Source organism: Malaclemys terrapin, chromosome 1 (assembly GCF_027887155.1).
Source record: "Malaclemys terrapin pileata isolate rMalTer1 chromosome 1, rMalTer1.hap1, whole genome shotgun sequence".
NCBI classification, from domain to species: domain Eukaryota; kingdom Metazoa; phylum Chordata; order Testudines; family Emydidae; genus Malaclemys; species Malaclemys terrapin.
In genome coordinates this window covers 190,466,590-190,582,160 of record NC_071505.1, presented here as the reverse complement: position 1 = coordinate 190,582,160, position 115,571 = coordinate 190,466,590, and the positions used below count along the sequence as shown (strand labels likewise).

General features: G+C 41.6%; 1 protein-coding gene across 3 annotated transcripts; it reads left to right on the top strand.

Moving 5' to 3' along the window:
• Nucleotides 1-35,342: 35,342 nt before the first annotated feature.
• On the top strand, nucleotides 35,343-112,359 carry RCAN1 (regulator of calcineurin 1). 3 transcript variants are annotated; one of them, XM_054048707.1, is made up of 5 exons: nucleotides 35,343-35,612; nucleotides 46,417-46,530; nucleotides 94,885-95,058; nucleotides 97,076-97,235; nucleotides 100,427-112,359. In XM_054048707.1, exons 1-5 carry the CDS (start codon nucleotides 35,403-35,405, stop codon nucleotides 100,597-100,599), a joined length of 831 nt encoding a protein of 276 aa, XP_053904682.1. In that variant the 5' UTR covers nucleotides 35,343-35,402; the 3' UTR covers nucleotides 100,600-112,359. The 3 variants fall into 3 exon arrangements, with proteins under 3 accessions (XP_053904682.1, XP_053904692.1, XP_053904701.1); XM_054048717.1 differs by lacking the exon at nucleotides 46,417-46,530 and having other exon boundaries at nucleotides 35,345-35,612; XM_054048726.1 differs by lacking the exons at nucleotides 35,343-35,612; nucleotides 46,417-46,530 and adding an exon at nucleotides 91,944-92,216.
• Nucleotides 112,360-115,571: the final 3,212 nt, after the last annotated feature.

Genomic DNA, 115,571 nt, shown 5'->3' with positions numbered 1-115,571 from the left:
TGTATGGGAACTAAACTCAAGGCTCTGGATAGTATGGCCAAGGATAAGCAGGTGGATAGAAAGTAGAGAACTGAACGTCGTGGGCTAAAGATTGTGGTACAGAAGTGGACCCACTATAAGAGAGTGGTTTGATAGCTAGAGGGAACCAGAGTTGTCTGCATAGCTATGTACATGGTCCAGCGGTGTTCCACAGTGCCACAGGCTGCAGTGAGACCAAGGAGAATGATTTCATTTGCATAAATCCAAGTTTACCAAACGTACCAGTATCCATTAACATTGTTATCTATTTGGCAACATGCAACAAATTCTCAAAATCCTTGTACCAAGAATAACCACTTGATCACCGAGTAGCGGAACAGCGCACAACACCGCAGGTCCTAAGCAAACAATTATTTAAAAAAAAAAAAAAAAAAAGAGCGAAAGAACACTTACATAATTTCAATAGTTACTTCGAAGCTGAAATATATTCCCAAACAGTTTGTGGGCTGTTTTTTTTTTTTTTCGGAAGCAAACCTACTTTTATATTAATATTAACCTTGCATAAAGCCATTCAAGTATTAATACCAATTTGCATGCAGTCATAAGAATGAGCATTGGATCATGCTGTGAAAAACACTAGCTCTGCAATCCTTATTGTAAGTAGCATTCATATATTATCTAGCTATATATTATAGTAATACTATATAAGAGTTCTGAGTTTACCACTGAGTTGAAATGGATATAAAAATATAATAAGGAGGGATTACCAGTAACTTTGAATTATGGTAGGGATACCGAAAATTCAAGGTGCATAAATTCGGTTATATAGCACTGATTTAGGGTATCCCAGCAGTTTTGTTTTTTTGTTGTTGTTGTTGTTGTTTTGTTTTTTGTTAGGAGGTTGTTTGTTTTTTGTACTTCTCTTGCTCATGGCATAATTTAAACTTTTTACAAAGATTTTAGCTGTTTTTTGTTATAAAGATAACCTTCCAATGAATGTGAATTGATGTGAACATTTGTTTGCAGACGGTCTGAAATTACGGGTCTCAGAGAGGTGTGACCATAAGTCTAGTGATGACAATTTAAATGTCAACGTTAACTATTTCATGGCTAATCAATTTAGCAGAAACATCCTCTCATCTTCTTATATGCATGGCTGGATTCATTAGGAAGAAAGTTCTCCAGGCATGAGATGCCAGATTTTAAAGATGAGAGTAGCTGAGTTTAAAAATAAGAGTAACAGTGTTTTGGGGGTGGGGAAAGGAGATAGATTCTCAACATAAGACTCTGGGCGAGATGGGAAGAGAGAAGATCTGGAGAGATAGTAAGATCTGGGAAAGAGTGGAAGATCTGGAGGAATAAATCACAGGATGAAATGAAAGCTCAACTCTATTTAAAACTATTGAGTAATGATTCAAATAAATTACCATATAATTTATTAGTGGTTTCCATATGTGTTTATAGTAAGGTTGATGGTGAACAAAAAAGAAAAATATAATGGTGGGATGAAGAATAGCTTTGCTCTCTTAGTTTCTCATGTCACTAGCATCCTTTGATGAATGTACAGCCTCTTAATTCGTAGTCATTTGTGAGTATTTCCATAGCTCCATTTGTCTTATGTCTGGTTAACTGAAGATTGGTCAGGTCCCCCAGTCACATGCACACCATACATTGCTCCCCTAATTATTTTGCAAACGTTTCAGGTGTTACATGGAGTGCAGCTGAAGACAATAGTGAAGGTAGGCCACTAGCCTTAGCCATCATGTTGTCTGATCTGCTCTTATTAAGGTTAGATGGCATAGTGGCTAAAAGGATGATGATTAGTCTACAGAGGTGCTCCCACCAGAGCTACAAATGGTGAAGCAGCAATCAATGGTACAGGAATGGTGGGAAATTTGTAGACAAATGCTAGTATGCACACAGCCATTGAAGTAAACAGATTGACTTCACTGAGAGCACTAATGAGGCCCCACTTGTTTAAATATATAATTAAACTTAGAAAAAATTCTCTTGCCAAAATAGGGTCCCCTTCACATATTAGCACCACTATTACACACAAGGAAAAACAAGATGTTGAGATAGCTGCCCAATGATTGTATCCTTGTTCCCTTTTTGCTCATAGACACATATACATATACTACTGTCATAGAACAGAAAGTCATTCTTTAGAAGAAAACAGTTATCTTATGTTAAAACAATGATTTATTTTTGTATACCACATCAAAACCCCGTTGTTTGTATTACCATCCATATCTTCCCTTGCACTTTTATCAGTTTATTATTCTAGAAACCTGCTTACTTTCCCTTTTAAAATTTAAACTTGAACAATATATCAAACAATTTGAACTCTGAATTTTCCTAAATGTTTATTTTCTTTTCTAGTCTATTTCTCTGAATCCTGGATCTTCCCCTGTCTCTGGTACTTCTTTACTGGCTCACTATCTGGGGGGGAAGAGGGAGAGGCAGAATTTGCTAAATCACCTTTGGAGATTTTCTTCTGGATCTTGGACCTTGCTTTTCACTTTCATGGACCACTCCAATGTCCTTTTGGATGTCTTGTTTGCCTTTCAGTGTGACTGTGTGTGTTCCTTCACCTTCAGCACAGCACTTCTCAGCTTCTGTCTGACTTCAAAAAACTATTGTGTTCATCAGTGTTCTCTTGGTAGCTCCTGAATGGTCCCTTTGCTTCTGAAAGCTGGTATTGCATGCTCTGTGCTCTTAAGTGGTGATTCCTTACCAGTGTCCATGACAATCCACTTTCAATCAGCACAATTCTCTAGTTTTGTGTGGCAATAGGCATCATAGCATCCTGTTAGCTCCTACTCCTTTGTTCTTAGTAGTTATAGGAGACTTCTTCTTTCAAACTGTCCTTTGGATAGCAAATCTTCACTTGTCCAGTTGTCTATTTTAGTCTTAATTTCAGTTTGTCTTCAGATTGCCATTCCAACATGGGAGCTTGGAAGCTCAGATCTGGACCCAGTCAAGCCCTTTGTTTATAATGGATTTAGAACAGAGATGAATTTTGGCTAATGGGCCCAAATTCAATAATGATATAAATTATGTGCCCAAGTGTAAATCAGCCAAAGATGGGTGAGTTGGAAGTAGGTTAGTAGTGGAATTACATCATTTAGTAATGAGTGGGTGACTGAAAAGGGATAATTTACACCAGTTTGGTATTCTGGGATGGTGAGTGTGTGGCAAATTATTCTCTGCTTAGGTGGATGTAACTCCCATTGTTTTCAGTGGAAGTTGAACCCACCTTCTTCAAGCTGATTTTGGCCTTCTACATGAAAAATAATTGGCTCTGGCCAATGCTCATTCATTGTAGATCAGTTTTAAATTCTATATTACCCATACTTCTGTATCTTTTTGAAGGCTGGCCAGTGGGTCTCAAGCCATCACTGGCTTTCAAGGTCAGCGCAAAAACTTCCAAAGATTAACACTGTTTGCTTACAAATGTTAGGCAATTTTATGAGCAACAATAGATTAGCTACTTAAATACTTGTGAGAGTGAGACAAAGGCAAAGTGGAAAAAGACTACAAGCTGACATTGGAAAGCTGTTAATTATTATCTTTGTACCATGGGGAAGAGCATAGGTACCGTATAACATTTAATAAAATTGGCAATTTTATGGAGAAATTAATAAATAACTTGTGACAGATCCCATTGTGTTCTCCTTAATTATAACCCAACAAATGTTTCTAATGATGACATAATTGAGGTCTGGCAATGATATTTTCAAATATCTAGTGAACAGTTTTCTTCGAGTGCAAAGAAAATAACTTTTTGGATGGGTTGTTGGACAGAGTAAGTGTTGAGTCAAGATCTTTTGTGGATCCAGGGTAGATACATTAACAATGTGGTTTGTGCGGGTAGTTTTTTTTTAAATTGATTTAAGTACTTTTCCTCCATTCTTTCTATACTGAAATCAAGTGATCTTAAAATGCACATAATTGTTCATTGAAAAAATATTTTGATAGTTCTATATTATCTCTTCCTAGTAGCTACAAGTGGAAGGACTCTAAATGGAGGGTTGATGTGATACATGTGTACCTACCATATACATGGTGACAGTCATGTGATAAATTGCAGACCCATATGTTAAATATTTGACTGCCAAGTTGGAGGAGCAGGATGGGCAACATTTAATCCTGGACCAGTAAGAGATGTGAAGACTAGTATCTGTCAACACATCACAGCTGGAACTGGAGATTTATAACATTAGAAAGCCAGAAATCCTCCTTTTCCAAAAGGATAAGGTTTTTGGGTTTAGTCCTATTAGACCTTGAAATATGAGTCTTTAAATTTGCCCCATGCTTATATATGGAGAAGGTACCTTTGTACAGGCATATGGAATATGTTAGTGAGAATTCTCCCCCTCCACCCACAGAGGTCTCCCAGGAGTAAGGAAGGCTGACATAATGGGCCAGATCTTCAGCTGGTATAAGTTGGTTTTGGTCCATTGAAATACAAGGAACTACAGGGATTTACATCATCTGAGGATCTGGTACCAGATTTCACATGAGGAGAGAGGAATACAAATGGGACTTTTCAACTTGGAAAAGAGATGACTAAGGGGGATAAGATGAAGGTCTATAAAATCATGCTTGATGTGGAGAAAGTAAATAAGGAAGTGTTATTTATTCATAACACAAGAACTAGGAGTCACCAAATGAAATTAATAGGCAGCAGGTTTCAAACAAACAGAAGGAAGTATTTTGTCACACAATGCACAGTTAATCTGTGGAACTCTTTGCCAGATGATGTTGTGAAGGCCAAGACTATAACAGGGTTAAAAAAAAAAACACTAGGTAAGTTCATGGAGGATAGGTCCATCAATGGCTATTAGCCAAGATGGGCTGGGATGATGTCCCTAGCCCCTATTTGACAGAAGCTGGGAATGGGCGACAGGGGATGGATCACTTGATGAATGCCTGTTCTGTTCATTGGTCTGACCCAGTATGGCTGTTCTTATGTTTTTACCAGTAAAAATTTTGTAAGACAGCACTGAACGCCATGTTGATTCTTCAGAATCAATGACATCATTTTTGGAAGGCACTTGGGGCAGATGTGAGACTGTATGGAACACATTTAAAATGGAATAGTCCCTCATGTGTAATAAATGCTGTGAGGTCTCTGCTATCTTCATGCAACATAACCTGGTGGTATGCTCTCTGCAAATCAAGAGTAGAAAACATCTTTGCTCCATAGAGTTCTGCAAATACTTCTTCTATGTGAGGAAGAGGATGGCTGTCAATCACAGTAGCTTTATTTGGCTCCCTTAAGTCCACACAAAGGTGAATGCCTCCACCTTCTTCTGCATCACTACTATAAGTGAAACGCATTCCGACGAGTCAATCTCTTCCATAATGTCCTTTTGAACAAGTTTTCCAAATTCCTCTGAAACAGCTTCCCTGACTGAAAATGGTAAGCGCTGTAACTTCTGTCGTACAGGCATCACATTATTCCGCATTTTAACTTTATGCAGAAACCCATAAGCACAGCGAGTTTCTCCTCAACCTGGTGTTGGGTCCCAGCTGAAACTGGTGTGTGTACCGCAAGAGTGCTTTGCTGAGGAAGATCAATTCGTCCATTAACTACCCTGAGATTTAAAGCAACCAATAAATCTCTGCCAAGGATAGGAGTGCCTTTGTGGACAATGTAGAACTCTGCAGTTACACAGCAATCACCAAAAGTAACTATTGCTGGCAGGCAGCCATGTACTGAAAAATGTTTTTTTCAAATAGCACACCAAGTGAAGTTTGGGTTCAGTAAGAGGCACATCTTTAAAATAATGCAAATAGATGGAATCAGGTAGCATAGATACTGCTGAGCCAGCGTCCAACATTAGCTGAATAGAGTGTGATTTGCTTGAGAGTATGGCGGAAATGTTTACGGTGTACTTTATTTGTTCTGGAATATGTGCAGTAATGATTTTGTCCACGCTCAGCACAGTAACATCTGGTATTGTAACTGCATGCACCTGTTGATTGAACTGGCTACTGCGACATACTTTAGCAAAATGCTCAATCTTTTTGCAATGATTGCACTGAGCTACTTTTGCCAGACATCCTATGTAGCTTGCAAGGTGTTGTGGGGATCCACAGCGAAAGCATGCTTTTACTGTATTTTGAATTTGCTGATTCAGTGGCTTTTCATTAGTTTTCCTCTTGCAATTGTTTGTCTGCAGCAATAGTGAACTTTTCTGCAAAGGAGTCACAGCCTAGACTGTGCCTCCTGTATTCCTGCTCATTATTTTGGCTTCAGCTGTAGCTGACTCAATCTGAGTAGCAATGGTTATTGCTTTTTCTAGTGTAAGTTGTGGTTCTAGAAGTAAGCGTTCTCTTACACGAAGCATGGTTGTTTTCTCAATGAGCTGGTCTCTAATCATCTCATCTGCCATATTCCCAAAGTCACAAGTTACAATCAGACTCCTCAGGGAAGCAATATATTGCATTATAGTCTCCCCTGGTTTCTGCTCACGCTGGCAAAATCTGTAGCGATTAGCTACTACATTCACTTTTGGCACAAAAGTTATTTAATGCAGTGAGTGCAGTCTCATATTTATCATCTGCAAGGGGAAAAGTGTAAAATATATGCTGCCCTTCTGCTCCAAGGCAGTGGATTAGCAGAGCACGCTTTCTTACTTCAGAAATCTCTGTATCACTGATTGCAAGCAGATAAGTCTCAAACTTATGGATCCAGGCAGTAAAAGCAACTGGAGGCTCACCTGGGCTTTGCAGAAAGGGTGCAGGTTGGTTCAGAGGCAGAAGATCCATCCTCGTCGCCAAAATGTTGTAGCTGATTGCCTTTCTCGCCTGCCTTTGCCTTCACCAGATGGTCCACTGGAGGATGAGGATGTAGTAGTTGCGCTTATTACAAGCACTCTCACTGCAGTTACAAGAGAACAATTTCAAGCTGCTTGTTCAGCGTGTCCAATTCAACAAAAACTATGGAAATTTCTGACAAAGAGATGGCCCAGTAACCCTAAAAACCTTGACCCAGTTTTGCTGCCTTATTTTAGAGTTTGGGATGAACTTTCTTTGCTCGATGGCTGTGTGCTACGAGGTACACACCAGCTACTTGTGACAGACGAATTATAGTCAAAACTCATACACCTGGCACACAATACTCATCAAGGAATTGTCCGAACCAAACAATGACTATGGGATCTGTATTGGTGGCGGCCAGGGATGGACTCTCAAACGGAAGCATTCATAAAATCCTGTCACTTGTCACATGCATGATAAGACAGCAGTGACATGTACCCCTCCATTACAGCCTGTTCCTCTTCCTGAATCTGCATGGGAAAAAGTGGCAATTGACATTGTAGGACCTTTTGATACTGCTCCAATTGACTGCTGTTATGCCATCACTTTAATAGACTATTTCAGTAAATTACCCGAGGTAGTGTTTACATCGCAAATCTCTTATGCTACAGTAATTAAGTTCCTCTCTTCAGTTTTTAGCAGGGAAGGTAACCCCAAAGAACTGGTTTCAGATAATGGTAGTCAATTTCCTTCCCTGGAGTTTGAAACTTTTCTAGCACAGAGGAACATTTTACACAGAAGGTCATCCCTATATTACCCTCAAGCCAATGGGGAAATCGAACGGTTTAATAGAAGTTTGAAAGAGAGTTTGCAAATGGCTAAACTGGAAGGGCGATTGTGGATATCCTTCACTACTGATTTCTTGCAAGCATACCGGGCTACACGACATGCCACAACGCAAAGATCACCCGCAGAGTTACTGCATGGGAAACAGATGGATACTAAACTGAACATTGCTGGATTGTTAAAGGCATGACCTAATGACCCAAACAAGGATGATGTGAGAAAAACAGTTGAACAGAACCAAGCAAAGTCTAAGGCTTTCATAGACAAGCGGCGGGGTGCTAAGGAACCAAAGTTTGAGTGTGGTTCCTTTCTTAGAATACGAAAACCTGGAATTTTACACAAGGGGGACCATAAATTCACAGCTCCTCTTAAAATCATAGAGACGAAGGGACCTTACACCTATCGACTTTCTGATGGGTGGGTATGGAATGCTTCTTATCTTGCACCTGCCTATGCACCAAAAGGAGATTATGCCAACACCCAGTCTGTATTGGATGACTTCACTATAATACCAACACAACAAGATATTGCACTGGAACCGGGGCTTGAGAGACGGCCTGTCAGACCCAGACGACCACCTGTCTGGACTAGATGTTATGTAGTATCTACAGTGTTTTCAGTGTAATATTTCTGCCAACAGTATAGTGTCTTGTTTCCTATTTGTTCCTGTGGTTAGAACAACAATGTTTATTTTAATTGGGAACATTTCTTACAAGAGGAGGGAATGTGGTGTTTAGATGCTGCTTGTAATTATTAGAACTGGGAGCACTGGCTGTTGGGAGTCTGAATGGACAGGAAACAGGAAGGAGGGGGGAGGAGTTGAGGAGGCAGAGTGAGAGTTATAGAGGGTGCAGCTGCAGCTTGGTAAAGAGGTTTCCACTTTAAAAATAAAGTCCTGTTGAAGTTTGTTAGTACCTTGCTTGGTTGTTACAATTCAGAAAATAGATTTTCTGTAAAAGATGTGGTTTAGAAGGGGAAAAAATACAACGATGGTATGGTACACTATAAAGCAATGTGGTACAGATGGTGTGTTAAACTGCTCACTCATGATGTAACCATTCACAAGTAATGCAGGCTTCCCTAACTTATGCCAATATAGTCTGTATATCATACTCCACTATAATGTATTCTTTCTTACATTCATCCATGGTAAGTGATATAATATGTATAAGGAGGGAAGGGGCATGGCTTCCTTGTTAAGGTTGAAATCAGGTGTTCACTACAAGCCTTAATTTAGCACTCACATCCCTCTAATGTTTTCCCCTTTCTCCTCCTCTATACCCACAAACTCATACATGCACAGATCTTAAAATACACTGGTACACAGTACAGATTATTTGAAAAATTATTTTTCAAGGAAAGTTTTTTTTGCAATGTTTGTTATAGTTATTGACTGGCTCACTGTAAGTGGCATGCTGTGTATCAACAGGCTAGCTGGTGCCTGAGGGGATCAGGCACCCAGCCTTTCTGTGGCTGGCTCAGTTAAGAAGAATGAGCCAACCCAGATCCACCTGTGAGTAGTTAATTAACTAGGTGGCTGGGTGCCAGTTAATTAGTTAAGGAACACCTAGGCCTAATAAAGGCATATGAGGGTTCAGGCAGGAAGCCAGAACAGAGGAGACTCCTCAGGGGAGCTAGTTAGGAAGCTACTCCCAGCAGTGCCTCCCTGGAAAGTAGAGGCTCACAGACAGAGAACAAGCCTGGTGAGAAAATGTTCCCAGGTAAGGGACTGGTGCTACCCAAGAGAATGAAGTGAGTTTAGGACGTCCTGGGGAGCTAGTAGAGACTTGCTTGCCAAAGAACAGTGAACTGTCAGGAGAAGAATGGCATTTGGCTGAATGCCCAGCAGAGGTACAAGGTCCAGGCACGGAATTCAACCTTGGAGTGCCCCCATGGCTAGAAGGGCAAGACTTAAGACCGATTAACCCAGAAGAGAGTTTTTGGCAGAGTAGGTGACTGAAGCTTTTATTTATGTTTTTATTAAAGAAATGAGACCCTCTGAAGAGGGCACACTGTAATACTAGCAAGGCCTGCTTGGACTTGTTTATATTCTGAATGAGGAGAAATTGAGGCAAGGGCTCACTTGTGGTATCATGCCTGACCACAGGGGGCATGCTGGGGTAATCTCCATGCCTACACTGTGTAAAGATTTCAGATCAGTCCTCTATTCTTTCCTACCCCATAGATCCTAGATGCTTCCATACTTTCCCTGATCCCCCATTTATCTTTCCCACACTCCCTATCACTTCTACTTTCCTTTTCTCTATTTCACTTTCCCTCTGGCTTCCCATCTCTCTTCCTTCTTCCCCTTTGCCAGCTTTTTTCTGTCTTGTACTTAGCCCTAGCATCTTTTTGTCTGATCCCTCACAAACGTGTTCCCTATGTCTCATGCTTTTCCTACCCCGTGGGTCTTCTAATCCAGGGATTTCCCTATCCCTCCCGCCCCAGGTGGTGGTGGGGGTGTACACCCCCCCTGAATTTCCCCAACACCACCCCCCCCACACACACAGTTTTGTGAACTAGTTACATGCAGCGTTGCCAATTTAGTGATTGTTTGGAAATTTGAATTGAAATTGAAACATTAATACACACTTAAAAGTATATAAAGTGTATAATAAAATACGTGTTTCTGAAAAAAGTATAATAGATTTGAAAAGTATGAACATAGACTAGCTTCCTTATACAGCTGTTGTTTTTTAGGACAATGTCAGTGCATTCATTTCGGTGATGGTGGCCAACCTAATAATTTCAAATTATGATTTGTAAGCAAAGTCTAAATGAGCTCTCCCTGACAGCTAGGGGTGAGCTGGGGCTGGGGGAAAAGGCTTCAGGACCAGATTGTATTTACATTCACCCCTAATCTACCTAGGTACCCATCAAACAGAGCTGTGTTGCCCAAGTGATAGATTTTGGCTGGGGTTGGGTTACAAATCACTTGAATGCGGGGGCTGGGGGGAGGGTAATGAAATGTTGTTGTTCTTATTGTATGAGTAAAGGGCAGTAGAACTGTACTTAGCCTGTGCTGATTGAGGACATCAAGAGAGAGGGTGAAGACAGATGTTTTGCTTGATGGTCTGCCTGAGTCACAAGTACTATTTGATCTGCCCCTCTCCACTGTTTAAAGACAGAGCTGATTAGGCTCCATAGATCAGGGGTGAGCAAACTACGGCCCGGGGGCCGCATCCGGCCCTTCAGATGTTTTAATCCGGCCCCTGAGCTCCTGCCAGGGAGCGGGGTCAGGGGCTTGCTCTGCACAGCTCCCAGAAGCAATGGCACATCCTTCCCCTTCCCCCAGCTCCTACCCATAGGGACAGCCAATGGGCTCTGCATGCTGCCCCCGCCAAAAGCGCTGCTTCCACAGCTCCCATTGGCCAGCAAACGGGGCCAATGGGAGATGCAGGGGCCGTGCCTGCAGACGGAGCAGTGAGCAGAGCCACCTGGCTGCACCTCTGCATAGGAGCCGGAGGGGGGACATGCTGCTGCTTCCAGGAGCTGCTTGAGGTAAGTGTCGCCCAGAGCCTTCACTCCTGACCCCCTCCTATGACCCAACCCTGATCCCCCTCCTGCCCTCCAAACCCCTCAGTCCTATCCTCCTGCAACCCAGAGCCCTCACCCCCAACCCTCTTCTTCAGCCCAGAGCCCCTTCCCGCACCCTGAACTTCTAATTTCTGGCCCCACCCCAGAGCCCGTACCCCCAGCCAGAGCCCTCCCTCCCGCACCCCAACCAATTTTGTGAGCATTCATGGCCCACCATGCAATTTCCATACCCATATGTGGCCCTCAGGCCAAAAAGTTTGCCCACCCCTGCCATAGATAGTTTTTTGTTTTGTTAAATGACCACTACAGCTGAAATCACTGATAATCAGGTCTAAATGCTTAGACCTGCTGTGGGACATTGTTTCTGTGGAAGGGCCAGCCCAGTTTGCACTAGCAGTGAGGTTCCCCCATTGTGAGCTCAGCTGAAATCACTGAGAACTGGGTGGAATCTCAAGAGACCAACTCACAGAGGTCACAGTGGTAGGTGACAGCAGAAGATGATGGCGCAGGGCCATTGGCAATAGAGTGATGGAGTGAACGGTGTCACAATGAACAACAGTGTCCAGAGCGAACAATGAGCAGCTGGAGGAACAAGCAAGGTGCCTTCTTGCCCCCCACCTGGGAGGTGAACTCATGTGAAAGCACCTCTGAACTCTGAGTCTCCACTGACCAAGGACAACACTGGTGAGTGTTAATGAGGCTATTAAGAATGCAGGAAACACAACACAGTTAATGCAAACAAACATGGCTGTGGAATCATACTTTCTATTTAAGCAAGAAATACCACACACTACAAACTGGAGGCCAATGTTAAGTGCATTGTCACTTGTTCGTCCTGAAGTTGAACACTGGTTCCGAACGAGACCAGCAAATGCTAACTATCTTTCTGCAAGAAACTCAACTGACTGGCTAGAAGCATGTGGTGCAACAGTGAAAGACTCAACAATTGAAAAAGTGAAGAACTCTCTCACTACATTCAAAAAATGTGCATACATGGCTCATGAATGCACCGATACAAATAGGCATGAAGTATTAAGTCATTGTGTACATTATCTTGATGTCAGTGGTAGGCCAGTAGATGCATTTCTAGATGTTCAAGTTATTGAAGACACATCGGCTGCATCTGTGACAACCCACATCTTAGAGTTAAATGCTTGTCAATTGGACCCCAAACAGATGGCTGCTTGTGAATTTGATGGAGCTGCAAACTTCTCTGGAAGACATGGTGAAGTACAAGCTTTGTTCAGAGAAAAGTGTAAACCTAATCTCTCCTATACACACTGCAGAGGCCAACTACTCCAACTAGTGCTAGTACGAGCTGCAGACTCTTCAAAAGACATTTAAAAAGCTGTATAGTTAATATCTTCATTATATTATTTTTTCAGCAAGAGTCCAAAAAGACTGAATATCTTGGAAAATATAGAAGATACACTGGGACTGAAGTTCAAATTAGTCCAACCTGGGAAAACCCTCTGGCTTTCTCATGAACGATCCTAGGCTGTTGTCTTAAAATTACTCCTGCCGTTATTACTGGCTTTGGAAAGTATCTACCAAGATGGGATGGATCTAAGTAGTGAGACTGGTGGATTACTTTTGCTACTACGTTCAGAGAAGACTATTGCCATTCTCTCTCTCGTAAGTCTACTGTTGAAACCACTTGGGTTATTACACAATGCCATCCAGGCATCTGCTACAACAGTAGTAGATCTTTGTCCAGCAATAGAAGTTACATTTGGATCAATCAGAGAGCTATCCATTGAAAAAGTACTGGAAGAAGCAAAGACGTCAGTCCAGAAGTTGACTAATGAAGGCATTTATATTGAATCCTTAAGTGAAGAGGACAAGAAGTATTTGTTAAGACAACTGAAAAAGTACACAGACTTGATTCTTAAAAATATACAACAGCGACTTCTAGATTCTATTCAACTTCCTTCATAGCTTTTACAGATCCCTGTCCTATAAAACACTGACAGTTGAGCGGAGTGAGGCACTATGACGAATGGGACTCCCATGTACTCAGGACAGAATAGAGAATTTGAACACAGAGTGGAATATCATACGATGAATGAATGAAGATTTAACTTCGACTTCTTTTATATTACACTGGTCTACAATTTTTGAGAAGTCGTCTGCTTCAGAGATAAAATGTGCTATTTATTATGTATTTTGATGTGCTGAATTCAAATATGACAATTAAAACAATTGATTGGCTACTGTTTCTAAGATATTTAAGTTTTTACATTTTATGTCTATGTATATTGTGTAGATAGTAGAGTTTTAATCATAAATTGTAAACCTATGTCTTTTCATGTGTTTATGGTTGCTTTACATGATATTTCACCAGTCCTGTTTTTGTAACACTTTAAAAATCAGCAAAAGGGTTATATAAATAAAATTTATTATGAAACAAAAGGCAAAAAACTATTCTGTACATAGTTTAGTCCTATTCAGTGTCTACTTGGCGCTTCTTGGCTTGTCTCTTGTATTCATTAAATGGAGCATCTCTTGTCACTGTCCAGCAATAGTCTGCAAGCACTGATAGGCTCCATTTGCCCTGATAGCGTTTCTCCATTGTTGCAATGTCCTGGTGAAATCGCTCACTATGCTCGTCGCTCACTGCTCCGCAGTTCGGTGGAAAAAAATCTAGATGAGAGTGCAAAAAAATGTATCTTTAGTGACATGTTGCAACCAAGGCTTTTGTATGCCTTGAGGAGGTTTTCCACCAACAACCTGTAGTTGTCTGTCTAGTTGTTTCCGAGAAAATTTATTGCCACTAACTGGAAGGCTTTCCATGCCGTCTTTTCCTTGCCATGCAGTGCATGGTCAAATGCATCATCTTGAAGAAGGTCACGTATCTGAGGACCAACAAAGACACCTTTCTTTATCTTCACTTAACCTTGGAAATTTTCCACGGAGGTACTTGAAAGCTGCTTGTGTTTTGTCAATGGCCTTGACAAAGTTCTTCATCAGACCCAGCTTGATGTGTAAGGGTGGTAACAATATCTTCCTTGATTCAACAAGTGGTGGATGCTGAACACTTTTCCTCCCAGGCTCCAATGACTGTCGGAGTGGCCAGTCTTTCTTGATGTAGTGGGAATCTCTTGCACGACTATCCCATTCGCAGAGAAAACAGCAGTACTTTGTGTATCCAGTCTGCAGACCAAGCAAGAGAGCAACAACCTTCAAATCGCTACAAAGCTGCCACTGCTGTTGGTCATAGTTTATGCACCTCAAAAGTTGTTTCATGTTGTCATAGGTTTTTTTCATATGGACTGCATGACCAACTGGAATTGATGGCAAAACATTGCCATTATGCAGTAAAACAGCTTTAAGACTCGTCTTCGATGAATCAATGAACAATCTCCATTCATCTGGATCGTGAACGATGTTGAGGGCTGCCATCACACCATCGATGTTGTTGCAGGCTACAAGATCACCTTCCATGAAGAAGAATGGGACAAGATCCTTTTGACGGTCATGGAACATGGAAACCCTAACATCACCTGCCAGGAGATTCCACTGCTGTAGTCTGGAGCCCAACAGCTCTGCCTTACTCTTGGGTAGTTCCAAATCCCTGACAAGGTCATTCAGTTCACCTTGTGTTATGAGGTGTGGTTCAGAGGAGGAGGATGGGAGAAAATGTGGGTCCTGTGACATTGATGGTTCAGGACCAGAAGTTTCATCCTCTTCCTCGTCTGACTCAAGTGAGAATGATTCTGGTGCATCAGGAACCAGCAGTCCTTCTCCGTGGGGTACTGGGCGTATAGCTGATGGAATGTTTGGATAATGCACAGTCCACTTTTTCTTCTTTGACACACCTTTCCCAACTGGAGGCACCATGCAGAAGTAACAATTGCTGGTATGATCTGTTGGCTCTCTCCAAATCCTTGGCACTGCAAAAGGCATAGATTTCCTTTTCCTGTTCAACCACTGGCGAAGATTTGTTGCACAAGTGTTGCAGCATATGTGTGGGGCCCACCTCTTGTCCAGATCTCCAATTTTGCAGCCAAAATAAAGGTGATAGGCTTTCTTAACCATAGTGGTTATACTGCACTTTTGTGATGCAAAAGTCACTTCACCACAAACATAGCAGAAGTTATCTGCACTGTTCACACAAGTACGAGGCATCTCTGCTCACTTTGGCTAAACAGAAATGTGTCCCTTTGCAAAATCAAACACTGACAAATAAGAGAGCACGACACTGTATGATTTCTAGAGCTGATATAGGGCAATTTGTTCAGCAGAGTGATGTAAGCTTCGTTATGATTGCATCATCCATGACTTCTAGGAATAACATGATGCAATTCATATCATGTATGATGCAATACCAGCTTCAGATTGCATCATTCATTGTTTTGCCTAAAAAGCAAGTACTGTCCAAACCCAGTCATAGATTTATTCATAGATCCCGTCAAAGATGTATTTTAGTCATTTCTGGTTTAAATTGAGATCCCTTCCCTTTATAACTCACTTATCCTCCGCCATTCCCAAGTCAAGGGTCGTATATACTGACCCAAGAGCATATCTTGAAAACTAGAGCCAATCAACAATTTTAAGCATCATTTTCGTTCTCAGTGACCCAGAATTAGTAAAGTTTGACTACATTTATTTCAGAAGCATTTTGGCTGTAGAGCAGTGTTTATCAAAGTGGCTCGAACCGATCTTTGTGTTATGTTTCCTGGGATGAAAGAAGTAGGAATTCATCTCTTGCTACTCCCAGTCACAGCTAACAGTTGAGTGTTCTTTTTCATCATTGAATAGAATTTTGTGTTCTAAAAGAAGTCACCTTCTGCCTGATCATGTGAATGAACTAATGAGCATATCAATTGAAGGAATGGAAGTACTGGACACATGAGAAGCCACCAAAGATGAACGCATTGCATTCAAGAAGTTCATTAATAGAGTTGTGCAAAATTATAACAAGAAACCAAGAAGGATGTAGATGTAATGCTTCATAGAAGGCTTGAGTAGCCAACTTTAATTTGTGCGATGATTTTAAAACATGAGTTAAATCTAATAAAATAGTCATGAAACACTTTTCCATTTTTACTATGGTGCCATACAGCCCATCTTCACCCTCATGGTCTCACCCCTCATCGGCACCGACCCCCCCCCTCCCCGCATAAATTCAACCCCCCCCCACCCCATTTCAATTCCTGGGGAAAACACTACTCTAATCTCTTGACCTCCCAGTCATGGTCCTGAAGTGCCTTTTTCTTTCCTCCTTGGAACCCTTATTTATATTTCACTGCCTCCTCAGCCTTTTTCTCCACTGGTCCTTTCCCCATCTTCTCTCCTGTCACTGAAGGGCTTTTTCAGTAGTTACTGCTATGTCTTGCTTTTTTTTTTTTTTTTTTTTCCTAATGCTTCCCAACTCCCATGACTCATTACTTGCATATACCTCTAAATGCAAGCAAATGGCTGAAGCAGAAGGCATGGGGGAGCTGGAAGGCAGCTATGAGTCAACCAATCAGCCCAGTAGAGGGCCTCCACATTCCTTGGCATCGTAGATTTGGAGATGGATCTGATTTCAATAGACCAAATCAATGAAATTTAGCACTTGTACATAGAGCATAGAATGACAAACTATGTTTACTGAAAGACTTAGTCCTATATCTTCATGGCTTGAAGATTACTCTGCTCCTACTGCAGACTCCCTTTTTGCACTGCTATGTAACCTTCACACTCTTTATGCTCCATCTGTCTCTAAAACATGCCACCGCAAACCTAATGAAGGTTTTTTCTAATATATATTGCCGTTATGATTCAGCCATCTTGGGTTAAGAAAAGATTATTGCATCATTATGTTCATTTTGAAAATAAATTAATACAGCAGTTAATACATAGCCAAGAGTATGGACAGACATCCCAATGAAAGACCTAACGAGGGATACTTTCAAGATCCCTTTTCAATGTGTTGTAGAATGCATATTATATCCCTACGGAGACCTGTCAGACCACACCAATTTGCTCTTGGAGTGAGATACAATATTTAATCTCAAAACTCTATTCAGATTTCTATTGCTCATGGGAAGGCTTTCAAACTTAAATACAGCAAATTAGACACCTATTGGGTTCTGAGAGGTGCTGTGGCTGCCCAGTATCTCTGAAAATCAGGCAATATTTGGTTAGGTTCCTCAGCGTCGATTTAAGTGATTAACTTACTTAAGGATCTGTGTGAATATGTTGACCTTAGTTTGGGAAACACTATGGCTCATAGCACTGAGTAGTACCTAATCTCACAGGTAGGCCCATTGAAGTCAACACAAGTTACTTATGTTGAATAGTACTCTATGCCAGTGCTTCTCAACCAGGGGTATGTGTATCGGGTATGGAGAGGTCTTCCAGGGGGTACAGCAACTCATCTAGATATTTGCCTAGTTTTACAACAGGCTACATAAAAAGCACTGTCAAAGTCCGTACAAACTAAAATTTCATACAGACAATGAGTTGTTTATGCTGCTCTATATACTATACACTGAAACATAAGTACAATATTTACATTCTAGTTGATTTATAATTATATGGTAAAAAGTAGAAAGTAAGCAATTTTTCAGTAATAGTGTGCTGTGACAGTTTTGTATTTTTAAAAAAATTAATTTAAAAAAATTAATCACAGTTTTAATTGCACTGTTAAACAAGAGAATATCAATTGAATTTTATTAAATACTTTGGATGTTTTTCTACATTTTCATATATATTGTATTCTGTGTTTTAATTGAAATCAAAGTGTATATTATTTTTGATTATCTTTTACAGTGCAAATATTGTGAACAAAAGAAATAGTATTTTTCAATTCACCCCGTACAAGTACTGCAATGTAATCTTTGTCATGAAAGTACAATTTACAAATGTAGATGTGTTTTTTTTGTGTTGTTTTTTTTGTAAATGACTGCACTCAAAAATAAAACAATGTAAAACTTCAGAGCCTACAAGTCCACTCAGTCCTACTTCTTGTTCAACCAATCACTAACACAAACAAGTTTGTTTACATTTACAGGAAATAATGCTGACCTCTTCTTATTTACAATGTCACTAGAAAGTGAGAACAGGTATTTGCATGGCACTTTTGTAGCCAGCACTGCAAGCTATTTACATGCCAGATATGCTAAACATCCGTATGCCCCTTCATGCTTCGGCCACCATTCCAGAGGACATGCTTCCATGCTGATGACACTTGTTTTTTTTTTAAAAAATGCATTAATTAAATTTGTGACAGAACTCCTTGGGGGAGAATTGTATGTCTCCTGCTCTGTTTTACACCCATATATTTCATGTTATAGCAGTCTCGGATGATGACCCAGCATATTGTTCATTTTAACAACACTTTCACTGCAGATTTGACAAAATGCAAAGAAGGTACCAATGTGAGATTTTTAAAGATAGCTACAGCACTCGACCCAAGATTTAAGAATCCGAAGTGCCTTCCAAAAATCTGATTGGGACGAGGTATTGAGCATGCTTTCAGAAATGTTAAAAAAGCAACACTCCAATGCGGATACTACAGAACCCAAAACACCAAAAAAGAAAAGCAACCTTCTGCTGGTGGCATCTGATGCAGATAATGAACATACATCAGTCCCCACTGCTTTAGATTGTTATCTATCAGAATCTGTCATCAGCATGGATGCATGTCCCCTGGACAGGTGGTTGAAGCATGAAGGGACATATGAATTTTTAGCACATCTGGCATATAAATATTTTGTAACACTGGCTACAATAGTGCCATGAGAATGCCTGGTCTCACTTTCAGGTGACATTGTAAACAAGAAGGATGCAGCATTATCTCCTGCAAATGTAAACAAACTTGTTTGTCTGAGCAATTTGCTGAACAAGGAGTAGGACTGAGTGGACTTGCAGGCTCTAAAATTTTACATTGTTTTACTTTTGAATGTAGTTTTTTTTATACATAATTCTACATTCATGATAAAGAGATTGCACTACAGTACTTGTATTAGGCAAATTGAAAAATACTACTTGTTTTTTTTACAGTGCAAATACTTGTAATCAAAAATAAATATAAAGTGAGCACTGTACACTTTGTAGTTTGTGTTGTAATTGAAATCAATATATTTGAAAATGTAGACAACATCCAAAAATATTTAAATAAATGGTATTCAATTATTGTTTAACAGTGTGATTAATTATGATTAATTTTTTTAATCGGTTGATAGCTAACTTTTACATATGATTTTTGTAAGCAAATAGTTTTTAAGTGAGGTGAAACTTGGGGGCATGCAAGACAAATCAGACTCCTGAAAGGGATACAGTAATCTGGAAAGGTTGAGAGCCACTGCTCTACACCACATGCATATCACAATCTATCCCTTTGGGATGAAAAGTGCTATATTCACAAAGTATTATTACACTTGTATTTAATCCATGTCTGCCCTTCTCCCTTCCATGTTACGGTGTTACTGGTAGGGAAAAAAGAGTCCCATTTAATAGCTTTAGATTACTCTAATTTTTACTTTACCACTGAGTATGTAAATTTAGATTTGCCACTCTTTGGTTGATTCTTTCAATTTTAGTCAAGTATTTAATGTGGTATTCTATCATCTTGTTATTTCATAGTATTCACTTCAGCCAAACAAAATTAAAACAGATATCTCATTTTTCATAGAGGAGGTAACAAGGAAAAAAGGATGCCATCTGTGTTTAGTGTTCTCAGCTCCCCAGCATTAAGCTGATTAGGGGCAATCAGCTCCCTTCACAGCTGCTTAGAGGCAGTCTGCTGGGGAAGAGCTAGCTATGTGCAACAGAAGAAACATTTGTGTAAACAGAGATTGGAGGCAGACTGATGCTAACAGAAAGAAAAAGCAGTGTGTTGGGTAACTTATTTGAGGCAAACAGGTTTTGTATTCTTTATTTTTACTTTGGTTTTAATTTTCCTTGCTTACTGGTACAGTTTTAGTAAAGCAGTATAGTGTCCTCGGTGCACACAGATAGATCCTGTATGTGGAAATCCTTTCTGCATTGCTTCAAAAAATTAAAATAGACAAACATAAACAAAAAATAGTATAAGGCACCTCTAACAAGCTGGTGGTTGTCAAGGATGAGATGGAAATCTAGAACTCAAGTTCCCTCCATCTCAACTGACAAGGTAGAAAGAAATAGATGCATTTCCTTTCCAGATGCCACATGTCCCACATGCCTTTCACAAGCTCTTGATACCTCCAGCTCACCACAAAACATATACAACAGAGTTTTATTTTCAATACAAAATTCTGCAGCACATTGAAAAAATGGAAATAGAATACATTGAAAAACAGTCTAAAATCTCTACTGCTTAATGTAAAAGTAAACTAATAAAATCTCCACTAGAACTGTACTGTTTCTCTTGTCCCACATCCTACTTAGAAAACCATTATTTTATTTTATTATGTGCTGCAGGAATTTCAATATTCTGCAAAGCCTGTAGTAGTAGCCATTCCTTCATCATCTCACCTCCTCCCTTATGCAAATAATGCCAGCCTCAATATTCCCTTCTGCCACCACATCCATATCCCTTCTGAAAACTCAATTGTCCTGTCTTGCATACAAGAAGTGAGATGAAGAATGGGTACCAAACAAATACTTCTCCTCCCTGGCTCTATAGACCATGGAGGTCCCTGGCTTCACAACTTGCCCTCACTCATCCCTTTCAGTGAAGCGTGTATTGTTCCCGTTGATGGTAATTCACATTAAAAGTCCTCCACAAATAATAGCAATATTATTTAAACAAGCATCATGATTTGTACATGAGCTCAATAGGATTATTCACATGCTTAAGGTTAAGCAAGTACCTTGTTCTGAGGTCCAGAAGGAGGTGAGAAGCAGACCACTGGGAAGTTTCTAGGTGAAGATAAAAGGGGGAAAATAAAGCTAATGTTATGGTAGGGCTCTACAGAAGACCCACCAGATCAGGAGGAGGAAGTAGATGAGGTATTTCTAGAACAAATAACAGAAATATCCAACACACAAGACCTGGTAGTAATGGGGGAGATTACATATCCAGATGTCTGTTGAAAAAGTAATATGGCAAAACACATTGTCTATTAAGTTCTTGCAATGTATGGGGGGACAACTTCTTGTTTCAGAAGGTGGAGGAAGGGGGACAGCCATTTTAGACTTTGTTCTGACTAACAGGAATTGGTTGTGAATCTGAAGGTTGAAGGCAATTTGGGTGAAAGTGATCATGAAATGATTAGAGTTCATGATGATTCTAATGGAAGAAAGGAGTTGGAGCAGTAGAATAAGGACAATGGACTTCAAAAAACAAATTTTAACAAACTCAGAGAATTGTTAGGTAAGGTCTAAGGGGAAAGAGTTCAGGAGAACTGGCAGGTTCTCAGAGGCAATATTAAAGGTACAAAAGCAAACTATCCCAATGTAAAAGAAAGATACGAAAAATAGCAAGAGGCCAATATGGCTCCATTAGGAGCTCTTGAATGATCTGAAAATCAAAAAGGAATCCTACGAAAAATGGAAACGGGGACAAATTGCAAAAGATGAGTACAAAAGAATAGCACAAGCATGTGGGAACAATTAGCAAGGCTAAGGCTCAAAATGAGTTACACCTAGCAAGGGGCATAAAAAAGCAATAAAAAGAGTAAGTTGAATAAAAGTGTAGGTCCTCTCCTTGGCAGAGGAGGACAGGTAGTAACAGAAAACATCAAGAAGGCTGAGGTGTTTCATGCCTTGCTTGTTTCAATCTTCACAAAAAAGGTAAATTGCAATCAGATACTTTTATTGATTGTGTTAACAATAAAGGTGAAGGAACACGGCCCAAAACAGAGAAAGAAAATGTTAATGAATATTTAGATATGTTAGATGCATGCAAGTCAGCAGGGCCTGATGAAATGCATACTAGGATATATAAGGAATTAGATGATGTAATCTCAGAACTGTTAGTGATTATCTTTGAGAACTCATGAAGGACAAATGAGGTCCATGGGGACTGGAAAAGGGCAAACCTTGTACCTTGTATTTTAAAGGCCATTTTTAAAAAAGATCCTAGGGATTTCTACACCAATATACCATCTTTTGATACCTGGAAAGAGAACAAATTATTAAATGATAAATTTGTAAGCACCTAAAGAATAAGGGGGTGATAAGGAATACCCAGCATGGATCTGGCAAGAACAAATTATGCCAAACCAGCCTAATTTCCTTCTTTGACAGGGTTATTGGCCTAGTGGATGGGGGAAGTAGTAGATAAAAATATATCACTTGATTTTTAATTTTTTTTTTAAGTAAGGCTTTTAAAACACTACCACTGAGTTTCTCATAAGCAAACTAAGGAAATGTCATCTAGATTAAATGAATATAAGGTGGGTGCAAAACTGGCTGAAAGGTTATACTCAATGAGTAGTTATCAATAGTTTGTCAAACTGTAGGGTTGTATCTAGTGGGGTCCCACAGGAGTCTGTTACTAGTCAATATTTTCATTAATGACTTGGATAATGGAGTGGAGAGTATGCTTATAAAATTTGCACAAGACACCAAGCTGGGAGGGATTGCGAACACTTTATAGGATTAGAATTCAAAATAATGATGACAAATTAGATAATTGGTCTGAAATCAATGCAAACAAATGAAAGTATTACTTTACAGAAAGAATCTGGGGGTTGTAATGGATTACAATTTGAATGAGACTCAACAATGTCATGCAGTTGCAAAAAAGACTAATATAATTCTGGAGTATATTAACAGGAGTGCCACATGTAATACATGGGACGTAATTGTCCCCCTCTACTTAGCACTGTGACTGGTGAGGTCTCAGATGGAGTGCTGTGTCTGAGTGCCACACTTTAGGAAAGATGTGGAAAAATTAGAGACTCCAGAGGAGAGCAACAAAAATGATAAAGTTTAGAAAACCTGATCTATCTTTTGGTTTTTTTTTTTAAAGGACATTTTGGTTTTAAGAAAAGAAGACTGGGGGTGGGAGAAGGAACATTTTATAACAGACTTCAAATATGTTAAGGACTAAATAAAATGAATGGTACATTCTCCATGTCCATTAAGGGCAGAGCAAAAAGTAAAAGGTTTAATTTGCAGCAAAGGAGATATTAGGTTAGATAGAAGATTTTTTTTTCGAACTATTAGGCAGTTACGCTTGGGAATAGATTTCAAACGGAGGCTGTGGAATCCCTATCGCTGGAGGTTTGCAAGAACATGTTGGACAAACGTTTGTCAGGGATGGTCTAGGTTTACTTGGCCCTACCTCAGTGCAAGTGGCTTAACTAGATGACCTCTCAAAGTCCCTTCCAGCCCTATATTTCTATGATTCTATACATCTTTGCAGGATTAGGGTCTTACTAAGTAACTGTATGATCTTAATATTGACATCTTTCTCTTTCCTCTCTTCTCCTGTCCTCTTTTTCTGTTTGAGTCTCGCCTCTTGTGTCACTCATGTTAAATTTAGAGCTTGATTTTTTTTTTCCAGAAGCACTGAGCAATCACAACTCCACTTGAAGTCAATTTTATCTGTGGGTGCCTAGCATCTCTGAAAATCAAATCTGTAAAATGTAAGCTATTTGGGGACAGGGAACATGCCTTTACTTCTTTTGCAAAGTGTCTGGCATAGTTCTGGGTTCTCAAAACATTTAAACAATGTACAGTAGGATTTTGTACCTATTTTTAACTATGTAAAGGTTTCCCTTCGTAAATTAGCTGACACTTACAACCATACATGTTTGCCCTAACACCCTAACTAGATGTATTCAAATATTCTAATACTCTAATACTAAACTTGGAAACAACTGGAGGTTGATTTTTAAAAAGACAAGATACTTCCCCACCCAATAATGCTGATGCTTTTTCTGACTCTCCCTTGTCACATTAGTCCTATTGACTTATATTAATAAAATTCTGGCTTACTCTAGTTCCAGTTTCTCATCTTACTGCTGCCTCCGTTTCTTGCAACAATTGCTTAAAATTTCTACTGCTCAGCATCCCCATCACTGTTCATTTATACCGTTGTTTGTTATGGTTACCTCCAAAGCTAAGATTTATGTTCTAAATTTTAGCTTAGCTCTTACAAGCTTTTATCCCTTGCAGAATTGGGTTGCTCTCTATCCCTTTCAATTTAATTTGGCTTCTGATGAAATGCTCACACCTCAGTCTCACCACCAGTATGAAAAAATCATGCTTTTTAATTTAAAGTTGTGCTATAACATCAAGTATAAAATATTACAAAAAAAATTACATGAGCAGATTGGAGAGTTAGTAAGTTTCTAAATACTTGAATTACATGGGTTATATAGAAATAAGGTGCACATGCAATGAGATGTATATTAAATATTGGTCTTATGAGTTTATGGTAACTAAGAAATGAATTACTGAATATCATACATAAAAATAATTAAAAAGTTGAATAGATCACTTGTAATTCTCAATATAAATGTGTTAAAGTTGTTGAAAGTTAGCATGGATTGTGAAAGTTCTACTTAGGTGAATGCTATTTGATACGCTTATTGCTAAAATCATAGAAATAACTTTAAAATCTTAATTTTAAAACATCCATGATTCTGCTCATCTGACATCGATGTAGAATTCCCATGAAATCCATACAGCTGACTCTTGTTAGGTTTCATTTTATTATTTTTTTAAATTCAATTCAATGAGACTTTATTGGCATAACAAGTTACACAAATGAAGCTGAAGTGTAAGAAAAAGGCAGACCCTTTAGTTGTCTGTCAGAGACAGGTATGACACTCCCAGACTAGGGTAACACTCATTGTTTGAGATCTAATCCTCTATTTATCATTAATGTCCAAACCAGTGGCAGGTTACTATGTAGCATGATGCCACCTATTTTTCCCCACAGGATCAGGCAGATGAGAACCCAACTTTAGCCTTTCTTTTAACAGCTTTTAACCTGGTCTTTGCTATTATAGTCTTATTTTATTATGCCTTTTCAAAGGTGTTTACCGATTCAATTTATTTGCTCAATAACATTTTGTAAAGATGTGCTATAAATTAAATCAGTAACCAGAGATCATCTTATTGATTGCCCCTGAAGTCAGTGGCTTGTTTACTTCCATATCAGCTTTGCCTTTCTTTTCCTGATTTAGAAAGTAACTTGCCAATAGCATATTTTGAAAGTCAGTAAGGCATACATGTTAACCTGGTATGTTCCTGTAATGAAGAGGTATTGACATGTCGCTACTAAATCTGGTATGGGATACAAAGCTGCCAGTGACATTGGTGGCTTCATGGTGCTATTCACAATACAGACTAATACAGGAAGACACATTCCATGCCCAGATCAGCATCCAATCTAATTAAAGACAAGTTGCAACAAGTGTGCATAACAAACAATAGGAGGGAACTGAGGATGAGGATAACAGTAACGTGATCAGTTACATAGGCTAGCAATACAACTTGATGGTTCTGAATCAGTTACTTAAACTTTGTATTTTAATTTCTCTTTTTGAAGACTCCTTAACCACCTGTGCTCCCTTCATGTGTTCTACTTCTTCCCAGCCTTGATAAAGGGACTCTGGGCTTGCTACCTATTACTTCATTGAATTTGTATATTTCTGCCTTGTCCCCTGTGACGTTGTGCAGTCTATATGGTTTTATAAAAACTTGATAAGTCAATATAATGTAACTGAGATAGTTTTAGAGAAAATACGGTAATAAGTGAATGTAAGTAACTGGGATATGCCTCATGCTAAAGGTCTCTTGTAAGGTATCATTACAAAGCTTATAATCTACTGAGTGTGATCATCTGATTTGTATAAATGTACCACTCTTGTATCTAAAACTAGAAATATAAAATGTAACTCTGAGGGCCTATTGTAATTGTGTAAAGTGTGGACCATTAATGATGGTTTGGAATCTTGATGACTCCCATTGTCTGCAGATGGCTGTATTTACCTGTGAGTCTTCCTGTATATGTGTGTGCTGGCAAGTAAGTAATGAAGTCTTGCAGTGACATGTGATCATGTCACCTGAACTGGAATCCATCTTTAACCTGGTGCTTTTCCAGTGAGGGGGGGTGGAAACCCAGAGAGACAAAGAGTTCCCGCCTTATGCAAAAGATATATAAAGGGGGGGAAGAGAACAGAGAGGGAGAGAAGCCATCATGAAGAATCCCCTAGCTACCACCTGAGCTGCAACAAGAGCTGTACCAGGGAAAAGAATTGTGCCCAGGCCTGGAAGGTGTCCAGTCTGAGAAAAGCTTACTGAAACATCTCTGAGGGTGAGATTATCTGTATTTAGTTTGATTAGGCATAGATTTGCGCATTTTATTTTATTTTGCTTGGTAACTTACTTTGTTCTGTCTGTTACTACTTTGAACCACTTAAATCCTACTGTCTGTATTTAATAAAATCACTTTTTATTTAGTAATTTACTCAGAGTATGTATTAATACCTGGGGGAGCAAACAACTGTGCATATCTCTCTATCAGTGTTATAGAGGGCGAACAATCTATGAGTTTGCCCTGCATAAGCTTTATGCAGGGTAAAACGAATTTATCTGGGTTTAGACCCCATTGGGAGTTGGGCATCTGAGTGCTAAAGACAAGCGCGCTACTGCGAGCTGTTTTCAGGTAAACTTGCAGCTTTGGGACAAGTGATTCAGACCCTGGGTCTGTGTCTGGAGCCAGACGGGAGTGTCTGGCTCAGCAAGACAGGGTGCAGGAGTCCTGAGCTGGCAGGGAAAACAGAAGCAGGGGTAGTCTTTGCACATCTGGTGGCAGCTCCCAAGGGGGTTTCTGTGATCCAACCCGTCACACCCCCATACAGATGACTTCCACTATACCTAATATTACTAGTCCCTTTGAAAAAAAAATTCAGCAATTCCCACATTTCCCTCAGATGAAGAAGAAGAAAGAAAAGCCACCCGTTCCATGTGGAGTTGGGAGCCTACCAGGTACCCAAAGTTGTTCCTGACTTGGGGGCAGGAATAGGTCCTTGTAAGTGCTAAGTGTAAGAGGAAAGAAAGTCTATTGATTATGGATTGTGTGCTGTATTGTCATGGCTGTCCAGTTATGAAGGTGCTGGGCCCTGCCCATTCCCTAACTTCCTCATACCAGGTACCTCTCTTTTCCCATGCTTTGCCCACCCAATGGTAACTCTTCCAACCCCACAGAGATCTTACAAAAGCCTGGAGATGCTCACATCACTGAAGCACCTACACCTATATAGGCGCTGCCAGGAGAGGAGAGAGTTGGGCCCATATGTAGAAAATTCTTGTTCTATGGGGGCACAATGGCGTCCATTAGAGCTGTCTGTGCCTTAATCTGGCTCTGAACCCCAGTGAGGCAGAATCAACCATGAGAAGGCAGATGGGGGTCTAAATCACTGTCACAGAAAGCTGACATCAGGGGGACAAATGGGAATTGGCATTAGACCTTTTGATATAACAAAACACTGCAAATCCTCAACTCTTCTGCATTCTACATGTGGCATATAGTTAGCTGAACAATAATCTGATGACTGAGGTATGAATTTGGTGATTTGGTTGGATGACATTTGAATCCCAAAGTAAATGAACTGATTAGTTGCAGAAAAGGGATAGTGTGCTGGTTTACTCTAAGTTTAAAATCTGGATGACATTAAAAGAGGAATAACGACAGACTCAATACACATAGATAACATGTTACACCGTACCATTTACCTGCGTACATTCACTGGGTCCCATGATCTGATTTCACAAAAAATTCACTGAATACACTTAATGAGAAGTAAGAAGCATAGGTATATTAGGTTTGTTTGTTTTTGCACATGTTAACATAGCCAGTCAATCTGCATTTGAGAGGCAAGAACTTGTGTGATGTCATTTGGAATAAAAACAAACCTTACAAAAGATTTCCATTTCTTTTTTTCATCAGCCACTAGGTGGTGGTGTTTGCTATCCATACTGTACTTAAAACAGAAAAAAATTGTAAGTCACTTGTTATTGAATGTGACATATTTTATGATAGAAAGTTTGCTTCTCACCCTAAAGGAACCTGTACCATTGATCATCTTATTTTCTCTTAGATGTATCTTCTTCTAGAGATGCACAAAACCCCAGATCTGAACTTTGTGGCTCAGGGGTCTCTCTATTTTCCCCTCTGGGTTTTACCAGATTCTCTCAGCCCACCCATAGGCTGGTGTTCGTTGCATATTTAACAATAAAGAGGAAGAATGGTCTTGTGATTAAAGGCATGGGACTGGGATTCAGGTGATTTGGGTTCAATTTTCAATTTTGCTGCAGACGTTCAATATGATGTAGGGGCAAGTCACTTAATCTCTGCCTCAGAGCCCTATTTGTAAAACAGGGATAATGCTTCCTTTTTGTCTTTTATATATATATATATAGAGAGAGAGAGAGAGACTGTATGTTTCTGCCCCACAGACCTATCTCTTACCCTGTATTTGTATGCCTAGCACCATGAGGCCCTGTTCTCAGCTAGACCTGTAGGTACTACTGTAATACAAAAACAATAAATAATATGGTTGCTTTGTAGGAATCTGGAATTTGAGTTACAGTTACCAAACAGTGGGCACTCAGAATGAGGAGTGCAGTAGAAGACTAAGTATCTTATAATATAATACATAATAAGAAAGATGACAGGATTCATGCCCCAGTATGATAAATGTACAAATGTTATGATAATACATGATTTCAGTCTAAGCATTATGAAGCTGAACTGCTCAATCACTCTTTACTACTGAAAGGAAAAAACATTCTTATTGAGGAAAATGCCCTGTTCACTTGTATAAAAGGAAATTATGATTTGAATTAAATTCTAATATAGTTACAGAAGAGGCATTTTTAGATTTAAGAAATATGCTTGCCTTGCTAAATCTCAAATCAGATTCCACTGTTCTTTGCAGGTGAAATTGCCCCTGTGCAAAGGCCTAGGACTTAAGTAGTGCATAGATTTTTTGTACAAGTTGTCTGCACTGAGATGAATTTCACAATTTGTCAAGAACTAACTCTGACTTGACTGGTTGAGCAGCTATGCAGGCCTACTGGAGAACTAAGAGGGAAAGTGAGAGAGAGAAATATGGAGTTAGCTGTTTAGAGGTTGGACAAATTTTGCAGTTGAAAGCAAATCATATCAACTTTGGCTTTTTAAAAATTCTGATAATACATACTGCTTGCTGGAGTCTGTGAAAACTGGTGGAAACGTATGTCCAGACTGGATGAAAGTACAGCACATGACCACATGGATACTAGTAAAAATATGATGTATCTAGGATGTGAGTTATCTCCAAGAGGAAGATGATTTAAAAACTGGCTTTTTTCCTGGATAGAAGACTGAGTATGACTAAATTTACCTTTTTAAATGGCAAGAAATTACCATACTCTGTTTTCACTATAATCTTCTTTACCTTCTTGCTGAATATATTGCAATAGGATGAAGTTGGAATTAATTTAAAACCAGTAACTTATCAGTTTCAAACACAGTACTATGTTCCACTGTAAAGTCTATTGACATGTAGATCGTTTTGGAAAAAGACCAACAGTACTGCCTCAGGATGCAGTAGCTGAGATAAGTCAAGCAGTGGGGCTGTTGTTCTTGCCATAAACCTTACACAATGCTGATCATTAGTGGCATGTGAATGCTATAGTAGTTTTTCAGAAGTTCATTACTCTGGTATAAACACTGGCTCCATGCTGCATTTTGGAAGACTAGATTTGCCTACCATAGCAACAACATATTTTAAATTATGGTTTCACTGTTCACCATACCATGATTAATAAATTAATTAAAAAAATTTTTTTTAAAGAACTGCGCCAAAATAGTCTACATTAAGTTAGGCTTTAGCCTGGTTATGACACCCGGTGGTATATTTTACATAGGTAGTTAGAGACTTTAATGTACATTAACAAAAAAGTATGTTTCTGTAGTCAGGAGTTAAGGAGAATGATCAAAGAACTGAACTCCAGAAGTCTGAACTGAAATAAAATATGAGTTTAGTTTGGGAACAGGTGATGTATTGACTTGTGTGTATATACCAATACCCTCTACACAATGGAATGTTTGATGCACTATGGCGCCTTGATCCATAGGACCAAATTGTCTCCTTATTCATGTCTCTGGGAATTTTGCCTACTTTAAGCCTATAAAGAGCCACTACTCCCTACTGGAGCTAGTTATGAAGGAAGTTGAGGTACTTTGCCAAAATAAGAGCCCCATCTCATCTAATTCATTATAAGGAAGTAGGTATGTTCAGTTAATGGCCAGGTATTCAGGATTAGAGGGGTCCCTGAAGTGAGAGACCAGTCTAATGTCCTTGGACTATTAAACTGTTCTTCCACTTTTTATTTTTATTTAAAAAAACCTTCTCTCCCCTTACCTGTCATATGCAGGTGTAGAAAATTAGATGGATTTATTAACGTACTTCTTCTATCTTGTACACAACATTAAACTTGTGCGGGGGTAAGTTGCTCAGACTATGTAGTTGGACACCCATGCAAATTTTGTGAAGAGGTGCTTTTAAAACTCCTTGTCTTTGGCAGCTCCCCTGGAAATTGATCCCACTTAAATATCTGTAAAATCTATTTGTTTACTTAGGTTAAACACATTTCTCAACTAGCCAGCTAATCTATGGGAGATGCTAATCACTCAGGTCCATTCCTACAGGCCAGAGGAGCAGTAAAGCACCTGAATTCTCCTACCTATAAGGAGCTGTTTTCTCTTTAATAGGAATGTCTTAAACTAGCAGCTGTATGTTTGCACACGGAAAACTGTGTGTATTCGGAGAGAGATATGTAACACATAGCTGAGATTTTTTTTAAATGATTTTGATAAAAAGACTTGAATTCCAAGCAGAGTCCAGATGATGAGGGGGAGAGAGGAGAGCATAAATAGTGCTCTAGTTTGGCTCCATTTTAGGGACATTGATGTTTACATGCTTGGGACTTTGTAAGGAAGGGACAGGAAAGAAGTGAAGGAGATGTAAAGATACTGATGCAGATCCTCTGCTATTACATTGCTTCACTTGGTATAGCTGCATATCATCGTGCATATCAAAACGATCCATCCTCGGCGGCAAAGAAGACCGCCTTTATCAGCGTTCGCAGAACAGTACAGAACCGATTGCGCAAAATGCGGGACTTGTGGCTGAGCGCCAAAGCAGATGAAATACAGGCATATGCGGACAGGAACGACTATAAGCAGTTTTATGAAGCCCTTAACACACTCTATGGTCCACAGTCTTCTGGGAGCTTTCCCCTCCTGAATTCTTACAGAGAAGATGCAGATTCTCCAGAGATGGGCTGAACACTTTGAAGCAATTCTCAATCCCCCTCGGTCATCAATGATGAGGCCATTGACAAGATGCCCCAGGTTGCAGTCAATGACTCCATGGATGCTTCACCAAGAGGACAAAGTGAAGAAAGCTATCAGTCAGCTGTCAAGTGGCAAAGCCCTAGGGTCAGATGCCATACCAGCAGAGGTGTACAGAGTCGGTGGACCCGTGCTGTTACGGAAACTCACTGAGCTGTTTCAGTCCTTCTGGAAGCAGGGAACCATTCCACAAGAATTTAGAGATGCGTCCATCTTGCACCTCTATAAGAGGAAGGGCAATCGCCAGGTATGCGACAATCACCGTAGAATCTCGCTGCTTTCTACAGCGGGGAAAGTTCTTGCACGGGTTCTGTTGAACCGATTGATCACTCACCTGGAGAAGGGCTTACTGCCAGAATCACAGTGTGGCTTCCGCTAGGGACGTGGGACTATTGACATGATCTTCGCTGTGCGTCAGCTACAGGAGAAATGTCAAGAGCAGAATCGTGAACTCTACACAACTTTTGTGGACCTCACGAAAGCATTTGACTCTGTCAGTCACCAGGGCCTGTGGAGGATCATGTCGAAATTTGGCTGTCCAGACAGATTTATACGAATGGTACATCAATTTCATCACGGTATGATGGCTCGTGTCATGGATGACGGTGAAACATCTAAGGCCTTCCCAGTCACCAACTGCGTCAAGCAAGGGTGTGTTTTAGCACCCACTTTGTTCAGCATGATATTATCTGCCACTTTGACTGATGCCTTTCAACACTGCACTGAAGGAGTAGGCCTGAAGTATAGAACTGATGGGAAACTACTCAATCTGAAGCGACTACGTGCCATCACCAAGGTGAAGGAAACTGTACTTTGAGACTTTCTCTTTGCCGATGATTGTGCTCTGAATGCTAGTACAGGGCCAGAAATGCAAGCCAGTATGGACAAGTTTTCAACTGCATGCAATAACTTCGGTCTCACTATTAACATCAAGAAGACTGAGGTCATGCACCAGCCAGCTCCCCACGCTCCGTACTCAGAACCATCCATCACTGTAAATGGACAGAGACTTCAGATAGTGGACCACTTCACGTACCTGGGCAGTACCCTTTCCCGAGCAGTGTCAATCGATGATGAAGTAAACTGCAGAATTGCTAAAGCCAGCTCTGCATTTGGCCGATTGCGCTTCAATGTTTGGGAATGTTGAGGGATCAGCATACCAACAAAGCTGAGGGTCTACCGATCAGTGGTGCCTCCAACTCTGCTGTACGCCTGCGATACATGGACTGTCTATCGGAGTCATGCACGAAGACTCAATCACTTCCACATTTCCTGTCTGCGAAAGCTTCTAAAAATCAGATGGCAGGACAAAGTGCCCGATACTGATGTCCTTACTAGAGCCAGTCTGCCGTCAGTTCACACATTGCTGATGAGAGCCCAGACCAGGTGGGCCAGACATGTTGTGAGAATGTCAGATGAACGCATTCCTAAACAGCTTTTCTACGGAGAACTCACTCAGGGAAAGCGCTCCCATGGAGGACAAAAGAAGCGGTTCAAGGACACGCTGAAGACCTCTTTGAAGTCCTTCGAGATCAACACCGCCACATGGGAAACCTTCGCACTGAACCGTTCAGCATGGCACAGCCTCATTCACACAGGCAGTAATACCTCTGAGGCGAGGCGTATTGCTGAGGCTGAAAAAAAGCGTGAGCTGCGCAAGTCCAGAGCTGCTCGTACATCATCGACAGTGCCATTACATGTCTGCCCGACGTGTGACAGGACGTTCCACGCCCGAATCGGACTGATCAGTCATCTTCGGACGCACAAAGCCCGGTCATCGAAAGAATGAGTTGTTGAGGTCTTCATTGATAACGATGGACGAACATCATAGCTGAGGTTGGAGGGAAAGAACATAAGGCTGACTTTAAATCATATTTACACTCCCCCCTACAACAGATATTTAAATCCAAAATATCATTAAACAAATGTCAAGCAAAGAGTTTGTCTTAGAAATAAGGTATCACAAATATAAGTTCATGAATAAGATTAGCTGTATAATTCCTCCAGCACAAGAAGTTGCACCTGCCCACGTAATGTTGTTACATGCCTTGATTTTCAGACTTATTTTTGACTTTGTTCTGCACAGAAAAAAAAAACAACTAAACTTAATGTGGGTCAGAAGTCTTGTGTAACTGATCATAAATCACCTGGCCCCTTTGTTCGTGCAACATGTGTCCTTTATGTGGTGTCTAATATCCTCCCCCCGCTCCCCATTAGGTTTGTCTATAAGAAGGAGAAATGTACTTCAATGACAGGAAAAGGTTGATACGCTGCAGTATACAGAAGAACAGAAGAGCTGCCATACTGCTTCAGACCATGGTCTAGCTAACCCACTCTCCTGTCTTTAACAGTTGTGCACCGCAGAGCTCCTGCGGGAGTGTACAGAAAAGAGCCCTTATGGAGTAATCCACCCCTGTCTTCCAGCCCCGGCTTCTTGTAGGGAGAGGTTTCAGGTAGTGCAGCCCATGTTTGGGGCAATCTTGGCTAACAGCCAAGGCTGGACCTATGTTCCATGAACTTATCCAGTTCTTTTTCAAACTGGTTGTACTTTTGGCCTCAACCAGCGCATGCATGGTAATGAGTTCCACAGGTTCCTTGTGCAGTGTGTGGAAAGTGTACTTCCTCTTCTTTGTACTAAACTTGCTGCCTAATTAATTACAGGGGCGGAGCCCTGTCTTGTGTATTGTGGGAGAAGGTAAATGTATGACTGCACCACCACAATGGTGTGCTGGCCTTTACAAATCAGCCCATTTCACAGCTGTTAAGCCTTAGAAGGGGTTGCCTGCTGAGGGTGAGCATGCCCCCACAGGAGGGGCAATGTCTTTCCCCCGTTTCCCACTGATAAACTTAGCTAGCAGACCAGTCCAGGGGGTGATTTTGGGGGGTGGGTGGGTAAGATCTGGCTCCTTGGCTAGGGGGATCCACGATCATGCCCCTGAGGCAGGGGTGGGCAAACTATGGCCTGCAGGCTGGCTCCGGGACCTGGGGGAGGGTGCAGAGGTCTCTGTGTGCTGCCCTCACCTCCAGGCACTGCCCCTCTGCAGCTCCCATTGGCTGGGAACAGGGAACCGCGGCCAATGGGAGCTGCAGGAGAGGTACCCACAGGTGAGGGCAGCACCCAGAGCCCTCTGCCCACTTCTCCCCCCCACAGGGGCTGCAGGAACGAGGTGCCGTCTGCTTCTGGGAGCAGTGTGGGGCCAGGGCAGGCAGGAAGCTGCCTTGCCGCACGCTGCTGCCACCCTGGACCTGCTCCAGGAAAGCCGGGCCAGACTCTGCACCCCGAGCCCCTCCTACACCCCTCCTGCACCCCAACCCCCTAAGCCCCCTGCTGTACCCCAACCCCCTGCCCTGAGCCCCTGCTACACCCCACACCACTTCTGCACCCCAACCTCCTTCCCTAAGCTCCCTCATACACTCCACATCCCTCCTCCGCCCCAACCCCTTGCTGCACCCCACACTGTTGCTGCAGCCCAATCCCCTTTCCTGAGCACCCTCATAAACCCCACATCCGTCCTCTGCCCCAACCCCTTACCTCAAGCCCCTTCCTGCACACCGTACCCCCTCCCACACCCAAACACCCTGCCCCAGCCCTACATTCAGGGCCCTGCATGCAATTTCCCCACCCAGATGTGGCCCTCGGGCCAAAAAGTTTGCCCACCCCTGCCCTGAGGGCCGCTGGCCCTTACTGGGATCCTGATGCCCCAGCGAGCTTCCATGTGCAGCGCAGCAGGAGACGCGGGGTGCCCGTTACTGGGCTGGGCGAGAAGCGGGGCCGCTGCCCTCACCCAAGATGGCGGCCGGGGCTGACGCGGGCGGGTCGGTCACCTGTTGAGGTGGAGGCAGCGCGGCACCTCATTGGCTCCGGCTGCCCCGGGCCGCGGTGCCTGCGCGGCGGGAAAGGGGTTAACGCCGGGGCCGCGGGCGGCGTTACGCGAGGAGGAGCCAGCAGCGCCGCCCGGCTGGGCCGGGACAGGGGCTCCGCGACCGCCCCATGGAGAGCGGGGGCGCTGGCTGCAGCCGCTTGCCCGGCCCGGCAGGCAGCGAGCGGGAGCCGCAGCCCGGGGAGGAAGCGCCGCCGGAGGCCGAGTCCGACTGGAGCTTTATCGACTGCGAGATGGAGGCGGTGGCGCTGCAGGACCTGCCCACCGCCACCATCGCCTGCAACCTGGACCCGCGCCTCTTCCAGGACAGCCTGTGCCGGGTGAGCGGGCTGGGGCCGCTGGGCGGGCGGGCCGGGCCCCGGGGCGCTGCAGCGAGTCCGGCCGCCGCCCCGCTCACTTTGTGGCCTTTCCCTTCCCTGCCGTCGGGGTGGCGGCGGCCGCCGGGGCTCGGAGCCGGGCGCTAGGCGCCGCACAGGGTCCCCGCTAGCCGGGCTGTCAGAGGGAGAGCTCGCCGCGGCTGCAGCGCCCCGCCCCGGACAGAAGCTGGCTGAGCCCCGGAGGTGCCCCTCGCTCCCTGCCTGCCAGACCGCTTGTGCTTGGACACCGGCAGGGGGCTGCAGCACAGCGGGGGGCGGCCTGAGCCTGCTGCTCTTGTGGCGCCTCGCTGGCGGGCTGGGGCTCATCGGGCATGGGGCGGTTGGGCGGCCGTTGGGAAGACCGTTGGTGAGGAACCGGTCAGCCGGCGGGGGCCGGGCGTCTGGCTGGAGCGTGACGGCCGCAGGCCGATTGGGAGCCCTTGGCGCCCAGTAGATGAAGCATTTGCAGCACTTGCCTGATTCCGGGCCCCCAGGTCCATTGCCAAGCGCTGTTTGAGAGCAAAGGCGGGTGGCCCCCTGGGGGAGACCCTTCCACAGACTTCCTGTTCGTTTGTTGCTTGCAACTCACTTGCATTAAACAAATGGCAGTTGTTGGTTGTGACCAGTGATAGGTTATATTTTAACCTATGCGACCTTAAGAGGAATAATTCTGAAATTTGAACAAATGTATGAAGATAATGATTTTGATTTTTTTTTAAATAGCTACTTCTATGAGTGAAGATAGCGTGTGCTTAGGTGTCTTCAGGTTTGAGACGAGGGTCCCTAACCTGAGGATTTAGTTCTAAAGAAATAATTACAAGCAGACATTGACATCTTACAGGTTTTTTGTTAGTCTCTAAGGTGCCACAAGTACTCCTATTCTTCTTTTTATTGACATCTTAATATACTAAGATCAGACCCTGCAAATACTCAGGGGTTGTTTACACTTAAAATTCTGCAGTGGTGCTGCTGTAGCAGTGAAGGCGAGACCTGCACAGGTGGGAGGGCTCCTCCTGTTGGTCTAGATACTCCACCTCCCCAAGAAGTGGTAGCTTTGTCCATGGGAGAAGTGCTCCAGTCAACATAGCACTGTCTACACTAGGAGTTAGGTCGGTATAACTCTGTTGCTTGGGAACGTGGATTTTCTATCCCCCTGAGCGACGCAGTTCTACCACCATAAGTTTCTAGCATAGACTGAGCCTTACAGGCTTTACTTCACTTGTTTGAGTAGTCTCTTTGAAGTTGATGGGACTACTCACACGAGTAAACTTAAGCGAGTGAGTACATGTTTGCAGGATCAGGGCCTTCTGTTGTAAACCGATCTCTTTGCCTATGTTACTAGTAATGCTTGGATTATTAAAAGCGTAGAAAAAGATGGAAATCAGTTGTTTCATTTCACTTTTACAATCTTATTACTTGCAATGTCTACCTTTCAAACACTGCAAGGGATTGTTTAGTTTTTAAATCAACTGTTTTTGCTGGATTTAAAACTCGAGGAAATATTTGTACTGGTTTTTAGCTTTTGCAAAAGCATGTTTTTATAATATTCAGATTTAGGGGCCAAATATGACAGTGTCTTTTTTTTTTTTTTTTAAGTACAGCTACTGGTTGTCATGGCAGTAGACCAGTAGTAAGTCTCTGAGCTCCCAGATAATTACAGTTCATTAAAGATGAGAGACTACATTTTTAAAAACTGGCAACAGTATTAACTGCTGATTTCAATGTTTATGTTTAAGGTTGTATTCACTTTAAAAGACTATGTAGTTAAATAAAGTTTTAACTTTTCATGCATCTCTGAGGGCCTAGTATCCTGTTAATGTGTGTCACTGCCACTGATAAGTTATGCATGTATCAGAGGAAAAATAGACTTCTTAGTGTAATACTCTTTTCAAGACTTAGGAAAACTAAGCGCTGTAGGCATGTTGCCAGCCTGTATTATAAGTGTTATGTAGATGAACATGAGATTGAAACCTAGTCTTCATTCTCATATTTAAATCTTGCCTATACAGGGACCAGTAGCCATTAAAAACATCTGGAATTTACTGTCTTAGTTAATGCAATAATAGAGAGGATGAAGAGAACACTTTTTTTCCCTATTGAAGTACAATTTTTATAGAGCAAAATGTCGGATTGTGAGGGAGCATTAAATTTAAGAAACACATTTTAATGTATCGTGTCAACCAAACAATGCCTTATAAAATGGTATGAATGTTACACAATGCCCCTGAAGAAAGAAATGAAGAACTTCACTCACTTTTAGGCCATGTCTACCCTACAAACTTATATTGACTCAAGTTACATCAGCATATAGCTGCTACTGCTAAGACATAGCTTGTGTGTGTGCATACTTGACTCCTTGTGGCAGCGGTGTGTGTACTCACAGTAATGCCAGTAATGCTTGTATCGGTGCAGTGTGTGATGCACCAGAGGTAGGTATCCCACTGTGCAACTCACCACCATTCAGCACACTGTATTTTGAGAACTTCTGGCACTGTGTGAGGGGGCCAAAACTAGTCAAGCAGGGGTGTCTGGGAGCATGGGGTCAACTTCTTATTTGCAACTGTCTCCATCCCATGGTGTTATCTGTATCCCATAATTTTCATGCTTTTTTTTCCCCTTCAAAATCCTACAAACCTGTGTGACCCTCCTCGCTGTCTGACCTCATAGAGCTTGCAAAGCTCTGCACTATTGGGAGCATTACAAGCACAGAGTGCATAATCTTGGAATATTTGGCGAGCTTCAAAAAGAACCAAATGAGCGGGGAACTTGATTGTTCCTTGGAGGATGAATTGCTGTGGGACGTAGCAAGAACCAATTCAAGGTTGGAGGTGGTGTTCATGGAACAGCTGCATATGGTGGCGTGGCACTTCTGAGCCTGAGAAACAAGCACCGACTGGTGGGATCGCATTGTAATGCAGATTTGGGGTGAGAAGTAGTGGCTGCAGAACTTTCAGATATGCAAAGCCACATTCCTGGATCTGTGCAGTAAGCTCACCTCCAGTGCATGGACATTCAAATGTCCTCCAGTGTATGGACACCAAAAAGAACCGCACTGACAGCGGAGAAGTGAATGGTAATCACATTGTGGAAACTTGCAATGCCAGATTGCTACCAGCCAGTTGGGACTCAATTTGTAGTCCAGAAATCCACCGGGGAGGCCTTTGTGATGCAAGCATGCAGGGTCATTAATTGCCTCCTGTTACACAGGACTGTGCCTCTCAGCAATGTACTAGACATAGTGGATGGATTTGCAGCAGTGGGGTTCCTGAGCTGCGATGGAGTGCAAGATGGCACGCATATCCCTATTTTGGCACTGGACCACCTTGCCATTGAGTACATCAACAGAAAGGGCTACTTTTCTATGGTTATGTAAGCATTGGTAGATCACCAGGGATGCTTCACTGACCTCAGTGTGGGCTGGTCAGAATGGGAGTGCATGATGCTCGCATCTTTATAAATACAGGACTTTTCAGAAAGCTGCAAGCAGGGACTTTCTTTCTCAATTGGTGGATTAATAGTAATTTTGGGTGATCCAGCCTACTCCTTGCTCATGAAGCTGTACACTAGCTACCTTGACAGCATCAAGGAATGATTCAGTTGTGATGAAGTGTGGCATTTTCTTAAGGTTTTGAACGAATACTCTGTGCCTCAGTTTCCCCCACATGTTGCACGATTAACTACGTGGTGGGACGGTGTTTGATCTTTGCAGAGACTCCTAGAGGAGCAGGTGTGATTGTCTAGCTGCCTGGGCCCAGACAATGGCTAGAGATTTTTTAACTTAGAAACTGATGGCTGGGGGGACCCATCCTCTGCAAGAAGCCAGACGGCTGCGATGAGTTGAAGAACAAAGGGGTAGAGGCCAGGTGACCAGTTTTTCCTGGGAAAAGACAGAGGAGGGGCAAATGGGCGTAACTGAGTGTGGCTGCTGGAAACAGGACAGTCTCCCATTTGTGGCTTTTGGGGAGGCAACCCAGGCTTGGGGCCCAACCAAGATGGACTTTGCTGGGACTCCCTGCTTTCTGTGCTAACAAAGAACTTTTACACTGTGTTCCAGACAACTAATAAACCCTTTTCTTTTACAATTCTGTCTGAGAGTTACTACTGATTGCCGAAGTTGGGGTGCATGGCCCCTCTGGGTGTATAAAGCTTCCCCAGGTGTCCCGTTCAGGTGACCCTACTGTGGGGAGCTCATGGTGTGGAACGGGGGTGCTGAAAGCTCTGAGGTCAGTCCCTGGTGGTGCTAAAGCTGAGGAGGTTTTCCCTAGTGAGTGTGCACCCTGAGGAAGTGCCACACTGAAGAGGGTCCTGCCTAAGACTAATTCAGAGCTGTTCTGGAGCACTGAGTCTGTGTGCCCATGACATCAACTACTGGCTCAGCAGGTGCAGAATGACAGTTGAATGTGCTTTTGGTCATTTGAAGGGATGTTAGCATAGTTTACTCACAAAATTGGACCTTAGTGAGAAAAATAACCCAATGGTTACAGCTCCCTGCTGTGTCCTGCATAATATCTGTGAAGCAAAGGGGGAAAAGTCTTTGCTGGGATAGAGGGCAGAGGTTGAGGCTGTCTGTTGAATTTGAGTAGTCAGATTCAAGGGCTATTAAAAGAGCTCATTATGGAACTGTATGGCTTGGAGGCTTTGAAAGATCATTTTAACTGTGAACCTGAATAGAGTGCTCTACCTGGCCCTGCTCTTTTGTGGCCTGATGGAAATTGTGTGGTGATTACTGTATATGCAGGAATATAACACTTTCAATGCATCTATTAATTTCGTTTGTGAATGATCCTATGGGTGTGACACTGTGCAGTAACAGGTAATTGGTTGCTTTCAGAACTGCTGAGCACTCAGCTGCATATGTTGTGAACTAATAAAAATGAATTATGTTCAAAAGAATGGAAATTTATTCTGTAAAAAATCGGTGCAAAAAAGTACAATTTTAAAACAAATACATTTAAAACTTAACAAATTAATAGAAAAGAGCTTATGAAGGGGGAAAGAACATTCAGGTCCATTTCAGCTACCCTTACACCAGCTGTGCCTTTCACAGGTCAATGTTTGAAGTTTTGATTGGTTTTTAATGTCCTCCAGGGTGGAGTGGTAGGACTAGTGCAGTGACCCCTGATACCATATGGAATGGTGGGGGGGTGGGGGGATGTAGGGAGGTCCCGATATGGAGTTCTCAGTGGGCTGCAGAGGGAGGTGAGCCTGGGATTATTGAACTTGCAGGTCTACCAGAGTCGGCAGCATGTGTGTTTTGCTGCCTAAGTAGCCCCATTATGTCCTGATGCATTTCCCTCTTCTATTCCTGCTGGGAGTCTTGGGCCTTTATATTCTTCACTCTCTCCTTCTCCAGGTTGTCTGCAATGTCCATCCTCCAGGCCCCGTGCTCATGGTCCCATGCAGCACTAGCTTGCAGGATCTCATTGAACATATCATCATCCCAAGTCCTCTTCTTTCTCCTCCTTATCTGGCTCAGGCATTCTGTGGGTGTGGAGAGGGAGACCCTGAAGGCTGCAATGGCAGTGCCTCCAGATAAAACATAGATGTACCATTGTCAGCATAATTACTACAGAAAGCATAGTGCTGAGCTCACTCCCCTTGCTACCCCAACATTTTAAGCACTACCCTCTCACTCTTCTCACACCTGCTTGGGATTGCTTGTGCACAGCACCAGCCATGGTGAATATGGCCCTCTGGGGCTTGGGGAAAGGAAGAGGGGAATTGCTTGGTTGCAATTGATTCTAGTAGAAGAGGGCACTGGCACTGAATACTGGCATTATTTTCCACAGGCGGTGGTGATTTTAGCTGATATCTCACTCTTCAGGGTAACAATGGCAGAAAGAGCACATCTGCTGCTGGCGTCCTGATGTTACCCCGGCCCATGTGCTGCTGAGCCCGTGTATTGCAATTGTGCTTGCTGAAGTTATCGTTGAGTGATGTGGGAAAGTGTCCTACCATGGAGGAAGAAATAAGGCAGCCCTCCATAGAAATCTTTGGCAGAGGATGGCAGAGTACTTCCATGGCAGTTTCATCAAGGTCTCTCAGGAGCATTCAAGGGACATCCCTGTATACATAAACTACCACTCACGCTGTTCTCCCCACCCCACACCCTTCCTGCCGCCTAACTCTAGAGGGGAATGAAAAGCAGATAACTCTACCTCTCTTGGTTGTACCACTACCTTTTCTAGCATGGGTAAATTAAGGAAAAGTCAAAAGATGTGTTCTGCGACTTTTGGGATGCCATTCCTGTAATTGAAAGTTTATCTGCACACTTACCCGAGGTGTCTTCCCCTGCATTGGGTTCACCCATGCTCGACTGGCTGGACTGCGTTGGAGTCAAAAACAGGTCCTGGTTCACTGTGTAGCTGGATTCCCCCCATTTGCCTGTCCCGCATCCTCCTCCTCCTTCATCCACCACCTCCTCACTGTTGAGAGCAGGGGCCTATGACTCAGTCTCCTCTGAGGTATCCACTGTGCTGTGCAGGTGGTGTCTCTGCCACATATAGCATGCAGCTCTTCGTAAAAGTGACAGATCTGTGTCTTAGCACAGTGTCAATTGTTGGCCTTCTGGCATGCCTGCCTCAGCTTTCATGTGGCACTGCAGCTAGTCTATGTTGTACTCCTTCTCCTGCATTACCTGAGCAATCTTCTTCTAGATGTCAACGTTTCTTTGGATGGTTTGGACCTGTGCCTTTTCCCTGAGGCCCATGAGATCCAATATCGCCTGTCTACTTTAGACAGGCGCACATCTGAAGTGCATAACCAGCATGATCACCTGGGGAGTTGCATTCAAGAATGGAGAGGTGCTAGGTGTCCTCACTAAGCCAGGCAATCAGGAAAAGGAATTTCAAAAATGTGCAGGGCTTCAATGGACTTCCAGTCTCCATCGGTGCTGGTGCTATCCCATTGGAGGCCTGAAGCAGGAATATTTTTGGGGGCAGTGTGGGGCAATTGTGCCTGGGCGCTTACCTCTGCGTAGTTGTCCATGGAGCCTGGCTCCCTCTCCTCCCACTCCCTGCCTGGAGTCCAGACAGCTGTACTCAGGCATCCGTCCCATCCCAGGGTGATTGCCTAGCTTTCTTTTCAATTTCACAGCTCCAGCATGGAGTGTCTACATGGACACTGCATTGCCCTACTACACCAACCTAAGCCCTGAGCCTCTTGTGGAGATGGAGTTATGTTCGTATAGTAGGGTACTTACATCAGCGGGGGCAAGACTGTAGTGTGTACACTGACATCATTAGGTTGACATACACTGCCTGTTATCCCTGATAACTTGCTGTGATCCCAGTAAATGTACAGAGGCCAACTTAGCAAATGCTATTCATGGCCTTAACCTTATTCTGTCTCTTTGGATTAGGCCCCATGTGAATTCCCATATGCCACTGGAGTCAATGGGAAGGCTTGAATGATTTCACTAGGCTTTGAATCAGGTCCTAAGTGAGAAACACAATTCTTCCAAGTCACTGATGAACCCAGGAGGGGGGGAAAAATACTTTGCCCAGAGGAAGTTTTCTTACATTAGAATAGGTAATCAGACTGACCCCTATGCAAGCCTTTACAAAAGTAATGGCCATAAACTGCATATCTGATGGAGACCATGGTGTCATATGCAGTTTAATGTCTTAGGTCAAAGGTGGGCAAACTACAGCCCATGGGACCCTCCTGCCCAGTCCCTGAGCTCCTGGTCTCGGAGGCTAGCCCCCGGCCCCTCCCCTGCTGTTCCCCCTCCCCCACAGCCTCAGCGTGCTGCGCCACCGGCGCAATGCTTTGGGCAGCTGGGCAATGCAGCTGCAGACCTGCGGCCTGACTCGGTGCTCTGTGCTGCGCAGTGGCGTGGCTGGCTCCAGCCGGGTGGTGCAGCTGTAGTGCTGCCAGCCACTGGTGTTCCAGGCAGCGCGGTAAGGGGGCAGGGAGCAGGTGGATAGAGGGCAGGAGAGTTTGGGGTGGTGGGTAGAGGGCGGGGCGGTCAGAGGGCCTGGAACGAGGGGGTTGAATGGGTGCAGGGGTCCCGGGGGGGCAGTCAGGAAGGAGGGGGGGTTGGATGGGGCAGCAGGGGGCAGTGGTTCCAGGGGCAATTAGGGGACAGGGAGCAGGGGGGGTTGGATGGGGCAAGAGTCCCCAGGGGGTGGAGAGGGTGCATCAGGGTGTGAGAAGCAGGGTGGGGATAGGGGGCAGGGTCTGGGCCATGCCTGGCTATTAGGGGAGGCTGTTCCTCCCCAAACTGGCCCTCCATACAATTTCTGAATCCTGATGCGGCCCTCAGGCCAAAAAGTTTGCACGCTCCTGTCTTAGGTTATGCCAAACTCAGGCTGTGGCTACACTCAAAACGTCAAAGCGCTGCCGCGGGAGCTCTCCCGCAGCAACGCTTTGAAGTGCGAGTGTGGTCGTGCGCCAGCGCAGGGAGAGAGCTCTCCCAGGGCTGCAGGTACTTCACCTCCACGAGGGGATTAGCTTACAGCACTGGGAGTGCGGCTCCCAGCGCTGGGGCACTGTTTACACTGGCACTTTACAGCACTGTAACTTGCTGCGCTCACACAGCTTGTTTTTTCACACCCCTGAGTGAGAAAGTTGCAGCGCTGTAAAGCGCCAGTGTAGCCAAGCCCTCATACAGAACTCCAGTGACTTTTATGATCAACCGTCAGAATTGCAGGAGGGAATCTAGATGTCAGGCCATCTGTCCTAGCAAAACTAATGTTGTCCTTGCTCTAGTACAGAGGTGACTAAACTTTTTGGCCCGAGGGCCACATCTGGGTGGGGAAATTGTATGCAGGGCCATGAATGTAGGGAGGGGGCTGGGGTGCGTTGTGCAGGAAGGGCCTCAGGGCAAGGGGTTGGGGTGGAGGAGGGGTGCAGGGTGTACGAGGGGGCTCAGGGCAAGGGGTTGGGTGCAGAGTGCAGGAGGTGGCTCAGGGCAGGGGTCCAGGGAGGAGTGCGGCAGGGGGTTGGGATGCAGGAGGGGTGCGGGGTGCGGCAGGGTCTCAGGTCAGAGGGTTGGGGTGCAGGGTGCAGGAGGGGTCTCAGGGCAGGGGGTTGGGGTGTGGGAGGGGGTTGGGGATGCGGGCTCCAGCCCAGCGCCGCTTACCTGGAGCTGCTCCGGAGTGGCAGCGGTGCGCAGCAAAGCTAAGGGTAGGTCTACACTTACCTCCGGGTCCGGCGGTAAGCAATCGATCTTCTGGGTTCGATCCCGGAAGTGCTCGCTGTCGATGCCGGTACTCCAGCTCGGCGAGAGGAGTACGCGGCATTGACGGGAGAGCCTGCCTGCTGCATCTGGACCTGGGGTAAGTTCGAACTAAGGTACTTCGAATTCAGCTACGTTATTAACGTAGCTGAATTTGCGTACCTTCGTTCGAAATGGGGGGTTAATGTGGACCAGGCCTAAGGTAGGCTCCCTGCTTGCCTGTCTGCCCTGGCCCTGCACCACTCCCAGAAGCCGCTGGCACCACGTCCCTGCGGCCCCTGGGAGAGGGGAGGGAGCAGAGGGCTCCGTGCACTGCCCTCGCCTGTGAGTACCTCCCCCGAAGCTGCGTTGCATTGCCTGCGATTCCCCATTCTCGGCCAATGGGAGCTGCGGGGGGCAGTGCTTGCAGGCGAGGGCAGCGCATGGAGCCCTCTGCCCCCTCCCCCCGCCCCCAGGGGCTGCAGGGATGTGGTGCCGGTCACTTCCACGGGGGTGGCAATCCTGCGGGCTGTAGTTTGCCCACCCCTGCTTTAGTAGATGGATAGGAACATCCTTAAAAGGCCTTTGAGCTATCTGTGCTAATACATTCTCTGTACATCTGAAAGCAAAGGAGTCAAACTGCTGAAGCTTCTACACGGGGAGAATTGCCTTATAGGGAACTGTCACTATATGGCAGTATACTGCAACTTTCAGAAGTGAAGCAATCACTTACTGCTCCTCATGGAAAAAATCCTGTACTCGGCAACATATACCAATCAGGACAGATAATGTAACTTCAGTATCATATCACAGTCAGCAGTCCAAGAGTAAAACCTTTCAGAGTAATAATTCTTTTTAAGTCAAGAGTTACTTGCAGTCCACCATTCCTTCATGTTCCAGGACATCCAGGTTAACAGGCAGGCTAAGCAATGAGGAAATCCACCCAGGAAAGTGGAGTCTAGAAAGTAAAGGGCTGGATCTTCAACTAGTGTAAAATGGCATACTTCAACCGAGGTCAGTAGAACTACACTGATTTATGGTGGCTAAGAATTTCACCTAACCAGACAGCCTTCGAGTGGGGAAGACCAATGAACAACGTATTTGTCAGCAGAGAAAAATAGAAAGGAAATTGTCCCCCCTCGCCAGCAGATACGCTGAAATGAGTGCTCTGTCTCCAAAATGGCTTTTTCATAAAGTGAAATTTCTAGTTAAATCGGGGGATGGGAAGAGAGGCATGATTTTCCCCCCCCAATTCCCCTATTCTGGAAAGTGCCAAAATAAACAAGACATCAGATTGCTTTCATATTGATAGCACTAGAATAATGAATACATTATTTAGAAACCCCCTGAGACGTGGAGTTGGCGCACATGCTCCTCTCTCTGTCTTGTAAAATGCTACATCTGGGGTCAATACTGCATTTTAAACCCAGGAGTAGTAATTCTCTTAGCCTGTTTTGTGATATAAGGCTCTTAAAAGACTGGACTCTCAATTTTGAGTAAAAGTATCCTCATTAGTCTGTTGCTTTTTCCTTACCAGGCATAATAATAACTGATCAAGGAACAAAAATAATCTCTGACTTATTAAAATTTCTTCAACTTGGATTCTAGAATGGCCTACAGCTAATCTTCCTAAGAAAACCTGAATGTTCATCTCCAAGGGTTTTCATATGCCTCGTTAGAAGAATCACTGTAGATTCTGCCTCCCCTCTCCTTAATTTCCAGGTAACTAAAAAGTGGTTCTGTTTCTGCATTTCAGGTTCATGTATTCCTCTCAAGGGCCTTTCCCTGGGCTTCAAAGATTTAGTCGTCTTTGAAACACTTTTCTGTTCTGACCATCTGAAATTGCCTCCTCTAAAGTAACTTCTCTAGCAGCTGTAATGTCAGACGAATAGATGGGCGAGTAATGGTGTGTTTATAGAGAAGTAGAATTTCTTAGGAAAGCATCACAACTCATGATAAGGTTGTAATCATATTAGTCCTGTGTACCAATGCAATATATGTGGCAGTACTCAATTAACAAAAAACATTAAATGTTTTGCTTTAGCACAATGGCTCCAAGTATCAGAGGGGTAGCCGTGTTAGTCTGTATCCACAAAAACAACAAGGAGTCCGGTGGCACCTTAAAGACTAACAGATTTATTTGGGCATAAGCTTTTGTGGGTAAAAACCCCACTTCTTAACTGCATCTTAAGAAGTGGGTTTTTTACCCACGAAAGCTTATGCCCAAATAAATCTGTTAGTCTTTAAGGCGCCACTGGACTCCTCGTTGTCACAATGGCTCCATCTCTTTGCCTCCCCAACTTGTTCTCCAGTTGGAGTTTTTAATGGTATTTTTAATGTAGGAGTGGTCTTTGATTTTATAGAATTTACTGTTGCATAAGTACAGTAAATTGATGCTTTATATGCTCCTTATATATCCTAGCTAGAGGATTGCACCAACAAACTTTAATGACTTTAAAAAATAATACTAGGTAAAGCCACAAGGGGGCTAAGTAACTTCATTTATGCTTTGTTAGGCTCCTGCAAAGTAGGCTATTGTTCAGATTTAAGATCTCAAAGAATTTCTGAGTGAAGTTTCTGTTTCAAGTTAGTTATGGACAGGTTTGTCATTTATAAATATCTTTCTCATGGTTTGGGTTTTAAAATGAGTATGGGTCTAATACATGTGTTGTGCACTCAGAAGGAATTCTGTGTTACAGCAGTAAATGTAGTTCTGAAGCTAGCAGATCAGGTACAGTGAAAGATTGTATGATCCAGCTGGCTTCTATCATTTGAGTACAGGTACCTTAAATTAGCTTAACAGATTTAAGTTTGCTGTAGACTTGTAAATCTTGTTGCATATTAAAACAAATTAATGAATGTAGTGCTAGATCTGTCTTAAATAATCAAAATCATTACCATTACAATCAGAGCTATCCCTCTCGGTTAAGACAGGATTTTAACTAGAAGTTAAGACCATTTTCTCAAACTCTGGAGAATAACTCGTTTTTTACCAAAATTATCTTCAAAGATTAAAAAAGAGAGCTTGCCCCAATTGCTGGAGTGGTAAGGGATGGAGAGTGGAAACAGTCTCTCACAAAGCCTATCCCCTCAAATGACCTTCCAGGGCAGACACAAACAGAATGTGTGTATATATAAAAAGTGTTCCTGCTAAAATCATGAAGGATCACAATTTGTGTTCAGAAGTTAGAACTGACCTGTTACAAGTTTGAAGTAATATAGGGAAGGGTTCTTAATGGCAAATATACTGTATAATGTTAAAATTTTAAAACTGTCTGCAGTGTAAAAGGTTAATGTTGAAAAAGACATTTATGAATTGATCTTTAAATGCTAAGTCATTATTGAAGTGATTCAAGCTTTTTAAAACTCTTGTGATCTATATGACAGGTTTCAGAGTAGCAGCCGTGTTAGTCTGTATCCGCAAAAAGAACAGGAGTACTTGTGGCACCTTAGAGACTAACAAATTTATTAGAGCATATGCATCCGAAGAAGTGGGCTGTGTCCACGAAAGCTTATGCTCTAATAAATTTGTTAGTCTCTAAGGTGCCACAAGTACTCCTGTTCTTCTTTTTGTGATCTATAGATTACTAAATATCATAAGACATATTTAACAGAAGCTTTCATTATTTTGTCTTTTATTAAATATTCAAGAATTTCTCCATAAAGCCAGCCTTACATTTACAGGATATCTTTATTTATTTATTTTTTTTATTCAAGTGTTTACAAAAATTTCTTTAGAAAATTGTACTTGTTCATTTAATCCCTCACATGTACAATTATTCTTTTGTCATGAATTGCATTTAAATATTTAGTGTTTAAAAAGAAGTATTTAAAGAGGTGCACTTGATAAGTGTTACAAACCATTGGTTTTTTTTAATTTGGCCAAAATACTAATTTTTAAGTGAGAGATTCTGTTGCAATTTGAATTTACAATTCAAGTATTTTATTCAATAAATGTATGTACACATGCATTCTATTTCCCTGTCAGGGATAAATATATTTTGAGAAGTGGGGTTTTTGGGGGGTTTTTTGGTCTCCCATATATGCATTTTGTTACCACACCCATTCACATAATTCTCCCTGTGCTACTCATTCATGAAGTGGCACTGCATTCTGGCAATTGAGATCATGTTAGTTTTCATAAACAAAAACTCCATGACTTCCTTTCTTGTAATAATTTGAACAGTGAGATTACTGCAAAAATCTTTTAATCTAATTGGGGCCTCGAGTAAAATTTTCAAAAATTATTTAGGCACTCAGGATTCAAAGTCTTATTGAAAGTCCTTGGGACTTAGATTCTTAAGTCATTCATGCTTTGGGAAATGTTATCCTTAATGTTTTTCTATAGTTATTCATAATTCTACAAAAAATTCATAATACAGAACCATGTGTATTATGAGCCTAATGCAATGTAAAGCCCCTCTATATTGTGCATATATACTTGCTGAAAAATTTTAAGCAGTAAAAGAAAGAGATGAAACATTGAAAATCTTAGTTTTGAACACAAGTTTTTTAGGAGTTTTGAATACAAGATCCTCATTCCATGTATATATGTGTGTATACAGAAATTGTGCGGGGGTACTGCTCTGCTGTTTCTCTCTCATACGGTTGCAAAGGAGTTTCTCTGACAATCTCAGTCAGGAAATTGAGCTAGGTGTTTAAAAATGCTATTTCCCCCCTTAATTTTTTTTTTAATAGATACCCCAATACCTAACTATTGTGTTAGGTTTTGGGGGTCTCTATTTATCAGAGGATGGTGTCCCTAAAATATGGAAATATTTCACATTTTAAATACTTTGATTCATGTTTTTTTTTTCCTGTTTCCTGGCTCCCCAATTCAGGAGAGGCTTCGCAGTAACTCTTAATAGCTTTTTTTCTGTACATACTAGGAAGATAAGTTAAAAGAAGTCTGGAATAGAAGGGTTTAAATAGATTATATAACATAAGTGTTTGACCAGGGCATCATGAATACGCTTGGAGCTTTAAAGATTGGAAAGAATCTGTCTTGAGAGGACATGTTTTTCAGCAGCAGTGTTAATTTTATAGCTAAGCCCTTAACGTCTCATGATAGATAGAGGATTCCATTTCCATTTTTAGTCTATTTCTGGCAAGTGATTTCTCGCACTGTTCAAAATCCTAGGGCTCTTTCTTACTCATTTCAGAAATGCTCAGATCATCTTCTTTACCTAGACAGTCCAGAAAGATAAAAAGAAAATACCTTGATTTAATGTCTTGGTCAAATAGCTTTGATAGGTGAATATAATGTACAGTGTAAAATAAATAGTGGGTACACTTCTTTAAAAAGGCATTTACTAAAAGGGCCATAAAATACGGACAATGGGAAAGAGAATTACTTTAATAAAGGTGGTCTGTTATCATACATAAACTTATAAAAGCTACTGGCATTTTAATGGGCAGGCAACTATCAAGGATGGAAAAACATTTCTGGAGTTCATAGCCATAGGAAAAAATGCATAATTTTGTTAATATGTTATGTTGAATAGGGAATTGGGTTCTTGTGAGGAAGAAGTAGAGAGGAGGCTGTAGTCCTCCTAGCTTTTGAATATTTAGAATTTTCAACAATTTTGTTCAAATGGATGATATGAAATCAAATGGCTTGTTGTCCTGAGTTGGAATAATTGTAATCGAAGTATATGGCATGAGAAACACTGAAAAATAAACTATGTACACTGTCCAGCCCATAGATTGGGATCAGATGAATTAGTTTTATTAATACTTAAGTTTGCTGCTTTCATTGCATGCATCCTCTCCCTCTTCTTGGATATAATGTGGCAATTCCAGAACAATATGCATACATATCATGCATCTAATAAAGGGGAAAGAATCTCCACAGGTATCACATTTTATAGCTATATATAATCTGTTAACTCAATACTATTTTCTCTGTTAATATTTATGGAAAAATGTGATTGCACGTGGGGAGGGGGGGCAGATCATCAGCTAGTATTACAGCACTGACGTAAAAGGAATTGTACTGACTTACACCGGCCGAGGTTCTGATCCTACATGTGAATATGTATTTTCTGATCCAGATCCTGTGCTGTATGCTAAATTAACATTTAGATTTCCTAAGAAGGTTTCAATTTTAGCTGTGCTGTGCAGGAACACTGAAGAGCTAATGTAGCTGTCACCTTTGAACGACCTTTATGTTGTGCGTTGTCGCCAGCTTTGCCATTTCTATAGTTTTCCCCTTAGAAACTATAGTATTGAAAAGGGTGTCTGTATGGTTTTGTTACGTGAATCTGTTTTTCTGAAATGATACGCAAGTGATGTGTGTCCTGGAATGTGGGCAGCTCTCAAAAAACAAAACAGTGACTTTTAGGCTATGGCTACACTAGTGAGCTTACAGCGGTGCAGCTGCACTGGTGCAGCTGCGCCACTGTAAACTCTCTAATGTAGCTGCTTTAACCGAATGGGAGAAAGCTCTCCTGTCGGCTTAATTACTCCAGCCCCTTCAAGCTGTGTTGGCAGGAGAGCTTCTTCAGCCGTTATAGTGCTGTCCATACCAGTGCTTGGGTCTGTGTAACTTATGTCGCTCAGGGAGGTGGCTTTTTCACACCCCTGAGTGACATTAGTAGTACTGACATAAATGGTAGTGTATAGATAACCTTAGGCCTTGTCTAAACTACAGAGCATTGGTCTCCTATGCTCTGATAACTGTCATTAAGACATTGCAGATGGCAGTGCAGTTAATCACAAAGTTCCTAACTGAAGAAGACTGCCAGTTGCTTGACATGCTGTATGATATGGATAGGAGCAACTTTAGATGGCTTTTGGCATTCACGGAGCAGCTGCAGATGGTGGACTGTCGCTTTTTGGCTCGGGAAACAAGCACCGAATGGTGGGATTGTATCGTCCTGCAGGTCTGGGATGACTAGCAGTGGCTACAGAAGTTTCAGATGCCGAAAGCCACCTTCCTGGAACTGTGTGCAGAGCTCACTGCAGCGCAAGGCCACCAGACCAGAATGAGAGCTGTCCTGTTGATAGAGAGGCGTGTGGCAATCACTGTATGGAAGCTGGCGACTCCAGACTGCTACTGGTCGGTCGCAAATCAATTTAGAGTCAATAAGTTGACTGTTGGGACTGCATTAATGCAAGTGTGCAGGGCAATTAATCGCGTCCTGCTACAAAGGACCATGACTGGGAAATGTGCATGAAATAGTGGACAGCTTTGCAGAAATGGGTTTCCCTAACTGTGGAGGGGCAATAGATAGTGCACACATTCCAATTTTGGCACCAGACCACCCTGCGATGGAGTACATCAATAGGAGTACTCCAGGAGGTACTGCACTTCTCCATTGCAGAGAAAAGGGAACACACGGAATGGAGGGAAGATGAAAGGGTACTTCTCCATGGTGTTGCAGGCGCTTGTGGCTCACCATGGGCGTTTCACTGACATTAAGGCGGGATGGTCCAAGAAGGTGCATGATGCACGCATTTTCAGGAACACCAGCCTGTATAGAAAGCTACAAGCGGGGACTTTCTTTCCAGACCAGAAGATTACCCTGGGGGGGGGGGGGTGGTTAAATGCCTATAGTGATCCTGGGAGACCCGGTGTACCCCTTACAGCCATAGCTCATGAAACCTTACACAGGAAACCTGGACAGCAGTAAGGAATGGTTCAACAGGCTAAGTGGGTGCCGGACGACAATGGAATGTGCCTTTGGCAGATTAAAGGCACACTGGTGATGCCTTTATGGCAGGTTAGACCTCAATGAGGATAATATTCCTATGATCATAGCCGCATGTTGTACTTTGTGAAGCTAAACGTGAAAAGTTTGCTCAAGGGTAGAGTGTTGAGCCAGACCGCTTGGCTGCTGATTTTGAGCAGCCAGATACCAGGCTATCAGGGGCCCAGAGGGGGGCAATTCGAATTAGAGAGGCTTTGAGGCAACACTTTGAAAATGAGAACCAGTAATGTATGTCTCTGTGATTGGTGCTGCATTCTTACGTTACATGTAGTTTTCCTAGGAAGCAGTGGTGAAATTTGGAGCCTTACAAATGATTAAACTGTCTGTGTATGTATTGGTAGTGCCTGCTATCTCAATTTGTAAAAAACAAATAAAAATGTTACTGTTCAAAAACTTTGCTTTTATTGCTCAAGAAACAACTTACATATACAAAGATGTTTGGTGGAAAAGGAGGTACCATGGAAGGGCAGACTTTCAGAGCTGTTTGTAGGTCCAGCTATCATTTTGAAAGTTGTCTGAGGAGTGAAGTGAAGGGAAAACCGAGAAGTTCTGGAAAGTGGAAAGGATTGTGCGGGCGGAGTTTGGGAGGGACACAGAAAAGAGTTCTGAACGTGCTGCAGGCTTTTGGCCCCTGTGGATAACAGCAACTGGAAAGATGAGTCCACTCATGTCTGTCTCTCTTTCAGTGATGGGTCCATGCTAACACTGAGCTTAAAAACTACTCTTACTGCACGCAGTGAAGAGTTCTCTGCAGGAGTCAAGCTCTTCTAACTTCTGTTCCAGCTCTTACTCATCCCATAGAGCCTCAACTGCGTCAGGTCCCTGCCTTCTACTCACGTCCACTTTCTTTCCTTTACTGTTGAATTGTTTTTTTTCCCTCTTGCTCCCAGTCCAGCTGCAATGAGTACCAATGATGCATTGGCCTCCAGAGACTGCAGAGGAGACAATGGAGGAACTTGTGTAAGAGTTTCAGCATTTTAGGGCTTGACTACATGGAACAGCATTGCTCAGTAGAGGGTGTGATTTCTAAAGCACACCAAAGCGTTGTGCACTAACTTGCCCATGCAAACCCGGCTGGCATGAACTAAAATTTCTGTAGTCTGGAAACAGTACTATGTTAATGTGAACTAGGAATTTTGGTTCATACCAACAGGATCTACATGGGCTAGTTAGTGTGCAATACGTTGGTGCGCTGTAGAAATCACACCCCTTTACTGTGCATTGCTGTGCCATGTAGACAAGCCCTACATTTTGGCTTCCTTGGCACTTCCAAGGAGTCTTTCTATTCTGCTTCAGGAAGGCTGAGTGGGGGCTTGTTTTTCAGGGACCCTGGACGCAGGTTTGAAGAATTTCCTCAGCAGTGTTCAGTGGGAATGTATTGTAGATCCTCTGAAGAATGCTATCGGCTCCTGTGTTAGAAAATGCAACATGAAATTTCTCTGTGAAATGAGCCACCAATCCCATGCCACCAGATGGAGGAGGGAAGGGGTTTAACTTCCTGATAGTCAAGAAGGCAGGTGGACCCCAGACCATTTTGGATGTTGGGGACCTGAGTCAATATTTGGTCAAAGAAATATTAAAGATGGCCACTGTGGAAGCTATAATGTCCCTACTAGAGAAAGTTGACTGGGTAGGGACTCAGTATGTTATGCGTATAGAGGTACTTGGATTTGTTGTAAGGAAATATAGCACTACATACTTTATATCTTGCCTCCTAGTGTCAGTACTGCATGTTTTTATGAAAAACTTGAGTTATCTTGGACTCCTTAAACAAGCAATGAGTGCACCACTTCTTGGACAAGAGCATGATCCAGTTTGGATGGTATCAGTTAGCCAGTGGCACCACCAGGGTATAGGAATTACTAAGCTTCATGACAACCATGCAAACTCTGTTTTTTCCCCAATAGATAATTGGAATACATGTGAGCTCTACTAGACTTACCTAGTCTTGGATCCTGGAGGATTTTTTAGCTACTAGTCTAGAACAAAAGTTATGCAAGAGACAGTAGAGGGATACTTTAAACATGCTATGAATCCTTGATCTCTTGGCTGCAACTTTTTTGTTATTACAGTAGCATCTAGAGGCCTGAGATTGGGGTCACATTTTACTAGACACTGTAAATACAGATATATAGGAGATGTACCGGTGCCACCTGTCCACATAGGACCACCACAGTGCACCTTTACATTCCAGTGAAAGCAAGCATCACAGGGACTTAATACTGTCTGCATGACAGATGACCTCTCTGGACATCTCTGGCCTGGTGAAAGTTCAGGGACAATATGCAGTTAGGAATGGACTTCCAAATGCCACTCATTCAAATTGTAACGATCATGGATGCATCCAGCTTACGATGGGAATTGCATATGGATATACCCCATAACCAGGAAACTCAATCTCTTCAGACACCACAGCTGAACATCAATGCTGTGCAAAGGATAGTCCAGTATGCACTAAGGATTTTGAGATCTGCTATCTGAAGAGGTTCCAGTGCGTTGATTGTTCATCATGTTTTACATAAATAAGCAGGAAGGCATTGGGTTGTGATTCATGTTTCTGGAAGTCCTTGCAGATATGGGAGTGGCCTCTATCCCACAGGATGTTCCTACTCCCTATATACCTAATAGGAAAGGAGAACACAATTGCAGAAAAACCTGAGGTAAGCCATATTGCTACCACCAGTGAAGGTGAACGAGACAAATTACTGCTACACAGTACTGATAGTTCAGTTACAGCGGTGGTAGCAATATGGCTACCACCATAAAAATGCCTAGTCTTTACACCACCCTACTGATCCAGAAAAATTTAAATCTGAACTCTGTTTCAGAAGACCTGTCGGATGATCATCTGAAGACAGATGATCTTCAGATGATCATTCAGAGCTAAATGTTAATATATCTTACACCTGAATGCTTATTTTTTGCCTTTTGAGCTATTAATTTTGCAGTCATTTTTGTTTTGTTGGCTGTATTTCTGAGAGGAGCCTTTGCTGCCGGCTCAAATTTGGAACTTTGCTGGAAGGTTCCCAGGGCAGTTTTTAAGTAGACATGAGGGAGCAGATTGTGTTCCTAATTCATTACTTCTGACCTTTGCTTCCTGAAGTTCTGTTTTGGGCCCAGAGACTTTGAAATGAAAAAGTCATAGAATTCCAAAGTAAGTAAACTTCACTTCCAATAGCATGACTAAATCTACTAATCTTTAGTAAAGTCACTTCTTCAGTAGTCCATATTTATTCCTATGCTGTGGGCATTCTGCCTGGAAAATAGTGTTTTTATTCTAGAATTATAATTCTTTGATTGCATCATATTTAATGGTGCATCCTCTTTAGGAACATGGATTCTTAAAAGATACATTAGTTCATTAGGTGTTCTGACCCATTAGTTGGGTAAAAACTGAGTATTTGAAACACTCCCTGAGAATGTAGTGAAGCAAAGTGTCTCATTGAAAGACAAATGAGAGAAACTATTCTGAGAGTGTTAGCCCTGGTTCCTTAGATTCTAGATGTGTCATATGGGAACACATTGGATAGACAAGTCAACTGTGAAAGAAATCTGTGCCAAAAAGTTATAATTTGCAAGATGTACCTTCAGTGATCCCTGCTTAGTTCATTCATTTGTCCCCTTTGTAACAATTTGTCTAAGTTCTCAAATAGTGCCAATAGATGTTTACAGAAAAAAAAAAAAAAAAAACAGTTGTAATCCACACTTTTAAAAAAGATTTTTAAATAGGAAGTAGCTTGACAACGTGTTCAGACAGCATGTGACTATTGTAATCTTTTGGGTCTGGATCTACAAAGACAATGCATACAGTTAAGAAATTGCATAAGTCTTTGTATGATTGGGACATTGAATTGCAGATCGCATGGCTTTAGGGCTGTGTGGTGGCACAGGTAGTTTTCATACTGGCTAGTAAGTGAGTAAATTTTTCAAACCTTGCACATAAGATAAATCAACTCTTTTTGTGGGAATGGATGACTTACAGGATTATTATAGGAGATGTGTTTTACTGTGAGGTTACAGGTTCAAATCCAGACTAGCAGGGCCTGGAAGCTATTATTTTAGTGGTCCCTACAAAAGAAGTAGGGGACTTTAGTCTAGTCTATAGTGGACATGCTTTCACATCTCAAAATTGCTGTCACATTTGGCAGCATTGCTGGCATTCTTAGCAGAGGGACCAGGGACTGAATGGGCATGCAGATAGAATGCCCATATGTGGAGGTATGCAGTGTTTTGGTAGCTGTGTCAGTCTCAGGATTTCAGAGAGACAAGGTGGGTGAGGTGGTAATCTTTTATTGGAGCAACTTCTGTTGGTGAGGGACAAAGGCTATGTCTACACTTGCACTTTTGTCTGCAAAACTTTTGTTGGTCAGGGGTCTGAAAAAACACCCCTCTGACATAAATTTCACCAACAAAAGCACCCGTGTGGACAGCGCTATGTTGGCAGGAGTGCATCTCCTGCCAACATAGCTACCGCCGCTCATTGGAGATAGTTTAATGGTGCTGGTGGGAGAGCTCTCTTCTGCCGGCATAGAGCGGTTACGCAGGAGACCTTACAGCGATGCAGCTGCAGTGGTACAGCTGTACTGCTGTAAGGTCTGTAGTGTAGACATAGTCAAACTTTTGAGCTTATACAGAGCTCTTCCTAAGGTCTGGGAAATGTACTTAGTGTGTTACAGCTAAATACAAGGTAGAATAGATTGTTTAGCATAAGTAGTTAACTTATTTCAGGGAACCATTCAAGGTGAAGTGGCCCATTAACAGCCCTCCAATTATGGGGGGGGCATGAAAGGAAGAGAGAGAAGGCGACTAGGGGGGTTGCTAATGGGTTATAGTGTGTTGTAATAAGCCATATACAGTAAAATCTGTTTTATCTGGCATGTTTGGGGAATGCGGGGTTCCGGTAAGTGAAAAATGCCTGTTAACTAAGAGGGAGGGGGCTCGGGGCAGCGGGTTGGGGCATGGGAGAGGGTGCGGGGTGCCGGATCCGGGGGATGCTCACCTTGGGCAGCTCCCTGCAAGCGGTGACCTGTCCCAGCTTCCCATAGGCAGAGGCGTGGCAGGCGGCTCTGCTCGCCGCCCCCACAGCTCCCATTGGCCACAGTTCCCAGCCAATGGGAACTGCAGAGTTAGCGCTCGTGGCAGGGCGGGGGCAGTGAGCAGAGTCGCATGCCACACTTCCGCCTAGGAGTAGCCGGGACAGGTCACCACTTGTGAGGTGATGCCTGAGATGAGCAGCCCCCAGATTCTTCACCCCAACCTGCTGCCCTGAGCCCCCTCCAGCATCCAAACTCCCTCCCAGATCCCGTGCCCTGCACCCCCTCCCACGCCCCAACCCCCTGCCAGCCCTGCGCCAATCTAACTATAAACCGAAATTTCAATGAAGATCAGAAATGCCGGTTTACAGAACTTTCTGGTTGCTGAAGTGCTGGATAAAACAGCTTTTATGTATCCAGTGTGTCTCTTCATTCCATGATTTTTATGAATTTAAGCTCCCAGGTTTGTCTTTTGAAAATGTTGTGCAGGTTTCCTTTTTGAGGACAAGGTCTGAGAGGTCAGATGTAGAGCAATCACTTTGTGAAAAGTATTCACTCACAGGTGACATGGGGTTTTTGTCTTTTATAGGTTTCCTGTGAGTTCATTCAAGTGTAGTGATTGGCTGGTTTCACCCACATAGGTTTGAAGGCCAGAAGAGGGGGTTCAGGAAAGATTTCTTTCATGATGGGTTGTAGTCGTTTGATACCCATATAGGTTCCAGTGTGGGGTGGTAGGTGACAAGTACAGGTGGGCGGTCAGAAGGCGTTTTCTGTATTGAAGCAGGTTCTCTCAGGCTATTTGGTTGGTCCATTCCATGATGCGATTTACTTTTCTGGAGGATTGTCTGTGTTTGGTGAAGGCGGTTTTGAGTGTGTTAAGGTGTATATCCTGGACTTTCTTCTTGGAGCGTATTCTCTGATAGGTGTTATCTACATCCAGGAACTCGTATCTTCATAGGTAGAATAACCACCCCAAAACACCAAGAAATTAGTTTTTTGTATGACTTTTATCTAAGTCACCTGAATGATTGAACAAACTTTCTAAAGCATACTCCTGCAGTTAACTGATTTATTCTAAAGTATTGTATAATTGGTGCCTGATTCTCTGTACTACATAAAGACAAGGCTTTGGGTTTTTAAATCAGACTACTGCTTGGATTGAGGTATGATTTTAAATTGTTGTCTTGCAGATTCAGTGGGTGGTTTTTTTTTTTCAAAGACAAAAATACAAGTATTGGCTTGTATTAAAGGTAGAAATGGGATCACAGCTAAATATAAGTTACGAACTTTTTAATATCTATCTTCTGTTGACCAGTCTTCCTCTGCATCCTCTGTAATTAAGGATAATCAAGGAAAAAATTACTGTCTGCTCTAGGAATCTTCAGAAAACCACAATAGATGTTAAAAATGGCAGGATTATAGTTCTGTAGCATCCATCAAATGAAATTTTCCACTGAAGTCAGTGAAGGAAGAACAATGAGTTAGTTTCAAAATATATTTTGAAGTGGAACATTTTTGGATAGTTAGCAAAACAGACAACATAATTTCAAGAAGTAATTGTATTTTTCCAGATGCAATTACTATATATTGAGAATTGTTTAACACTAATGATAGCACAAGCCCAAAAAAGGTAAATTTCATAATGGACACTAAGATTCTGTGGTTTTTTTTTTTTTTTTTTTTTGGAATTCTAACTGCAAGCAGTTCTTCTTGTTTAGGGAATATGTGACACGTATCTCTAATTTACTAATATTACTATTTAACCCTTCTGTTTCACCAGTGATCTGACAATACAGTACTTGGTTAACTTTTGATGGCATTTCTGGACATCTAAAAATAGAATGAGACAAGGTCATATGACCCTATGATCTAAATAGAAAAGCCTGAGTGTAGGGTAATTCCAGTTGCAATGTCCTAGCAGAAAAAGTCTGTGTCTGTGACAATGTAGCATTTAAATAAGTATGCATTTAACTTTTAGGACATGTTTATTAAGTGATTTTTTTTTAAAGTTTATAGGGAAAAGTGGTCGTCTTTAAGTTGAAAAAGTGATCACTTATAGGAAATAATGCCTCCACTATCATAGCTTTTTCAACTGGCAGGGCAACGATTTTCAATTTTAAATGTAAGCTTTAGTCCGTATTACATAAGACCAGAGATGATTATTCATTTCATTCTCTCCACCTTTTTGCTGCTTTTTAATCTTTTACAGTGGAGCTTCAAAACTTTACTATTGCATTATCATATTGATAAGATCAATAGTTCCTTTTATTACTCCCTTGGTTAGTTACCGAAGAGACATAGCTGCATCTTTTGTGCGTGGGAGCAATTGGGAACAGTCAAGAGGAAAGTGTCTGATTCCTGAACTCTGATGGCTTTCTCCAGTTATTCTTAGTGTCTATTGACACTTTTAAATCATCATATGTTGTTTTGAGGCATGAAAACACATTGGCTAACAGTGGATTTAATTGTCAAGAGTAATGGTAACTTAACATAAACTCTGATCTGATTATTCTTTGTTATGCAACCCCAGGCAGGAGTTATTCATACTTTCCATTGCTTGCAACAGCAGCTGTTTCACGTATCTCCCTGGAGCAATCACTATTTCCATTAGGACAGATCTGTTTGCTATCAGACTGCAGTGACATGGCTGAAGTGCCAAGAAGCCTAACAGGAAATATTGCAAGAGACTTCCCTTTTCAGCATACTTCAGAAAATGGGAGAATGATGTTGCTAGTTGTTTAGGTTTGAACTCCTTCTCACTTAAAAAAAAAAAAAAAAATCTTCCAAACCAATATTCCACAAGCACATTTTTATTTTTTGTACTGTCAGATGTTTTTGTCCCCTGAAAAAAGCTGATATAAGCAACTAGGCAACATGGTTTGTAGGCTTGCAGCATTCTGCACTGTCATCTGTGATCCAGGGTCATAAAGCAACCTTAGAATTACCACTCCAGGAAAGGAGGAGAGCAAGCCTAGTGTGGAATCTGGTCTTCTAAAGAAGCTGGGTACTGCTTGTATTGAGCGCTTAATGATAATGCAAATGGAGCAGCTCATAATAGATGCCATTATACAGTATACCCGGCATTGTCAGTTTCCTCCTTCCTCTTCAGATTTTAAAAAATCAGGTTAGTAAACTTTCATTAGAAAATCTCATAATGACAGGATTTTATTTATGGGAAAGGTGAGTTCCTGTTCTTCACATCTAGACTTATTTTGACAACTCATTTTCCCCTCTGTGAATAAGATGGGTCTGGTCCCATTTTCAATCAGTCATCAGGATAGGACTTGGTTCTACCCTCTCTGGCAGCTCAGTTCAGTTTTAGACTTCTACTACGCAGGAAGTGCGGTGTTGGCACAGGTGTATTGGGAAGATTTCCCCCTCAATTTTCAGCCTGTTTTATTTGTGGGGTTTTGTTTTGTTTGGAAGTTGAAATCAAGTTTGTGTTTTTTGAAGTGATTTTTGCCTTTAGGAAGGAGTTTTCCTTCCATATAGACAGCAGTTGTTCCTCATAGAGGCGCCCAGATTGATGGCCAAACGAATGAAGGAAAATAATAGAAACTGTACCTTTTTTCTGCCACCCTTCATCTCTGCACAGAAAGACAAATCTTGTCAGTCTGCAGCTGGAAAATCCTTTGGTGTCCCAAATCCCAAACTTGACCTAGTGCAGCATCTTTTAATGAGAAAATCTTTCTTTTGGGAGTTCACAGAACCCATTGAAGTTCACCAGTAAGGTTCAAATGCATATGGTAGCCATATGACATTTGTAGCTAAAATCATGGAAAGCAGATATCCAGGTTAATAGTTTATGGCAGATACACTAAATACTCCTGGGGGAATTCTGTAGCACTGTGCAATGCAGAATTTTGCAGAAATTAATGTGTGCACAGAATTTCCTTTCCCCACAGAAATGGGCTGCAGTACTGCTGGTTGCCAGTAGGGGCTGCTGGACATGGCAGAGTCCAGCTCACACACAGAAGACACTACTGGGGAAGGAGGAGGAGCTAGACGGTTTCTGGTAGCTACAGTTCCCTGCACGCTCTGAGGGAAGGAGACGGCAGTGCGCAGGAAACTCCACACAAGCTCGAGATCCAGCATCAGGCTGTTTCTCCCTCTGGAGCCCTGGGCTCTGAGTAGTGAGGGGGCCATGGCTGGGCTCGGGGGGTGGGGAGAGAAGAGGGTTGGGTATCTTGGCAAGGGGAGCCTGTGCCTGGGCTCTGGGGGGAAGGAGTTGCGTGTCTGGGCTGTGGGGGGGGGGGGCGGGCCTATGGCTAGGCTCTGAGGAGGAAGGGGACAGAGAAATATGAACTGGGTTGTCATAGGGGTTTCTTTAACTCTCTACTCCTAGGGAAATTTTTGTGTTTTTTTTTTTTTTTTTTTTTTTTTTTTTTTTTTTTTTTTTGTCTGTATTGTTACAGACATACTTACTGACGGGTATTTTGAAATAAATTACCAAAATAATCGAAACTGGTGTGATTATGTAGTGTTGTTTTGTGCGCAGAATTTTTAATTTTTGGTGCAGAATGTCCCTAGGAGTAACTCAGAGCTCTTTGGTAGCTTTTTGAGAAGACAATTGAAGGAGTAAGCTCAAAGAAGAAAGAACAGAACCTCCTGCCTTTTGTCCATGATGCTGCTTATCTGTTAGGGCCAAAAGGTGTCTCTGCACTTCCTCCAAGTCTACTGGTATGCAGGATAGATAGGAAGAAGCAACCGCAATAGCTGTGGCTTGCTTGTAGCCCCCATGACCCTAATATTAGAATCTGGTCTTGCTGGCTTCTCATATTTAAATGCCTTTGTTCATCAAGTGAATATATTACCTCAGGGTTTACATACATCTGCAATTTTGTGATTCATATATGTGCTTTGGACACAGTGTAAATACTTAAAATCTAATTCTCGTCAGGTTTATAACTAGAGCTGCACAAAATTGTTTTTTCCATTTTGGCTAACAAATCAAAAAATCTGAAAAGTTCAGTTTGGTTCCAAAAATGCTTAGAGTTTGTCAGCATATCAGAAAAGTCTGTTTCAGGTCCTACAGACTATTTCATTCTGGTTGTTTTTAAAGGACCAACTTCTGAAAACTGTTACTCCTGAGGGCATTCTGCGCCTAAAAATTCTGCACACAATATTTTAAAATTCTGCAAGTTTTATTTGTCAATAAATGCAGAGGCACCACATGGCAGTGGAGAGCATAGGTCACTGGCTCCACGAAGGTGGGAGATCACCCTGCAGCCTCCACCCCTGGGACACAGACTCAGTGGTGAGGTTGCACCCGACCCTGACACAGTACAGGGCCTGAGCCTGCCCCAGAAACACTCTGGGGCCCTGCCCCTTTGTGGCAGGTGCCCCAAGTGTGGGGCAGGCAGGCTCAATCAGGCAGGATCCAAGTGTGGAGGGGCTCAGTATGGGGAAATCCAAGTGTGGGGTGAGAGGATTCTGTGTGGGACAATCTGGGTGCAGATTGGGGTGGGGGTCTAGGTGTGGGGGGAACTGGATGCACAGGCTTGTTGTGGGGGTTCCAGGTGCAGGGGCAATGGGACTCTTCAGGGGTTTCCAGGTGAAGGTAGTTGGGATTCAGCAAGGGGGTCTGGGTGCTGGGGGAGTGGGGCTTGGTGGGGTGGGGATCTGGGTACAGCTAATTGGGGATCTGGATGTGGGGGCTCAGGGTGGTGCAGGGAAGTGGGGCACGTCAGGGTTTGAGTGCAGGGAGCTCAGTGGGGGGTGGTCTGGAGGCAGGGGGTCTGGGTGCAGAGTGCTCCAGATGCAGGGCTTGAAGTTCAGTGGGGTGGGGTTTGGGTATGGAGGACTAGGAGGGTTCTCGGTGTACGGGGTGAGGCGTGGCAGGGGTGTCTGGGTATGGGATGGCCAGATACACGGGGGTTGGGTGGATGGGGGAGCAGCTCCCTGTACAGTGACTCCTCCCCACACATCTGAGGAGCAATGGAGGTAGAAAGCAAGGGAGAATGCTGAGCTTACTGCAGCTGGGGAAGGTTTCTGGGGTGGGTCTGACACATAGTAGGGGAAGAGGAAGTCCCATCCTTTCCTGCCTTCAGCCTGGCCGGGACTAGCATCTGATCCTGGCTCAGAGTAGGAGCCACTAGCTGGGATGTCACCAGCCCTGGGGTGATTTACCTCTCCGCCAGCAGCTCTGGGTGCCTGAAATAATGTACCTGCGCGGCTAGGGAATGATGCATGACTGCTCTTGCAGCTTCCCTTTGCTTCCCTGTCAGTCATTTTTCTGTGGGGAAGCAAAGAAATATATGAGTGACATGAATTCTGTGCACGTGCAGTGGCGCAGAATTCCCCTGGGAGTAGTATATGCTAAACAGGACTTGGATAAAACTTTAAATTTCAAGGAGACTACTAACTCTGTCTTTTAAGGTTTTCCTTAGTAGAGGAGACTTAAAGACCAGAACAAGCAAAGATTTCAGCTTGATAAGACCTGTTGCCTAATGTCTTACTACAACTCTAGGTTTCCATTATGAAAGCACAGAAAACCAAGAATAAGCTGAAGGTGGAGGGTTGTCTAGTGGACACGACATAATGCAAAGAATTAGGCTTTATTCACATCCCTGCAGTTGACTGTTAACTTGAGCAAAACAAAGTAGGTGAGGTAGGTTACCTTGAGCAAGTCACTATTGTCTGTATATTCTGATTTTGGTAACAAAAGAGAAAACCACCAGTGAGGATTTTAGGTGCTAAATCAAACACTTCTTTCCCACTCACATTCACATATACTCTTCCTTCTGTGTGTGACAATGAAGAATGAAAATTTTAGTATCAAAGAAATATAGTTGATGGATTTATAGAAAACACTAATATGAATTACCTTAAATAGCACAAAGCAAACTAAACAGAGCTCAATGAACTGGTCACACATTGGCTTGGGGTGAGGGAATAAAAAAGTAATCCCCAAGGAGCTAGACTTCATTGTATATTAAAATCGTATATGTGAGAGAGTGGGATCTGACCAGATTAATGTCCAGCACAATCCTGCACCAGTTGCAGCTTAACACCTGATTCAAGAAACTATCAAAGGTGTTTTATTGCTCCCAAAAAAAAAAAAAAATGTAATAAAAAATACACTTTCCCAGTTTTACAGCTTTCCTGATACAGGCATAACTGTATCCCTTGTATAACTGTAACCAAGTTGATTTATTTTTAGCATAATTGTCAGTTACTGAGTCTCAAAATAGACAGTTGGCTCTCTTTCTTATAGTTAACTGACCAGCTTTTCTTGTAAGATCTCCAGACCACTGTCTGTTTGGGGGGGGGGAGGAGAATACTACTAGTAGTCTTCCTTTTCTTTTTCTTCTCCCTTCCCTATTCTTCTACATATTCCATTAACACTCTCATCATTCTTTTAACATGTTTCTATATGAATGTTGATTCAGATTTTTATACTGTTGACTTTCTGATGCAATTTTATGTCTACAGGCACAAGAAGCTGGTCACTTTTTCTGGTTAAATTTGCTCTCCAGATGGGTAAGGGGAGAAGGCCCTTTGTATTCAACTCTTTTTGGTTATTTTAATCACTGTACATATACTGTATATACAGTGGTAGTCTTTCCTTTGAACAAGATGTTTTCATTGCAGTAATTTAATAAAGCTCCTCCGAGAAATACACTAGAGAGTGGCATTAATAGTAGACAAACTACAGATAACTTTGAGCAGTACTCTGAAGGAAGCTTTATATTTTACCTTCTTAACCTGAGAAAATGTTTCATGATTATAGCTGACATTAAAAGGATTTTTATGGCTATAAAATTAAGGAAAAATTGTATATCAATCATAAGTTTAAACTGAAATATCCTGAAACTTGGGAAATTAAATCAATGTTAATGTATGTTTGATCGGTCATAGTTGCACTATTTTCTTAGTTTTTAAGGCACATTTAGAAAACTGTACAGAATTGACAAAAATAGTCAGTCTCTTACTTTTGTAGCATCATTTGTATTCATACATCACTTAAAAATCAAACTCAAGTTCTCTGTTTTCATTACTTCTGTATGCAAGTAGAGAGATAACTGGACCTTTGTAACTAGACTCGTCTGAATAGTCAGTGGAAGTGGTCATTTGAGAGACAAAGAGTTAGATGAGATACTGTTTAGCATTTAATTGACTTCAAATTACCCTAAAGGCTTATGCCAGGCAAGGTTTTCCAACATAATGTGGAAACCATTCTTGGGAATAGCCAAAATACATGTAATTAGTCAGTTCTCCTTTCATTATGCAGACAAACTCTGGTCAGAGTTGCAACATGTATCAAGAGAAGAATAAACTTCTAAAATTATTAGAACAAAAGACTTACTAGAATAAAAAGTTTACTGAATAATTTCTGTAGACATTTCATTAGTATTCCTAGATAACAAAATTTGACCAAGACCAATAAAGTTACAATATTTATTAAATATTCCAAAACACACTGTGTATGTGTATAAATAAATAAATATAAAAAAAATCAACTTGTGTACACTTTTTTGAAAGACCAAGCTGAGGCCCAATTTCAAAAAATTAGGTGTTTTGAAATATGAAAAACCTCTTCTTCCCTTTCCTTTCCTTTGTCTCCCAAGTAAGGTGGCCACATAAATGTTTAGCCCACTGGGCCATCTTCAGTCCATGCATTAGGCCTTTCTGGACAATGGGTAAACATCCTCCCCATAAAAAGACAAAAAGCAGGAGACTGTAGTAGGAAGAGAGCCTGAAACATAAGCCATTGTATCAGAGGCCTGGTATGAGGCAGAACCTGCTCACAAAATCTGGCCAGAGCAGGGCTGATCTTGCAAAAATACACATTCTTAAAAGGGCTAGTCACAAAGTACTCATGTAAACCCCATCCCGATATCAAGTGGTACCAGAATATCCCAATATCAAGGATGGTACAAAAACATTCCCCAAGAACAACAGGAACGCACTGACCCCCCCTTCTAAAAGATAAGGTCAGGATAACATTATGTAATAAAAATGTTTTAATCAAACCAATATGTACAAGGTGATGGATGATAACTAACTCTGTCAGAGGGGCAATACTAACTTGTTTATATCGGGGTATAAAGTTGTATCTCAAAGGGAGTATATTTGTCTGGCCTAGGGAGGAATGGAAAGTCCTGCCATTCACTGAACTGGTCCATTGTTATGAGCATACATGTATTAGTGGTCCGGTAAAGTCTGTGGGAAACTAGTACTGTGCTTCAACAACAATAAACCTGGCTGGATGCCTTCATCCCTTAACAAATCTTGTGGTCATTGGGCGGTTCACTCGAGGTCTGCCATGCCAGCTGTCTGCGCAGGGCTGGGGCAACACACAGAAAAAAACACATACGCAGCCAAACATCTATCAACATCTAACCAATACCTGCTTGTCCATCACGTTCCAAAAAAAATTCTCCGCTGTAAGCGACCACACATCTTACACGTTGAAAGAAGTATTTGAGGTTTTTAGAGTTTTGTGTGTGTGATTAAGGCTTGTAACTGAAACTCTCCATTAAAGAGCACACAGCTAATTATTAAGCCTTGATCCTTCAAGGAGTGCAGTGGGATTACATGCACAAATCTTTGCAGGATTGGGGTCTAAGTAGGTAGGCTAGATTGATCCCTGCTAGTACACCTTCTATGCCAGCAAAGGCTCCTTTGCTTAGAGGGGAAAGGGACATTCAGTGCCAGGGAAAGGAAGGCATTGTTTCTGCTGCCAGTGCTGCCCTATCTTGAGGATTCCACCAGTAAGGGCAGCATCTGCCATTGAAGGTTGCCATGGATGTGAATCAGTGCTTCCTCTTGTGTAGCAAAACCTCACTAGTGACCACTCCCACCTAAGGGTACCCCAACAAAGAGGAGCTTGCAGGAGCCTAATGCCTCCATGTCCCTGTGTGGAATTCTACCTTTGAGGACTGTGTAAGGGTCTGCACTGTCAGAAGTGTTCAAGAAAATTCAGCCATACATGATCAGATGTGTCAATTCTGACATGAAATACTTCTTTTTAATACCTAATTTTACCATACCTATTTGGACACTGAAGAATGTCATGTCTTTTAGGTAAGTAATAAAGACATTTGAAGTAAGTGAATTTCATGTCCTGGTCCAAGGTAAACAAGTAAAATTAAATGTCTCTCTAATTGTTACTGTTAACGGAGTATCTGAATGAATTTAGATGTGCACTAGGAACTTGTGCACAGATGTACTCCTGATAAATAGGTGTTGACATTTTTAACATTTAATATCATACTTACTTTTAGCCACACTTACTTCTGAAACAGTTCAGTTCTGTCAAAAAAAAAAAAAAAAAAGCATGTCAGAAACGTTTTTTTGCTACTAGTAGACATTATTAGGTCCATATTGAGAATCCTGCTTTTAAGTGGCTTTAACTATATAGGGCATAATCTTAGAATATTTTTGGTTGAAATTCCCTGGTCAATCCCTGATTGGTGCCCAAGCAACACTTTGTCTAGACAGAGTATATGCCAATTTAGAGCTATATTACATGTTTTGAAAATATTTTTGTTGGGATGAGAATTTAAGTTTCTGAGCAGTTTTTTAGGCCCTTCACTGCTCTTCCACCTGACAAGTTGTAATAGTCCTAAACAACAGTGGATGAAATCCTGCCTTAGCCATAAGAGCCTCCTACTTCTGTGAGATTGGATGTAAGCAGAAGCAGAGAGTCACAGCCCTCTCTCGGTGGACACCAGTCTGTCGAGTAGTCCCAACCTGCTCCTAAACCAACCATGTCTTGGCAGAGTCACGGTCACTGTTCCTTCCGTTGGGTCTGTAAGGCACATTCCAGGTGCAGGTCTCATGTTTGTACCTCTTCCTGGTATGGGTATGTCTTTGCTGCAGCTGGGAGTAAGCCTCCCAGCCCGAGTAGCAGACTTGCCCTAGGTTGGCTCAAACAAATATACTAAAAATAGCAATGAGGATGTTCCAGCTCAGGCTTTGAAGCTAAGGAGATCAGGTATGTTTGAGATCCTGATTTGGGATGGCCACATTGTTATTTTTAGCACACTAGTGCTAGCCCTGCTGGCATGAGTCTATCTATGTAGGTAGGAAGATTTGCTCCCAGCTTCAGTATAAGTGTACCGTGTGCTTCAGATGGAAGAATACCAGGCTCCAGCATTGTCACCGCTCCCTTCGTTATTCAAAGTCAGTATTCCTAGGATAGAAAACCCATTGTTCCAGTAGGGAAGAGTCATTAAATATTGATGTTTCTGGTAGCCTTCTCTGAAGAGTCCCGCTCCTCATAATGAGCAATCCCATGTCTAGAATAGACTGGCCTTGTCAAGATCAGGCACTTTTTAGCACAAACTTGATGTCTTAATCAATATGGTTACAATACGTAATTGTCAAGGTTCCTTCCCCACTCTGAACTTTAGGGTACAGATGTGGGGCCTGCATGAAAACTTCTAAGCTTAACTACCAGCTTAGATCTGGTTTTGCTGCCACCACTCCCAAGTGCTAATTCCCTTCCCTGGGTAGCCTTGAGAGACTCCTCCACCAATTCCCTGGTGAACACTGATCCAAACCCCCTTGGATCTTAACACAAAGAGGAATTAATCACCCCCCCCCCGCTTCCCTTTTCCCCCCACCAATTCCTGGTGAGTCCAGATCAATCCCCTTGGATCTTAAAACAAGGAAAAATCAATCAGGTTCTTAAAAAGAAGGCTTTTAATTAAAGAAAGGTAAAAATCATCTCTGTATAATCAGGAAGGAAAATAACTTTACAGGGTAATCAAACTTAAAGAGCCCAGAGGAACCCCCTCTAGCCTTAGGTTCAAAGTTACAGCAAACGGAGATAAACACTCCAGCAAAAGGAACATTTACAAGTTGAGAAAACAAAGATAAAACTAACACACCTTGCCTGGCTGTTACTTACAAGTTTGAAATATGAGAGACTTGTTCAGAAAGATTTGGAGAGCATGGATTGATGTCTGGTCCCTCTTAGTCCCAAGAGCGAACAACTCCCAAAACAAAGAGTACAAACAAAAGCCTTCCCCCCCACCAAGATTTAAAGTGTCTTGTCCCCTTATTGGTCCTTTGGATCAGGTGTCAGCCAGGTTACCTGAGCTTCTTAACCCTTTACAGGTAAAAGGATTTTGTTGTCTCTGGCCAGGAGAGATCATAGTATTGTACACAGGAGGGCTGTTACCCTTCCCTTTTAGTTATGACAGTAATGAAGGTCACAATAAAGTTTACAATCAAAAGTGGCCTCCTAAACAAAAAGGGAGTTCACAGTGTGACACCCTACTCCCTCAAACTGTGACACAGATCTAATCACCCAGCTTGTTTTTGAACAGCAGTGTAATGGAAAATTTAACTGGAAAAAAATTGTGAGAAACATAGTTATGTTATATTTCATTGTAATTTATGAGGAAATTACAATGAAATACTGGAAAACCAAATTCACTTTTGTAACTTAATTTAGGTGCGAGAAAGCTACAAAACCTCTAAATTACACTGTTTGAGTTCCATGTTTTGAGCTGAATTATTGTTGTTTAAAGAATAATTTTATCCTTAAACATAACGTATTGCATATTTCACAACCTGTCATGTGCTTATCTAGGTAGTGTCTTTTTAAAAAGAAGACAACTTGTAAATCCATGCTTATCTGCAAGGAGTTAATATAATCAGTTTCAAGTTTTTCTGTTTATACAGCAGCATAGCTTTACAGACTTCTCTGGACAAGGACCGGTCATTGTTTAGGAGTTTATGATTAAGGGCTTGAGCTTGCTTCCACTTAAGTGGCAAATTTATAGTGCTGGTTTTAAACAGGAGCAAGGTTAGGCCATAAATAAAAAGTAATGACCTCAGACCAGGAGATGACATATAAGAGTTGAATTAATATAAAGGTTTGACATAAATTTTATATATAACTGAGTAGAACTGTGTGAGAAATGTAACTATAAGTTTTGCAAGAACATAGTGAAATTTTCATTTGCAAAAAATGTATTTTTTTTTCCATAGCAGAATTTATTCCAGGCAGGTACTTTACTTCATGAAACTGTAAGAATATTTACCAAAATAAATTGTTTAAAAAACAATTCCGTTTGCTTTTAGAGAGAAAACAATGTCTTCAGAAGTTGCAGTCAGAAACTAAACAAAGAATGTGTTGTGCTTTACATAATGTACAGACTTTGTGAAAAAGTTTTCCAGGTAGTCAGGAAAGTAGAATACAACTGTGAATCATTTATGGAAAACACGATGGAATGAATTAGTCAGAAGAAGTATTTGAGTGACCCACCTCAGCTTCTGCTATCAGGAAATACTGTCACTTTCCATGGTTTTATTAAAATCAGATGGCATAATAAGAAAAGCTTGCTAGTAAGGTTGCAAGCACTTACAATCAGACCACTCTTAACTTGCTCTTAACTTTCCAAAAATACTCATTTGGAATGAATTTCCATGTTTAATCTCAGCTGACATGAGAGGCTTTTTTGTTTTATTTTGTTTTTTATTGCTGTTGTTGTTTGGGGTGTGGTGGGGGTTTTTTTTTGTTTGTTTTTTGTTTTTTTTTGTTTAAGGACAAAAAAGGGCCTTTTTGGATTATGCGAGTGATCAAATTTAATGGCAGCTCTTTGAAGGAGTGAAAAAATCTTCTGAACATTACTCCTGGGGGAAATCTGTGCCACTGCGCACGCACACAGAATTCATGTGCCACGCAGAATTCCTTCCCACCCCCCGACCCAGAAAATACATTCTGCTGGAAAGGTGCTATAGTTACTCCTTTTGCCCATCATGGGCCACTATGGCACCAGGACAGAAAGCAGCTGCTCCCAGGCGGGAACAGCCCCAGCTGCGGATAGGGAAGAGAAAGAAGCTGCCTTCCTCACAGTGCCCTGGCTGTTGGGCCAGATCAGGAGGCATGGGATATGGAGGCACAGACAGCATGGGGCATATGGGGCTGCTGGGGGATCACAGATGGGGGTTCAGAAGAGCTAATGGGGGGTCTGGATGGGGAGAGGTTGCAGGGACACATGGGGATGGGGAGGAGGGGTGGTTGGGTGGGGATAGGGAGCAGTGTCACGGGGAGGGGATGCAGGGAATCATGGTGATGGGGGTGGAGGGGTTGCTAGTGGGGTGCAAGGACACAAGGGGATTGGGGACGTGCAGGGAAACATGGGGACAGGGGCAGATGTGCCTGACAATGAGAGAGGTTAGAGGTCAGCCCTGGTCTGCATGGTGGAGGCTCCCTAACAATCCCTCCTCACCCCCAAAAACCTGTTCCATTCTTCTCCCACCCACACCCAGCGACCCTCCAAGTTCACACCCCGGCCCCTTCCCAGCAATTACTTCCTTCTTCCTCAGCTCCTCCATTACCTCTGACTCACACAAGCCTTTGCATTGCTTCTGAGGGGTGCGGGAAACATATTTCTTTATTGTAGTTTTAAATGAATTATTACTCAGAGTTCTGTATTAATGCCCAGGAAGGAATCTCTTTGTCAAAAAACATTTTCTGAATCTTTTTTGTGCACACTTGCTGACAGGTATTTTGAAATAAATTACAAAAATAATTTAAACTGGTGTGATTATATTGTGTTATTTTGACAAATAAAATGTTTAATTTTGCAGAATTTTAATTTTGTGGTGCACAATTTTAAGATTTTGGCACAGAATTCCCCCAGGAGTAGAACATGCTCAGTGGATATCTAAGATTGTTAGCAAAATGTAATGATTAAGGCTACGTTTTAGTCATGGGTATTTTTAGTAAAAGTCATTGACTGGTCACGGGCAGTAAACCCATGACCTGTCCGTTACTTTTACTATATACCCCTAACTAAAACTTGGGCCAGAGGGCCATGGGTGCTTGGGGGAGGGTGGGGTGGTCCCAGACCCTCCATGGGTGCTTGGGGGGGGGGGGGGGAGGGCAGGAGCACATAGCCCGGGTCCCCTGCTGGCGAGGAGGGTTGGCAGGGCTGGCAGGCTCCCTACCCAGCTCTGCCAGGCATGTCTCTGCAGCTCCTATGGGGAAGGGGCAGCCAGGGGAACTCCATGCGCTGCTCCCACCACAAGCACCGGCTCCGCAGCTCCCATTGGCCGGGAACCGCAGCCAATGGGAGCTGCAGGGGCAGCAACTGCAGGTGGTGCGCGGAGCCCCCTAACCCCTCTGCCTAGGAGCTGCAGGGACATGCCAGTGGGAACCGCCCGCCAGGTAAGCACCGTCCTGCACTCTCTCTCACACACTCAAACTGTTGCTGCTGGTCCAAGGGTTGCCTGGCTCTGGAAGCCTCTGAGCCAGCACCAGCTGCTGCAGAAGTCATGGAAAGTCAAGGAATCCGTGATCTTTGTGACAGACATGCAGTCTTAGTAATCCAGATCAGGATCAATAATGGATATATATTTTATATTGTGGATCCTGTGATCTGTGGTGTCTCCATTAGTGTTCAGTATGTTCTTCAGTTCTCAGATTACAGTCAGAAAGACAAATGTTTCTATTTGCCAGTGTTGGTGGTGGTGGTGGTGTAGCTGTGTGGTCCCAGGATTTTAGAGAGACAGGGTGAGGTGAGGTAATATCTTTCATTGGACTAATTTCTGTTGGTGAAAGAGACAAGTTTTCAAACTTACAAAGAGCTCCTTTTCAGGCCTCACCTGAGGGAGAGCTCTGTGTAAGTTTGAAAGCTTGTCTCTTTCCTCAACAGATATTGGTTCAATAAAAGATATTACCTCACCCACGTTGATTCCATTTGCCAAGACACATCACAGAATAAATGGATTCACTGCTGCCATATTAACACAGAATTGTAGAAAACTGTCTCTGGCCAAATAGTAATAGTAATATACAGAATGTATTCCTTCACGGAGGTGTAAACTTCAAATATATGGGTTTAGCTCCTTTTTATTTCTGTTCCACATCTGTACTTCATCCTTCAGGCCAAAATTTAGTCCTAAGGCTGTACAGTTGAAATTACCAAAACTGCAAAAGTTAAGGCTTCTGTATCAACTTTCCATACCTGTGTATTTTGATACACATTTAACATTATACGTAGAACTGGAATTTGTTTTGGGAAGTAATTGTAAAAATAGCATCTTCACATGCAACAGATTAAGCAAATAATGTGACTTTATTTAGGGTTACCATTCGTCCGGATTTACCCGGACATGTCCTCCTTTTTGTGTTAAAAATAGCGTCCGGGGGGGAATTTGTAAATCACTAAAAATGTCCGGGATTTCCCCCCCATACAGAGCGAGGCACGGCTGGGAGGGCTGCAGGAAATTCAGCCGCTCGCATGGGGCTCTGGCAGCCAGAGCCCTTCCCCCGCAGCTTGCCGGGTTGGACTCCGGAGCAGCTGTAGAGCTCCTCCTCCCCGCCCCCCCGCCCGCATTCTGAGCTGGCCGGCCTGCCGGGCCGTTTGCATCGGGCCTCGGCAGCTCCTCCTCCCCTGCTGCCCAGCGCCCCCGCTCCGCTGGGGAGCGTAGCCACGTGTCCGGCTCCGCACAGAGCCCAACACCATGTTCTGAGCGGCAGGATAAGGGGGCTAGGGGGCAGGAGAAGGGGCAGGGAGATTTTGGAGGGGGCAGTCAAGAGACGGGGGGGGTCAGGAGTTCGGGGGGGGGCTTTTTGGACGGGGGTGGAGAAGGTTTTGGGCAGTCAGGGTACAGCTAGGGGGTAGGGTCCTGGGGGGCAGTTCGGGTGGGGGGGTCTTAGGAGGGGGCAGTTAGGGGACAAGAGGCAGGGAGGCTTAGGTAGGGGGTGGGGTTCTGGAGGGCAGTTAGGAGCAGGGGTCCCAGGAGGGGGCAGTCAGGGGACAAGGAGGGGGGGGTGTTTGGGAGTTCTGGGGGGGGCTGTCAGGGGGCAGGGGTGGGGAGAGGGATCGGAGCAGTCAGGGGACAGGGAGCAGAGGGGTTTAGATAGGTCGGGAGTTCTGGGGGGGGCTGTCAGGGGGTGGGGAGTGGTTGGATGGGGCGTGGGAGTCCCAGGGGTCTGTCTGGGGGTGGGGATGTGGATAAGGGTTGGGGCAATCAGGGTACAGGTAGGGGGTAGGGTCCTAGGGGGCCAGTTAGGATGGGGGGCGGGTCTCAGGAGGGGGCAGTCAGGGGACAAGGAACGGGGGGAGGGTTGGGGGTTCAGAGGGGGGTGGGGAGGGGCAGGGGCGGGGCTAGGGTGGGGCTCCTCCCGTCCTCTTTTTTTGCTTGCTGAAATATGGTAACCCTACTTTATTTCACTTTTCAGGTTAGCACCACTTCTAATCTATATATTTAACAGAAGAATAGCAATAGAAAACATTACATGTGCAATGTTTAATGTTGCTGTGGCAGCCTAAGCTTTGCATATCTTTGCTTTTAACTGTGCTACCTCTACAACATGCAAAACTTTTTTTGCACTTTAATTATGCATATGTATGATATGGTGAAAGCAAAAATCTTCCAGCTTCTTATAGTAGAACACTTTCATAACCAATCAAAACAATCTGGTGATTTTCCTTGTTTTGGAGTGTACTGCAGTTCAAGTTTCATAGATCTTTACATCCAGAGACTTTGTCTTCAGACTTCAGAAGATCCATTCAAGGAGGAAAGATTTATTTACTTGTAGAGTGTTTACAGCTCAGCTCTTGCAGAGTATGCCAGTTGACCTCATGATGACTGAAAAAAACATATTTAAGGTATCGAAGTAGGTACCTTTACTCTGTTTTAAAAATCAACCAAATATGGCTTTTACTTTATTATTTTTTTAAAAGCAGACATTAGGACAAACTCATCCCTAAGGTAATTTCATGAGCCATATCAGAATGGACGTGGCTTATCACTTGTGTACGCGTGCCAATACTGTAGATACATACGTATGTTTCAGACTGCTCATTTTGAATAGTGAGATGCATATCACAGGGATGGTTGCTTCTTACTCAGTTAATTTGCATATTACATTTCAGCCAATGGAAATGCATGTTCATGGGCTATATGGTCAAATTGCTGGGCATATATTATAATTTATTTTTCATGATCACTAGTTCACTTAAAAAAAAAAAATACAGTCTACCTCAAGATGATAAACAGTAAAACTTATTTGAAATTTTGTGATTCATTCAAGAAACCATAATTGCTGATTCCATTTTTCGATTTAAACCAGTTACCATCCGTAAGCTTTTTTTTTCAAGAAATGTAGCTTCGAAAGAAAAAGAAAATATTACTGTTCCTTTAAAAGGTTTGTACCTATTTTTTTTTATTTAATCCTATGGCATCCTTGTAACAGCAACATATGCCATATCACTGTGGATCAATTATTGTTCCATTTTATTCTTTTCAATTGCTTGCATCAGGTTCATAAAGGAGAAGTATGTTGATTCACTGGCTTGAGTAGGCATGATCTCATATGGCTTTTTTCTTTTCTTTTTTTTTTCTTTTCTCTTAATGAGTACAGTTATTTTTAGAGCCCTTCACATTGTGGGGCCTGGTTGTTTTTAGATTTTGCCCATCCATCCTGCTGGACATCTTGCACTCACATAAAACACCTTTTCGAGATCCCACTGTTATGCTTTAGACTAGCAAGTGATCAGGCCTTTGCTATGGTTGAATATTGGTGGCAGAACTCACTTCTCCCCCCTTCTAATAGACCCAAAAACAAGCAATCTTATAGCAAATCTCTTTCCAATCTCAGGAGAGAGCTATTAAGGGGAAGACAGATATTCTGGAACTGATGGAATTGTGATCCAGAGTATTGATGACAACTTTGTTCTTCTGAGGAAGTATAGGAGAAAGTCTAAGCCAGAGCTGCTAACTCCTAGTCAAGGGAAGTAGAGACAATTGCCATTAGAAAAAAAAGGAGTTAAGAACTTCAAAGGAATACCCTGCATAGGTTTGAAGGGAGAACTATTAAGAGCTTGTAATACTAGATTCATCCTCCATTTGGGCTTAAACGTAAAAAGGACTCTAAAAATGCTCTGGGAAAAAAGGTGTCTTCTGGTGTACTTTTGAATGGTTCCCCCATGTTCAAACACCTCCCCAAAAGCAAAGGCTGCTAAGGACCTGATTGCAACAGCTTTGTCAATTCCATTGGGATTTTTTTTAATACTACTGATGAGATTTTGTAGGCTAAAGTTTTTTTTTTTTAATTTAGTCAATGGCAGCTACTATAGGAAAAGCAAGCATAAAAATTTTGGATTTAAAGAGTCTCCAGTGTTTGTCAGATTCTCTCCCCCAACCACCCCAGTCAACTCCAAACAAGGGAGAAAGAGAAACAACTCTTACATGTCAGGCTGTTAGGGTTAGGATCTTGAGACACAAATCAAGGACTAGTGCCAGAAAAATGCAAAACCAGATACATAGGAGCCTTCTTTCTAGGGACAAGTGGACTAGGCCCTTGACACAAAGGAAGAGCCACAAGAGTGGTGCCATCTTTGAGTCTTGCCACTCAGAAAAGGGGATTATAAAAACTATGCTAAAAAGATTCTTGGAACCAAAGATTAGGAAGGCATCACTTGGTGGAACAGAGGTTCCTTGTATGTAGAAGAATCCCAAGAAGTAGATCATTTACCAGAAACACACTAAAATGATGATAATACAATGGTGAAGATTCAGGCATTTGATAATAATTGATGCCTCCATAACTCAGATATCAGAGTTCGGAATTTTTACACAGATAGAAGGGAATTTTAGTGCTGATGAGTTTGTTCACTTATCAGAGTGGATCAGTGATGCTTGAGTGTTTAGAATCAGCCTTATGTAGTGGTGGTCAAGATCTACTTTACTGAAAGCACTGCCACTTCCTGAGCTGGGAAGTCAGGCTTCCTAAGGACAGATCTGCTAAGGCACAATGTGTAGTTTTCTAAATGCACTTACTAGGAGTTGTGGAGTTAGTCACTAGTGCTGGTACAGATGTACAAGCATTTGTATAGCTTCTGTTCCTGGAATAATCTTGCTTTAATGTATGGACCATGATACTTAGACCCTATCTGTAGTTACACTGACTTTGTTCACTTGGAATATAGACTTTTTAAAAACCACTTACAGTAATTCTACAGTGGATATAATTAGTTTTGATACCCCAACTGCAGTTGTTTCTCTGTTCTAATACTTACTTACATTTCAGCATAGAAAAATATAAAAGTTGTGTGTCTCTTTGAGGAAGTCACTGCTAATGCACAAGTTCTGGATATTTTTTCCACTAGAAAATGCAGTTCTATTTGACAATATGAACAAGAATGTAATGTTGAATGCTTGGAAATGTAGGTAATCATGGATTTTCCAGTAAATATAGCATATGAAGAATACTTCATGTATTCTTCTTTTACTTTTACACACTTACATTAAAATATATGCTCCATGTATCTCCATGTGTGTATTTTCAGGAAATACTTTCCATAAAAGGGGAACTACATAAATGAAGAAACTTTTTAACTTATATGCCACATTAAAAAAACAGAGTTTAGTAAATGTGTCTAGCTGGTTATGCAAAAATTTTCTGCAGTGGAATTTCCAAATTACCACTCTAATATTACCAGTCAGTGAACAGGAATTTAATGTTTAATGCTTGGAAATATAAGTAAGTCATGGATTTTCCAAGGAAGGAATTAAGCGCTGTAAGTATTATTTTCTGCTGGTTGAATGTGTTAGTTTTCCAACTAATGGTCAGCCAATCTGTAAATAGCCTTTCTATGAAAAAGCACAGCTTTTTATACTCTGTTTGGACACATGAAAACTACATAATCAAGTATAAAAATATATTATGTTTTATTGTAATAATATTTCCTTTAACGAGAGCCTATTCAGTATAAACAGTTTTAAAAAAAACCCTGCAGCAATGTTTCCAGGAAGGAAATAACTTATTTCAGTGCATTCAAGAAAATAAATTAAAGCATTGTCAGAGCACTTATTATGATTCTTTTACCCCTCACTGTATTGTCTACAGAATAACTAGTTATACAGTAGTTCTGTGCAGAACAAGGACCAGATTCTGCCCTTGAATACACGAGTCCCATTGATCTCTATAGCTAAGACACACTTTGATCTGCAGTCAAAATTTGGACTCCTTGTATCGTACGCTCCCCAATACACTATTAAAGTAAACGTGATTTATTAAATACTATGCTTTTGGGAGGATTGTTCCTGATGTTTTTGAAAATAGTAGTAGTAGAGGTAGGCAATATTTTATGGGAATTTTTTTGTCAATCTTGTGACAAACTTTTGAATCTGGGTTAAAAAAAAACATTTAGCAATTGAGTAAGCATTTACTAGAGCCAAGTGGTTTTGCAGTTCATGTGCTTTTAATAGAATCATTTAATCTTTCAGTAAAGGGAGAAAAGACAGATATGGGACTTCAGGGGTTATTGATGACACCATAGGCAAAACTGCTTCACAATCTATATGGTCTCACACACATTAAGGAGTGGTAATGAAATAGTATCACATACTCCTGCAAAAGAAATTATTTGGGGCACAATGAGCAACTGCCCCCAACCACCCTCTACATCCTTTTAGAGAAGAGATAACAAAACCCCTCCAAAGCAATCCTGTCCAAACCAACCAGAAACCACCTTAACACAACCCACGAAGATTGAGAACAAATCTTAAGGAATCCTGGACACCTGACCATATTCCATCACTTGGCGATCATCCAGACAATGACACTTGCAAAATGTTGGTGGACTTCAGGTGACACCAAAGACTTCTCCCGAAGGGAAACATTTAGAGTACAATTGTCAAGAGATGGAGTCTTGGGTAAGGACCTCAAGAGTACTATTTTGAGTTAAGTCAGCACTTTGCCCTTATGTTTAAAAAATAAATAACATCTTGCCTTTCTCCTTCAGCAGTGGCAAATACCTCTCTGCTTTTTTTCTCTACCCTTGAGGGGTATGCATTTAGAACAAGGTTTCTCCAACAATGGCTTCAGAGCATTCTTCCTTTATAGAAGTCCGATAACAGCTAGGTCTTCCCAAGGAGACTGAGGGACAAACTAAAAAGGTCCTTCACCCAGTGAAAGCAAAGGTGAATGCTGAACTGAAACCATAAAAGGCAATTCATCTTGTCAATATTGAGTCAAACCCAAGATTCAAAATATATCCAAACTATGTTAATAGAGGGGGGGAATCATTCTTTTGGTTAATGTGTATCTGAGGATCTGCAATATAATGATCAGTGCTTTTATGGTAGCTCTTGTTTAGATTTTGAGTTGAAAGTCTAGGTAAACAGTGACACAGCTGATTCATTCTTTCCATTCATTCTGCCTCATATTGAACTTGCATGCTCTCTCTTCCATTTATTATGATTTTAAAGATAAGAATTTCTTGGCTTTTTCGCATATGATTTTTCCAGAAGGTATTAACTGATGTTGGAATATTTGGGAGATAAGGTGGGTGAGGTAAAACAGAGCTTATCTTCAGGTCTTCGTATAAGCTCGACAGCTCGTCTCACCAACAGAAGTTGTCCAGTAAAAGATATTGCCATCCACTTTGTCTCTCTAATATCCTGGGACCAACACTGCTGCAATAACACTGCATACAACATTGGAATATTTGACTGACATAAGCATTTTAGTATTTTATAGTCCTAATATAATGAAGACTAGGTAGGTACATGCTTAACAAATCCACAAAGCTCATTTCTTAGCAAATATTTAATAGGACAGAATGCTCTCTAAAGGTTGACATTGAGACTTAGTTTATTCAATCTACTACAGTACACTTTTTTAAAATCTTTTAATTACATAACACTATCCATATAAAGTTAAAATTTGGGAGCCTGGGCTATTACTCTATCCCCTCTCCCCCATTCAGTCTAGATTTCATATACCCCTCCTGTTTTCTTTAATAGCTTTCTGGGAAGTATTTTTATAAAGTGTAATTTAAAAACTACACATCAGAATAAACAAACAAACTACATTTTAAGTAACGTTGAGCTCAAATTGCCATGGAAGGCATAGGACTCAAAACGCTGCACAACTCTTTTGGGGCCGCTATGTAAGCGGATGCCAGACAATGAAAGGTCTAGTTTGAAAATTCCTGTGTGCTATGGAGCTTCGCTTGACCTGGGCTTGGTATGTAATAGCATCAGAGGGTTTTGAGGAGTAAGGCAGGTTAGGTGTTGGGGTTTAGGTTTGACTATTAAATACACAGCAATATGGATCCACTGCCAAAACTCTTCCCCTTTCACCACCTGGGGTTTCCACATAGCTGCTCTGCCTCCCTCTGTCATTCTGCACCCTTACTTTGGGAATTTTCATCAGCTCATGTGGTTCTATCATCTTTATGCCAGGACTCTCTAACCTGCTTTTCCACTTCTTACCTCTCCTCTCCCTCCTCCATCCAGGTGCATGTCTGTACCTGTCTAAGATGTCTCCTAGATACCTCGCCACTAATTTAAACATTAACTTGGCCAACAGTGAACTACTGGGGGCCAGTTCTTTGTGACAATATCCCCTTTATGCTGCTCCAGTAGCATGATGACGACATATTTCTCTTGCCAGGATACAAGCCTAGCATAGGGATTTCCTCAGGTGATGTAGACGTGACCCTACCCTTCTCACAAGCCCCTGGCATAGGAGTTGTACGGGGGAAGTGCTGGAGTGTTGCAGCACTCCAGCTGTGGGAAGTGTCAATATGAAGAAGTGTAAAGATGCATGAAGCCACTTTCCTCCCTTCCCCCCATTTCTCCCCTTCCTCTTCCCCACCTACTCCTATTCCTCAGCCAAACAGAGCTCTGGTAAGATGGAGAATCAGTTCTATCGGGTCCAAATTTGAATTGTAAGCCCTTGGGGCAAGGAATATTGCTCCATTCTGAGTTCATGCAGCACTGTGCACAATAGGGCTCTAGATGCTACTGCGATACAGTACAGAATAATTATACAGAAAGTATCTCTTTCTAAATAACTTTATAGCTGTTTACTCCTTACAAAACAAAGTATTCATCTGCTATGTACACAACCTCCCTCAAATTTCTGATGGACCACTTTTTGGCTTTAGTTCCTGTTTTATACTGCGTGTCCCCTTTTTTCTTTCTAATATTTAATTTGCCTTAAATACCCATAATTTTGTCTATAACTTTTCCCCAGACCTGATGTTCAAACTAATACCCTCTAAAACTCTCTTTTCAAGCGTCTTTCATTTTTTTCCTAGGTATAGTAGTGGGAAGAATATCTGATGCTTCCTGTATTCCACAGCACAGTAATAAATTCACCCTGAGGCTTTAAATGTATTTTTATGTATGGTGTATATCTCTAGGAAGAAAACATTACTTACTACTTATTTCTATTCTTCTTATATGTAGTCTTGCAGATACTTTTATCTCCACTGAAACTGTTTTTCAGATCTTTATTTCTTATTTAACAAGAATTTCCTTGTTAATGCTATTTTATGGTAAAAATTCTTACTCTTTAAATGTGCTACTAAAACTAAATAGATAGGTTTGTTGCCTTTTTTTTTTTCTTTTTCTTTTTTTTTTTTTTTTTTAATTTCTCTTGGAATATTTTCCCCTCTACCACAGAGGAGTAGAGTTGATTCTAAAGAGGCCTACAAATCCAGCAATTAATGTAAAAAATCACTTTTCCCATTACCAGCCTCTTAAATTTCCTCATAGTGGCGGTACTCATTGTTTCAAGACAAGTGTTATGATCTCATTTTTTAAAGAAAAAAACACAGAATCATCCTTTAGTGTCACTGGATTTTCTTTCCCAAGTATTTCTATCATTATGTTTTAACGACATGCTTCCCTGTAGGCTTGTTTAAAAAGGTGTTGTATATCTGGGAAAATGCTTCTATAATTCCCTTATGACTCACTTATGACCCCAGAAGAACAAAACCCATTGTATAATTTACTACAAAGGCCTTGTGGCTTCACAATTTCCTCCATTTAAACACACACGCAGCTTTTGCTGTCATTAATACTGTGGTAAATATTAATCAATTGATATTTAAATACTTTTTTAAAGGTCAGTTTCCAGGCTGACATAAATGTATAAAATATGGGAAATGTAATAAATCTTCTAAGGAAAAAGTATGTTTGATTGGCTCGCCTGTGTTAAAATAGTTTCTGTATATCCCTAATTCCTCCATGAATTATCTAATTCTTTTTTGAACCCAGTTAGTTATCCTTTTGGCCTTCACAATATCCCCTGGCAATGATGTTGACCGTGCATTGTGTGAAGAAGTACTTCCTTATGTTTGTTTTTAAACATTCTGCCTATTAATGTCATTGGGTGACCTCTGGTTTTTGGTATGTTAAGGGGCAAATGACCCCTTCCTATTAATTTTTTCTCTACACCGTTCATGATTTTATAGATCGCTGTCATTTCACCCCCTTAATTGTTTCTTTTCTAAGCTGTACAGTCCTAGTCTCTTTAATATCTCCTTGTCTGGAAGCTGTTCTATACGCCTAATAATTTTTGTTGCCCTTTTGTGCACATTCTCCACTAATATATCTTTTTTGAGTTAGGGTAACCAGAACTGCATGCAGTATTCAAGGTATGGGTTTATATAGTGGCATTGATATTTTCTGTTTTATTATCTATCCCTTTCCTAATATTTCCTTACATTGTTAGCTTTTTTGACTGCTGCTGCATATTGAATGGATGTTTTCAGAGAATTCTCCACGATGACTCCAATATCTTTCTTGAGTGGTAACATCTTATTTAGACCCCATCATATTGTATGTAGAGTTGGGATTATGTTTTCCAATGTGCATTACGTTGCATTTACCAACATTGAATTTCATCTGCCATTTTGTTGCCTAATTGTGTGAGATACCTTTTGTAGCTCTTCAGTCAGCTTTGGACTTAGCTATCTTGAGTAATTTTGTATTGTCATCAAATTTTGTCACTTCACTGTTCACTCCCCTGTCCAGATCATTTATGAATACGTTATACAGCATGGGTCCCAGTATAGATCCTTCGGGGACCCTGCTTTTTACCTCTTTTTGTCATGGAAAATTGATCATTTAGACCTACCCTTTGTTTCCTTTCTTTTAACCAGTTACTGATCCATGAGAGGACCTTCCCTCATACCCATGACTGCATAATTTGCTTAAGAACATTTGGTGAATGACCTTGTCAACAGCTTTCTGAAAGTCTCTAAGTACTCTATATCAACTGGATCACTGTTGTCCACATGTTTATTGACTCAAAGAATTCTAGTAAATCGGGTGAAACATGATTTCCCTTTACAAAAGCTGTGTTGACTCTTCCACAATATATCGTGTTTATCTATGTATCTCTGATCATTTTGTTTACTATAGTTTGAGCAAATTTGCCTGCTACTGAAGTTAGGCTTACCAACCTGTAATTGCCAGAATTGCCACTGGAGCCTTTTTTTTTAAAATAGGCACTAGATTAGTTATTCTCCAGTCATCTGGTACAGAGGTTGATTTAAGCTATAGGTTATGTACCAATTTCATATTTGAATTTCTTCAGAACTCTTAGGTGAATACCATCTGATCCTAGTGTCTCTTATTACTGTTTAATTTATTGATTTGCTTCAAAGCCTCCTATTGACACCGCAATATGGGACTGTTCCTCAGATCTGTCACCTCAGGTGTGGAAATCTCCCTCATGTCCTCTTCAGTGCAATGCAAAGAATTCATTTAGCTTCTTTACAATTGCTGATACAGACTCTAACAGGGCTACCACTCTGAAACTTGTCTTCCTTGAGTGCTACCTTAGCACCTTGATTGCCCAGTGACTATACTGACTGTTTGGCAGATTTCCTGCTTCTGGTGCACTTGGGGGGGAAAAAAAATCTGTTTAGTGTTTCTGTCCTTTAGCTAATTGCTCTTCAAATTCTTTTTTGGCCTGCCTAATATACATTTACACTGGACTTGCCAGAGTTTATGCTCCTTTCTATTTTTCTCACTAGGATTTGACTTCCAATTTTTAAAGGATGCCTTTTTGCCTCTAACCACCTTTTACTCTGCTGTTTAGCCATGATAGTGTTTTTGGTGTCTTATTAATTATTTTTTATTTGGGATATACTTTGTTTTATCCTCTATTATGGTGTTAATTGAGAACAACTGCAAAACCACTGCCTAACTTCTTTCATGTATGGTTTTGCATGGCACTGCAGGGACTTACTTAAAATAGCTGCAGGAGTGCTGTATATTTGCATGGCTACATAAGAAGATGCATCCACTTTGCACTGTTTTCCTTGCTGGATGAGAAAGATCAAGGCTGTCAGGTGCCCACAAACAGTCTGTCAGGCATAATTTATCTGCCAATTGTTTTTGTGTCATGGGAAGGCCTATTAGACTTGCCAAAAGAGGCATTAAAAAACAAAAACATCCAGATTAAAAAACTAAAAAAAAAAAAAAAAAAAACCCCAAAACATCTGACTGTTAAAATTATTGCAGAATCATCCTCTTTATATGCATATCTCCTGTTTCCTCTATCATGTTACTTTTTTTAAGCCTCATTTACTGTTAACTGCCAGCATAGACTCTTTCACTATATGGGAGGCAAGGAAGTTCTGATCCCTGTCCCTACTACTCTTTTGTGGATCAGCCAGCTGACAAAGATGTAAAGACAGTAGCCTATTGTTAAATTAGTTTCTCTCCTTACAGGAAAGTTTCTTGCTCCCACTGACTGGAAAATTAGAGATGCTCAAAGAGGTTTCTTGTATGTCCCTTGTATGACTAAAATGTTGATAATTTGGTTCGAGTATTCAGGGCACCCATTTACACAGGTACAGAGTAAAGAGTGTTTTGGCTGACTGTTTGTCTAACTTGAGTTTGCCTCTTTTTTTTTTTTTTTCTTTCCTTGAGTAATTTCTTGAGTTCTTTTTTCAGTGTGTCTTAAAAATAACCTCTTATCCAGAGTGCAAAATAGGAATGCAGGCTGTCTTTCACATCCTGTTCTTTAGAATGCCTTTCACACACTTATGCATTCCTGTTCCTTTATTGGGATCTGGGTAAGAGGTTGACTTCAATTTTCACACATGCACAAAAAATATACTTTTGTGATACCAGACATGTATAGATAATCTTGTTTCCCTGACTTTGAAAAACAAAATCTATCAATGCTATTAGGAAATTTCATTCCAGAATACTCTAGGGTAGTGTTTAACCTTTATTATCTTAAACTTTATGTAGTACATAAAAACATGAATGGAAACAGTACATAGACACAGAAAATCAACAACTGTATAATAAGGTGGGAGTGTTTGGGTTATGAACCTTTTGAGGTTTGGTGTAAACATTCCCCAAGTGTAAGAAGGCATCAGCTGGATTATGAAATTCTGGTTTTGTTGCTTGTAGGACAAACGTTTCTTTAACAGCATTGTCAATTCTGTAACTTCTGATATTACATAGGTTTTCCTCCTTGGTTTCCCAGTCAGTGATAGCATAGGTGTCAACTAAAAAAAGTGATGTTTGTGGCTTTCCTCTTTTTTGTGCCCCCTTCTGCATGTTTGTCTTGCATGTGTCCCCTGGAATTCCTGATATCCTTTTATACACCATCTGTGGCTTTGTCTCCTTATTCCCCTTCATGTTCCCACTATTCCACTTGTCCATTCCTATTTCCACTATCCACTTGTTACCTATCTGTGACCCATCATCTCTCTCCCCCAACCCTCCAAAAAAACCCTGCTGCTTGGGCTTCCACTCAGGTCTGCTTTTCTGTCCTGAAACTGCTACCAACTAAGCATCATGGCGGAGTAGCTAGAGGGTACAAGAATAGGGGACTGCAGTCTCCGGTCAGCCTCTTCTCTACTCACACAGCAACTTAGTGGCAGAAATCAGCGTCTAGAAACTTGGGCTTTATCAGTCACAATCCCTGAGGCTTTGGCTGGAAATGAAAACATTAAGAAAGCAAAGCTGCCATGATTCTCTTATCTCGTGTGCTATTTCTATGTTTGATAGCCCTGTCACATGTTCAGCAGGTTCCACTTGAATCCAGCTGGAGTGTAAGGTTGCCAACTGTCTAATCACACAAACCCAAACACCCCAGCCACGCCCTTCTTCGAGGCCCTGTCCTGCTCACTCCACCCCCACTTCCTCCATTGCTCACTCTCTCTCACTCACTTTCACGTTGCTGGGGCAGGGGGTTGGGATGTGGGTGGGGGTGCTAGCTCTGGACTGGGGCCAAGGGGTTCAGAATGTGGGAGAGGGCTCCAGGCTGCACCTGGGACAGGGTGTTGGGGTGCAGGATGGTGTAGGTGGGGTGCAAGCTCTGGGAGGGAGTTTGGGTGCTAGAGGGGACTCAGGGCTGGGGGAGGGGGTTGGAGTGCAGGAGGGGGCATGGGGTGTGGGCTCCAGGAGGGGGCTCAGCGCTGGGGCAGAAGGTTGGGGTGAAGGAAGGGGTTTAGGCTCTGGAAAGGAGTTTGGGTGCAGGAGGGGGCTCAGGGTTTGGGTGTGGGTGAGGGGTGCAGGCTCCGGCCAGGCAGCGCTTACCTCACGCTGCTCCCGGAAGAGCCAGCATGTCCCTGTGGCCCCTGAGGGGGTAGGGGGGTCCAGGTGCTGCCCCTGTCTGCAGGCACCGCCGCGCATCTCCCATTGGCCACAGTTCCCAGCCAATGGGAGGGAGCTGCAGAGTCAGCGCTCGGGGCTGTCCGGGACCAGTGCGAGGCCAGGGCAGGCAGGGAACCTGCCTTATCCCTGCTGCACCACCAGACTTTTAGCGGCCTAAAATCTCCCTGTGTGGCTTCAGTAGTCTCCAGGAGATAGAGCCAATTCTGGGAGACTCCCGGCGAAACTGGGAGGGTTGGCAACCCTACTGGAGTGTCTTTACGTGGGTGCTGCCATTTCCCCATCAGCCACAAAAGTCTGCTGTGGCACCTCGATTTAGGCAGGCAGGGTCCCTCTCTGCTTCCCCTTTCTTCTCCCGCTGCTGGTGCACTAGGCCAACATGGAGGCAAAGCATCAAATTGTGCATGTCCCTAGTAGTCAAGAGTGGGGAAGAAGGAAAGGTGATATTGCAATAGAGCAGCCAGAGACAGATTCTGTGAAATCCTACATTTTTTCAGTGTTTCTTTCATGATGTGTCATTTGTGTGGTGATATCAAATGCTATAAAACAACATTGCCACCGAGTAAACTTTGTCACACACTTCAGGAAGTTGTAATAGTTATTTTGTTGTAACTTCTGATTGCTTCTAAAATAGATATTCAGTTCTTCAAGGCAGAGTACTGCTTTAATTACTAATGCTTTATTAGATAAAACAGAATAGTTGACAGTATACATTTATTTTCTTGTATAAAGACACAGCAAGTTATTTTGATTAAAAGAAACAGTCTACATACTCTGAGATATTCTGTTAAAAATAAGATATTGTGTTATAATACACTATCTTATTTTTAACAGAATATCTCCGAGCATGTAGACGGTTTCTTTTAATCAAAATACAGCACCAAAGGGTTAGACTCTGTTTTAAACTAATCTCTTACCAAACTTCACTTTTCAGATTGAAGCCAAAACAGTTTGTTCTCTGACAGATGCATTATATGTGAAGTTTTGGAGCAGGACTGGTTTTTGTTTGGTTGGTTAGTTATTTTTGTGGGGGGGAGGGCAGAGTTAACTCCTTGGGGCTTAAGTGATGATGTAACCTTAACTGGGGTGCAAGGGTAATATAGAGCACAACATAAACTGGTTTCTCCCCATACCTATGTGTCTTTGCTGTTTAAAAAAAAAAAAAAGTACTATACATGCATTCAGGAAGCAGGATGCTCTGTTTTAAGTGCAAGGAGTACAGTATAAGGAATCAGTCCTGTGGAATGCTAAACACTTTCGTGGAACGTTGATGATTTTGTTGACTTGTATTACAATAACCCAGAAGCCTCAGTCAGGTTTTGAGCCTCAAAAGTAATCTCCAGAAGGTGGGTGACTGTGCCATCAGGAAGAAACATGAAGTCATCCTGTTTGGGCCATAGTGACAGGAAGAGGAGCATTAGCACAGGAAGACTGATAGGTTTTTTTTTTATGCCTCATTTCCCATAGAACTAAGCTCTCCTTAGTTCCATTACCTCTTATGGAAACTGCTTTTGTGAGAAAATGCCGTGTGTGTTTTCCATAGCAAATTCAGGTCCAATCCTGTTTCCATTAAAGTCCCAAGAGGAATGCTACCCATTGACATCAGTGGGAGCAGGATTAGGCCCTAAAACTATGTACAGTAACTCCTCACTTAGTCATCCCAGTTAACGTTGTTTCGTTGTTACGTTGCTGATCAATTTGAGAACATGCTCATTTAAAGTTGCGCAATGCTCCCTTCTAATGTCGTTTGGCAGCCGCCTGCTTTGTCCACTGCGTGCAGGAAGAGCAGCCCGTTGCAGCTAGCTGGTGGGGGCTTGGAACCAGGGTGGACCAGCAGCCCCCCATCAGCTCCCCACTCCCCTAAATTCCCTGTGCAGCAGCCGCCCAGCAGGCTATCAATTGTCAGGCAGCTCAGCTTCTCCCTCCCCCCACTGCTGTGTGCTGCTCCTGCCCTCTGCCGTGGAGCTGCTTCCGGGAGACTCCTGCTTGCTGTGCAGGGGGTGGGGGGGATGGGGGGTGCTAATGTCAGGGTGTCTCCCTCCCCCCACTCCTGTACCCACATCTCCTGTACTTTATCTCCACAGGGGGACACACTACAGGGCTCAGGACTGAGAGAGCTTGCTGGCAGCAGCTGCTGTCTCAATTTGCTAATCTACTTAAAACGGCAATGTACTTAGAGTGGTGTGAGCATACTTAAAGGGGTAATGCGAGTCTCTCTCACACAGCGTGTGTGTCTCTGTCTCTGTCTTCCATGCTGTCTCTCCTCCTGCCGTTCGTGCTGCCTCGTAGAGTGTGAGGCTACATTAACAACAATGTGTTAACCCTAGAGGGCTGAGCTGACTGCTAGTTCATCATTTAGCAGCAAGGCATTCCCTGGGAAATATCCCACCCTCTTCCACCCACTGACTTCACCACCTCAACCAAGCTCCACAATTATCATTGCTGTGTACAGTATTAAATTGTTTAAGACTTATACTGTGTGTGTGTGTGTGTGTGTGTGTGTGTGTGTGTGTGTAAAATATAGTCTTTTTTGTCGAGTGAAAAAAAAATTCCCTGGAACCTAATTTCCCCACCCGCCCATTTACATTAATTCTTATGGGGAAATTGGATTCGCTTAATATTGTTTTGCTTAAAGTCGCATTTTTCAGGAACATAACTACAACGTTAAGCGAGGAGTTACTATATCTAGAACAGTTGTTACACGGTCAAAATCTTGTCTCTTAATTGACCCCCCCACATTCAAATACAACGTCATGCTTTGGGCAGACTACTAGTAAACACTTACTATACCATGAAGGTGACGTTCAGGAAAAAACGGCTTCTGAGTAGAAATAAACTGAATATAGAACTCTGCATCAAGAACTAGAATAAATTGACTAAGTATGTGGTCAGTTAATGCTGTGATATCACAGTTGTGATTTAAGTTGACTTGTTCAGTTCATTGCTGAAAGCTGGATTTCTGGGTGTATCAGTATAGAGAAATTTTTAAATTAGTCTTCCACTTTTGAAGTAAGTGGGGTTTGGGATATATATGTATATTCAAAGAGGTATTCTTGTTTTTAGAGTTCTTAAAATACTTTTGTTCACTCCATATGATGCAAATGGCAGGCATTACTGGCAAAGAAAATGCTAACATTAATATTTTTATATAATCAGCATTTCTGATCTTCATTGAAAGTCCGGTTTATAGTCTGGTTGGTGGCAGGCTCCCTATCTGGCTCCGTGTGCAGAGGTGACCTAGAGAAATTGGAGGTTTGGGCTAAAAGAAATCTGAGGTTTGACAAGTGCAGAGTCCTGCACTTAGGACGAAAGAATCCCATGCACTGCTACAGGCTGGGGCACCGACTGGCTAAGCGGCAGTTCTGCAGAAAAGGACCTGGGGATTACAGAGGACGAGAAGCTGGATATGAGTCAGTGTGCCCTTGTTGCCAGAAGGCTAACGGCGTAATGGGCTGCATTAGTAGGAGCACTTCCAGCAGATTGAGGGAAGTGATTATTTCCCTCTATTCGGCATCAGTGAAGCCACTTCTGGAGTATTGTGTCGAGTTTTGGCGCCCCCCCGCCCCCCATAGAAAGGATGTGGACGAATTGGAGAGAGTCCAGCGGACGGCAACGAAAATTATTAGGGGGCTGGGGCACATGATTTATGAGGAGAGGCTGAGGGAACTGGGCTTATTAATCTGCAGAAGAGAAGAGTGAGGGGGGGATTTGATAGCAGCCCTCAACTACCTGAAGGGGGGTTTCAAAGAGGATGGAGCTAGGCTATTCTCAGATGAACTCAGTGTAACTTGTGGTTTTGAAAATTCCACCTTTAAGTGCCTATGTATGGGCTTGAGAGCCTAATTTTAGGTTCGTAGTTTTGAAAACTTCGGCCTGTGTACAAAATAGTTTACACTTTCAATACATTAAATTACTGTAAACTTTTTAATTTTGTTTTGAAGTGACAAAGATTTTGTACACAAATATTAAGAACTTTTAGCCTCTGGTGCTGCGAATACTTATGCACATACTTAACTAAGCAGATGAGTAGTCCCACTGAAGTCAAAGGGACTCTTCATTTGAGTAAAGTTACATGCTGGTTTTAGTCCTTGTCCTACAAACTCTTAATTGTCCTTGTTTTGTTTTTTGCCTGTAACTGCTTTGTAAAATTCAAATAAGATACCTTAACTGTAGTAGAATTTATACTAAAATAAACTAACTAAAAAAAGCATTTGTAATTTTGTTCATTAGATTAAAACTTATAGTTGCAATAGCACAGATTTTCAAATTAGCTTTACAAAGGCTCCATCTGATCTGATATAAATATTTTAAATTAGTGACTTAAATAGCCTTGATTTAAATCTCTCCATCTTGCTCTATTCCCTGGAAACTTTCTTTAAACAACACTCTGAATTCATTGAACAGGGGATATAAGTGTAGGCTTTACAGTTTTATAGCAATGAGAATTAGGGTTTTGTATTAAAATCCTAGTAGTAAACTACTAATTGAGCTCTTGTATGATTTCATATTACAGGGCCTTGAGACCATAAGAGAATCAAATAAAGTGGAAGCAGGAAATTTCTCCATAAAGTTTAATTGGAAAAAGTATTTCAAAATGAATTTCCACTATAAAATATTTCATTGGAAAAAATATTTTTCAAAATAGATTTCCTCTAATCCCCAACTTAAAACTTCTTGTACGTTTTCAGAAAGTACAAGGACTAAATTTACTGAGGGATTTGTTTTCTGGTTTCCAAAGTCTTGAAATTTCCCTGCTGGCTAATTACTGCTTATTACTGTAGACATTGGTCCTTTAGCAGTAACATTTTCCATCTTAAAATGGGTTGGCCCATTCAAGTGAAGAGCATGTTGTCTGAGTGCTGAATGGAATTACTACCAATGGAAACTATGCTGCAAGAGGAGTTGATAAAGCAGCTGCTGTGCAAACCTCAGCTGTTTTTTCCATCTTCCAAAGCAAAGTTAATTAGCATAGGAAAGCTGACTAATGTGCTGATGTCACCTCTTTCCAGTAGACGCTTACATTTTGTCCCTGCCTGCCTTAAAGCATGCAGGACTTTGTTCAGGAATTTGCTGTCACTTACGGGATGCACTGAAAGCTTTTTTGAGGGGGTTGGACTTTTTTCCTTTATAAACACAGTCTGCAGAACCAACAGCTTCCTTAAAAGTAATTGCCTTGGATTTGTGTTGAACTGCTAACGTTGCTTTAGTGAAGCACAAAATGCATTTTAGGAACCTTAACTACAGTTTTGGTTCCCTAATTGCCTATGTGGCAGACAGCGATGTCTTCAATCAAATTGAAATGAGGGTAAGGCTTTTTTAAAGTTGAGTTTTAGTTCTGTGAACTTTTTAAATACTGAAGGATAGGTGCTGTTCTAAAATAGTTGAAAAATATTGTGCTGTTTAAAACATTAAACAGATAATGCTTAAGAAGTAGGGAAGAACTATTTCAGAGTTAACAGGTTGTAGTCTGCAAATGTGTATTTCATGTATTATGTTTCAGTCTTAAATTCCATGTGATACATTAAGATCTTTATCTTCTGCTTTTTCAAATACTTGTAGTCTGTCCATAAAGATACTGTGTATATATGCATGTGTATGTGAGTATGAGTTGAAAAAATGTCATTTGAAGGCATTTTCAGTAATGTTCAGATTCAAAATGTTGCTAATAGGATCATTTATATTAGAATATATGAAGATGTTTAAATTACAGAGTTGGTGTAGCACTGTAATCGTTAAGATTGGTGATACTGCTGCAGTGTTGGAATGCTACATAATACAATCACTCCAGTTATATAACTGATGAGAATGAAGGCGTGACAAACACATAAATGTTGGACTTACAGCAGTGAATTATTGATTAGCTGTCCTAAGACACCTGTTAGGCACAAAACAATTGGATTTTATTAGTAGACACTGATGCTAACATCTGATTTCATCTGGAAGTTGGATCTGTGAAGTGATCCTTTTATAATACTACAGACTTTTCTTTTTGGCTAACATAAAATTGAAGATACCATACATTTCATTAATCATGCAGAAGGTCTCCAAAGGTTTAGTGGTGCATATGAATTCTGAATTATAGACCATACTGTTTTTCTGAATAGATATGAATGAAATATTAGTGCACCACGTAGTGTAATATAGAAAAAGGATAAATAAAGGCTTAGATTTCAGAAATACAAAGCAGCTTTCTTTCCAGTGTAGAAGGCTAACAATAACAAGTAATTCCTGTGCTAAGGGTTCTATTCTTGAGAACTGTATTAAAACTACTTGGAGTTTACATACAACTTGCTTTTATTAGAACACTAAGTGTAGCCCAACAAGAGACAGGACAGTTTTGAGTTAACATGCATTCATGAAATATTTGGCTTTTGTCTAATAAATATTTGTTACTTAGAGTCCTGGGATAGCAGTAGCAAGTTGTTGTGAGTTAGAACCACACTTAGCTTAAATAAAAACTATAACCAAAGGTTTATATACGAGAATAATGAAATTAAGTGTTCAAGAAAACAATTTATTACGCTATTTTTTTATACCCTTCTATGTAGTCTTATCCAAAACTCAGTGATTAGACTGAATGCAGTTGAAAGATGAACATGAAGTCAGAACATTCTGATCAGTAAGATTCTGTGAATTAGTAACATACAAAATGTCAATACATAAAACATAACTTACTACTAAGGGCTGTACATAGCGAGTCATTGTGCTTAAAATAAATCTGAAACAGCAAGCATGCCAGCCACAGACTCATTTTTCCCTTCCTCTCCCCTCAGCACCCTGAAGTAAAAATGGAAACATTCTTCATAAATAATGTAAAAATAGCTGAGTTTGGTTTGGATAGCTGCCCCATGTGCTCTAAAAGCTCAAACATTAGTGAGGGCTTGGCTACACTCAGGACTTCACAGCGCTGTGTGTACTCCACCTCTCCGAGGGGAATAGCGTGCAGTGCTGCAGGCGCTGATTACACTGGTGCTTTACAGCGCTGCACTCGCTGCGCTCGGGGGGGTGTTTTTTCTGAGCGCAGCAAGTTGCAGCACTGTAAAGCGCCAGTGTAGCCAAGGCCTTACGCAAATAGTCAGTGAAAACTGCCAACTTTTGATGGACTTACTCTTGTACTGTCATCGGGATAGGATGGCTAAGTCATTGGGCCAACAGCGATAAAAGTACAAGGTTTCAGAGTCAGAAGGGCTGGGTTCTGTTCCCACTCTGCAACAAATGTACTGTTTTAACCTCGGGCAAGGCCCTCACCTCTGTTTCCATGTCTGCGTAATTAGAACAATACTTTCTTTACTAAAGGAGTTGAGTCTTCATTTGTAAAGGTCTTTGAGATCCATAGATGGAGGGTGTTACAGAATTACTGTGTCTCATTATAACTGAAGTTTCCTTAACCACACTTCATTTCCCTAAATTAAAAGCAAGTACAAAAAATAGTTTTCATATGTCCTAACATTACTGAGGTGTCTGGTTACCTTAAAAATAAGCACATTTTAGTACAGCACAATATTCAGTTTTCATGTCTACTGAACAGGCGTTTTACTTGAGTAAGGACTTCTGACCCTCACTTTACTTTGCCTGCTTTTTATCGATATTTCTATATAAACTAAACTAAGCAATTAAAACTCCATGATTTTCATCACTTGTAAATAGACCTTTTTTTGCATGCCACAAAATTGAGACAGAAGTCAGTAGACATACAACATATTTAACTTTTTTGTAATCTTTTCTTCTACCTTGAAGGCAGTATTATTTCAGCAAGAAAAAAGCAGCTGCTATGTTGTAAATAAATGATGATTGGTTTATTTTGAATGGCTTACTGTATTCTCTACTAAAATATTTTAGCATGCCGCTATTAACCATCATAATCACCAGTTGTCCTTGAGGGAGTGAGAATAAATTACAAGAAAAAAGGGATGTGGCATGTACATGGCTTGTTTTGTAAAAAAAAATATATATGTATTTTTTTTTTTTTACAGGCCAAATTTGAATCTCTCTTTAGAACATATGACAAAGATATCACCTTTCAGTATTTTAAGAGCTTCAAAAGAGTACGAATAAACTTCAGCAACCCTTTATCAGCAGCAGATGCTAGAATCCAGCTACATAAGACAGAATTTCTTGGAAAGGAAATAAAACTGTATTTTGCTCAGGTATGTTTTACCAAGCATTTCTGTATAAATGTAATCATTTTGCCATAAAAACAGGATCCGGGGGGGCGCTTACCTCGGGAGGCTCTTCCAAGCAGCGACCTGTCCTGGCTACTTCTAGGCAGAGGCCCAGCAGACGGCTCTGCATGATGCCCCCACCCTGTCCACTGGCTCCACAGCTCCCATTGGCTGGGAACCAATGGGAACCCGCACCCAAACTCTCTTTTTCTTAACCAGCATTTTTCACTTACCGGCACTCCCCCTCCCCCTCCATTACCCCAACATGCCAGATTTTAAAAGTTTTTACTGTACTAGTATTGTCCCTTGTGTTTAATTAGTTTAGTTTGAGGTGTTTAATATTTTTAAAGATGCTACAGGGATTTGTACTGACAACATAGTTGGCAGCTTGAGTAGTGACAGTTAGAGCTTTGGCACTTGGGGGAAGGTGTGGGAATTATGTTGGATAAATGTGTTAGCTGGAGGTTTCTGCCAAAATTATAAGAAACTAAATAGAGAGACAAGGTGGATGAAGTAATATCTTTTATTGGACCAAAGCTTTTTGAGCCATGGCTTATTACAATGAAATGTAACCCACTAAGTCCTCTTTTTTGTCCTATGACTGCAAAGGTGTTAACAGGCCACTGTACCTTGAATGATCCCTTAGAATAGAATATGTGCTAACAATTTATGCTAAACAATCTGTTCCACCTTGCACTTAGCTGTGATACTTGGAGTACCGTTGACCTGAAGAAGAGCTATGTATGGCTTGAAAGCTTGTCTCTTTCACCAACATAAGTTGGTCCAATAAAAGATATTACCTCACCCACCTTATCTTTAATATCCTGGGACCCAACTACACTACATAAAGCAACTTAATAGTAAATGATATTAGGGAATTAACTTGTAATATTAGATAAGGTAATCATTTGATAAGTTAACTCCCCTTTGAGATGACCAATTGTTTTGGCTATGCACAAACTCTTACACATACCTGCATAGTTTACACTTGGTTAATGTTTGGTGCTCTTTGCAATCATAACAGTTAGAAATGTAATTTTTCTTCAGTCAGAGCTTACATTCTTGAGCACCGTTCTTGTAGCATGGAGTGGGTTCTCAGCAAACCTGATGTCTGTGGAGTTGTAAAGAAAACACTGCTCTGATTGTTATACAGAGATGCAAATAACACTGGCTTGGAAGTTAAATCTTGTCTATTCTCAAAAATAGCTCTGATTCAGCAGACATGGTCTGGGGAGCTGCATTGGCAGTGATTCCTAAATATAGTCAAGGGTGTGCAGGGGTCTGTACCAGTATATACAGCTACACTGATTTCTGGTCAATACTTTCTAAAACCTGTATGGTTGCACTGGTTGGTGCAAACCCCTGCATACTCTTATTTACGCTTACGGGTTTCCACTAGTGCACCTATATGGGTGGTCAGTGGGTCACTGATTGCTGGATTCCTGAGTGTAGGAAAGACCAAGGAGATCTCTAACTGTACCTCAGTTCTGAAAATGTGTGCACTTTCGGCTGCTATCATTAGGCACCCCTTTTAAAACTTTAATGGGAAAAATCAATCTGCGTGTCCCTTTCATCTTTGTATCCTTTGTGTTTGTTTCAAATGTCCTTAGGGACAATCCTGAAGGAGCCAGTTTATTTATATACCTTCCGGAATTTTCACCTCTTGTGGTAATAAGTTTCAACACCCTTTATCATTAGATCTTACAGTCCCTGTTTAATTTCCCTCTATTTTGGTCTTTTAGGAGCAGATTTTTCTCTGATGAAATAACTATACATTAAAACAAAAACGGGGGGAAAAAAGCAGATGTGCACATTTCCCTGCATGTTTTGTCAGCATGGTGGTTTTTAATTTGTATGTCTGATATGTTATCACACATGGTTACATACTGCCACCTTCAGTGCTTGTTGTAGTACGATATCTGTTCAAACTTTAAATTCTATGTAAATGACTGATTAATGGAAAGTTAAAAGTAATAGTTAATCATTTGTTTTATTCTCCCAGACTTTGCACATTGGAAGCTCGCGTTTGGCTCCACCAAAACCAGACAAACAGTTTTTGATTTCACCTCCAGCCTCTCCTCCTGTTGGTTGGAAACAAGTAGAAGATGCTACGCCAGTCATTAACTATGACCTTCTCTATGCTATCTCCAAGCTAGGGCCAGGTAAGAAGGATTTTGAGCTTAAAGTTTTAATACTTGTGCTTGAGTAAAAAATGACTTGGAATACTAGTAATAATTCAAAAAGCTTTTCCCCCCCCCCCCCAAGATATCTGTTCATTATCAATTAAATTACTAACTATAGAAAACACTCTGAAGTTTTTTTTATGTCAAAGATTGTTTTCTGAAATCACTTTTTTTTGTATCAAAAAGATAAAAATGTCCATAGGAATATCCTTGCCAGAACAAAACATTCTTGCTGAACCATTCAGCATGAATTGCATTACAACTTGCTAATCTCATGAAGGTCATGACCTTACATAATGCATACTACTCATTTTTCTAAATGTTTTCATTAGGTTTGACCAGCCAATAGTTTTAGCAAAGTTACTTACTTTTTTTATGCCAAGATTTAAAATAAAATTGTAACTCTAACATACGTTTCCCCAGAAATAAAACTAAACTTGTAAAATATTTATATTTTAACTACACCTCTACCCCGATATAACGCTGTCCTCAGGAGCCAAAAAATCTTACCGTGTTATAGGTGAAACCGCGTTCTATTGAACTTGCTTTGATCTGCAAGAGCGCACAGCCCTACCCCCCCTTACCCCTCCCCAGGAGTGCTGCTTTACCGCATTATATCCGAATTCATATTGTATCGGGTCGCGTTATATCAGAGTAGAGGTATATATAACTACTACTTTTTCTTAAACACTGTTGCTGTTGTTCAACCATCTGACAGTAAATTAATAATTTACATATCTTTAGCTACTTTCATCAGAGGGTTTGCAGATGTTGCGCATATTAAGCCTTACACCACTGTGATGTTGTTGTGTTGTATTCATTTGATAGAGGTTTTTTTGAATTCAGAGAGGATAAGTGACTTATTATACAGTGAGTCAGTGGCAGAGGGGAATAGAGGAAGGTCTAAGAGCCTGGCTCCCATTTATCTGCAGAGTTGGAGACAGAATCCCTTCTTCGTTCTGTGGGAGCTCTCATCAGTTCTTTGTAGAACTGTTTGGGAAAAACTGTGCAAGGGACACTATCCAGGCTGGCTTGCTCTTTGGTTCCCTAAAATAGCTGATGTCTCAAGCACCACAATTTGCATGGTGATGCAACAGCTAAGATACTGAGGTCTTAAAAGCATGAGGATAAAACATACCAAATTGAGTGGAACAGAAGAAAAAGTGACCGATGGAACACATTTAGAAATATGAGTGCTGGTTTCTTTCCCCTACCTCCCTCTCCTACCGAAAAAGTATTTGAAAATAATAAATTGTAGAGTTGTTTCTGATGGACACTGTCAAATGACTAATCAATGGACATAACAAAATTATAACACAACATATTTAAATGTTGTAATATCCCTTCTAGCCAATTCTGTTATTACACAGGAATCCCAGCCCTTTAGGTTTTGCTGATCAAAACCATATCTAACTTCTGCCAGTGGAAGCCTTGGAAAAAAATCTGCTTCTGTGGTTTTAAATCTTCATTGTATGGAGATGGACAGTTTTCCTGAATGGTCAGATTTGATCATACTGTTCAAATTTTGCAGATGAGACAAACCTGGTAGAGCTGCAAACACTTTGGAGGCTAGAGCTAAAATTCAAAGGGATCTTGATAAATTGGAGAATTGGGTTATGAACAACAAAATGAAATTCAGTGAAGACAAATGTAAGGGGCTATACTTTGGGAAGAAAAACCATATGCACAAATATAGAACAGGGGATAACTGGCTTGGCAGCAGCACTGCTGAGAAGATCTGGTAGTTGTGTTGGATCACAACCTTAACATGAGTGAACAATGCACTGTTGCAAAAAAAGCAAATGCAATTTTGGGTTGCAATAACAGAGGCGTAGCATGCAAGTTGCAGGAGGTGATAGTACCACTCTACTTGGTGCTGGTTAGTCTTCACCTGGAGCTGTATGTCCAGTTTTGGTCACTGCTGTATAGAAAGGATATAGAGAAACTGGAAAGGATCCAGAGGCAAGCGACAAAGATAATCAAAGGGCTGGAATGCAAGCCATATGAGCAAGGGCTGAAGGAACTGGGTATGTTTAGTTTGGAAAAGTGTAGATGATGTGAGAACATGACTGCAGTCTTCAAATACTTGAAAGGCTGCCATAAAAAAGAAGGAGAAAAGATGTCTCTTTTGCCACAGAGGGTAGGACAAGAGGCAATGGGTTCAAACTGCAGCATAGAAGATTTTTATTAAACCTCAGGAAGTACTTCCTGACTGTAAGAACAGTAGGACAGTGGAACAAACTTCTTAATGAAAATTCCTTCACTGGAGGTTTTCTAAAGGAGGCTGGATAGCCATCTGTCTTGGATAGTTTAGACACAACAAATCCTGCATATTGGCAGGGGGTTAGAGGTAGATGACCCTTGTAGTCCCTTCTAAACCTCTGGTTCTGATTAGATGATACACTAAAAAAGGCTTGCTTATCAAAGATGAGTGTATAAAATTTGCATGCTGAGAAACCACAACTGCATGCGCAAATGGATATCATTTATGCACACAAGTAGCTAGCTACGACACATGACTGACTGTGAATACCCATACATTCATACTGGCCTGGCTCTAACTTTTTTGCCGCCCCAGGCAAAAAAGAAGAGCGCCGCCCCGCTGTACACACACACACACACACACACACACACACACACACACACACACACCCCCCTCCCGGCCACGAGCACCGCCAAAATCCCAGCACCACGCAACCCGAAGCCCCCGCCCCTCCAAGCGCCGCACAATGCCAGCCCCTGCCCTTCCGAGCACCGCACCGCCTGAAGCCCCTGCCCCCGCCTCCGAGCGCCGCCGAATCCAAATAAATAAATCGAGCGCCGCCCTGCCCCAAGGTGCCGCCCCTAGCACGTGCTTGGTCGGCTGGTGCCTGGAGCCGGCCCTGCATTCATATGAACACATGTAGTCATATGTGCAGTTGTATGTGCAAAGTAGCTGAGCATCAGTCTTTGAAAATGGAGACTAAAACGTTTGGTGTTGGTTTTGCTACAATCTGTGAAAGTGTTGCTGCCAAAGTTGACCTGCTGGACTTTAGCTTCAGACTGCCTTGTCAGTAGTATACTATTTGCAAGCTCTTATTTGTTTTTCTTTAAGCACAGAACATATAGTCTAAAATTACTGTGTAGAATGGAGCCTTTTTGACCAGTTTTGCTAATGTTCTAACTTTCAGGGGAAAAATATGAACTCCATGCTGCAACTGACACTACTCCCAGTGTTGTTGTCCACGTATGTGAGAGTGACCAGGAAAATGAAGTGGAGGAGGAAGAGGAAGGCACGAAGAAACCCAAACCAAAAATTATTCAGACAAGAAGGCCGGAGTATACTCCTACTCATTTAAGTTGAAGTAATTCTAACTTTCAAGGGTTTCAAGTAGACGTATACAAGAAAAATGCTTACTATGAAAGTGTCAGGTCACAATTTTGGTGGCAGTGGCTGCAGCAGTAGTAGGAGAAATTCCAATGTAATGTTACTCAGAAAAACACCGGAAGTTTCCTCATTGTTTTTAATGCTGCACATTGGTTAATATGTATGGAACCTAAAATCAACTTCCAGATCAGAGTTAGGGTGATCAGAAAAAGGCATTTTGAGAAAGAATTGATATGCTGAAGATACCTTTTTAAGGAATCCTAGGCTGTTCCATTATAAAACAGATGGGGAAAGCTTTCTTTGTTCTATCTCACATGATATGCCTCTAATTCATAGGCTAAACATATGTGAAGTACATGTGATACTGAGAGGGTTTAAAGATATGGGAATTGTAAACATTTTTCTTATGTTAGGTTGTTTTGTGCATGTGTATTACTGATGTTCAAAAATAACTTTGCATTGTTTTCTATATAGTTTCTCACTTCACGCTTTTTGAAATCTGGGAAGTTGTCTTCAATGCTTATCTCTCAGCATCCTGGGTCTCTTACTGTATGTATGTTTTATTGGTACTCAGTTTCCAGTGGACATACAATTTATGTAGCACCTTATTTTGGTGCAATATAATTTGTGCTTTTAAAATTTTAATCTGTTATTAAATGCTTATGTGGGGTTTTGTCTAGCAAAGTTATGGAAAAAATTGTGCAATAGGAAAATTGTTCAAGTGGATTTTAAATTATTTAAACTTTTAAGTTATATGTTTTTAAGTAATACTGGTTCAATTATTTTGATTTTCTCCTTTTGAAAAACAAAATTCTTAAACATAAATAAAGCTAGTACTGTATCTTCACAGCAGTGTACAGTTTTCAGTGAGAAGTATGGCAATGGAAGATAACCTGAGCTGTATTACTCTTTACATTAACTTGTACATTTTAGCTGGTGCAGTTACACATTTTAACAGTGATTCAACACACATGATGTGAAATAGATGACAGATGTGTGGTATATTTGAGAGGGATGGAGTGCCTTTTCCCCATTAATTTGTGATGGGATTGTTATACTAGCTGAACACTTGTATTTTTTTCTAATAGCTGTGTCTGTCCAATAAGTATGTATTCTCTTTTGGCTTTGTTTCCAAAACAAGCTGGCATTTAAAAATGCTTAGTACCAAGTAATAATGCATGCTTTACCAGTTCAGGTGATGGCTTGCTGTGGGAACAGACAAGCTTTCATTGTGTTTGGTTTGGGTACTGTTTTAAGGACAGTGGTGAATGATGTACAAGCTTTCTGTCATGTTTACATAACAAACAAATACATGCTATACCAGTTCAAGTGTTTCCAAGAATCTGCTTTTAAAATGGAGATTCTAACTTTGGAAAATTTTAATACTTTTTAAAAATACACTAATATATTGACAAAAATATACTGTTGGGGGAGGACATGTTTCTCTTTTAGAAGGAGAGTTATTTTGGGGGTTCAGTCATGTCTTTATTTCTAAAAACCTTGATCCTCTTTTTGAAGTCAGTGAGAACTTTGCCATTAGCTTCATTAGTAGTAGGACTAGGCTCGGGGTGAGCATTGTAGCTGTTGTTTCATTAAAATGATATGCATTATTATGTGCCATTTGTAGTTAATGTTGGCTTGGAGGCCCAACATAATACACTTTGGAGTAGAAATAGAACAAATATTATAAAGAATACAATACTGTATGTACTGCTGAATTTGTACAATCATTCCAACTGATGATACAGTATAGACTCCACACTACTAAAAGCCTACCATTGTGCTGACCAAGACACACAATGTTACTGTGACCAAAGAGAACAGAAACCTGTTAAACCTCAGTAATAGTCTGAAGTTGTAGGGCCTTATTCTCATGGATTAGACTTACAGTACATATGCATGCACACAGACTGATGCTGACTTTTGGTTCCTATCTGTGACAGAGAGAGAGAGATACGCTCTCCCCGTGTATGTTATGCTATTTGACACAAAGTTTGCAGGTGTAGAATGTCACCCAGCATAGCTTTAGGTCAGGCTCTGTTTTACTGCTGATTTCATATAGTGTATAAATACAGGGGCACACGAGCTACTTTTGTGTTACTGAAGTGTAAACATCAGACTGCAATGCATGACATTCTTTGTTCTTTTTATATTTTAAGTGCAATGACCAAACTAGAGAAACATCGAAGTACACAAATGTCTCTAGTATAGCTTTCTAAGGCTTCTCATGTAGCCCAAGACACTGCTGCTAGATTTGATGCAGATGTTTTATATTTGCCCTTCATTCAGCACAAAATCTTTGGCCTAATTTCTGTAGCATTCTCCTCCACCTCCTCTTCTGCTACCAGCATAGACCCTGGACACTAGGTGCTGTTACTGTTGCCTCTATGGGACTGCCAAGATGCATCACTTATCTTCAATAGAAAAGAGAATGTAAAACAAACAGTGACATGATTTTGAATATTGGTACACATTGATCCATTCTGCATGATGGAGGTTGAAGGTAGTCATTCAGAATCAGAACTATGAATTATTTGGGCTGGCTGCAGTGTCTGCTACTCCCAACTGTATTTGTGAACACAGATTGCTGGACGGTAACTGCCCATCTTGCTGTCTGGCCCCAGGTTGTGTATCCTGGCCAATGTCTGTTCTCTTAGCACCAATGTGGTGTATGGGTCACTCTGTTTCTGTATGAAAATAACAGCTGTTATGTTAAGACAAACTGGTATTTTATAAGATTGTATAGTATGGGACATTTAAATTAAAATATTTGGATTGTCTACTTATAAATGTCATGGTGTTGTTTATGCATGAAGCAATAATTAAAGATTTTGGTGTAAAAATGCTTAAACTTCAAGCATCCAAAAATATACTTATGTCAGGATAAGGACTTTGTCCCAGCTTACTTGGTACGCTCACATCCTTGCCAGCCAAATTTAATTTTATTAATTACCGGGGAGGAAGGGGGGAGAATCCAGTTTGATAGTCTTTTACAACATTGTTTAATCTCTTTAAAAACTCTGATTTTATTACATTTTTCATAGTGTCAACATTTGAATAGTTTCATGTACTTAGCCAGCAAGCCTAGTCGTTACAAAACGTTACGAGGCATGCAAAATGCATTAAAGGGCCACCTCTTAACCCAGGGCAAGAATTCTTTTATTGTAAAATAAAGATGTGGAGAAAGAAGTTGTTGATGTCCGTGTTAGTCAGTCTTTTACATTGCCTTCTGCATAGAAACTCTGTGATGTATCAGTATCTTACAATTGGCATTATTTATATTTATTGTGTGTAGCAATGTTCTGCCTCTAATACAGACAAGCATCTCTAGTTAGATTCAATGGAAGCCACTTATACACATCTGAGGAAATAATTTGGCTCTTGATCAGAAAGTACAACTCAAACTACAGAATTAATTGGACCAGTCTGCTTTAACTCGCATACCTCCTTAAGCCGGTTCACTTTTTAGAAAAAAAAAATACATGGAAGCTGCTGTGTTTGGCTAATTCCACTCTGTTTTGCTTATTGTCTGTTTTATAAGAGTCCCGCCCACTGTTATGAAACTCCAGAAAAATGAAAATGATACTCTGCCATTCAAGAAATCACATGCATATAAGAATGGTTACCAATGTGTGTTCATTCTAATGAAATTGGTACAGATGGGCTGTGTGCGGTGCCTTAAGTGTTAACAGAATACGGCCCTTACTCATAGTCAAGATGAGTCCAAAAATGCATAGGGCAAAAATTATTTTTAAGCCTAACCACCAATGAATTTCTCATGTCCTTTAAAAATCCCAGCTACAGTACTTGCCTGCATAGATAAACTATATTCTGCATTGTGCTAGAAGCAATGTCTTAGCAAAGCAAGTTCTGTTAAAGTTGAAGCTCTCTATCTATAATTTGTTTGTATTCCAGTTGCACCTAGGAGTCCCAAAATAATCAGAATAATAAAGTAATGGGTAGAATGCTACTTTATCCATGCAGAACTGAATTTCAAAATACTAGGTTTTTGGGGCTTATGTTTCATCTTCCATTTTTATTACAATCTTGGATTAGCTCCAGTGCTCCAAAATTGTTGATAATCATTTTAAAATTATCACATAAATTATATTTAGTATAATTCATGTATTGTTTGTAAAAATGCAAGTCACTGACCCATATTAACACTGAAAATAAATTACAGAATGTTGTATATCATGCTAGTGGGTAGCGGAGCCAGAAAGAGGTTTCACATCATCCAGTCTAATCCCCTGTATATTGCAGGATGTTTTACTTAAAAATAGAGTCCTGCAATCTCTGTACTTACAGAACTCCCATTGCTTGAACAATGGCTACAGCATTGGGGCCTACTTCATTAACTTGTCCCCTCTAATCGGTATCTAAGTATCTAAAATAATGGAGCCCTACCACCTCTGTCGGTCTAACTGCCTGGCTGTTATGGTCCCCAGTGCTCATCTCCACTGGTTGGGAGAGAAGCAAAGCAATGAAAGGGGCATCAAGTGCCATGAATGGGCAGGAAGGGTGTGGAGCTGAAGCAGCACACCCTCGCTTGTCACAAAGCAGTGGACACTTTGCCCACCTACTCTTTCAGCCTCAGCAGGCTCTTGGAGTGGGGGGGATCCAGGAAGCAGCTATTCTCCATAGAATGCTTTCCCTACAGCTCTTTGGACTTCCAGCAGATTGAGGCTCCATGAAGCTTAGGGGAGACTCCCCTAGTCACTTTTTAAGGCCTGAAGCTCCTCTCTTTTCCCACAAAAGACATGGCTTCGAAACCATGATATTTTGATGTCCTAGCACTTCCTTTTTGGAGTTTGTATATAGACAGGGTAGCATGGAGGAGCAGTAGAACATTTTTATATCTAGTCAAAACTCTTCGGTCCTTGTCTTCATCCCATTGCTTTTTTGTGCTAGCAAATTCTGACCCCGTGAATAATTATATTCTTTAACTTCAAAGTAACAGGAAAAGTTATTTATCGCTTGCCCTTCTGTTGACCTTCGGTCTACTTTTGTAACCTATAAAAACATAGCTCCCTAATTTGTTCCTTATGTTTTATCCTTCAGTCTTTCTGCCATATAGTTGGCTGTTCCTTGTATTTTCTTTTTCTCCCAAAATGGTAGCACCCTCTTCATGCAGTCTACTAGGTCTGGTTGCAACAGGGCTATTATTACTTTTGGTATTACATTGAATTCTCCCTGCAAACACACACAAATGCCGCCTTCTTTTTTTCATTTTGCACCAGCAATGCACGATCTGTCCATTTGCAACCTATCTCCTACCGATTTCTGTCAAACAGGTGACTTTTCCAGATGTACAGCCTTTTGATTCTTTTGATCATTTTCTTCTCACTAGCTACATAACTTTACACTTGTTAGTAATAAACGTGATCTTGTTGAAGACAATCCACACTCTTCTTGTTTACTATCCCTTGAATTTTGGACAGTCTACAACTTCGGAACTTGAGAATCATACACCTTCCTATACCATATATTAACACATTAAATGGTATGGGTCACACCTGGAGGTTTAACTGTCAATGAGCACTCTTTATAACGGCTAATTTTCAGACATGTGCTATATTTGTAATCTGATATAGTGGTATCAAACTTATTCAGTGGTTCTATACTGGATGTCTTGTTGAAAATTTAACATGATCCATCCAGACTTCCCTTTAACTTTATTTTTTAGATGGAAGGATGGTTCAGAGGTTAGGGCACTAGCACTGGACTTCATATCTGAGTTCAATTTCCTACTCTGCCAGACACTTTTGCATGATCTTGGTCAAGTCATAGACTCTTGATGGTAGTTCCTTGCCTCCATAGGGGTATTTTGAGGATAAATACATGAAAGAATGAGGCACTCAGCTACAATGGAAATGGGGAAACATATGTACCTTACAAATTAGCAGTCAGGTTGTAGAAGGCCACTAGATTTTTTCACATGCTCTTTCTAATAAACCTCTTTTTTTATATATATATATAGTCTTAAACATCTCTTCCAGTTCCCCCCCCTGTAATAATACACATGAATATTCTGCTTGGAACAGATGTTATGTTCATTGGCAGAATTTCCTGTCAAAGTCTCCCTAAGTCTGAGCTGCTCTAACTTCTCATGTAACTTGGGTAGATCAAACATTTTCAATCCTGCCCTTCTCAGGAGGAGTCTGTCCTACTCTACCCAATTGGTTTTCTACCTTTGTCCATTTTGGACTTACAAGTAGGTCTGCTGCTTTCAAAACTTGGTGGTTGTGAAATAGAGGCTGTGTTCAACCTGCATGGCTGGGATGTTTCCCATGGTGACAGGGCTCACTTACCCTTTCTGCCACCAAGGCAGTTGCTTTTCACCTCTCTGCAAGCAGGGGCTGGCGACAGCAGGTATGTTGGTTAATATGGGCCACATAGCTGCAGCAGAAGCTATCATTCCAATTTTATCCCAGTCCATGTGCAGTTCCTCAGTTGGGTCTTTAAAGGTCAACTTGGGGAGTAAACCCATAATATCTTACCCATCCTAGTGCTTCCTCTCATGTTTGCCTCATTCACCTGTTCAGCAGCAGGTATCCTAAGTTGTGCAACCTGAGCTCTTCCCTCTTATTGAATCCCTGCTACTAGGAAGAAGAGAGAAGCTGCTGCAGCACGTGAGGGAGGGCTGTGAGTTACCATAGCACTTGGTCTACAGTTACTGGGTGATGTACCATGGGCTTTCTTCCTGAGACAGGGCTCTCCCTTTCCCTGCTATCTCCCATTGTTCCATTCCCCTCTCCCTTTTCCTTCTTTAGGCCTTCTGGCTCCCAAGAGCTCCCAAAGATGCTAAATAGTTTGGGAAAACCAGGACATCTTCCTAGTTGCTGATTTTTATTTATTTTTGGTCCTGTGATACATCCCTGGACACGTTCACCCTGTCATTCCTGCTTCCCATCAGACAATTGACAACAAGACATTTCCTTTAGACTACAGGCCTAGAAGCTGAACTTTCAGCCCAAGAAAAAGCCTTTCTTAAGGTAAATGAATGTACAGGGAGCCCAAAGCACAGGCGTTAATTTTATTTGTAATTCCTTGGTAGTCCCCTACTCTGTTCCCTTTTCATTTTTAAGTTTGAGTTCTTGGAAATACCACAGTAGGCAGGGAATCTCTAAATAGGAGTGCTTTAGACGAGGCATCCTGGTTGTGGTATTCAGCACCCCTCCACTGGTAATTAAAGCTCTATTCAGACTCTTCATTATTTCCAGGTCTCCTATTGTGGGGCTCTGTTTAATAGCATTAGACAAGCTTCAGTTTAAGGTGCAGTCAGTGAATGATGTTCACTGAAACATTGTGGAACTTCTGAATATATATTCTGGAACATTTTCCAGTCTAAGTATAGATCTGTCTCACCATAGTATCTGAGATGCCTTCTTTCACTTCTCTCTGACCAATGGAAATCAAACTTCCACCCTTTTAGCCAAGTGCCTGGAGTTTTTTCCATTCTTGGTTCAAGATCTTGACAATGCTGCGAAGGAAGGACCTCTACTCTAGGAGTGATTCAGGGAGAGCCCAAGGAGTACCTGGTTTGGAGTCACTCAATTTAATGTTGTTTTTTTTTATTATTGGCTGTAGAAAATATAGCTACTACACTCAGGTATATACCTGTGCTAGAACCTCCGTTTAGTTCTATGTATGCTATGTACTCTGCACTTTTGAACCTCTTCACTCTGTGCCCTTGTTTTGATGGACAAATAGTTGCCTTTTAATGGCCATCACTAAAGCTTGGGGGGCGGAGGGGGGTTTCCCATCATCATCATCAAATCACCTCTTCTGACTCTAGTGATATTTTTCTTAAAATTATTTTGAGAAGTTCCAAGATTTCCTCTGCTAGTTCTCTTAAAACTCTTGGGTTCATCTTTCAAGCCCTGACTGAAGTTGAAAACTATCAGGCAAAAATTAAAATCTATTTAACTATCCGTCTGTTGCATTTAATCGTTTTCCTCACAAGACTCTCAGATCTCCTTAATGTTGTTGATTTTTAATTAAAAAAACCCGAGCAGAATAGCTATTTTTGGAGATCTTGCCTTTCCAGTTTTTTCTGGTGGTTGTGACCTCTTCATTCACAAGAAGAGCCAGATGAAACCTTGAGCTTTCACTGAATTAAGATTTGGTGTTGGAGAATCTAATGAAAATCAGGGATCCAGCTTGATAGAAATTCTCACCATTTCTAGATGTCTTTTTATCCATGCTTTTTGATTAGGGTGACCAGATGTCCCAATTTTATAGGGACAGTCCTGATTTTTGGGACTTTTTCTTATAAAGGTTCCTATTACCCTCCACCCCTGCTCCCGATTTTTCACATTTGCTGTCTGGTCACCCTATTTTTGATTGAAAAAGATTTTTTTAAAAAAACAACTGTTCCCATGAAAATAAGTATAGCTTGGGCTTTTTATGCTCTGTTTTGTGCAGTAGTGTATAAACTGCAATTTACAGAATTATTTCAGATTTTCATTTCCTATCAGGTTAGATTTTTGAATTGTCCAAATCTTTGAAAAGTTAGAGGTATCCAAACTTGGAACATAGATTTCAAGCCAACTTTTCTGTAAAAAAGATAGATACCATCACTGTAATAATCTAGTTCATGTGGGCCAAAATAAAATGAGGAAAAACTAGAGGTTTTACAAACAGTTCTTACTGGCTGTCCAGCTCAAGCTCTCTCTCTGATATGTCAAACAAAAGCTCCCAACCCATTGTTGAAAGCAAAATTTAAATGGTTCTGCAACCAACCCAAAGCAATCTAAAGACACACTGAAAATATTTTCTTTATGCTTCATTTTAAGGATCTACAAAATCTAATGGCTTTTATTATTGAATGCTTTCTAACTTTTTCCTAGTTCATTTACAATGAAAACAGTCTCAAAACATGCTTTTGGGGCCAAAAATGTTTTTAAAGTACACCCTGATTTTGCATGTTGCTCTGATCAGACCTCTACATCTGCCTGTGTAGAAAACTTGCAGGATCAGGTCTTAAATATAAATAAAATAGTTTAGTCCCATTGCCTATAGTTAGAAAGTAATATTATATGTAGGTGCCCAGTAGGTGGAGCTAAATATCCAGCAATATCAAACTGCTTACCAGTTAGCCAAAATAAAGGCCCAGTCCTGCAAGCTGCTGATCACCTTTCAACTCACAATAGCAAGACCACTGTAGAAGAGAGAGATGTGGCCATCACAGATCCTCTGTCCCTTTTGAATATGGCTGATTAAAATATAAACTGTTTAATGGGATTTTTAGTGACCACTGTGTAATGATGTTCTCTTTTTAGCGATGAAAATTCTAAACTTATAATGTAGAAATTGTAATTGCCATCTTAGGCCCCAACCCTGGGAGCTCTGTGACTTCACATGTGAATAGGGTGACCAGATGTCCCGATTTTATAGGGACAGTCCCGATTTTTGGGTCTTTTTCTTATATAGGCTCCTATTACCCCCCACCCCCGTCCCGATTTTTCACATTTGCCGTCTGGTCACACTATACATGTGAAACCATTCTCCCCTGAGTAGTCCCATTGAACAGGATGAGAGCCTAAAGTAATGGACTTCCACTCATAAGTAGAACCAAGGTGCAGGAAACTCAGTGGGAGTTAGGTCAGGGAACAGAATTCACATCTTCAATCTGTGGATGAGCCAGAGGGCTGCAACATAGTTCCTTGGCTACATCCACTCATAGACTAGGGTTTTTGCACAACTGTGCTATTTCTGCAGAGTCTCTTGCATACGGCGCTCAAGTGGTGCAGGACAGAACATCTTGTGTAGGTCCTCAACACTTGGGTGAAATTCATCTGTAGTGTGAGGTTCTTCTTATGGGGGTTAGTGGGTACATGAAGGTTACATGGTACATGTGAAAAGAAAGGTATACAAAGATTTGCATGCATTATATGCTGATATATAGTAGTAACTAATGCTTCTACTTTTAAAAAAGTCTTTGTATTGCAAAATTTCAGACTACTGTTATTCTAAACCCCAGATTTGAAGACTATTTCAGAGCACATATAACCCAAAAACTAAGCTACATATTAAAAAAAGGGGAAATTATATGTTAAAAGAGAAAAACTTAAAGCTAGTTTTATGTTGTTTGTGGTGCAGTAATGTCAGCAATCTAGCCCTGAGCATGAACTTCAGTATGGTTTCTAATAGTTATGTTGCCTCTGACACATTGTATTGTGCATATATACTGTATATACAAAAGTCATGAAAATCTATATGCCACATAGAGACTTTTTATGCAAAAATATTATAGGTTAGATATTCCAATTCTGGAATTATCACAACTGTTTACAAAAACATGAGTCTGGATGTTGGATTTTTAATCTGCCTTTTAGAACATTTCAGCTGTCTAAAATGATCTTTCTAGCATGGTTAATTCACTTGTAAATGAATGTATAGAAAATTGATCATGAGGAAAAAATACACTTATTTTGCAAATTAAGATATCCTAACCTACATGAACAATTTTTAGATTATTAGAAATGTCTGATATTAATTCATGCCTTTTTAAATAATGACTTAAATGTTGCAAGATTAGAAGCGATATGGAATGTAAATATATTAAAAAGTTAGGCTCTGGTTCAGCCAAAAGCATTTCATAACGGGAGTGAACAATGGAAGCAACTTCAAAAAAATGCAGCATTTAATCTCTAGATACCATTGTGAATTTTGCATCAGTATCCAACGTTGAAGTCAATGGAAGTTTTTCAGTTGGTGTTGGCTTGGGCCTGTGATATGGTATTTAAGCAATTTATTTATTTTATTTAAGGTATTGACACCAATGGGGCTATTCACAGAGAAAAGTACTACTCAGCATGAGTAAAAGTGCAGCAATCTAGCCCTGAGACTGAACTTTTTCTCGATTTGTTAGGCACATTTGATGAAACAGCTTATGTTATTCTTATGTAGGGCTTGATCCCGCAGGGTGCGAAGCACTTTGGCCTGATCCAGCAAAGCACTTGCTTAACTTTAATATTTCCCCACTGACTTCAATGTGTTTGTGTTTAGCTGTACAGGCCAGAGTGTTCAATACCGTGTAGGATTGAGCCCATACTAAGCTATGATGTCATAATATTCCTGAAAAACAAAATGAATAAATTGTATCAGGAATTATTTGGCAGTTAGGTGACAAATAGTGTATAACAAGTCCATTATGGACAATGGCTTTGTGTGCCTATCTATTTATGTGGTCTAAGATTTTACATATCCTTCAAGGTATTAGATCTTCTCCATTATGTACATGTAATTTATTTCTCATGCAAGGATGCATTTGAAAAAAGTTGTTCCTAATCCCTGTATGATATTGCAAAAATGAACAGCCAGTGAATGACTGCCTTTAAACTAAATGCTTTATGAAAATATTCTTCAGCCAAGTACCTTTTATAAAAAAAAAAAAAAAAAAACACTGAGAACCCAAGTCAATTTGCACCTACTGTATGTATAGTTTCAGGACAAGACCTGAAAAGGAATAAAAGGAATAAAATGTTTTGTTGCGAAATGGAATTGTAATATTGAATTGTCATTTTGATATTGAGAAGGTGAGGGCTATTTTAAAAATGTTACAATGTAAAATATTCTGGTTGAAAGAATATAGGCTATTTTGTGCTGAAGAATGATTGGGGGGGGGGAAACTATTTTTGTAAGTAGAAATTCTGCTGTGGGAAAACTGGTGCCTCTCTTGCCTGTAATTGTTTTATCCATTCAGCATAAAGTGGCTGGTTTTGAAACATGGTGATTGCCCTGGTTATTTTAACGTCCAGTTCTCAAGCAGTTATGTTGTTTTCAGATACATTACAGAAAGAAGAATTGTTTGAAACGTACTTTGCTTCCTTTGCCATTCATGGCACTTTATTGAGCCACAGGCAAGTTTATACAAACTGATCAGCATCACTGTGTACAATACTTCTCTTAAAATTACCAAACCAATTTTGAGTTTTTGAAGAGGGTGCAGGCAGAACATGGGGAGCAGTAGGCAGACTGAGCAAAGTATGCCAGGAGTGTGTGGTGTGGCAGAAAGACACTCTGCTAGATAAGAGACAAGGGAAATAGGGAGGCAAGGGTTGGGCAGGAGGCAAAGGAATTGAGGTGACAAATGGGAAACAGGAGACTGGGGAAGTGTGGAGGGAGATGTTGAGTGTATAGCAGCCATCGTTGTTCCCAGCAAGAAACCAGCAAGAGGTACCAAAGTTGGTACAGGGTCTGGGTGGGCCAGGCTAGATCTAGGCCACAGCAAGGACGTCCAAACCTGCAGCAGAGCAGCTAGTTGGAGGAGTGGGGAGTAGAATGGAGGAGAGGAGCCACCACTGTACTAATTAATTTAGTTACAAGGAATATACGCAATTAAGACTGATCTAAACATACAGACACGTTCTATATTCCAGTGATTAACTATCCAAAAGACACAATCAAATTGAACAAAGACAGAACCTCAAAGATATGACTGGAAGATGAAATGCATATTTAAGTGCAACACATTTACTATATAACAAGTCAGCTGTCTTGCCCCTCTATAATTACCTTCTCCTGTGGCATATATTCTTCAAGTGATTGCACATGTCCATTCCACGGTAGGTGAGTGCGCACCTAATCCACAGTTTGAGATTTTTTTCCCTTCAGCGATACCTGTCGGGGTGGCTTGAGAGCGCTCTGCTGCCACGTGCCACTTTGTTTACATCTAAAATGTGGAGCCAACCATGACCCCCACACAATTCCTTCTTACCATCAGTGACCGTTGGAGTTGGAGTGATTTCAGTCTTACTACTGCAAGTTCTTCCCTCATATCTTTGTAAAGAGCCTGTTTTTCTTAGATTTAGTAGTTGGTTAGCTAGTTATACTATAGACAGTTAACGATACGTTTCAGTTTAAATTATGTCCTTATTCTCACTGAATTTGAATTTCAGTACTAGGACCAGTAGCAAAGCTCACTCTCCAGGGTTTAAGACCTGTTGGTCATGTAGTAGACCAATGCTGGTAAGCAGCTCACACCACACCTGCTTGAAATTCTTGGGGAAAATCCCATGTAAGTGACAAGTGTCACATTTGCAATGGGTTTAAACTCACTCCAAGAAGGACAGAGCAGCCAGACTTAAATATCTTCTGATAGAGATGGCCATATTCGGAGCTGGCTCCAGGTACCATGGCTTCTGGCCAGAGTGCACTGCCTGAGTTGGCAGCATGTTCCCTGTCATCAGTGCCAAAAAGGCGGCACAGAGCTTTAAAAGACTCAGTGTCCTGCTCAGCAAGTTAATCGGTACCAAAGTCACCTAGAGGCAAATATTCTGGATGGGGGTCTGTGAGGAGGCATAGGCTCCCTGTTAAAGAAGAAGGAACCTCTACCACGTCCATCAAGGCTGACATCTGAAGTGCCTGTGGAAAAGTCTCAAAAACATGAGTGACTACTGGTACCAACAACTCCAGAGATATTTGCATTCTCTAAGGAGCTACTTAACCTCTTGGTACTGATGTCCCCTGCGGCGCAGGAAGGTTTCCAGCCAATACTCATACCTAAGGTTCCTACTTCTGTTCTTCGTAGAATGCAGTACCAATGCCATCTATACTTTCCCTATCTCAGAAGATAGTACGGTTGAGAGAGAAGCTGCCGATAGTCTGGTTGGTTCCCCCATTTCTGGGTTGTGGCTGTCTTTCTATGGTACTGATAGGGTCTGTTGCCTTGTTATTAGAGCAGTTGGAGTCATCATTTTTCTCAGTGTCAGAGACTGGGTCATATGTGTCTCAAACTAGATAGGACATATATCCTTTGTGGGCCATAGATCTCTCAGCAATGGTCATCTGTTAAGGGCCAATGGTCCACACAAGGATGGGTTCCAAGACTGTCAATGGCTTGGACCCTGTAGGGTTTCCCTCTTCCTGCCAGGGCATTCCCTCACCCACCTCAGTTGGTCTCCTTGAGATCTCACCATGAGCATCAGCACCACAAACATCCTCTGATAGTCAGAACTGGACCAGTACCAAACAAGCAGAAGCCACTCTAGCAGTTCTGCCATCACAGGAGATGGATACAGCTCAGACTCAGCATCCTGCTGCATCCTCTTCCTCATCATCAGATCAGTTGTAGGGGCAGTGAGTGACTCTCCCCCATGGTGCCATCTGTTCCTACCCCAATGTTTGCCAATCATCTATCCTACTTCCTACGTGCTTGGACTCTCATCACATCAGATCAGTGGGTCTTAAGCACTGTGCAAGTGGGATACTCCTTTCAGTTTGTTGCTATCCCCACTTTCCTGCCCCAGCAGGCTGTCCTTCAGGTGGAGGCCATAGAGGAAGTTCCTCTGTTCTGCAGGGGGGAGGGTTTTTATTCCCTAGACTCCTCATGCCCAAAGCAAGAGGTGGTCTCAAGCCTATTTTAGATTCAAGAGAGTTAAAAAAACACCAGTAGGAAATAAAATTTGGCAGGGTTCCATTGGTTTCTATTATTCCTTCCCAAGAACAAGGGGAGTGATATGCTTGATATGTGGCGCTGACGTTCGCGACGGGAAGGGCCCTTCGCGGGCCGGCACCCCAACCGCGGGGCCGTCCGGTGTTCAGGCGGATCGGGACCCTCTTCCTTTTCGCGTGCACGGATCCAGGGACTGATGGGGACTTCCCTCCTCGGGGCGGCCCGGGCACGTGCCCGGCCCTCCGTGCGTGGGGCCGTCTGGCCGAGATCTCCGCCGTGCGAGGTCGAGCGGTTCCGGCAGACCACCCAGGGGTCCGAAAAACCCAGAGAGCCGCGAGGCTCAGCAGGGCCAAACACGGTCGCGAGAGCGAGCAGGGGCGCGCTGCGGTCCCCCCCCCGACAGGACCACACCACGCGGCGCGGGCCGCGGGAGGTGGGTTGGCCCTCGACGTCGGTGGGACCCCCGTACCGCCCTCTCGCTGGAGCACCAGTAACCCCTGCTGCCCTCCCTGTCTGGGTCGCTGACTTCTTCTCTAGCGGGTTGCCT

Excerpts from the sequence above, each read along its gene's own strand:
- RCAN1 (XM_054048707.1), top strand. The coding sequence starts at position 35,403 with ATGGAGAGCGGGGGCGCTGGCTGCAGCCGCTTGCCCGGCCCGGCAGGC. Across the intron at positions 35,613-46,416 it reads TCCAGGACAGCCTGTGCCGG|AATGGCCTACAGCTAATCTT; the intron begins GTGAGCGGGCTG and ends CTTGGATTCTAG. Across the intron at positions 95,059-97,075 it reads TAAAACTGTATTTTGCTCAG|ACTTTGCACATTGGAAGCTC; the intron begins GTATGTTTTACC and ends TTATTCTCCCAG.